Genomic DNA, 115433 nt, shown 5'->3' on the forward strand with positions numbered 1-115433 from the left:
AGTCAAGTTAGTAATTGCATTTAAATATTGAGCAAACTGATATCTACATAGTAATGCCTGCTTGCCAATATAATTTTCATTTAACAGATGCAACTAATTAAACAATAATAAGTAGTAAATACTTATTTACTCAGCAAAAGTGTTTATAAATATTTATATCTCAATCAATCAGAACAGAGCTGGAAGAGACCTTAGAAGTCTTCTAGTCCATCTCCCTGCTCAAACAGCAGATCATACACCATTCCAGACAAGTGACTATCCAATCTCTTCTTAAAACACTCCAGTGATAAAACACCCACAACTGTTCTTGGCAAACTATTCCACTAGTTAACTATTCTCACGGTTAGGAAGTTTCTCCTTAATTCCAGGTTGCTTCTCTTCTCGATTAGTTTCTATCCATTGGTTCTCTATCTTAACATGTTTTCTATATTTCACTGATCTCCATTTATTTCTAACTTCTGTTTTGGTTTTCCAAGCATTCATAAAATAATTCCCAAGTCATATAATATTCAGTTTGTTCTTTCTCCTTTATAGCAAATGTTAATCTATTCATTTCTGCACATTCTAATATTTTCCTAATCACTTTCTCATCAGTAGGGATCACTCCGCTTTCCCACTTTTCTGCAAATAGAATTCTATCTGTGGTTAATACGTGTATAATTAAATATGCATTCCCTTTATTATAAGTTTCAACAATATCCCAACAACAATATTTCTGATTTTAAGTCAATGTGCTGCTTTATCCTCTTTTCCAACCACATTTGTATTTTTATCCAATATTATTTTGCTTCTACCCATGTCCAGCACATATGAAAATATGACCCAGGTATCTGGTAGCATTTCCAAAATTTAGCTGACTTGCCTTTAAACATTTTTTCCAATGTCGCCAGTTCAAGATGCCATCTATAAAACATCTTATACAGATTCTCTTTATATGCAGTTGACATTATTAATTTATAGTTCCTGTCCTACAACTTCTGCCATTTATCTAATTCTATTGTGTAACCAACATTTTTTGCTCATGCTATCATTGTCTCCTTCACTTGTTCATCTTCCAGTTTGTTTATTTATTTATTTATTTATTTATTTATTTATTTATTTATTTATTTATTTGTTTGTTTGTTTGTTTATTTATTTATTTATTTATTTATTTATTTATTTATTTGATTTTTATACTGCCCTTCTCCCGAAGGACTCAGGGTGGTTTACAGCCAACATAAAACACAGTATAAATAGAATTAAAAGCAATTTAAAAATCTTATTCAATTAGGCTAAGCCCATTTAAAAACTATAATAAAAGTAAAAAAAAAAACCAATTAAAACCATAATGTATCAGGCCAGCCCTGCACGGTGGAACAGAAAAATCTTGAGTTCACGGTGGAAGGTCTGGAGGTCGGGGAGTAATCGTAGGCCCAGAGGAAGCTCATTCCAGAGGATAGGTGCTTGCACAGAGAAGGCTCTCCCCCTGGGGGTCGCCAGTCGACATTGTTTGGCTGATGGCACTGTGAGGAGACCCTCCCTGTGTGAGCGCACAGGTTGGTGGGAGGCTATCGGTGGCAGCAGGCAGTCCCGTAGTTTAATGACCAATAAGTAATTATACAGCTTTTTTAACAATCTTTCTTCTGTCCCTGTTAACATCTTATCTAATTCTGTTAATTCTTTATGGAAACCATATAATTTAGCATCTTTCTCATATCTAGAATGTATCTGCACTTGTGAATACCATGCCATGTCGATCCCTTGATCACTCAGCTCTTGTTTAGTTTTAAGTTCCCCGTTTTCATTCAAAACATCTTTATATCTATCAATATTTCCCATGTTAATGACGTTTGGGTGGATCAGTGCTTCCATTGTTGAAAGCCAAACTGATATCCTCAAATAATATTCTCTCATTTTCTCCCATACTAACAATAGCGCATTTCTTATGTAATGCCTTTGAAAGTAACCATGGGTCTTACTTTTCTCATACCACAAGAAGGCATGCCGACACAGTTGTCAATCATGGACCTCCAGAGTCAATAGTCTGAGAACAAAACTTTTTACATTTCTCATTCAGTTCTTTCTGTCCCCCATCACTATTATTTTGTCCTTAATTCCGGGTTACAATACCCTGTGTATCACAAGTTGGTTTGAACATGTCTAGACCTGTACAATCATTATCAATTATACATTCTTATTTTCAATCTCTAAGGAGTCATAGAAAATATTAAAAGTAATGTATTTCCACAGCAACAAAGATGCAATATTCTTTTTTCTCCAAGGGTACAGCTAGAGGACAAAGTCCTGTCGTTATGATTTTTTAAAAAAGTAAACCTCTACTCTAAAGCAGTCTCATGGAACACTGTATCTTAGGCTTTCCTATTTCAAATGCCTAATTCTAAGGGAGTGAACAGATGGCTGAGATAAATTGTCTGCAAAATGATATTTTTTGCTTCTGTAGCAATATTATCCTTCTGTGTAGAAGCTGATACAACCCTTGCTAAATGTTCTGTAGGAAAGCAGCCTTTTATTATGCACAAGCGATATCATTCAGAAGATTTGGTCATTGCAGGCATTTCGTGTCAAATTTACGTGATGTCTGATGAAGTAACATTCAGAAGAAGTCCATCAGATGAACTGGTTGAAGATTTCATGTATGGAATTCCTGTTTTTCAGTAATGCAAATACAGAAAGTAGTTAAAGCCTGTGTCCAATGTGTTTTTATTTCTATGGCTTTGGTGCCATTCTGGCAGGTATCAGTTTAATTTTAAATTCCTTTTTTTCATATGGCTATAACTTGATGAAGTCTACATGAAATAAATGCCTGCAGAGCAATGCTTCATACCAGCGACATTTTAAGGTGTGCATGATTGCAATTAGTCCTATATGCAGATATTACATCAAATATTCCTCAGAAATTTCCAATGTATTGAATAAGTAAAGTAGAAAATTAGGATAGCAGGTAAAATGAAATATAGTCCTCCAAATTAAAAACAAACAAACTCCCATTAATTATTGATGTTTATTGCATTTTGCAATTGGGCTGCCTGAATGCATATGGGTTGTTATATTGCTTTGACCTCTTTCTTGAATATTTTAAACAAATGGTTTGTTTGATGCTAGTGCATCTGCCTGTATCAGTGCTCATGCTCTGCACAATCTAAACTTGTGTGATACAATTACAATGCAGCCAATTTCAGTTTCGTTACAGATGTTGTAAAATTCATTTCAGATTGTATATGCAAAACTACCAGCACATCTTGGCTTTGGAATTTGCAATCAAAGAAATCAATGAGAATTCCAGGATCTTGCCAAACATCACCCTCGGTATCCATATGTCCAATAGCTGTGTCCTGGCAAAATGGATCTATCTGGCCACCTTGGAGCTTCTCTCTACAAAGGGAAGATTCATTCCAAACTACAAATGTGACCTCAAGGACAATATAATATCTGTGATCGCAGGACATAATGCTTACATTGGTCAGTTCATGTCAAACATTCTGAGTATATATAAGATCCCACAGGTAAGAGCCATCCCATAATGAAAGGAGTCAAATCTAAATACAGTATTTCTTGTTTGATTTAATTAATTTCTATTCCAAACTTTTATTTTTATGAATTCTATCAGTGTAAGAAACATTCAAAACAAAGAGATAACCAACATTGCCTCATATAGTTACAATCAAGCTAACAATCAAAATATATTTCAATGAGGGTGGGACAGAGTGGAATGATTCAAAATGCTAGAAAGTTGCATGCATGTATATCTAATCTACGGGGTAAATTATGTCATTGAAACCTGTGTAAACATAGCATAATCTAGAGCTTCACATCCATCCTTGCAGTTCATATATTTCTGGAGCTTTGTTTATTAAAACAAAGAGAAACAATTATCTGTTGTGGTCCGCCAGCAGCCTGCAGAGCTGGCAGCAGAGTTGGACAGTGAGGAGGCTGAGAAGTAACATGGGCCAGTACTGGAGTCTGGGGAAGGCTCAGACGAGGGCTTTGCATCGGAGGCAGAGAAGGGGCCAGGGCCATCTAGGAGTTACGTGCTGACTCCAGAGCCTCCAGAGTCGGGTATCAGAGAGGCAGAGGAACAGAGGGAACCTGTTCCTAGTGTGCACATGCGCAGAGCTGCCAGAAGGCAAAAACAGTTAAAGCAAAAGGGACAACTCGGGAGTAGAGCTTGGAGATGATCGGCTCCTCCCATAAGACATAAAGGAAGAGCAAAGGCACATGAGCCTTTGCAGGAAGTAATGTTGTGGATGGTGTCAGTTTGTACTTTGAAGCTCCATTTTTGACTCTGTGTTTCCGTGTGTCTTTGCCAAGATAATTGCCAATGAGTTCTTTCCAGTAGTGGGATTCAAGTAATTTAACAACCGGTTCTCTGCCCTAATGATTCCTTCCAACCATCAGTTTACTAAACTGCTCAGAAAGTTAACAACCGGTTCTCCCGAAGTGGTGCGAACTGGCTGAATCCCACCACTGGTTCTTTCACAGTGTGTCAAAGAAAATAAAGGTGGGTGTTTACCATCCTTATCCAAAGGACCGTGGAAGACTTCTGTTGGGCTATTTATAAATTCTTGGTGATTCAGCTCGTGCTGTGAATGAAACTAATTTTTTATGATTTTTATTATATCAGGAAGCCTAGGTCAGAACATTATCATAGAAATTATACTGGAATATGCTAATGATAATCAATTCTGCTTTTGCCTGGAGAACATTAATATTTAAATCAGATCCTTAAAATAGACATAAATGATTTGGAAGTATATACTCTAATCTCTTCTTTTTTCTTAGCTCATATATGGTTCAACTGCAGAGATAGATGAAAACATATTAGCTGCTTTGTTCCATCAGTTATTTCCAAATGAAGATCTCCAGATTGCGGGACTGATCCAATTGTTGCTTCACTTCCAGTGGAAATGGATTGGGCTCATTGTCCAAAACCCTGAAAAGGGAAAGAGGTTCATACAGAATAGGCTTGATATATTTTCTAAGAAAGGCATCTGTTTTGATTTCATGGAAGAAATGCCAAAGGAATCTGTTGCCAAGGATGTTGAAGTTCAACTTAATGGTTATGTTTTGCTGTATCAGGCTATAATGAGAAGTACTGCCAACGCTGTAATCATATATTGTGAAAATGAGGACATGACTGTTTTTAGAATGTTGCCATTTATTTCAGAATATGAAGACATGCCAATGAAGAGAAAAGATAAAGTTTGGGTCATGCCAGCACAGATGGAATTCACATCAGTTCCCTTTCAAAGATACAGGGGCCTGGATTTCATCCATGGTGCACTATCATTGGCAGTTTCCTCAAAGGAAATATTAGGGTTTAAGAAATTTATTCAGATGAGAAAGCCTTCTTCAGAAGAAGAGGACAGTTTGACAAGAGTGTTTTGGGAAAATGCATTTGAATGTTCTTTCCCAAATGCTGGGTTAGATGAGGACAGTGACAATCAATGCACTGGTGAGGAGTCACTGGAGACCCTTCCTGAATCTGTGCTTGAGTCTAGTATAACTGGGCAAAGTTATAGCATTTTCAATGCTGTCTATGCAGTGGCCCATGCTCTGCAAGCCATGCTTTCATCTAAGAGCAGAAAAAGGGGAAATGCTTGGGAACTCAGTCAACAGTCGTGGCAGGTAAAAATGACATGAATGAAAGTACACCTTTATATAACGGCCAGTCATATAAATGTTCAGCTAGTATTTTGGAGTTGTATAGCTAATAAGAGCCTTCTGAGGCTGAACTAACTCATAATATGTCAGAATTTCAAATAATAATTCCAGATAACACTAAATATGGGGTGCAACAATGCACAATGAGAAGGAGGCAATGTGAAATGTTAATTCAAGAGAAGTTTTGGAAGAGTGTGGGGTAAATCAGTTTCCAAATGAATGGGACTGTTTAATAGATAGAAGGAATGTGTCCTTGTGTCCCACAGTTGTTTGTGATAGTTCTATCAAAACATTCCACTAGGAACCTCTGAATTTTATGAATTCAGGCTGGAATAGCTCAGGCTGTTAGAGCCTGTTATTAGAACACAGTAGCCTGCAATTACTGCAGGTTCAAGCCCGGCCCAAGGTTGACTCAGCCTTCCATCCTTTATAAGGTAGGTAAAATGAGGACCCAGATTGTTGGGGGGGGGCAATAAGTTGATTTTGTAAAAATATACAAATAGAATGAGACTATTGCCTTATATACTGTAAGCTGCCTTGAGTCTTCGGAGAAGGGCGGGATATAAATGTAAACAAAAAAAAATGCTTCTTCTAAGTAAGACTATTGCTCTCTTTAAATAACAGAAAAGCCAGAAGTAACTTGAAATCTATTATGTAATTACTTATGAATCATTTTTGCCTTCCTTTTTTGAAATATAACTTCTCTGCAGAAGTTCCCTCCACTTGTTTCTGGATGGAAATTTTTCAGTGTCCTACGTTAACAATAAATCCTGTAATGATTTTTGATTATTTGTTTTGGGTTCTGAGTTTTGATTCCACAGTCAGGAGAAGATTATGAGATGTAGAAGGAAGGAAGGAAGGAAGGAAGGAAGGAAGGAAGGAAGGAAGGAAGGAAGGAAGGAAGGAAGGAAGGAAGGAAGGAAGGAAGGAAGAAAATATAGCTGAAGTGAGTCTTGATTATTTGCTTGGGTTCCTGCAGTTTGATTCCACTTTGAAGAGAAGAGTATGAGATACATAAGGGGAAAAAAGGATGGCATTGAAGAGTGATCAATAGAGAGACCACAACAATTTTTTGTTGGTTCTTCATAGATCAAATGCTCACAATATTTTAGTACACCAGAACTTGTGAACAACAGCACGTAACCATGGGGCCATTAAGAGTCAACATTATTGGTCCAGCTGACATGGATTATAATATTGCTCCCAACATGTATGGGAAATTCTAAATACCTAAATGCTTTTTAGAAAGGATGCTAAAGTCATTAACATAACATAACATCAGAGTTGGAAGGGACCTTGGAGGCCTTCTAGTCATTAGAAGGACTGTTAAGAGAAAGTAAGTGCCAATTTAGTCCCGGGAAAGAAGAGAGAGTGTGATAGAGACTAATTCTGCCTTAGAATACTCTAGCAGGATTCAAGTTTCTGTTATCATACACCATAACAATAAATATTCCTCATATTATATTTGCTGATTGGTCTGTCTTAAAAGGATAACACCTAATTTATGAAAGATCCTTCATTCATACTTGCTCATTACTTCCTATTGTTATAAATCTCTTTTAATGATTTCCATTTAGTTTCATTCGTATCTGAAAGCTGTTTCATTTAACAACAGTGCTGGAGAAATGGTTTCCTTTGACGAAAGAGGAGAGCTAGCAACTGGATTTGATGTTATCAACTGGGTCACCTTCCACAACCAATCATTTCATCGAATCAAAATTGGAAAGATAGCTCCAATGGCTCCCTCTGAAAATCTTCTTACTATTTGTACAGAGGAGATCATCTGGCCCAGCATGTTTAATCAGGTAGTTTTGGCACCAGTATCAAACCATGGTGACTTACTGCTTCAATGTTCAGGAATTAGAGGCAAAGTGACTCATGAACATGATTACCCTAAAATAAAAAAAAAACCAAGGTAAAAAATGTGCAGTGATTAGAAGATAGATTTCTATCAAGGGGGATTTACAAAATATAAGGTAAAACTTTGTCCCAGAGTTTACATGATTTCTGGGAATGTTGGGGTTTTAGAAGCAGAACCTCAAGGTAATAGGTAATAAGGTAAAAGTAAAAAATAATAAGATACTGCTTGATAGCCAAAGGGTAAAATATCTACTATTTATAAATATGCCATGAATCATGTTATTGTGAAATATCTGTCTGAAAATTGTTCGGAGTTTTAAATTGGAAATACCTAGTTAATATAGTATTAATTACCAAGTACAGCTATAATGAAATCAATACTGGAAATCTCATTTTCCATCAAATTCAAAGATAGACATTTGGTTATGATATAAATTCTTTTATAATATTATAGTGCAAGAATGATTTCCAATTAGAACAAACTTCAAATTTTTTAAATTCAAAGCTATTCTGTATATGGAAGAATACTTTCACAATTTAGTTAGCCATTCTTCCAAAGAAGCAATTAAGCAGTCTTTCAAATAGACATGCCTTGGAGGCATTAAGACATAATTTTATTTTAGAAATGAAATCTTTTCTGGGGATTCTATTTGCAGTCCCACCAATTGTGGCAAAGGACATAATGCTTGATTATATGAATAACCAAAGACTCTTAAAAGTAACCAGTATGGCTGCACTTCGTAAATGATACTAGTTTCTGTAACATGGTTACTTAAGGATTTATGTTCATACAACATGGCCAACCCAGTATACAGCCTGTGTACTTATTTAATTGATACTCAACATCATACTTTTGCGATAGAGTTGCATTTCCCATATCTTAAACTTTATTTGTAAGATGACTAAAGCTGCTTGCTTCTCCCAATGTGTGTTTCTGGCCTGTTTGACAATACTTTGTTAATACAGTGGTACCTCGGTAGGTATCTGCATAGAAACGGGAGGTTGAACAACTAGCCCTGTGGTGTGACTGGAACAATGTGGAACTGAACACACTCAAAACCATAGAAATGGTGGTGAACTTTAGGAGAAACCCTTCCATACTTCCACCTCTCACAATATAGACATCACAGTATCAACAGTAGAAAACTTCAAATTTCTAGGTTCTACCATACCGTAAGATCTAAAATGGACAGCTAACATCAAAAACATCATAGAAAAGCACAACAAAGAAGGTTCTTTCTGCGCCAACTCAGAAAGCTCAAACTGCCCAAGGAGCTGCTGATCCAGTTCTACAGAGGAATTATTGAATCTGTCATTTGCACCTCTATAACTGTCTGGTTGGGTTCTACAACCCAATAAGACAGAAACAGACTTCAGAGGATAATTAGAACTGCAGAAAAAACAGTTGCTACCAACCTGCCTTCCATTGAGGACCTGTCTGTATACTGCACGAATTAAAAAGAGGGCTGTGAAAATATTTACAGACCCCTCACATCAGGGGTGAAATCTAAAAATTTTCCCTACCGGTTCTGTGGGTGTGGCTTAATTGGTGGGCGTGGCTTGGTGGTCAGATGGCTTGGTGGGCATGGCCAATAACAATAAATAATAAAAATAATAAACAAAGTATAAAAAAACAATAAGAGGTACCAAAAACCAACTTTCACACTTTACACACACACAACACAAAACAACACAACTGACTCACACACAATGTAAAAGCAGCTGCATTTCACACTTCACACAGCCACAAAAAGCTCAAAAACCAACTTTCACACTTTACACACACACAACTAACACACACACACAACTAACACACACACACACACACACACACACACACACAAAATGCCACATACAGCTTTCTGAGATTTTGTGTGTTTGTGTAGTTAGAGTGAAACACTACAGAAACACACCAAATCTCAGAAAGCTGCACAAATATTTTATTTTATTTTATTTTATTTTATTTTATTTTATTTTATTTTATTTTATTTTATTTTATTTTATTTTATTTTATTTTATTTTATTTTATTTTATTTTATTTTATTTTATTTTATTTTATTTTATTTTATTGTGGACTTCAAATCCCAGAGTTCCTCAGGTAGCAAAGCCAGCCAGTTGATGACCGAGGAAATAAATTAGCTGAGCGATTGATTCTGTCTGGGCTGAAACTGAAACTGCTTTTGGGCTGTGGCCATGCGTTCATCAGTAATCAGGTAAGTGCCTTAGAATCTCTACTTTTACTTGTAGAAAACATGTTTTCTACAAGTAAGAGTACAAGTAAGGTTCTGCTGTTTTTTACTTTTAAAGGCCTGTTTCGGCTGAAGCAAAACCGGCTTTTAAAAGTAAAAAAAAAAAAAAACCTCTGCAGATGGTGCGGCTCAGCAGAGGCAGGGGGGCAAGGCCAGGGATTTTTGCTACCGGTCCTCCAAACCAGCAGCCGCCATCGCTACCAGATCGCGTGATCCCGTCCGATCCGGGAGCATTTCACCCCTGCCTCACATCCTGGACATAAACTGTTTCAACTCCTACCCTCAAAACAATGCTACAGAGCACTGCACACCAAAAAAACTAGACACAAGAACAGTTTCTTCCCGAATGCCATCACTCTGCTAAACAAATAATTCCTTCAATACTGTCAAACTATTTACTAAATCTGCACTACTATTAATCTTCTCATTGTTCCCATTACCCATCTCCTTCCACTTATGACTGTAACTTTGTTGCTTGTATCCTTACGATTTATACTGATATTGTTTCCTGATTGCTTATTTGTAGCCTATGACTATCATTAAGTGTTGTATCATTAAGTGTTAAATTTGTACCCTATGATTATCATTAAGAGTTGTAAGTGTTTTACCTGAATGAAGGTATCTTTTCTTTTATGTACACTGAGAGCATATGCACCAAGACAAATTCCTTGTGTGTCCAATCACACTTGGCCAATAAAATTCTATTCTATTCTATTGTTAATTGGTTTCGGGAGGCACAATGAGTACCAAAAATGATGAGTATATAACAAATTATTCTCATAAGGAATAAGGTTGTGAGTCACAAGGTAGCTAATATCAACAAGTTCTAGCTTCTTCATTGAGTATCAAGCAAACAATGAATTCAATGAGTTTCAAAGCAGCTGAGTTCCAAGGTACCACTATATATGCCTTAAATATGTCAAATCCAATTCTTCAGATGCAAAAATTCCTGAAACGTTAAGTAATAATTTCTCAATTTTCCTTCTTAATGTCCAATAGGTACAGCCCTTTTCCATGTGCAATCCTCCATGCTTATCAGGTTGGAGCAAAATAAAAATAGAAGGAAAGCCCTTTTGCTGCTATGATTGCCTTAAATGTCCAGAAGGGAAAATTTCAAACAAGACAGGTAAGAGATCTAAAGCAGAGATTCCATTGCTATGTATTTTGTGCATTGCCTTATATTTCTCTTTAATTATAAACAGTAGTTTACCATCTCTTTACAAATGTGTCCATAATTCAGGAGAGATGTTGATTACTTAGGAGTCTATTCAAATATCATGCCATCTTTTTTTTTTTTACTTTGGGAAAGATAAACCAGACCATAAAAATAAATCTTTTCATCTATGGTTTCAATGAAAGTAAAGAGATTTCAAAATTGTGTAGAATGAACCTACTATCATTTTGGGAATTGCAGTTCAGAAAAATTAAAAATAGATGGTAAAGGAGAGCTCTCAGTTCAGCAAGCATAATTTCTTGATAGTGTATTTTTGGAAACAAAAAATAATTTAAATTTAGGTGATTTATTTATGTATTCATCACATTTCTATACCATTGTTTGAATTAAGTGAATCTGGACAGCTTACAGGTTTTTATGGACCTTAATATAACAGAATAACATAATTTTTGGGTCTTTCAGTTGCAGAACTCTCTAATAGCATACAGGACAATAGACATTTTCTACATTAAACCAATCAGAATTTCTTTTCGCTTTTTTTTTAAATTTGCATTTATATCCTGCCCTTCTCCAAAGACTCAGGGCGGCTTACACTATGTTAAGCAATAGTCTTCATCCTATTTGTATATTTATATACAAAGTCAACTTATTGCCTCCAACAATCTGGGTCCTCATTTTACCTACCTTATAAAGGATGGAAGGCTGAGTCAACTTTGGGCCTGGTGGGACTAGAACCTGCAGTAATTGCAAGCAGCTGTGTTAATAACAGACTGTCTTACCAGTCTGAGCCAAAGAGGCCCTTTATGCCCTTTATTCATCATAGCTGTCAGAAATAATGCATCATCATAACAGAATAACAGAGTTTGAAGAGACCTTGGAGGTCTTCTTGTTCAACTCTCTGCTCAAGCAGGAAACCCTATACCTTTTCATACAAATGGATGTCTAATATCTTCTTAAAAACCTTCAATGTTTGAGCATCTACTGGATTAATTGTTATCACTGTCAGGAAATTTCTTCTAAGTTCTAGGTTGCTTGTCTCCTTGATTAATTTCCATCCATTGCTTCTTGTTCTGCCTTCTGGTGGTTTAGAGAATAGCTTGACTCCCTCTCTTTGTGGCAGCCCCTGAGATATTGGAACACTGTTATCATGTCACCCATAGTCCTCCTTTTCATCAGAGTAGACATACCCAGTTCCAGTAACTGCTCTTTATATGTTTTAGCATTGAGTCCTCTAATAATCTTAGTTGCACTTATCTGCACTCTTTCTAGAGTCTTATTTTTTAATCATACATATGTTGATGACAGACATATTGAATCTCCTTGATCACACTCTATCAGAACAAACGGAAAACACTTATCTTAGAAAGTTTCATTAGTCATCTTTCCTCCCATTTGATCAAAACATTTATAAACATGAGTGCTATAATTTCATTTTCAGATGCTGATGACTGTTTCCCATGTTCAGAATATGAATATACGAACGAACCTCACAATCTTTGCCTTCCAAAACACATCACATTTTTGTCTTATGAGGAAACTCTGGGAATGAGCCTGACAACTACTGCTTTCTTCTTTTCTTTCACCTCAGGTTTGGTGCTGCATATCTTCATTAAACACCGAGACACTCCCATTGTCAAAGCTAACAATAGAAACCTCACCTACCTTCTTCTCATTGCTCTCCTGCTCTCCTTCCTTTGCACTTTGTTTTTCATTGGGGAACCTAACCAAGTAAAGTGTCTCATGCGACAAACTGCTTTTGGCCTAATCTTCTCTGTAGCCCTTTCTTGTATATTGGCCAAAACAATCATAGTGGTTCTTGCTTTCATGGCCACCAAGCCAGGCTCCAAACTGAGGAAATGGGTGGGGAAAAGGCTGGCCAATGTTATCGTACTTTCTTGCTCCCTAGTGCAAGTCACCATCAGTAGTATATGGCTGGGAATTTCTCCCCCATTCCCAGATTCAGACATGTATTCCATGGCCGAAGAAATTGTCCTAGAATGTAATGAAGGTTCAACCTTCATGTTTTATACTGTCCTTGGTTTTATGGGGTTTTTGACTGCTATCAGTTTTACCGTGGCTTTCTTTGCTAGGAAGCTACCTGACAGTTTCAATGAAGCCAAATTTATCACCTTCAGTATGTTGGTCTTTTGCAGTGTCTGGATATCATTTGTTCCCACCTATCTCAGCAGCAAGGGGAAGTACATGGTGGCTGTGGAGATCTTTTCTATTTTGGCTTCTGCAGCTGGATTACTGTGCTGCATTTTTGCCCCAAAATGCTACATTATTGTTCTGAGACCTAATCTGAACAGAAAGGAACAGTTGGTAAAGAAACAAAACTGAATCATCAGATCCAGTATGTTATAAAGTCTCCAAATTGTGATAGAAATTTTTTCCTTAAGAGATTGCTGTCCATCTTGTAGAATTGATTGAAAACAAGTGTGCAAGAATAAAATATGGAATGCAGTCCTTATCGATTGGTTTCTTTTCACATCCGATTGGGGGATATTTTGTGAGAAATAGAGAAATGTAATGTAGCTGCTATAATAATTATTTAAGTTTGTCATAGAAAAGAGAGACCCATAGGAAAACCAGAAGGTAAAAGCTAATGAAAAAATGAAGGGAAAGAAGGAGAAATGTTGGATAACCATTTGTCTGAAATGGTGTAGGGTTTCCTGCCTGGGCAGGGGAAGACCTCCAAGGAGCCTTCCAACTCTGTTATTGTTATTATTAAATGTGAGAAATAAAATTTGACCCTGGTTTTTGCCATTTTTTACAACCATTAAAAAATTTAATAACCCAAAGACATAAGAAAAGAGAGAAAAAGATGAATTTGGAAAAATGATGATAAATCTTTTGGCAATAGGTAAATGTCTAAAACAGAACTGAGAAAATAAAAAGGGGATATATGTGTAAGTATTTCTAGGATTAGGGATTGAAATCTTTCAGCAGTTTTGGCATTTCCATAATATTATCTACTTGTCAATGTACATTTCATAAAACAAATCACTGACACAACTTACAATTACTTACAAGAGTAAATAATATATAGCAAAATGCAAACCAGGTGGCTTTACTGTATCTTATAAGCCAGTTAAAGCCCCCCAAAGCATCCAAAGTAAAGCAAAAGACCCAGCAGTCCCAGAGTAGAAATGCAACATATAGTATATACAACATATAGTGTAACAGGCCCTGTCTAGAACAAAAGTCAGAAGACTAGTAAAGTGCATCCATGAACACCAACTAGCAATCATCATCAGAAGACATGATCAAAGTGCCTTAATTTCCATATTAATTTCTGTCAGAATATTCATGACTGGGAAGACATGGTAACAAGGTTAGCCAATGAATAGACATGGTAACAAGGTCAGCCAATGAATAGGCATGGCAACTGGGTCAGCCAATGAGGGCATGGAAGGAGTCTGGGCATGGCTTAGCTCTCTGCTCAGCTCTGAGTCTAGCAAACAAGTTTGGTCTTGTCTCTCTGCTGAACTACCACATTGGAAGAAATCTGCTGTTGGTATTGTAAATTATTTGTTATGTGTGTAAAGAAGGTAATGAATCCTGCTGCATCAGTCTGCTGTGTGTGCTTTCTGGATTTGATTTTTGCAATAAACTCTTAATGATTTCCATGTCAGAACACATGGAATGACTTAGCCAAAGTTTTAAGAGGGAAATCATAGTTTCAACTGAGAATCAGAGATGAAGCAAGTCCAAACATGCATAGAGAGGTAACAACAACTATATACCATTCAAAAGAGACAATCAAAAAGCCAAAAAGAAAACAATAAGTTTAAAATACCTTGTCACCAGCAATCAACAGAAAGATTAATGCTAAACCAACAATCAAGTAAACAAGTCCAATCAACAAACTAGTAATGCAGTCAAACAAGCTAACAATAAACAACAGCCTAATCTAGGAATCATGAAGGTCTCACTGACAGGGCTAGCCACTATATACAATGAGAGCAAACCCCACTTTTTTGTAGTACAGATGACTAATTTAATGAAAAATCTGCAAGAAAATAACCAAGCTCAGAGAGCACTACGGTCCACAGTTCAACCCTTGGCTACAAATATTCTCTTTTACTGAAACATCAAAGTTTGGAAAAGATCTATGTATGTATAGATTTATACATTTATATTTATGTGTATGTATATACACATAAAGTGTATGGGTCTCTCTCTCTCCCTCCCTCCCTCCCTCCCTCCCTCCCTCTCTCTCTCCTCTGCCTCCCTCTCTCTTCCTCTCTGTATCTCTCTGTCTCTCTGAAATTGGACTTCAATCAAGGACCCAGATAGAAGAGGAGGGAATGCCCGAAATGTGCCAAGAAATAGAAGTAAATTCTACTTCTGTTATTGATTTCCCCAAAAGGGAAAATCTGCATTGAAGAATTATGTATGCAGTGCTAATGCTCATAATGTAAGTGTGACACAAATAAACACATTGGTGACCAAAAGGGATATCAAACAAAAATTAGACAATACCAGTACTTTGATTAATTTTATTATTTTTAGAATATCCGAAGTGAAAGATGATTCGTAATAGTGAGATCCAAATTTCATTGAATGCAATTTGATTTGATTTACTTTGTTGTTTAATTAATCATGACTGAAATTTTCATTTGAATTCAGCTGTTTTCTCAGTTGGAAGCCAACTGCAGATGCTGGAGAAGAAACCTTTTACATTTCTCATTTAGTGCTTTCCATCCCCGTCACTATTATTTTGTCCTTAATTCCAGGTTACAATAGCCTGCGTATCACAAGTCAGTTTGAGCATGTCTAGACCTGTACAGTCATTATCAGTTATGCATTCTTGTTTTCAATCTCTAAGGAGTTACGGAAAATATTAAACGTAATGTATTTCCACAGCAACAAAAATGCGATATTCTTTTTTCTCCAAGGATACAGACAAAGTCCTGTCATTCTGATTTTTTTAAAAAGTAAACCTTTATTTTAAAGCAGCCTCATGGAACACTGTATCTCAGGCTGTACTATTTGAAATGCCTAATTCTAAGGGAGTGAACAGACGGCTGAGAGATAAATTGGTCTCCAAAATGATATTATTCTTTTCATGTGTAGCCATATGGTACTTCTATTTAGAAGCTGATGAAACCCTTGCTAAATGTTCTGTAGGAAATCAACCTTTTATTCAGCACAAGCGATATCATTCAGAAGATTTGGTCATTGCGGGCATTTCGTCTCAAGTTTACATGATATCTGATGAAGTAACATTCAGAAGAAGTCCATCAGATGAACTGGTTGATGATTTCATGTATGGAAATCCTGTTTTTAAATATTGCAAATAAAGAAAAAAGTTAAAGCCTGTGACATGACTGAATTAGGATAGAGGGTGAATGTTAAATTGCCTATCCAGCACTATTATTTCTCAATAATATTGCTTCAATTTCCATCTCTTTCACAAGTTATTTTCCAATGTGTTTTTATTTCTATGGCTTATAATACCTGCTTCAGTACCATTTTAGCAGGAATCAGTATAATTTTAATACTTTTTTTTCATATGGCTTTAACTCAATGAAGTACAAATGAAATAATTGCCTGCAGAGCATTGCTTCATACCAGCAATATATTAAGGTGTGCATAATTGCAGTTAGTCCTACCTGCAGATATTATATCAAATATTCCTCAGAAATTTCCACTGTGTTGTATAAGTCAAGTAGAATATTGGGGTAGGAAGTAAAATTAAATCTGAACCTCCAAATTAAGGGGGGGAACCTAATTATTGATGTTTATTGCATTGTGCAATTGGATAGCACAATGCATATGGATAGTTATATTGCTTTGACCTCTTTCTTGAATATTTTAAACAAATGGTTTGTTTGGTACTAGTGCATCTGCCTGTATGACTGCTTGTGGCCTCTACAATCTAAACTTGTGTGATATAATTACAATGCAGCCAATTCCAGATGTGGCTACAGTTGTTCTAAACTCATTTCAGGTTTCATATGCAAAACTACCAGCACATCTTGGCATTGGAATTTGCAATCAAAGAAATCAATGAGGATTCCAAGATCCTGCCTAATATGACCCTCGGTATCCATATGTCCAATAGCTACATCCTGGCAAGATGGATCTATTTGGCTACCTTGGATCTTCTCTCTACAAAGGGAAGATTCATCCCAAACTACAAATGTGACCTCAAGGACAATGTAATATCTGTGATTGCAGGACATAATGCTTACATTGGTCAGTTCATGTCAAACATTCTGAACATATATAAGATCCCACAGGTAAGAGCCATCCCATAAAAAAAGAAGTCAAATCTAAATACAGTACTTCTTGCTTGATTTAATTAATTTCTATTCCAAACTTTTATTTTTATGAATGCTATTAGTGTCAGAAACATTGAAACAAAAGGATAACCAACATTGCCTCATGTAGTTAAAATCACAATCAAGCTATACATCAAAATACATTTCATCCAGGGTGGGAAAGAGAGGAATGATTCAAAATGCTAGAAAGTTATGTATACCTAATTTACAGGGTAAATTATTTATTTATTTATTTATTTATTTATTTATTTATTTTTATTTATTTTATTTTAAGTATAAACATGAAATAAACATACGAATTGGATACAATCAAAGGGAACATTAGGACAGGAATGGTAGGCACGCTAGTGCTCTTATGCACGCCCCTTACAGACCTCTTAGGAATGGGGTGAGGTCAACAGTAGATAGTCTTTGGTTAAAGATTTGGGGATTTTGGGAAGAGACCACAGAGTCAGGTAGTGCATTCCAGGCATTAACAACTCTGTTACTGAAGTCATATTTTCTACAATCAAGATTGGAGCGGTTCACTTTAAGTTTAAATCTATTGTGTGCTCGTATATTGTTGCGATTGATGCTGAAGTAGTCTTCGGCAGGAAGGACATTGCAACAGATGATTTTATACTCAGGTCATGCCGAAGGTGGTGGAGTTCTAAATTTTCTAATCCCAGGATTTCAAGTCTGGTGGCATAAGGTATTTTATTGTGATCAGAGGAGTGGAGAACTCTTCTTGTAAAATATTTCTGGACACGCTCAATTGTATTAATGTCCAAAATGAGGTGTGGGTTCCAGACAGGCGAGCTGTATTCAAGAATTGGTCTAGCAAATGTTTTATATGCTCTGGTTAGTAGTGTAATCTTTCTGGAGAAGAAGCTACACAAGATTAAATTTACAACTCTTAAAGCTTTTTTGGCGATGTAGTTGCAGTGGGCTTTGGCACTTAGATCGTTTGATATGAAAACTCCATGGTCTTTGATGGGGTGAGGGTCATCTACAAGGTAATGTCCATCAAGCTAGTATTTAGTGTTCTGGTTCTTTTTTCCAATGTGTAAGACAAAGCATTTGCTGGTTGAGATTTGGAGTTGCCAATTTTTTGACCATTCTGACACAAAGTCAAGGTCTTTTTGAAGGGTAGCCGCATTGTTGGTAGTTTTAAATGTCATTGAAAGATGTGTAAACATAGCATAATCCAGAGATTCGTATTCATTCTTGCAGTTCATATATTTCTGGAGCTTTGATTATTAAAACAAAAAGAAACAATTATCATAGAAATTGTACTGGAATATGCAAATGGTAATCAATTCTGGCCTTGCCTGGAGAATTTAATATTTAATATTTAATATTTAAATACGATCCTTAAAATAGACATAAGTGATTTGGAAGTATATACTCTAATTTCTTCTTTTTTCTTAGCTCATATATGGTTCAACTGCAGAGATAGATGACAACATACAAGCTGCTTTGTTCCATCAATTATTTCCAAATGAAGACCTTCAAATTACGGGGCTGATCCAATTGTTGCTTCACTTCCAGTGGAAATGGATTGGGCTCATTGTCCAAAACCGTGAAAAGGGGAAGAGGTTCATACAGAACAGGCTTGATATATTTTCTAAGAAAGGCATCTGTTTTGATTTCATGGAAGAAATGCCAAAGGAATCTGTTGCCAAGGATGTTGAAATTCAACTTAATGGTTATGTTTTGCTGTATCAGGCTATTATGAGAAGTACTGCCAACGTTGTAATCATATATTGTGAAAATGAGGACATGACTGTTTTTAGAATGTTGCCATTTATTTCAGAATATGAAGACATGCCAATGAAGAGAAAAGATAAAGTTTGGGTCATGCCAGCACAGATGGAATTCACATCAATCCCCTTTCAAAGATACAGGGGCCTGGATTTCATCCATGGTGCACTATCATTGGCAGTTTCCTCCAAGGAAATATTAGGGTTTAAGAAATTTATTCAGATGAGAAAGCCTTCTTCAGAAGAAGAGGACAGTTTGACAAGAGTGTTTTGGGAAAGTGCATTTGAATGTTCTTTCCCAAATGCTGGGTTAGATGAGGACAGTGACAATCAATGCACTGGTGAGGAGTCACTGGAGACCCTTCCTGAATCTGTGCTTGAATCTAGTATAACTGGGCAAAGTTATAGCATTTTCAATGCTGTCTATGCAGTGGCCCATGCTCTGCAAGCTATGCTTTCATCTAAGAGCAGAAAAAGAGGAAATGCTTGGGAACTCAATCAACAGTCTTGGCAGGTAAAAACGACATGAATGAAAATACACCTTTATATAAGGGCCAGTAATACAAATGTTCAGCTAGTATTTTGGAGTTGAATAACTAAGAAGTGTATTCTGAAGCTGAACTAACTCATAAGTGATATGTCAGAACTTCAAATAATAATTTCGGATAACACTAAACAATACACAATGAGAAGAAGGTTATGTCAAATGTTAATTCAAGAGGAGTTTTGGAAGAGTGTGGGGTAAAACAGTTTCCAAATAAATGGGGCTGTTTAATAGGATATAAGGAATGTGTCTTTGTGTCCCACAGTGGTTTGTGATAGTTCTATCAAAACATTCCACTAGGAACCTCTGAAACGTTTGATGGAAATGCTTCTTCTAAGTAAGATCATTGTTCTCTTTATATAACAGGAAAGCTGGAAGTAACTTGAGATCTATTATGTAATTATTTATGAATAGGTATGTAAGCATCATTTTGCCCTCCTTTTTGAAATATAAGCTCTGCAGAAATTCCCTTCATTAGTTTCTGGATGGAATTTTTTCAGTGTCCTACATTAACAATGAATACAGTAATTATGTTTGATTATTTGCTTTGGTTCTGATTTCACAGTGAGGAGAAGATTATGGGAGGGAGGGAGGGAGGGAGGGAGGGAGGGAGGGAGGGAGGAAGGAAGGAAGGAAGGAAGGAAGGAAGGAAAGAAGGAAGGAAGGAAGGAAGGAAGGAAGGAAGGAAGGAAGGAAGGAAGGAAGGAAGGGCATTGAGTTGCAGTGAGTCTTGATTATTTGTTTGGGGTCCTGCTTCTTGATTCCACAGTGAAGAGAAGAATATGAAATTCATATGAAAAAAAAGATGGCATTAAAGAGTGATAAATAAACAGACCACAACAATTTTTTTGTTGGCTCTTTATAGATCATATGCTTACAATATTTTAGTACACCAGAGCTTGTGAGCAACAGCATGTAACTAGGGTGCCATTAAGAGTCAACATTATTGGTCCAACTGACATATATTATAATATTATCTCATGCATGCTTCCAACATGCATGAGAATACTAAAGGAATTTGAAATACCTAAATGCTTTTTAGAAAGGATGCAAAAGTCATTAGAAAGACTGTTAAAAAAAAGTAAATGCCAATTTAGTACCAGGAAAGAAGAAAGAGTGAGAGAGAGACTAGTTCTGCAATAGAAGGAAATTCCTGCAGGTATTCAAGTTAATGTTATCATACCTCATAACAATAAATATTCCTCATATTATATTTACTGATTGGTCTGCCTTATAACACCTAATTTATGAAAGATCCTTCATTCATACTTGCTCATTATTTCCAGTTGTAAATCTCTTTTAATGATTTCCATTTAGTTCCATTGGTATCTGAAAGCTGTTTCATTTAACAATAGTGCTGGAGAAATGGTTTCCTTTGACGAAAGAGGAGAGCTAGCAACTGGATTTGATGTTATCAACTGGGTCACCTTCCCAAACCAATCATTTCATCGAATCAAAATTGGAAAGATAGTTCCAGTGACTCTCCCTGAAAATATTCTTACTATTTCTGCAGAGGAGATCATCTGGCCTGCCATGTTTAATCAGGTAGTTTTGGCACCAATATTAAACCATGGTGAATAATTCATTTTATTTTTACTTAGTGCTTCAATTTTCAGAAAGTTCTTTTAGGAATTACAGGAATACAATGACTGTTTTTTCAAAGTGACTCATGAATACGATAGCCCTAAAATAAAGAACCAAGGGCCGGTTTAGCTCACGCTGGTAAAGCCTGTTATTAAGAACACAGTAGCCTGCAATTACTGCAGGTTCGAGCCCGGCCCAAGGTTGACTCAGCCTTCCATCCTTTATAAGGTAGGTAAAATGAGGACCCAGATTGTTGGGGGGGCAATAAGTTGACTTTGTAAAAATATACAAATAGAATGAGACTATTGCCTTATACACTGTAAGCCGCCCTGAGTCTTCGGAGAAGGGCGGGGTATAAATGTAAACAAAAAAAAACAACAAAAAAAAATGCAAAATATTTGCACTGATTAGAAGACAGATTTCTATCAAGGGGGATTTACAAAATATAAAGAAAAACTCTGTCCCTGAGTTTACATGATTTCCTGGAAAGTTGGAGTTTTAGAAGCAGGACCTCAAATAGCAACACTATGCAAAGTGGCACACTTTAGTAACACTCAGCTTCCTAAAAATTGCAATCTGCGACATCCCCTGTGTAACAGATACAAGTATATTAACAGTTTTCCTACCAGTCACCAAAGACCCCTATTACGAAGCCAGCTTCATTTAATTAGCATCATGCAGTGTCTCTGAACGTACAAGATTCTCTTGAGTGCTTAATTTATCTTAAAACTGAATAAATAAATGATTCTGAAACGGTGACCCAGGATGATCGGATTTTCATAGCATATTTGAATATAGAATGGTTTGCAACTTCATGTGCCTCAAAGTTTAAGACATTTCCAGAAGAGGAGACTACATACATCAGTAGTGCGATCCACTTACCTTTTCTATTGGTTCAGAACTGTGAGTGTGTGTGCTTGCTTCACTTGCGGTCAGCCCTTCTGCGCATGCACAGAACCTTCTGCACATGTGCAGTCTCCGTGATCCGGGTGTGTGGGCGGAGCTTTCCATCACCGCCCCTGACATACATCTTTCAGGGTTCTGATTTGACTTGGTCAGTAGATCCAGATTTGGCATTAGCAGAAATTAACATGGACTTCAGAGAAAAGTAGATTCCAAACACATTAGAAATATTTAATTAAAATTTGATGACTAGGTGACTAACCCAGATACCATATTACTTTTTAGAAAAACATTTTTAAATATATATATAAGCAAAAGTAGCGGAAGAGAAGTAAAATAACAAAGTAAAGATAATAAGATACTGGTTGATAGCCAAAGGTTAAAATACCTACTGTTTATAAATATGGCATAAATCATGTTATTGTAAAATATCTGTCTGAAAATTGTTTGGAGCTTTAAATTGGAGATACCTAGTTAACATAGTATAAATCACCAAGTAAAGCTATAAATGCAATGCATGGAATCAGCAAATGTGCCTACCGTTCCTGTCCTATTGTTCCCTTTCGTTATAACAAATTAACATGGTTGTTGGATACTTTTGCTTATATATATATTTTTCTTTTATAATGTGTTGATTTTCTTATGTTGATGTTTTGTTTATGACAAAATGAAATGAAATAAAATAAATAAATAAATAAATAAATAAAAATACTGGAAATCTAATTTTCCATGAAGTTCAAAGACAGACTTTTGGTTGTGATTTAACTTCTTTTATAATGTTATAGTGCAAGGATGATTTCCAGTTAGAATGAACGTCAAATTTTTAAATACAAATTTATTCTTGATATGGAAGAATACTTTCACAATTTAGTTAGCCATTCTTCCAAGGAAGCAATTAAGCATTCTTTCAAGTAGACAGTAAAGAAGATCCTTGGAGCCATTAAGACATAATTTCATTTGAGAAATGAATCCTTTCTGAGGACTCTGTTCATCATTTCACCAACTGTGATAAAGGACATCTTGCTTGATTATACAAATAACAAAAGAGTCTTAAAAAATAACCTATATGGTGCACTTCCTAAATTATACCACTTTCTGTCACATGGCTGTCATAGGATATATGCTTTGTACAACATGGCCAACCCAAGATGTTGGTTATCACCTTTAAAGCTCTCCATGGGTTAGGACCGGGTTACTTACGGGACCGCCTACTGCCACCGTTTGCCTCCCATTGACCCGTGTGCTGTCACAGGGAGGGACTCCTCAGGGTACCGTCAGCCAAGCAATGTCGGCTGGTGGCCCCCAGGGGAAGGGCCTTCTCTGTGGGGGCTCCCACCCTCTGGAACGAACTTCCCCCAGGACTTCGTCAACTTCCTGACCTTCGGACCTTTCGCCGCAAGCTGAAGACATATTTATTTATTCGCGCAGGACTGGCATAGAATTTTAGATGTTTTATTCGGTTTTAATTTTATTTAGTGGGTTTTATTGTTTTAAATGTATTTTAACTTAGGGCCATATTTAATAAGTTTTTTAATTATTATTTTACTTTGTATTTATTCATTGTTGTTTTATCTGGCTGTGAACCGCCCTGAGTCCTTCGGGAGAAGGGCGGTATAAAAATTTAATAAATAAATAAATAAATAAACCCAACATCCAGCCTGTGCATTTATTTAATTGGTAAACATTTACCGAACATCATATTCTTGCAATAGAGTTGCATTTCTCATATCTTAAGTGTTGTTTGTAAGATGACTAAGGTTGCTTGCTTCTCCCAAGGTGTGTTTCTGGCCTGTTTCACAATATTTTGTTAATACAATGATACCTCAGTAGTCATTGATAATTGATTCTGGGAGGTGCAATGAGTAAACCAGGTACCGGGAGGGTACCGGGAGGTACCAAAATTGATGATAAACAACAACAACACTTTTTTCTCATAAGGAATAAGGCTGTGAGTCACAAGATAGCCAACATCAACCAGTTTCAGCTTGTGCATTGAGTACCAAACAAATGATGAATTCAATGAGTTTCAAAGCAGCTGAGTTCCAAGGTACCACTGTATATGCCTTAAATACTGGTCAAATCCAGTTCTTCAGATGCAAGAATTCCTGAAACGTTAAGTAATAATTTCTCAATTTTCCTTCTTAATGTCCAATAGGTACAGCCATTTTCTCTGTGCAATCCTCCATGCTTATCAGGTTACAGCAAAATGATAATAGAAGGAAGGCCCTTTTGCTGCTATGATTGCCTTAAATGTCCAGAAGGGAAAATTTCAGACAAGACAGGTAAGAGTTCTAAAGCAGAGATTTCATTGCTATGTATTTTGTGCAATGCCTTATATTACTCTTTAATTATAAACAATAGTTTACCATCTCTTTACAAATTTGTCCATAATTCATTTAATATAATTCATTTGTCCATAATTCAGGAGAGATGTTGATTACTTAGGAGTCTATTTAACTATCATGTCATCTTTTTTTACTTAGGGAAAGATATAATATAAGATAATAACAGAGTTGGAAGGGACCTTGGAGGTCTTCTAGTCCAACCCCCTGCCGAGGCAGGAAACCCTTCACCATTTCAGACAAATGGCTATCCAACATTTTCTTAAAAATTTCCAGTGTTGGAGCATTCACAACTTCTGCAGGCAAGTTGTTCCACTTACTGATTGTTAAATCAATCAAGATAAACCAGACCATAAAAATAAATCTGTTGGCCTATGGTTTCTATGAAAGTAAAGAAATTTCAAGATTGGTTGGAATGAACCAAACTATCATTTTGGGAATTGCAATTCAGAAAGATTTAAAATAAATGGTAAAGGAGAGATCTCAGTTAGTTCAGCAAGCATAAATTCTTGACAGTGTAGTTTGGGAAACAAACAATAATTTAAATTTAGATTATGTTTTTATGTATGTATCACATTTCTCTACCATCTTCTGAATTAAGTGAATCTGGACAGCTTACAGTTTTTACATATTCTCTCTGCTCCCATTCAACATTTGTATGAAGCTACTGGGTTAGATCATCCATCACCATGGACTGAGGTATCATCAATATGCTGATGATACTCAGCTGTATGTCTCAGCCTGTGGTGAGTTAAGCGGTGCTGTGTCCTCCCTCTGACAGTGCTTGGAGACTCTTAGGGGCTGGATGTGGAGCAACGGGTTGAAACTAAACCCTTGCAAGTGGCTCTGGGTGTAGGATTCTTTGGCCCAGGGATAATTGCTACCTTAGGTATTGGATGGGGTAGTTTTACCCCAAATAGAACCTGTGCATAATCTGGGGGTTCTCTTGGACCTGCGACTCTTGCACAAAGAGCAGGTGATGGTTATGGCCTTCCTGTCTTGACTATTGAAACATTCTCTAAAAGAGCATCCGCGTTGTGGCTCCCGCCCCCGAACCTGGCCCCATGCCCGAAAGTGCCTTGGAGCCGGACCTGCTGCCAGAAAGTGACTTGGACAGTGAGGGGGAAGGGCCATCAGGACTTACCTCGGAAGCACCGGCCTCCCTGGATCAGCTCCAGGAGCCAGAAGCAGGCGAAGTGAAAGAGATAACGAGGCCTCCTTCCCCTTATTTATTTTATTTATTTATTAAATTTTTATACCGCCCTTCTCCCGAAGGACTCAGGGTGGTGTACAGCCAAAGATAAAACACAAAATATATACAATTAAAACAACATTTAAAACATAGCAGATTATAAAAGGCTGATAATTAAAAAATTAGATTTTAAAATTTTAAAATATTAGCAAAACCCCAAATTTAAAATCCAACACTATTATGCCAGTCTCGCTTGAATAAATAAGTGTGTTTTGAGCTCACGACGGAGGGTCCGAAGATCAGGCACTTGACGTAGGCCAGGGGGAAGTTCATTCCAGAGCGTCGCTGCCCCCACAGAGAAGGCCCTACTCCTGGGGGCCGCCAGCCGACACTGTTTGGCGGACGGCACCCTGAGGAAACCCTCTCTGTGAGAGTGCACGGGTCAGTGGGAGGCAAAGGGTAACAGCAGGCGGTCTCGTAAGTACCCGGGTCCTAAGCCATAAAGCGCTTTAAAGGTGGTAACCAAGATCTTGAAGCGCACCCGAAAAACCACAGGAAGCCAGTGCAGACTACGGAGTAATGATGTTACGTGTGAGCCACGAGCGGTTCCCGTTACTACTCGTGCAGCCGCATTCTGGACTAACTGTAGCCTCCGGGTGCACCTCAAGGGCAGCCCCATGTAGAGAGCATTGCAGTAATCCAACCTAGACATAACCAGAGCGTGAGTGACTGTGCATAAGGCATCCTGGTCAAGGAAGGGACGCAGCTGGCGAACCAAGCGAACTTGATAAAAGGCCCTCTTGGAGACGGCCGCCAGATGTTCGTCAAAGGACAGCCGTCCATCCAGGAGGACGCCCAAGTTGTGAACCACCTCCTTTGGGGCCACTAACTCGACCCCGACAGTCAGCTGCGGATGCAGCTGACTGTACCGGGGTGCCGGCATCCACAGCCACTCCATCTTGGAGGGATTGAGCTTGAGTCCGTTTCTCCCCATCCCCTGACTCTTTTACCCCCCCCCCCAGGCCACGCCTGCAGACCCAGCTGACAGTAATCAGGCTTGGCTCAATCCCAGGTTTTGTAGGCAGGAGAGAAGAGAACAACAGAAGCAGGGGAGGGGCAGGCCTAGGAAGTGCTGAGTCATGAAGCCACACCCCAGCAAGAGCTGGTGTGTCTCTTTGTATCAGGCAAATCCACGGATTGACTAGAGTTGAAGGTTGTGACTAACCAGTGTCTTGGCAGCTAACGAGGGTTCTTGGCAGATGCTGACTCTTTTGCTGCCAGAGCTGATAAGAGCCGGCTAATTAAGCCATCGTTTGGATGGAGGTGAGGAGGACATAACAATCCGGAAGCTACAGTTGGTGCAAAATGCAAAATAAAACACAGGGCCCACATGGTTTTGTGCAGATCTCATTGTGCACATGTATGACCTCTCCTGTGGGAGCTGCATTGGTTGCCAATTTGCTTCCATGTGCAATTAAAATGTGCTGGTTGTCACCTTTAAAGAACTTGATAGCTTGGGACCAGGTTATCTGAGGGACCGTCTCTTGCCAGTAAAATCTACTGGACCCACCAGAGCAGGGAGGCAAGGAATGTTGTGGGCCCCATCCCCTAGAGAGACACACCTGGTGAAACTTGGAAGAACGGCCTTCTCCATGGTGGCTCCCTCTCTCTGGAACATCATTCCCCCAGAGATTAGAATGGCCCCCACTCTGATGCTGAAAAACCTGAGCGGGATGGAGCCCATTAAATGGTTTGTGTGATATATTGTCATCAGGGTGGGGTTTATTTTATTATATTATTTTATTAATATATTATATGATTGTCTCTTTTATTAATTTTCTTTTTTTATATAAGATTTTTATATTCTTGTACACTGCCTTGAGTCGCCATGTGCCAATAGATGGAAATATAAATTTAATAAATAAGTAAGTTTATTTATTTATTTATTTATTTATTTATTTATTTATTTATTCATATTTGTATACCGCCCTATCTCCCGAAGGACTCAGGGCGGTTCACAGGCAAGTAAAAACATATATGTACAAATTAAGATAACCATTAAAAAACTTATTCTAAAAGCCAAATTATTAAAAAATAGTATAAATATTAAAACCAATTAAAACCACTATAAATTTAAAATCTAGTCCAGTCCTGCGCAGATGAATAAATGTGTTTTAAGCTCGCGACGGAAGGTTCGGAGGTCCAGAAGTTGACGGTAAGTAAGTAAATACATAAATAAATATCTTAGTATAACAGAATAACAGAGTTTGAAGGGACCGTGGAGGTCTTCTAGTCCGACTCCTAGCTCAAGCAGGGAACCCTATACCTTTTCAGACAAGTGGTTATCTAATATCTTCTTAAAAGCTTCCAATGTTGAAGCACCTACTGGATTCATTGTTATCCCTGTCAGAAAATTTCTCCTTTGTTGTAAGTTGTTTCTCTCCTTGATTAGTTTCCATCCACTGCTTCTTGTCCTACCTTCAGATGCTTGGGAGAATAGATTGACCGCCTCTTCCTTGTGGCATCCCTTCAAATATTGGAAAACTGTTATCATGACAGCCCTTATTCTTCTTTTCATTAGACTTTATGTATAAAAGTGAATCATAGTATAAAGATATAAGTAAATATAAGTTAAAAACAAATTTTAAAAGTAGGGTTGCAGCATTAAAACCTAAAATATTAATGTGAAAAGAATGCCCTCAGGACACCCAGGGTTGCATATCAGTCTTCAACTTCCATAATGATGAAGACCAAGGACCAGCCTCACATTTGGGAGGGAGGGAGGGAGGGAGGGAGGGAGGGAGGGAGGGAGGGAGGAAGGAAGGAAGGAAGGAAGGAAGGAAGGAAGGAAGGAAGGAAGGAAGGAAGGAAGGAAGGAAGGAAGGAAGGAGGAAGTAATCATCAAATACTCATTGTTAGGAAAGGAAATATCTCTGAAATGATGACCAATAGGGTAGTGGGTTGTTGTCTAAAACATTAAACACGTGACTGCAATAATTTCTTTTCCAGATGCAGATGACTGCTTCCCATGTTCAGAAGATCAGTACCCAAACAAAGCTCACAACATTTGCATTCCAAAACACATCACATTTTTGACTCATGAAGAATCTCTGGGAATTAGCCTGACAGCTATTGCTTCCTTCTTTTCTTTCATCTCAGTTATGGTCCTGGGAATCTTCATTAAGCAACGGGACACCCCCATTGTCAAAGCCAACAACCGGAACCTCACCTACATTCTTCTCATTGCTCTCCTCCTTTCCTTCCTTTGCACTTTGCTCTTCATAGGGCAACCTGACCAAGTAAAATGTCTCATGCGACAAACTTCTTTTGGCCTAATCTTCTCTGTAGCGCTTTCTTGTATATTGGGGAAAACAATCATAGTGGTCCTTGCTTTCATGGCCACCAAACCCGGATCCAAGATGAGGAAATGGGTGGGGCAAAGGCTGGCCAACGCTATAGTTCTTTCGTGCTCCTTGACACAATTCTCCATTTGTGCAGTGTGGTTGGCAATTTCCCCCCCATTCCCAGATTCTGACATGCACTCCATGGCTGAAGAAATTGTCCTAGAATGTAAAGAAGGTTCAACCACTATGTTTTATACTGTACTTGGTTTTTTGGGATTCTTGACTGCGGTCAGCTTTTCAGTTGCCTTCCTTGCTAGGAAGTTACCCGACAGCTTTAATGAAGCCAAATTTATCACCTTCAGCATGTTGGTTTTTTGTAGTGTCTGGATATCCTTTGTTCCCACCTATCTGAGCACCAAGGGAAAATACATGGTAGCTGTGGAGATCTTCTCCATTTTGGCTTCTGCAGCTGGATTACTGGGTTGCATCTTTTCCCCCAAATGTTACATTATTCTTCTGAGGCCTGATCTGAACAGAAAGGAACAGCTGGTAAAGAAATGAAACCAATTTATTTGGTCCACTATAAGTTATTGCTTCTTGTTCTGCCTTCAGGTGGTTTGGAGAATATATTGACCACCTCTTCCTTGTGGCATCCCCTCAAATATTGGAACACTGTTATCATGACACCCCTGGTTCTTCTTTTCACTAGACTATATGTATAAAAGTCAATCAAAATATAAAGATATAAGGAAGGATAAGTTAAAACAAAATTTAAAAGTAGGGTTGCAACATTAAAAGTTAAAATATTAAGATGAAAAAAATGCCCTCATGATGCCCTCAGGATTACATATCAGTCTTCAACTTCCATGCTGATGAAGACCAAGGACTGGCCTCACATCTGAGGGTAAAAAGCCAGCCAGTTGATCACCGAGGAAATAGATTAGCTGAGCGATTGATGCTGTCTGGCTGAAACTGAAACTGCTTTCTGGCTGCAAATTTATTTATTTATTTATTTATTTATTTCTTCATACTTTTATACCGCCCTATCTCCCTAGGGACTCAGGGCGGTTTACAGCCAGATAAAAACATAAATATATACAGAATAAAACATTGATTTAAAAAACTTATTCAATAGGCCGAATATTTAAAATAGAAATATAAATGATAAAACCCCATTTAAAACCAAATTGAAAATTTAAAAAAATTTAAAAAATCCTAGTCCAGTCCTGCGCAAATAAATAGATGTGTCTTAAGCTCGCGGCGGAAGGTTTGAAGGTCAGGAAGTCGGCGAAGTCCTGGGGGAAGCTCGTTCCAGAGGGTGGGAGCCCCCACAGAAAAGGCCCTTCCTCTGGGTGTCACCAGTCGGCATTGCCTGGCCGACGGCACCCTGAGGAGTCCCTCCCTGTGAGAGTGCATGGGTCGGTGAGAGGCAATCGGTGGCAGCAGACGGTCCCGTAAGTAAAGCAAAGAGAGCCATGCGTTCCTTAGTAATCAGGTAAGAGCCTTAGAATCTCTACTCTTACCTGTAGAAAACATGTTTTCTACAAGTAAGGTTCTGCTGTTTTTTACTTTTAAAGGCCTGTTTCGGCTGAAGCAAAACTGGCTTTTAAAAGTAAAAAAAAACAAAAAACCTCTGCAGATGGTGCGGCTCAGCAGAGGCAGGGAGGGCGGGGTCAGGGATTTTTGCTACCGGTCCTCCGAACCAGCCGCCGCCATCGCTACCGGATTGCGTGATCCCGTCTGATTCGGGAGCATTTCACCCCTGAGGTGTGACATACTAATGAAAAAAAAATAAAGGTAAGGAGGGAGGGGGAAGGTAATGAGGAGGAAATGTGATAAAGTTTGAACTTCTTTTCTCATTTTGTTCTGCTTTAAAAAATAATAATAGACCAAAATGGGAGGGGAGAGAGAGAGAGGAAATGGTTGAGAAATACAGAAAAACTTTGGTGATAGATTAACAACTAAAAGTGAATTCAGAGGAGTGAAAAGAGGATATAAATAACAATAGCAATAGAACTTAGACTTATATACCACTTCATAGTGCTTTCTAGCCCTTTCTAAGTTGTTTATGTTGCTTTTGGACCTCAGGGACCACCAAATTCAAAATTTTAAATCCTGCAGACCACTAAAGTGATCTGCCAAATGACTAGCTGGGTGGGCATGGCTAGGTGACTTGGAGGGCATAGTTAAGTGACTGGGTGGGCATAGCGAACTCCTTGCCTCCCTGCCTTGGCTCCTTAGGGCCCCAACAGGAAGCAGTTGTTACAGCTAAGCAGCCACCATGAGAAAGAGTTGGCAAAACAGCTCAGTTCAGATTGGATCTGACCAAGAAGGAGTATCAGCAGAAGCACCTTACTGAGGATTATAAGCATAGGCTTTCCAAGCACAGGGAAGACCTTTGGGAGTACAAGACCAGATACCAATGTCTGGAAGGTCAGTGGGCAGAGATGGTCAGCCAGTTCCAGGCCTTGATGCAGTCCCACCGGAACAAAATCCTCCAGCTCTTTGCCACCAGTGACATTTCCCTCCAGCCTTCGTCCAAAGCCCCTCACCAGTAGGCCAAAGCAGACCCCAAGTCAGAATTTCTGCCCCCCCCTCTGACTCACACAAAAAGACCTCAAAGGGGGAGACTCTCTGCAGCAACACAAACATTCATTGCACGTATCCGTCCCACAGGCCTGATTTAGTGCAATATTAAGAATGCAAATAATTTTTCTGCGGACTACCAAAATTTTCCTGCGGACCACTGCTGGTTTAAAGAGTCAGCATATTCCCCCCAATAATAATACCTGCTTGCCAAGATATATTTTCATTTAACAGATGCAACTAAATAAACAATAATATACTTATTACCAAGTAAATACCGAAGCTTAGCAAAAGTGTGCATAAATATTTCTATCTCAATCAATCAGAATAGGTCTGGAAGAGACCTTGGGTGTCTTCTAGTCCAGCTCCCTGCTCAAACAAAAGTGACTATCCAGACTCCAGTGATGAAACTCCTATAACTTTTTTTTTAAATTTGAATTTCTATCCCGCCCTTCTCCGAAGACTCAGGGCAGCTTACACAGTGTTATGCAATAGTCTTCATCCATTTGTATATTATATATAAAGTCAACTTTTATTGCCCCCAACAATCTGGGTCCTCATTTTACCTACCTTATAAAGGATGGAAGGCTGAGTCAACCTTGGGCCTGGTGGGACTTGAACTTGCAGTAATTGCAAGCAGCTGTGGACTTGAACTTGCAGTAGTTGCAAGCAGCTGCAAGCAGCTGTGCAGTAATTGGAAGCAACTTGCAGTAATTGCAAACAGACAGACTTAGTCTGCTGAGCCACCAGAGGCCCTGCTATTGGCAAGCTATTCCACTGGTTAATTGTTGTCACTCTTAGGAAGTTTCTCCTTATTTTGAGGTTGCTTCTCTCCTTGATCAGTTTCCATCCATTGTTTCTTGTCCTGCTTTCTGATGCTTTGGAATATAAATTGACACCCACCCGCCTCTTTGTGGCAACCGCTCAAACACTGGAATACTGCTATCATGTCCCCCCTAATTCTTTTCTCTAGATTAGCCAAACCCAAATCCTGCAACCAATTTTATGCTTCTTTATACAACAAATATTTAGCTTTTTAAACAACAAACAGTTTCTTTGGCTGCTGCCACACGCTGCTATCTCATATTTAAATGATCATCCATTAGTATTCTAAGGTCATTCTCACAGTTACTGTTTTCAGATTCACACAACCTATTTTAATAGTTGACAAAGGAGGAGGAGGAGGAGTTGTTTAATTAATCGTGACTGAAATTTCCATTTGAATTTGGCTGTTTTCTCAGTTGGAAGCCAACTGAAGATACTAGAGAGCAAAACTTTTTACTTTTTTTTTTAAATTTTTTGACTTAAACTGTGCTGCACACCAGAACAACTTGACACAAGAACAGTTTTCCCCCAAACACCATCACTCTGCTAAACAAATAATTCCCTCAACACTGTCAAACTATTTACTAAGTCTGCACTACTATTAATCTTGTCGTCATTCCTATCACTGCTCTCCTCCCACTTATAATTGTATGACTGTAACCTAGTTGCTGGTATCCTTAAGATCTATATTGACTGTTTCCTAATAAGATTTGATTGCTTATTTGTACCCTATGACTATCATTAAGTGTGGTACCTTATGATTCTTGACGAACGTATCTTTTCTTTTATGTACACTGAGAGCATATGCACCAAGACAAATTCCTTGTGTGTCCAATCACACTTGGCCAATAAATATTCTATGCTATTCTGTTCTTCTATTAAACATTCCATCTTCCATTAAACAGTGTGTCATCTGGGTACAAATATCTCTGTGCAATAAGAATCAAAATGTACAACAGTATTCATTACATTGATATTGATTCTCTAATCCTACAACAACAACAACAACAACAACAATAATTGTCGTGTCCCACTCCTCCGTTGACAGCCAGGTCAGGGAAATCCGAATCAGGCGTGCCTCCGCAGCTCTGCCAAAGTCCTAGCAAAGTCCTCAGGGCAGGCAGGAGACCAGAAAGTGACTTCAGCAAGATATGTTTAGACTTTGCCTGACTCAGAGAATGCCAGAAAGCAGGTCCTTTATATAGGCCATGGGGTGTGGCTCCATGACTCAGCACTTATCCAGGCCTGCCCCTTCCTTCCTTCTGCCCCTCCCTTCCTTCTGTTGCCTCCGTCTATCAAGTCTTCTGACGCGAGGGTCACTCCAGTCTGCAGCTGTTGGCAATTGACCTCCCTCAGGCTCACATGCTGTGGAGGAGGGGGAGGGGTCTAGTTGCTCCATTTGCCTGGGCATGGAGCCAGAGCTGGGGGCTGGAGATATTTCCTCCTCTTCAGGCTGTCTGGGCATGGAGCCAGGGCTGGGGCCGGGAGGCATACTAGGACATTCCTCCGTGTTCAGAAGAAGATAAGAAGGCCCCAGCTGTGGTGAGATCGGACGAGACACAACAATAATAATGAGAATAATACATCTATTCATTTCTCTCTCTTAACGTATCTTCTAATAAGAATATAATAATAATATTAAATATAATAATCTTAATGGACATATTAGTAAGAATCATCATATTATTTGCTTCTCTATCTTAACATGCTTTCTATATTTCACTGATCTCCATTTATTTCTAACTTCTATTTTTGTTTTCAAACCATTCATAAAGGTGAAATTCAAAAAATTAGAATATTGTGCAAAATTTCATTTATTTCAGTAATGCAATTTAAAAGGTGAAACTAATATATGAAATAGACTCATTACATGCAAAGCGAGATAGTTCATGCCTTGATTTATCATAATTTTGATGATTATGGCTCACAGCTTATTAAAACCTTTCTCATATGTAGAATGTATCTGCACTTGTGAATACCATGCCATGTTGATCCCTTGATCCCTTGCTCTTGTTTAGTTTTAAGTTTCCCCTTTTTGTTCAAAATATCTTTATATCTAACAATATTTCCTGTGCTAATGACATTTGGGTGGATCAGTGCTTCCATTGTTGAGAGCCAAACTGGTATCCTCAAAGGGCCGCAATGTGGCTCAGGCTGTAAGAAGCCTGTTATTAAAACACAGCTGCCTGCAATTACTGCAGGTTCTAGTCCCACCAGGTACAAGGTTGACTCAGCCTTCCATCCTTTATAAGGTAGGTAAAATGAGGACCCAGATTGTTGGGGGGGCAATAAGTTGACTTTGTAAATATACAAATAGAATGAGACTATTGCCTTACACACTGTAAGCCGCCCTAAGTCTTCGGAGAAGGGCGGGATATAAATGTAAAAATAATCATAATAATAATGTTCTCTCATTTTCTCCCATACTAACAACAGTGCATTCCTTATGTAATGTCTTTGAAAGGAACCATGGATCCTGATTTTCTCATATCACAAGAAGGCACGCCAACCCAGTTGTAAATCATGGCCCTCCAGAGTCAATAGTCTGAGAACAAAACTTTTTACATTTCTCATGCAGTTCTTTCTGTCCTCCAGCACTATTATTTTGTCCTTAATTCCAGGTTACAATACCCTGGGTATCACAAGTCAGTTTGAGCATGTCTAGACCTGTACAGTCATTATCAGTTATGCATTCTTGTTTTCCATCTCTAAGGAGTTACAGAAAATATTAAAAGTAATGTATTTCCACAGCAACAAAAATGCAATATTCTTTTTTCTCCGAGGGTACAGCTAGAGGTTGTAGAGTTGTGTCATTGTGATTTTTTAAAAAGTAAACCTCTACTATAAAGCAGACTCATGGAACAGTGTATCTCAGGCTGTCCTATTTCAAATGCCTAATTCTAAGGGAATGATCAGACGGCTGAGAAATAAATTGGTCTGCATAATGATATTATTCTTTTCACGTGTAGCCATATTATCCTTCTATGTAGAAGCTGATACAACCCTTTCTAAATGTTCTGTAGGAAATCAGCCTTTTATTCAGCACAAGCGATATCATTCAGAAGATTTGGTCATTGCAGGCATTTCGTCTCAAATGTACGTGATATCTGATGAAGTAACATTCAGAAGAAGTCCATCAGATGAACTGGTTGATGATTTCATGTATGGAATTCCTGTTTTTCAGTAATGCAAATACAGAAAATAGTTAAAGCCTGTGACATGATTGCCTATCCAGCACTATTATTTCTCAATAATATTGCTTCAATTTCCATCTCTTACGCAAGTTATTTTCCAATGTGTTTTTATTTCTATGGCTTCTAATGCCCGCTTTGGTACCATTTTAGCAGGAATCAGTGTAATTTTAATACTTTTTTTTTTTATATGGCTGTAACTCGATGAAGTACACATGAAATAAATGCCTGAATAGTATTGCTTTATACCAGCGATATGTTAAGGTGTGCATGATTGCAGTTAGTCCTATATGCAGATATTCGATCAAATATTCCTCAGAATTTTCCAGTGTATTGAATAAGTCAAGTAGAATATTGAGGTAGGAAGTAAAATTAAATCTGAACCTCCAAATTAAGTGGAAAAAAACCTAATTATTGAGGTTTATTGCATTGTGCAATTGGACTGCCTGAATGCATATGGATTGTTATATTGCTTTGACCTCTTTCTTGAATATTTTAAACAAATGGTTTGTTTGGTAATAGTGCATCTGCCTGTATGACTGCTTGTGGCCTCTACAATCTAAACTTGTCTGATACAATTTTAATGCAGCCAATTCCAGATTTGGCTACAGTTGTTCTAAAACTCATTTCAGATTTCATATGCAAAACTACCAGCACATCTTGGCTTTGGACTTTGCAATCAAAGAAATCAATGAGAATTCCGTGATCCTGCCTAATGTGACCCTCGGTATCCATATATCCAATAGCTATCGCCTGGCAAGATGGATCTATCTGGCTACCCTGGAGATTCTCTCTACAAAGGGAAGATTCATCCCAAACTACAAATGTGACCTCAAGGACAATGTAATATCTATGATCGCAGGACATAATACTTACATTGGTCAGTTCATGTCAAACATTCTGAGTATATATAAGATCCCACAGGTAAGAGCCATCCCATAAAGAAAGAAGTCAAATCTAAATACGGTATTTCTTACTTGAGTTTAATTTTTATTCCAAATTTTATTTTTTTGAATGCTATTAGTGTCAGAAATATTCAAAACAAAGGGGTAACCAACACCGCCTCATATAGTTAAAATCACAATCAAGCTAAACATCAAAATATATTTCATCCAGGGTGGGAAAGAAAGGAATGATTCAAAATCCTAGAAAGTTGCATATATCTAATCTACATGGTAAATTATGTCATTGAAAGAAACAATTGTCATAGAAATTGTACTGGAACATGCAAATGGTAATCAACTCTGCCCTTGCCTGGAGAATAGTAATATTTAAATAAAATCCTTAAAATAGACATCAGTGATTTGGAAGTATATACTCTAATTTCTTCTTTTTTCTTAGCTCATATATGGTTCACCTATGGAGATAGACAACAACATACAAGCTGCTTTCTTCCGTCAATTATTTCCAAATGAAACCTCCAGATTGCAGGGCTGATCCAATTGTTGCTTCACTTCCAGTGGAAATGGATTGGGCTCATTGTGCAAAACCCTGAAAAGGGAAAGAGGTTCATACAGAATAGGCTTGATATATTTTCTAAGAAAGGCATCTGCTTTGATTTCATGGAAGAAATTCCAAAGGAACCTGCTGCCAAGGATGTTAAAATTCTACTTAATGGTTACGTTTTGCTGTATAAGGCTATTATGAGAAGTACTGCCAATGTTGTAATCACATATAGTGAAAATGAGGACATGAGTGTTCTTAGAATGTTAACATTGATTTCAGAATATGAAGACATGCCAATGAAGAGAAAAGATAAAGTTTGGGTCATGCCAGCACAGATGGAATTCTTATCACTCCCCTTTCAAAGATACAGCAGCCTGGATTTCATCCATGGTGCACTATCATTGGCAGTTTCCTCCAAGGAAATATTAGGGTTTAAGAAATTTATTCAGATGAGAAAGCCTTCTTCAGAAGAAGAGGACAGTTTGACAAGAGTGTTTTGGGAAAGTGCATTTGAATGTTCTTTCCCAAATGCTGGGTTAGATGAGGACAGTGACAATCAGTGCACTGGTGAGGACTCACTGGAGACCCTTCCTGAATCTGTGCTTGAATCTAGTATAACTAGGCAAAGTTATAGCATTTACAATGCTGTCTATGCAGTGGCCCATGCTCTGCAAGCCATGCTTTCATCTAAGAGCAGAAAAAGAGGAACTGCTTGGGAACTCAGTCAACAGTCTTGGCAGGTAAAAACGACATGAATGAAAATATATTATATATTTATATAAGGGCCAGTCATATAAATGTTCAGCTAGTATTGTGGAGTTGTATAGCTAATAAGCACTCGTGACGTCTCGCCTGGATTACTGCAATGCTCTCTACATGGGGCTCCCCTTGAAGGGCATCCGGAGGCTGCAGTTAGTCCAGAATGCGGCTGCGCGGGTGATAGATGGAGCCCCTCGTGGCTCCCGCATGACACCCATCCTGCGCAGACTGCACTGGCTACCTGTGGCCTTCCGGGTGCGCTTCAAGGTTTTGGTGACCACCTTTAAAGCGCTCCATGGCATTGGGCCGGGTTATTTACGGGACCGCCTACTGCTACCGAATACCTCTCACCGACCCGTGCGCTCTCATAGAGAGGGTCTCCTCAGGGTGCCGTCAGCGAGGCAATGTCGCCTGGCGGCGCCCAGGGGAAGGGCCTTCTCTGTGGGGGCTCCCACCCTCTGGAACGAACTACCCCCCGGACTTCGTCAGCTTTCGGACCTTCGGACCTTCCGCCGCGGGCTTAAAACATACCTATTTAATTGTGCAGGACTGGGCTAGATTTTAAATTTATGGGTTTTAATTGGGTTTTTGTTTTATATTTTAATAACGGGCTTATAGAATAAGTTTTTTAATTGTTTTTATATTGTATTTATGTGTTTATGTGTTTTTTAAGTGCCTGTAAACCGCCCTGAGTCCTTCGGGAGATAGGGCGGTATATAAATATGATTAATAAATAAATAAAATAAATAAATAAGAGTATCCTGAGGTTCAACTAACTCATAAGTGATATATCAGAACTTCAAATAATAATTCCGGATAATACTAAACATGGGGCGCAACAATGTGCAATGAGAAGGTGGCAATGTCAAATGTTAATTCAAGAGGAGTTTTGGAAGAGTGTGGGGTAAAACAGTTTCCAAATGAATGGGACTGTTTAATAGGATATAAGGAACGTGTCTTTGTATCCCACAGTGGTTTGTGATAGTTCTATCAAAATTTTTCACTTGGAACTTCTGAATCTTATGATGGAAATGCTTCTTCTAAGTAAGACCATTGTTATCTTTAAATAACAGAAGAGCTGGAAGCAACTTGAGAGCATGCATCATTTTGCCTTCTTTTTTGGAATATACGCTCTCTGCAGAAGTTCCCTCCACTAGTTTATGAGTGGAATTTTTTCAGTGTCCTAGGTTAAAAATAAATACTGTAATTATCTTTGCTTATTTGGTTGGGTTTTCAATTTTGAGTGAGGAAAAGATTATGAGAGGAATGGAGGGAGGGAGGGAGGGAATTGAGCTGAGTGAGCTCAATTCCCTCAATGACTGAAGTCTTGATTATTTGCTTGGGGTCCTGCATTTTGATTCCACAGTGAAGAGAAGGGCATGAGATACATAAGAAAAAAAGAAAGGATGCCATTGAAGAGTGATCAATAAACAGATCACAACCATTTTTTCTTGACTCTTCATAGATCAAATGCTCACAATATTTTAGTACACCAGAAGTTGTGAGCAACAGCAAGTAACCTGGGTGCCATTAAGAGTCAACCTTATTGGTGCAACTGGCAGATTATAATATTGCTTCCAACCTGCATGGAAATATTAAAGGAATTATAAATGCCTAAATGCTTTTTAGAAAGGATGCAAAAGTCATTAGAAGGACTGTTAAGAGAAAGTAAATGCCAATTTAATCCCAGAAAGAAGAGAGAGGGAGAGAGGGACTAATTCTGCCTTAGAAGGTGTTCTAAGAAGGTGTTCTGAAACTCTAGCAGGTATTCAAGTTTCTGTTATCATACCCCATAACAATAAATATTCTTCATGTTATATTTGCTGATGGTCTGCCTTAAAAGGATAACACCTAATTTATGAAAGATCCTTCATTCATACTTGTTCCTTGCTTCCAATTATTAGAAATCTTTTTTAATTATTTCCATTTAGTTCCATTGGTATCTGAAAGCTGTTTCATTTAATAACAGTGCTGGAGAAATGGTTTCCTTTGATGAAAGAGGAGAGCTAGCAACTGGATTTGATGTTATCAACTGGGTCACTTTCCCCAACCAATCATTTCATCGAATCAAAATTGGAAAGATAGCTCCAGTGGTTCCTCCTGAAAATCTTCTTACTATTTCTGCAGAGGAGATCATCTGGCCCAGCATGTTTAATCAGGTAGTTTTTGCAGCAATATAAAACCGTGGTGACTTACTGCTTCAATGTTCAGGAATTAGAGGCAAAGTGACTCATGAACATGATTACCCTAAAATTTAAAAAAAAAAAATGCAAAACATTTGCACTGATTAGAAGTGCAAGGGGGATTTACAAAATATAAGGTAAAACTCTGTCCCAGAGTTTACATAATTTCTCGGAATATTGGAGTTTTAGAAGCAGGACCTGAAATAGCAACACTGTATCAAATGTCACTTTTTAGTAAGACTCAGCTTCCTAAAAATTGCAATCTGTGACATCCCCTGTGTAACAGATACAAGTATATTAACAGTTTTCCTACCCAGACACCAAACACCCCTATTATGAAGTCAGCTTCATTTCATCATGCAGTATATGCAATTAGGAATGGTGCAGTGGCCTAGAGGTGGAGCTCTCGCTTCACAATCAGGAGGCTGTGAGTTCGATCCTAGGTAGAGGCAGATATTTCTCTCTTCGGACACAATGAACAACTCTCTGCATTGGAATCAAGAAGGGCATCTGGCCAATAAACACTCTGCTAACACTCCATTCAGTTGCCCAGACTCCACCCCACAAGGGATGATGGGATTGTTAAATGAAGATTATGATGCAGTAAATGCAGTTATAAGGAGTGCTGGGAACAAGAGGGTCTCCATTTCCCCACCATCTCCCTAATACTCCATCAATGCTAAGATTTGTGTTCACTGAATCTCCATGTGAGAAAAATAGATGCTAAAGCAGTTGAAAGAGTTATGATTAATCCCCAGAGTTAAAAAATACTGAACATGTTTGCATCATTTTTTAAAAATGCAGTACATAGATGAAAGGCCTGTATTTCTCTACAAAGGCAGCAGTAAACCATAAATTAACCCAACTTGTGTTTCCATCCTGGGTTTTCTTTTTGTTTTGCATTTATGAAACCATTCTAGCTTAATTTTGTAGGGGGAAAAAGAGCTGAAAAATAATAAATTAAAAACCCAATATAAAAACTGACTTGAACTGAATTTGTTAGGGTGCATAAGATTATTGTCATTCTGTAACAAGAGAATAAAGCCTTTTTCCTCATCCTCCTGATTTTTCTGAGTCTTAAAAAAAAAAAAATTATAAACAATTTCAGAAAAGATGAAAATATATCATTTTTTCAAAAACCATTCTTCAATTTTAATGTTATATTAAAAACTATAGACATTTTATTACAGTATAAAAAAGCATATACTGAAAAGAATATGGTAATCTAACCTCTTACTCAGTGATAGCTTCAACAAAATATGGAGATCTGTATCAACCTTTAAAATTGCACTGATACATTTCTGTGGAGAATATTCTCTGGCCCACCATATTCAACAATATTCTGCACTAATTTCCCATTTTTTTCTGTGTGTTGATCAAATCTATTTATTAATTAAATTTACATGCCACTCATCTCATTGCCAGGCTACTCTGGGTGACTGACAACATCATAAAAGCAAATATACGAAAGACTAAAAGTTAAAAATTAACTAAAACTTGATAATTAGTATACAAAGGGGCAGAGGCAGTATCTTCTTCCCAGTCTACTAACCATGGAACACCCCCACTGGGGCTCCAGGTCAATCAGCAGAATGAGGTTTTGATACCCTTTACAGGACTAAAAGAGTGCAAGTGGATTTTCTCTCAAGGAGTACAATGTTCCAGAGGGTGGGAATGATGCCAGAAAAGGCTCTTTGGACCTTGAATGGATGCCATGTTATTCATATGGTAATTCATTAGTTACACATATTTCTTCAAGTGTTCTATCTTTGAACATACAATATTCTCTGAGTGGTTAATTTATGTTAAAACTGAAGGAATAAATGATTGTGGGAGGGTGACCTGGGATGGTTGAATTTGTTTAGTATATGTGAATATAGATGTCAGAGTTCCAAATAATACACCCATAGCAAGCAAATCGGGGTGGGGGATTTCAACTGGTTCACTCTAGTTCAGTGGAACGGGTAGCAATGGCGGCGGGAAGCTCCTTCCACCCACCCAGACATCATCAAAAACGCTTTGCACAAATGCAGAAGCTTCTGCGCATACACAGAAGTGCCACACGCTCCTGAAGCGAGCACATGCGCCCATGCACTAGCAATAGGGAACCGGTAGCACCAGGATTTGAACCTCACTACTGAAATAAACTTATGAGGCAAGTAGATTCCTCAAAGAACAGCTTTATTGAAAATATCATATTGGCTCAGTTCTGGTGAAAACCAACTATGAAGGTTCCTGCAGTTTTCACCTAATTAAAAGTAAACGATTTTCCCCTTCCCCAAACAATCAGTCACATGATCCAATCAAGGTGCTGTCTGGTCGCCTGTAATGTTTTGCTTCTCCTCTCTGTGTCCAGGTGTTAGAATGTCCTTGGTTCCCATGGAAAGTATTTTATTTTGGCTATAAAACACCAGCTATCTCTTTTCCCCCCCTACTTATCCCTCATCTCCAGTATGGCAATGCTGAAGCATCAAAATGTCTATGGTCAGGTCAGTTTTAGAATAGAATAGAATTTTTATTGGCCAAGTGTGATTGGACACACAAGGAATTTGTCTTGGTGCATAGCCTCTCAGTGTACATAAAAGAAAAGATACGTTCATCAAGGTCCAACATTTACAACACAATTGATGATCAATATATCAATATAAATCATAAGGATTGCCAGCAACAAAGTTACAGTTATACAGTCATAAGTGGAAAGAGATTGGTGATGGGAACGATGAGAAGATTAATAGTAGTGCAGATTTAGTAAATAGTTTGACAGCGTTGATGGAATTATTTGTTTAGCAGAGTGATGGCCTTCGGGAAAAAACTGTTCTTGTGTCTAGTTGTTCTGGTGTGCAGTGTTCTATAGTGTCATTTTGAGGGTAGGAGTTGAAACAGTTTATGTCCTGGATGTGAGGGATCTGTAAATATTTTCATGGCCCTCTTCTTGACTCGTGCAGTATACAGGTCCTCAATGGAAGGCAATTATTTTTTCTGCAGTTCTAATTATCCTCTGAAGTCTGTGTTTTTCTTGTTGGGTTGCAGAACCAAACCAGACAGTTATAGAGGTGCAAATGACAGACTCAATAATTCCTCTGTAGAACTGAATCAGCAGCTCCTTGCGCAGTTTGAGCTTACTGAGTTGGCGCAGAAAGAACATTCTTTGTTGTCCTTTTTTGATGATGTTTTTGATGTTAGCTGTCCATTTTAGATCTTGCGATATGATAGAACCTAGAAATTTAAAGATATGTACTGTTGATACTATGTTGTCTAGTATTGTAAGAGGTGGAAGTATGGAAGGGTTTCTCCTAAAGTCTACCACCATTTCTACGGTTTTGAGTGTGTTCAGTTCCAGATTGGAACTGAAGGGTTGACAATAGAATGGTTTGCAACTTAATGTGCCTCAAAGGTAAGACATATGCAGAAGGGGAGACTACATACATCTTTCAGGGTTCTGATGTGACTTCGTCAGTAGATTCAGATTCGGCACTAGCAGAAATTACCATGGACTTCAGAGAAGACTAGATTCCAAGCCCACTAGAAATATTTAATTAAGATCTGATGACTGGATGACTAACCAATACCATATTACTTCTTAATTTAAAACACTTTAGAAAAATATATATAAGAAAAGTAGTGTAAGAGAAATAAAATAACAAAGGAAAGATAACGAGATGCAGCTTGATAGCCAAAGGTAAAATATCTACTATTTAGAAATATGTCATGAATCATATTATTGTAAAATAATTGTCTGAAACTTGTTTGGAGCCACCCACCCGGATGTCATTACTTCTTGGTTTTAACTAGGAAATAAACTGTTTTTGACCCTCTGTGCATATGCAGAAGACTTTGTGTATGCCCAGAGGTTCCAAGCGCACACTTCTGAACTGGTAGGAAAGGTAAGTAGATTTCATCCCTGCTCAGTAGTCATTGTTAATTGATTCCAGGAGGCACAATGAGCACCAAAAATGATGAATACCAAACAAATTGTTCTCATAAGGAATGAGGTTGTGAGTCACAAGGTAGCTGATATTAGCAAGTTCTAGCTTCTTCATTGAGTCCCAAACAAATGATGAATTCAATGAGTTTCAAAACATTGACCCCACTGTATATGCCTTAAATACTAGTCAAATCCAATTCTTCGGATGCAAGAATTTCTGAAACATTAAGTAATAATTTCTCAATTTTCCTCCTTAATGTCCTATAGGTACAGCCATTTTCTATGTGCAATCCTCCATGCTTATCAGGTTCCAGCAAAATGAAAATAGACGGAAAGCCCTTTTGCTGCTATGATTGCCTTAAATGTCCAGAAGGGAAAATTTCAAACAAGACAGGTAAGAGATCTAAAGCAGAGATTTCATTGCTACGTATTTTGTGCAATGCCTTATATTACTCTTTAATTATAAATCGTAGTATGTCTTTACAAATGTGTCCATAATTCAGTATGTTGATTACTGAGGAGTCTGTTCAAATATCATGTCATCTTTTTTTACTTTGGGAAAGATAAATCAGACCATAAAAATAAATCTGTTCATCTATGCTTTTTATGAAAGTAAAGAAATGTCAAAATTGGGTGTAATGAACCTATTATTTTGGGAATTGCAGTTCAAGAAGATTTAAAATAAATGGTAAAGGAGAGATATCAGTTAGTTCAGCAGTATCATAATTTCTTGATAGTGTATTTTGGGAAACAAACAATAATTTAAATTTAGATTATGTTTTTATGTATTCATCACATTTCTGTAGCATCTTCTGAATTAAGGGAAGCTGGACAGCTTTTTTACATACTCTCTCCGCTCCCATTCAACATTGGTATGAAGCTACTGGGTGAGATCATCCATCACCATGGATTGAGTATTATTAAATGCTGATGATACTCAGCTGTATATCTCAGCCCGTGATGAATTAAGTGATGCTGTGTCCTCCCTCTGACAGTGCCTGAAGGCTGTTAGGGGCTGGATGGGGAGCATCTGGGTTTGGGGTTCTTTGGCCCAGGGTTAATTGCCACCTTTGGTCTTGGATGGGGTGGCATTACCACAAACAGACCCTGTGCATAATCTGGAGGTACTCTTGGATTTGCAACTCCTGCACCAAGAGCAAGTGGCGGTTGTGGCCTGGAGGACCTTTGTGCAATTGGTGGTTGTGCACCAGTTACACCCTTTCCTGGACCAACAAACCCTACTCACTAACTCATGCCCTGGTCACTTCCTGTCTTGACTATTTCAATGTGCTCTCAATGTGTCCTTGAAGAGCATCCAGAAGCCCCAGTTGATACAAAATGCAGTGCCCTGCATGGTGTTTGGTCTGCCAGCAGCCTCTGCTGATAGCGGAGTTGGACAGTGAGGAGGCTGGGGAGGACAATGGGCTAGTCCTAGAGTCAGGGGAAGGCTTAAACGAGGGCTCTGCATTGGAGGCAGAGATGGGACCAGGGCCATCTGGGAGCGATGCACAGACTTCAGAGCCCCCAGAAGCAGACAGCAGAGATGCAGAGGAACAGGAAGCCACTGTTCCTAGTGCATGCATATGAAGAGCTGCCAAATGGCAAGAGCAATTAAAGCAAAAAGGATTATTCGGGACTAAAGCCAGAAGATGATTGGCCCCTCCCATAAGGCTTAAAAGAGCAACATTGATACCATTGCTTCTTGTCAGCATCTCTTAAACTTTGTGGGGGTTTTGCCAAGGAAAGCTTTTGGCAGGTTGCCAAAGACAACAAAGATTGGTGACAAGGCCAAAGGACTATTTATGAAGAATTTGTTTTGGATTTAATTTGGATTAATCTGAGAATGAATTAATTCTCAGCTGTTTTAATAAAATACGTTTGTTCAGGACTAATTGTGTTTGGTAATCATTACTTGGGCCTCGGTCACAACACACGGTTTTGTGCAAACTCAGTGTGCACATGTATCACCTCTCCTGCGGGAGCTGCGTTGGTTGCTGATTTGCTTCTGTATGCAATTCAAGGTGCTTGGGACCAGGTTATCTGAGGGATTGTCTCTTGCCGGTCACAACTATCCAACCCACCAGAGCAGGGAGACAAGGAATGTTGTGGGTCCCATCCCCAAGGGCAGTGATAGCTAACCTCTTTGCCATCCCATGCCAAAAGTGGGGGAAGTGGTGGGGAGTCATGCGAGTGCCCACACCCATCATTCTATGGACCGCACGCATGCATGTGAGACTCGCCCTGCTTCCCCCGCTTTTGTCACACAATGGCAGGTTGGGCCTGGTAGGCCTGTGTTTTGCTATCTACACCCTCCAGAGCCTTTCTAGGAGGTTGGTGAGGGTGAAAATGACCCTCCTCTGGAGGTCCTATCAGAAGTCAGAAAATGGACCATTTCTGCCCTCCGGAGAGCTTCTGAGGGGTGGGGGAATTTTTGCCCTCCCCTGCCTCCTAGAAAGGTTCTGAAGCCTGGAGACAGTGAAAAATGAGTTTCCCACCCCCCACAGGCTCTCCAGAGGTAGGAAACAGCCTTTTTCCCTACTGCCGGTGTGCTCAGAAGGCCTGAAAATCAGCTAGCCTGTGCACGCATGTACGCCGGTGCTGAGCTCGCATGCCTACCAATATAGCTATGCATGCCGCAGGTTCGCCATCACAGCCCTAGGGAGATATGACTGGCGAAACCCACAAGAAGGGCCTTCTCCATGGTGGCTCCCTCTCTTTGGAACATCATTCCCCCAGAGATGAGAATGGCCTCCATTCTGAAATTCTTCCGAAAGGCGTTGAAGACCTGGTTCTGCCAGCGGGCCTGGGGAACCCAGAGTGGGACGGTCCCCATTAAATGGTTTGTGTGGTATGTTGTCACCGGGGTGGAGGTGGTGGTTATATTATCTTATTATATTATATTATTAATCATATTATCAATAATATTGGGGCCGGAATAGCTCAGGCTATAAGGAGCCTGTTATTAGAACACAATAGCCTGCAATTACTGCAGGTTCAAGCCCGGCCCAAGGTTGACTCAGCCTTCCATCCTTTATAAGGTAGGTAAAATGAGGACCCAGATTGTTGGGGGGGCAATAAGTTGACTTTGTAAATATACAAATAGAATGAGACTATTGCCTTATACACTGTAAGCCGCCCTGAGTCTTCGGAGAAGGGCGGGATATAAATGTAAAAAAAAAAAAATATATGATTGTCTCCTTTATTAGTTTTTTTTTATATATAAGGTTTTTATATTCTTGTAAGTTGCCTTGTGACACCATGTGCCAATAGACGGCAATATAAATTTAATAAATCAGAAGGTAAGTAAATACATAAATAGTAAACTGTTTCGGGTGACCCGCTCCCTCCTTCATCAGGAGGTGCGGGATGACCCTTTACAGGGATGTGCCGAGGAGTTTAGTGGTTATCTATACGATAAAATCGCTCAGCTCCAGGATGGTCTGGACCGAAATTGGGATGATCCAAGCGAGGGAGAGGAGGCACGTCTTGTCGAGTCTGTTTGGGATGAGTTTGACCCTGTGGCTCCCGAGGACGTGGACAGGTTGTTGGGGAGGCTTCGCGCCACTACATGTTTACTGGACCCGTGTCCTTCCTGGCTGGTACTGGCCACTCAGGAGGTGACACGAGGCTGGCTCCAGAGGATTATCAATGCTTCTTTGTTGGAAGGGGTTTTCCCTGCCACCTTGAAAGAGGCGGTGGTGAGACCCCTCCTCAAGAAGCCCTCCCTGGACCCAGCTATTTTGGGTAATTATCGTCCAGTCTCCAACCTTCGCTTCATTGCGAAGGTTGTAGAGAGTGCTGTGGCGCCACAGCTACCCCGATACCTGGATGAAGCCGTCTATCTAGACCCATTCCAGTCTGGCTTCCGACCCGGATACAGCACGGAGACAGCTTTGGTCGCATTGGTGGATGATCTCTGGAGGGCCAGGGACAGGGGTTATTCCTCTGCCCTGATCCTATTAGACCTCTCAGCGGCTTTTGATACCATCGACCATGGTATCTCGCTGCGCCGGTTGGGGGGATTGGGAGTGGGAGGCACCGTGTATCGGTGGTTCTCCTCCTATCTCTCCAACCGGTCGCAGACGGTGTTGACAGGGGGGCAGAGGTCGACCGCGAGGTGCCTCACTTGTGGGGTGCTGCAGGGGTCGATCCTCTCTCCCCTTCTGTTCAACATCTATATGAAGCCATTGGGTGAGATCATCAGTGGCTTCGGGGTGAGATACCAGCTGTACGCTGACAACACCCAGCTGTACTTTTCCACCCCGGACCACCCCAATGAAGTTGTTGAAGTGCTGTCCCGGTGTTTGGAAGCCGTATGGGTCTGGATGGGGAGAAACAGGCTCAAGCTTAATCCCTCCAAGACGGAGTGGCTGTGGATGCCGGCATCCCGATTCAGTCAGCTGCGGCGGTTGGAGGCAAGTTATTGGCCCCAAAGGATAGGGTGCGCAACTTAGGTGTCCTCCTGGATGAACGGCTGTCGTTTGAAGATCATTTGACGGCCGTCTCCAGAAGGGCCTTCCACCAGGTTCGCCTGGTTCGGCAGTTGCGCCCCTTCCTTGATCGGGATGCCTTGTGCACAGTCACTCATGCGCTCGTTACCTCTCGCTTGGATTATTGTAATGCTCTCTACATGGGGCTCCCCTTGAGGTGTACTCAGAGGCTTCAGTTAGTCCAGAATGCAGCTGCACGGGTGATAGAGGGAGCTACGCGTAGCTCCCACGTAACACCGCTCTTGCGCAGACTGCACTGGCTACCTGTGGCCTTTCGAGTGCAGTTTAAGGTTTTGGTTACGACCTTTAAAGTGCTCCATGGCTTAGGGCCTGGGTACTTACAGGACCGCCTGCTGTTACCACATGCCTCCCACCGACCCGTACGCTCTCACAGAGAGGGACTTCTCAGGGTGCTGTCAGCCAAGCAATGTCGGCTGGCGGCCCCCAGGGGAAGGTCCTTCTCTGTGGGGGCTCCCACTCTCTGGAACGAGCTTCCCCTGGGTTTACACCAAATACCTGACCTTCGGACCTTTCGCTGCGAACTGAAGACACATCTTTTCATTTGCGCGAGGCTGGCTTAAATTTTATCGATTTTAAATTTTTATTACTAATTTTAAATGGGGTTTTTAGTTTTATATATTTTAATGTTTCTAGGCCAATTATAATAAGTTTTTTAATTTGCATTTTAAACTGTATATAGTATTGTCTGTTTTTTACTTTTGCCTGTACACCGCCCTGAGTCCTTCGGGAGAAGGGCGGTATAAAAATCAAATAAATAATAAAATGATAATAATAAAAAAAAAGTAAAGGTAAAGGTTCCCCTCGCACATACATGCTAGTCGTTGCCGACTCTAGGGGGCGATGCTCATCTCCGTTTCAAAGCCGAAGAGCCAGCACTGTCCGAAGATGTCTCTGTGGTCATGTGGCCGGCATGACTCAATGCCAAAGGTGCACGGAAGGCTGTTACCTTTCCACCAAAGGTGGTCCCTATTTTTTCTACTTGCATTTTTATGTGCTTTTGAAACTGCTTGGTTGGCAGAAGCTGGGACAAGTAACGGGGGCTCACCCCGTTACATGGCAGCACTAGGGATTCGAACCGCTGAGCTGCCGACCTTTCAATCGACAAGCTCAATGTCCTAGCCCCTGAGCCACCGCGTTCCTCTAATACATAAATAAATATCTTAATATCACAGTTTGAAGGGACCTTTAAGGTCTTCTAATCCAACTCACTGCTCAAGCAGGGAACCCTCTACCTTTTCAGACAAGTGGTTATCTACTATCTTCTTAATAACATCCAGTGTTGAAGCACCTACTGGATTAATTGTTATCCCTGTCAGGAAATTCCTCCTTTGCTGTAAGTTGTTTCTCTCCTTGATTAGTTTCCTTCCATTGCTTCTTGTCCTGCCTTCAGATACTTGGGAGAATAGATTGAGCACCTCTTCCTCGTGACATTCTCTCAAATATTGGAACACTGTTATCGTGACACCCCTGGTTCTTCTTTTCAATAGACTATATGTATAAAAGCCAATCATAGTCTAAAGATGTAAGTAAGAATAAGTTAAAAATAAAATTTAAGAGTAAGGTTGCAGAATTAAAAGTTAAAATAATGAGGTGAAAAGAATGCCCTCATGATACCCAGGGTTGCATATCAGTCTTCAACTTCCATGATGATGAAGAACAAGGACCAGCCTTGTTTGAGGGTAAGGTGTTCCACAGAGCAGGAGCAACAGCAGAAAAGGCTGACTTCCTGCAACCTGCCAGCCAAAATTCCTTAAATGACAGAATCTGCAATATACCAGAGGTGAAATTCTGCCGGTTCTGTCCATCTCGCACATACCAGTAGCGGTGGTGACATGTGGTTCAGTGAACTGGTAGCGGCGGTAGCGTGAGGCTCCACCAACCTGGCCAAACATGGTTACTTCCTGGTTTTTAACCTTCTGCGCATGAGCAAAGCCTTCTGCGAATGCACAGAGGGTCAACAATTTGACATGAAGGTTGTGGGGCGTGCACTTCTGAACTGGTAGGGAAGGTAAGTAGATTTCACCCCTGCAATATACCCTCCCTGCCCAATTAGGTGGGATAGGATCATATAGTGGGGATGACAGTTCCTCAAGTAATATGAGAAAGGGCTTTAAAAGTAGTAGCAAATGCCTTGAATTGAACTCCCAGAAGCAACAGAGAAAAAAATGAAGCTTGTATAGCAGAGCTGTTATATGTGGAATCCTAAGGGTACCCAATATTGTTTGTGATGCTGCCTTCTACACCAGCTACAGCCTCTTCAAAAGTAATCCCATATAGATTGCATTGCAACAATCCATATGTGAGATAACCAGGATATGAGTGATAGAGAGTAGAGCTGAAAAGGAAGGAAGGAAGGAAGGAAGGAAGGAAGGAAGGAAGGAAGGAAGGAAGGAAGGAAGGAAGGAAGGAAGGAAGGAAGGAAGGAAGTTTTCAAATGCTCACTGTCAGGAAAGGAAATATCTTTGAAATAATGACTAATTCGGTAATGGGTTGTTGTCTATAACATTAAACACGTGACGGCAATAATTTCTTTTCCAGATGCTGATGACTGCTTTCCATGTTCAGAAGATCAATATCCAAACAAAGCTCGCAATCTTTGCATTCCAAAACACATCACATTTTTGTCTCATGAAGAGTCCCTGGGAATTAGCCTGACCACTATTGCTTCCTTCTTTTCTTTCATCTCAGTTGTGGTCCTGGGAATCTTCATTAAGCAACGGGACACCCCCATTGTCAAAGCCAACAACCGGAACCTCACCTACATTCTTCTCATTGCTCTCCTCCTCTCCTTCCTTTGCACTTTGCTCTTCATTGGGCAACCTGACCAAGTAAAATGTCTCATGCAACAAACTTCTTTTGGCCTAATCTTCTCTGTAGCTCTTTCTTGTATATTGGGGAAAACAATCATAGTGGTCCTTGCTTTCATGGCCACCAAGCCTGGATCCAAGATGAGGAAATGGGTGGGGCAAAGGCTGGCCAACACTATAGTTCTTTCAGGCTCCTTTACACAGTTCTCCATTTGTGCACTATGGTTGGCAATTTCCCCCCCATTCCCAGATTCTGACATGCACTCCATGGCTGAAGAAATTGTCCTAGAATGTAAAGAAGGTTCAACCATTATGTTTTATGCTGTCCTTGGCTTTATGGGGTTCTTGACTTCTGTCAGCTTTACAGTTGCTTTCCTAGCTAGGAAGTTACCTGACAGCTTTAATGAAGCCAAATTTATCACCTTCAGCATGTTGGTCTTTTGTAGTGTCTGGATATCCTTTGTTCCCACCTATCTGAGCACCAAGGGAAAATACATGGTAGCTGTGGAGATCTTTTCCATTTTGGCTTCTGCAGCTGGATTACTGGGTTGCATCTTTTCCCCCAAATGTTACATTATTGTTCTAAGGCCTGATCTGAACAGAAAGGAACAGCTGGTAAAGAAATGAAACCAATGTATTTGGTCCACTATAAGTTCTCTAAATTGTGATAGAATCCTCCTTTGCCTCATTAAAGGGCTACTGACCATCTTGAAGAACTGATTGAAAGCTCATTCTTTGGGTTTTAAGCCAAAAATATGCAGTTGTGAAAGATAACATTTTGAATGTAATCCTTATACCATGTTTCCTATATAATCCTGGCAAAACTGGGTGGCTTTGAGTACAGGGAGCTCCAGGATCTGAGATGTTTTCAACACTAGTTCTGCATTATCTGTTCAAACCCAGTTTGCAAGCTGGGGGTTATCCTGAAGTCACAACTCCAGCCCAAAGAGCAGATGGCAGGTGTAAGCATGGGAGCTTTTGCAAAGCTCCAGTTTGTGCACCATTGTGACTTTTCCTGGATCATGACTCTGCTTAGTTACTCAAGCCATGGTTATCTCACATCTGGACTACTGCATCTACATAAAACTACCCTTGAAGTCCACTCAAAAGCTTTAGCTGGTGCATAGCGCAACAGCAGCAGTAGTCTTTGGGGCCTCTAGTGTGATCCATCTCTGTTTCACAAACTTCATTGACTACCAATGTGCTTCTGGCTGCACTTCAAGTTATTGATTATGACCATTAAAGTCCGTAATGGAATCTGATGCTTCATCATGTTAGGAGAAGCTTGTCCTACTCCTGCCAGCAGAGATGGCCTATTTTGGATCCCATTGTTCAAAGAACTCTGATTATCGGTATCCAGAAGAAGAGCCTTCTCTGCTGCAGCACCTACCCTTTGGAACTTCTTACCCTGTAAGATCCACCCACACCTGCCGGTCCTTTCACAAAAGTCTTAAGACATGACTCTGCCCATTGGCTTTGGGACCAAATGGGAGAGCTTCATACAGGAGGTAGATTGGTGGCAGACTCTATCTTCCCCCTGCTGGTCTCTGCTCTCCACCCATCCATCTTTTTTGTTTTTGTATTGATATATTATTTCCCTGTGCTCCTTTGTCATTGTTTATTTTATTTTATTTCTGTTCTAATTACATTCTTTTCATTTTCCTTCTGTTTCATGATTGTAAGCTCCTTAGAGTAGGCCCACAGCAAGATAAGTGGCAAATCACCGAATGAATCACCGAACACCTAGAAGCAAACAAAGTAATAACCAAAAGCCAACATGGGTTTGTCAAAAACAGATCATGCCAGACTAATCTTATCGCATTCTTTGACAAAATGACAAAATTAGTAGACCAGAGGAATGCTGTCAATATAATTTACTTGGATTTCAGTAAAGCATTTGATAAAGTAGACCATAACCTACTACTAGATAAAGTAGAAAAATGTGGGTTAGACAGCACCACCACCAGATGGATTCGTAACTGGCTGACCAACCGCACTCAACGTGTAGTCCTCAACGGAACTACATCCACATGGAGGGAAGTATGCAGTGGAGTACCCCAAGGCTTTGTTTTAGGCCCAGTACTCTTCAACATCTTCATCAATGACTTGGACGAGGGGATAGATGGGGAACTCAGCAAATTTTCAGATGACACCAAGCTGGCAGGAATAGCCAACACTCCAGAAGATAGGCTCAAGTTACAGAAAGATCTTGACAGATTTGAACATTGGGCGCTATCTAACAAAATGAAATTCAACAGTGAAAAAAGTAAGGTTCTACATTTAGGCAAAAAAACCAAAATGCACCAGTACCATATATGTGGTACCTTGCTCAATAGTAGTACCTGTGAGAGGGATCTTGGAGTCCTAGTGGATAATCATTTAGATATGAGCCAGCAATGTGCAGCAGCTGTTAAAAAAGCCAACACCGTTCTGGGCTGCATAAACAGAGGGATAGAATCAAGATCACGTGAAGTGTTAGTACCACTTTATAATGCCTTGGTAAGGCCACACTTGGAATATTGCATCCAGTTTTGGTCGCCACGATGTAAAAAAGATGTTGAGACTCTAGAAAGAGTGCAGAGAAGAGCAACAAAGATGATTAGGGGACTGGAGGGTAAAACATATGAAGAACGGTTGCAGGAACTGGTATGTCTAGTTTAACAAAAAGAAGGACTAGGGGAGACATGATAGCTGTGTTCCAATATCTCAGGGGCTGCCACAAAGAAGAGGGAGTCAGGCTGTTCTCCAAAGCACCTGAGGGTAGAACAAGAAGCAATGGATGGAAACTGATCAAAGAAAGAAGCAACTTAGAACTAAGGAGAAATTTCCTGACAGTTAGAACAATTAATAAGTGGAATTAAGGACAAAATACCCATATAGTCTGAGAACAAAACTTTTTACATTTCTCATTGAGTTCTTTCTGTCCCCCATCACAATTATTTTGTCCTTAATTCCAGGTTACAATACCCTGTGTATCACAAGTCGGTTTGAGCATGTGTAGACCTGTACAGTCATTAGCAATTATGCATTCTTATTTTCAATCTCTAAGGAGTTACCAAAAATATTAAAAGTAATGTATTTCCACAACAATAAAGAAGCAATATTCTTTTTTCTCCAAGGGTACATCTAGAAGACAAAGCCCTGTCATTCTGATTTTTTTTAAAAAGTAAACCTCTACTTTAAAGCAGCCTCATGGAACACTGTATCTCAGTCTGTCCTATTTGAAATGCCTAATTCTAAGGGAGTGAACAGACGGCTGAGAGATAAATTGGTCTTCAAAATGATATTATTCTTTGTATCTGTAACAATATTGTTCTTCTATGTAGAAGCTGATACAACCCTTTCTAAATGTTCTGTAGGAAAGGAGCCTTTTATTATGCACAAGCGATATCATTCAGAAGATTTGGTTATTGCAGGTGTTTCGTCTCAAATTTACATGATGTCTGATGAAGTAACATTCAGAAGAAGTCCATCAGATGAACTGGTTGATGATTTCATGTATGGAATTCCTGTTTTTCAGTAATCCAAATACAGAAAATAGAACAGAATAGAACAGAACAGAACAGAACAGAATAGAATAGAATAGAATAGAATAGAATAGAATAGAATAGAATAGAATAGAATAGAATTCTTTATTGGCCATGTGATTGGACACAGAAAGAATTTGTCTTTGATGTACCGTATATACTCGAGTATAAGCCGAGTTTTTCAGCACGTTTTTTGTGCTGAAAAACGTCCCCTCGGCTTATACTCGAGTCTACGTCTTCGGGAACCCCGCACAGGAGGGGGTACCGAACGGACTCCCATGGGAGGGACGGGGAGCGGGCCCGCCGAGGTCTCGCGGGATTTGTCGCCCCCAGGCCGGCCCCCATTCCCGTGTCTGGTGGGCGGACGGCGCAAACTTGGCGGACTGTGCATTGGCGCGGGGAAGCCCTGGTGGTGCAGTGAGAGGGCTGGGCAGGGGAGCCGCCAGCCTTCTCGGCTGAGGGAGGAGGTTTCCCGACGCGCGCGCCCGCCGCCGCGAGACCCACCCCAAAGGCCAGAAGAAAAGGTCATTCCATCGGAGTAATGGAGCGAAGGCTCCTTCCTCTCCCGCCTTACCCATGCTGTGCGAGCCCGGCTGGGCTGCAACCCCGCCGCCGCCGCTCCTTCCTCAGCCTCCCGGGGCTCGCGCTCTAGCAGCCGCCAAGCTCAGGCCGGACTCAGCAGCTCCCCATCAGCACTCGCACGGCGCGATTCGGGCAGGAGGAGTCGGGCTCGCTCTGTGGCGGTGGCGGGGAAGCCCTGGCGGTGCAGTCCTTCTCGGCTGAGGAGGAGGTTTCCCCTCTTCTCTCCCGTTGCGCCTGAACATCTGCCTAGCAACAATGACGACACGGGAGAACCTTTTTCTACTGGTTGAGCTTGGCCAATCGCCGGCTTGCTCTGAGTTGCTGCATTGTTTGTTCACCAGGCGTCTCAATTTACCAAGCGGGCGAGTTTGAGGTCGCGGGCGGGATGGCGCTGCGCTCTGCGCCGCCGCGAGAGCCACCCCAAAGGCCAGAAGTAAAGGTCATTCCATCGGAGTAATGGAGCGAAGGCTCCTTCCTCTCCCGCCTTACCCATGCTGTGCGAGCCCGGCTGGGCTGCAACCCCGCCGCCGCCGCTCCTTCCTCAGCCTCCCGGGGCTCGCGCTCTAGCAGCCGCCAAGCTCAGGCCGGACTCAGCAGCTCCCCATCAGCACTCGCACGGCGCGATTCGGGCAGGAGGAGTCGGGCTCGCTCTGTGGCGGTGGCGGGGAAGCCCTGGCGGTGCAGTCCTTCTCGGCTGAGGGAGGGAGGGTTTTCCCCCCCTCTTCTCTCTCCCGTTGCGCCTGAACATCTGCCTAGCAACAATGACGACACGGGGAGAACCTTTTTTTCTACTGGTTGAGCTTGGCCAATCGCCGGCTTGCTCTGAGTTGCTGCATTGTTTGTTCACCCGGGGCGTCTCAATTTGCAAGCGGAGCGAGTTTGAGGTCGGGGGCGGGATGGCGCTGCGCTCTGCGCCGCCGCGAGAGCCACCCCAAAGGCCAGAAGAAAAGGTCATTCCATCGGAGTAATGGAGCGAAGGCTCCTTCCTCTCCCGCCTTACCCATGCTGTGCGAGCCCGGCTGGGCTGCAACCCCGCCGCCGCCGCTCCTTCCTCAGCCTCCCGGGGCTCGCGCTCTAGCAGCCGCCAAGCTCAGGCCGGACTCAGCAGCTCCCCATCAGCACTCGCACGGCGCGATTCGGGCAGGAGGAGTCGGGCTCGCTCTGTGGCGGTGGCGGGGAAGCCCTGGCGGTGCAGTCCTTCTCGGCTGAGGGAGGGAGGGTTTTCCCCCCCTCTTCTCTCTCCCGTTGCGCCTGAACATCTGCCTAGCAACAATGACGACACGGGGAGAACCTTTTTTTCTACTGGTTGAGCTTGGCCAATCGCCGGCTTGCTCTGAGTTGCTGCATTGTTTGTTCACCAGGCGTCTCAATTTACCAAGCGGGCGAGTTTGAGGTCGCGGGCGGGATGGCTGCGCTCTGCGCCGCCGCGAGAGCCACCCAAGGCCAGAAGAAAGGTCATTCCATCGGAGTAATGGAGCGAAGGCTCCTCGCCCATTACTCGATGGAATGACCTTCTTCTGGCCTTGGGTGGCTCGCGGCGGCGCAGAGCGCAGCGCCATCCCGCCCGCGACCTCAAACTCGCGTTCCGCTTGGTAAATTGAGACGCCCGGTGAACAAACAATGCAGCAACTCAGAGCAAGCCGCGATTGGCCAAGCTCAACCAGTAGAAAAAGGTTCTCCGTGTCGTCATTGTTGCTAGGCAGATGTTCAGGCGCAACGGGAGAGAGAAGAGGGGAAACCTCCTCCTCAGCCGAGAAGGACTGCACCGCCAGGGCTTCCCGCCAATGCATAGCCTGGCGGGAGTTACTGCAGCTCACCCGGCTCCCGCCCCAACTGGTGGTGTTGGGGCAGCAGCTGCCGCTTTCTAGCAAAAAGGTCGCTCGCCCAAAACTCCTCGCCTTCTCCTGGGAAGGGCTGGATGGCTAGCCGGGAAGGGTTGAATAAGCAAGCCAACCTCCCTCCCTCCCTCCCTCCTCTCCCCCGCAAGCGAAAGAGCGTTTTCCCGTTGGAAGAGAGAGAGAGAGAGAGAAAGGAGGGGCCGTTCCTCCCCTTCTTTCATTCTTTCTTCTCCCTCCGTGCTTCAGAAGCTGGGCGTGTGTGTGCGCGCCCTAGTCCCCTTCTGTTCCGTGGCGCTGGAAGAGAGAGAGAGAGAGAGAAAGGAGGGGCCGTTCCTCCCCTTCTTTCATTCTTTCTTCTCCCTCCGTGCTTCAGAAGCTGGGCGTGTGTGTGCGCCTAGTCCCCTTCTGTTCCGTGGCGCTGGAAGAGAGAGAGAGAAAGGAGGGGCCGTTCCTCCCCTTCTTTCATTCTTTCTTCTCCCTCCGTGCTTCACCGTGCTGGGCGACCTGGAGCAGCTGCTCTTCAGCCAGATGCTCGGTGAGTCAGCCCGTCCCCTTCCTTCCCGTGGGGGTCTGCCTTGCTGGTGAAGGTTATTGGGGCTTTTGAGCAAGGGAGGAGGAACGCGAGCACCGCCTTTCGCGCTGGCATTCCGGGATTTCCCTTTGTTTAGAGCTGGGAATCCTCCTTCCCCCTTTTGCACTCCCTCCCTCCCTCCCTCTCTCTCTCTCTCTCACACACACACACACACACACAGACTTCTAAAGTCGATTGGCACAATGCTAAGCAAACACAGCAGTGGGTCAAGGGTGAAGGGCTAGGAACCTGGCAGGTGAAAGGTTGAGCGACATGAAAGGCAAAGACCACAATTGTTTTAAGAAAGAAGCTTTAGCAGGAGGGGGATGGGAGGGTGTTTTAAGTTTTGGCAAACAGCCAGGCCAACTGTATTGGAGAAGGTCACACAACTGGCCTTAACATTTTAGCTGCTGTCTTTTTCCTCACACTTGGGTTTAATGATATTAGAGATCCTTATTGCCCTGCCAAAAAAAAAAAAAAAGAGCCACCCCAACGTCTATGAAAATTAACCTTCTCTGCCAAGAGACACTGTGCAGGGTATTTTCACTATTGGTGTGCATACAGGCTTAGATTTGTGCTGGGTTCTTAGTGCTTAGAGCACTGACCTTCAGAGGCACCCTGGTCCCTTGGAAGCTAAAGGAGGACTCATTTTCATGCTTGCAGTTGTATTGTCAATTTCTGTGAGACAATGTTGTTGAAGTAACTCACTCACTCATTCATTCATTCATTCATTCATTCCTTGTGTGTCCAATCACACTTAGCCAATAAAAATTCTATTCTATTCTATTCTATTCATTCATTCATTCATTTTATTTTGTCAAATACATATTAAATAATTATATAAATATAAGCATGAATTGAATACATAAAAGGAATACAACTAAAGGGAACATTAGGACAGGGACGGTAGGCACACTGGTGCTCTTATGCACGCCCCTTACAGACCTCTTAGGAATGGGGTGAGGTCAATACTAGATAGTCTTTGGTTAAGGCTTTGGGGATTTTGGGAAGAGACCAGAGTCAGGTAGCACATTCCAGGCATTAACAACTCTGTTACTGAAGTCACATTTTCTGCAATCTAGATTGGAGAGGTTCACTTTTAAGTTTGAATCTATTGTGTTCTCGTGTATTGTTGTGGTTGAAGCTGAAGTAGTCATTGATAGGAAGTACATTGTAGCAGATAATTTTATGAGCTATGCTCAGGTCATACCAAAGGTGGCGTAGTTCTAAATTTTCTAAAGCTGGGAATCCTCCTTCCCCCTTTTGCACTTTTATTGTTTTTCGTTCAAATAAATATTCATGTTATTTTACTTGGCTCTATCTTTATTTTTTACATTGATCAGTAGCTGCCTCATTTCCCACCCTCGGCTTATACTCGAGTCAATAGTTTTTCCCAGTTTTTGTGGTAAAATTAGGTGCCTCGGCTTATATTCGGATCGGCTTATACTCGAGTATATACGGTATATCTCTCAATATACACAAAAAAACAAGAATACACTCATCAAGAATCACGAGGCACAATACCCAGTGACAGTCATATAATACAATAAGCAATCAAATCATACTAGGAAACCATCAATATCAATAAAAATCGTAAGGATACAAGCAACAAAGTTACAATCATGCAGTCACAAATGGGAGGAGATAGGCGTCAGGAACAATGAGAAGACCAATAGCAATAGTAATGCTGCCTTAGTGAATAGTTTGACAATGTTGAGGGAATTATTTGTTCAGCAAAGTGGTGGCGTTCAGGGAAAAAAACTGTTCTTGTATCTATTTTTTCTGGTGTACAGTGCTCTATAGCATCTTTTTGAGGGTAGGAGTTTATGTCCAGGATGTGAGGGTTCTATAAATATTTTCATAGCCTTCTTTTTGACTCATGCAGTATACAGATCCTCAATGGAAGGCAGGTTGGTAGCAATTGTTTTTTCTGCAGCTCTAATTATCCTCTGAAATCTGTGTCTGTCTTGCTGGGTTGCCAACAAGAACCAAACCAGACAGTTATAAAGTTGGAGATGACAGACACAATAATTCCTCTATAGAACTGTATCAGCAGCTCCTTGTTTGAGCAACTCCTTGTTTGGGCAGTCTGAACTTCTTGAGCAGAAAGAAGATTCTTTGTTGTGCTTTTTTGATGATGTTTTTGATGTTAGCTGTTCATTTTAGGTCTTGAGATATGCTAGAACCTAGAAATTTGAAGATCTCTACTGTTGATACTGTGTTGTCTAGTATTGTAAGAGGTGGTAGTATGGGACAGTTTCTCCTAAAGTCTACCACCATTTCTATGGTTTTGAGTGTGTTCAATTCCAGATTGTTCCAGTTGCACCACAAGGTTATTTGTTCAAATAGTTAAAGACTATGACATGATTGAATTAGGTTGGAGGATGAATGTTAAATTGCCTATCCTGCACTATTATTTTTCAATAATCTTGCTTCAATTTCCATCTTTTACACAAGTTATGTTCCAATGTGTTTTTATTTCTATGGCTTCTAATGCCCTCTTTAGTACCATTTTAGCAGGAATCAGGTTTAGGCTTAAATTTCTTATATCAGACTTTTTTTTATAGGACTGCAGTTGTTCCTCCTGCCTTTCATGGTTATTCTCACAGGGTATACTTGGTCCAAGAAAAACAGAAATCTCACCTGGGGTATCTTGTAGACGTTCAAGATGTTTGCCATGAAACAAACGTGAGAGCTCGGTCCTGCAATGACAGATACTGCCCAGTCCTTGGCATCACACTTATACTTGGGGATAAATCTGCCCCGTGTTGAGAGGAGCTCCATTGAAGCCAGATAGATCAAACAGATCAAACAGAAGCCTGTTATTAAAACACAGCTGCCTGCAATTACTGCAGGTTCTAGTCCCACCAGGTCCAAGGTTGACTCAGCCTTCCATCCTTTATAAGGTAGGTAAAATGAGGACCCAGATTGTTGGGGAGGCAATAAGTTGACTTTGTAAATATACAAATAGAATGAGACTATTGCCTTACACACTGTAAGCCACCCTGAGTCCTTCGGGAGATAGGGCGGTATATAAATTTGAATAAATAAATAAATAAATGTAAGCCAAAAAAAAAAAAACCTCACTATGAAATAACTGTTAGAAATATCAGTACCCAGGCTCATGTTGGATAATATATGATTATTTTCATTTATCTCCTTTACAGCGAAAACCAAGGCCAGGATATGTTGGTAGTTCTGCAGGAAAAATCTGCAATGAAAGATGTATTGAGCGGATCTGGGCAGGTTGTTATGATTCCTTGAATTCATTATAAAACAATTTTCACTAGGAAACAGCTCGCTTGAAGGAAAATAATCATATTAAAACCTATATGTAATTCTTATTACATATTACGTAATTTCTAGTCTTGTATTTTTATCTTCTTCTGGGTTTGTTTTATGGTGGGTGAAGGCATGAAATATTTATTTATTTATTTATTTATTCACATTTTTATACCACCCTTCTCCGAAGACTCAGGGCGGTGTACAGCAAATAAAACGACAGCAGTCGAAAAACAATTTAAAATACCGTAACAAGATAAAAAATCTAATTTAACCGCTGTATACTTAAAAATATTAGATAAAAAATTACAAAAGATAAAAAACCCTGTTAAGAAGCCCACTAAAACCCCCAAATATTAAAATCAATCAATCATGTGTTTAAAGTAAATGTGAGGACAAATGTTATATTTAACTGTTTTTTCTAGGATCATGATAAACCTTCAGTGGACTTCCTTATACCAGTAAAAGTTACTGATGTTTCATCGAGACAATGATGAATCCGCATACAGACGGGAGGTTGAACAACTAGCCTTGTGGTGCAACCCGAACTATCTGGAACTGAACACACTCAAAACCGTAGAAATGGTGGTAGACTTTAGAAGAAACCCTTCCATACTTCCACTTCTTACAATACTAAACAACACAGTACAACAGTAGAGACCTTCAAATTTCTAGGTTCTACCATATCACAAGATCTAAAATGGACAGCTAACATCAAAAACGTCTTCAAAAAAGCAGAACAAAGAATGTTCTTTCTGCTCCAACTCAGAAAACTCAAACTGCCCAAGGAGCTGCTGATCCAGTTCTACAAAAGAATTATTGAGTCTGTCATCTGCTCCTCTATAACTGTCTGGCTTGGTTCTGCAATCCAACAAGACAGACACAGACTTCAGAGGATAATTAGAACTGCAGAAAAAAATAATTGCTACCAACCTGCCTTCCATTGGGGACTTTTATACTGCATGAGTCAAAAAGAGGGCTGTGAAAATATTTACAGATCCCTCACATCCTGGACATAAACTGTTTCAACCCCTACCCTCAAAACGACACTACAGAACACTGCACACCAGAACAACTAGACACAAGAACAGGTTCTTCCTGAATGACATCACTCTGCTAAACAAATAATTCCTTCAACACTGTCAAACTATTTATTAAAACTGCACTACTATTAATCTTTTCATCATTCCTATTACCCATCTCCTCCTACTTATGACTGTATGATGATTTATATGGATATTGATTGTTTCCTGATTGCTTATTTGGGCCCTATGACTATCATTAAGTGTTGTACCTTAGAATTCTTAATGAACGTATCTTTTCTTTTATGTACACTGAGAGCATATGCACCAAGACAAATTCCTTGTGTGTCCAATCACACTTGGCCAATAAAAAAATTCTATTCTATTCTATTCTATTAGGGCAAAGAGACTCTAAATCTGGGTTCTATGCCTCCTCAGCAGCTGTTTGGAAAATAATGCCAAGCATTACACAGCACAACAGTTCCCTAATATTAAGTGAAAGAATTAAACTGATTCACATAGATTTAGCTACGAATAGTGATTTGATAATGCAGCACCAATGGACCATTGAACAGTGAGAAAACAAGAAAATCTCAATGTGGAATTTGAGTAAAAACACCAGTGTGAGAGTTCATCATAAGTGTGTTTGTGTATTTATTTGCCGGGTAAGAAATATCAGTCTGATCAATCAAAACTGACTTCAGAATGAAGGAACTAAAAGGGAAGAGATCGAACAAATAATCTGTGCCACAAATAATAATAATTAATTAAATATGGGCAACCTATTACAGGAAAAGATATATGGTTTAAGATATGCTGTACTTAAGAAGAGAAATCTTTACATGAGCTCATCAACCACTTCTTCAGATGGATGTCTTCTGAAATCCACTCGATCAGATGGCAGGTAGAACTGAGATAGTATCCCAGCCATTATGATATCTCCTGGCAGAAAGTACTTGTGCTGAATAAAGGGAGTTTTCCCCATAGAACATGCTTTAGTACGCAGAATAAGGCATGTAATTCCTGACTGTAACATTGACAATATAGCCATCACCACCATGGAAAATTCCATCTTCTTCAAGAAAACATTTCTCCCTACAAATGAACCAGTTCCATCTGCAAGAATGAAACATAAGGGGGAAAAAAGTCTAATTAGAATAGCCTGCATAAATATTCTTTCTGAAGAGAAGATTGTTACATCTGGTCCCACAAGTAACAGACCCTGGAGCTATTTTTCCATGCTTGGATTCCTAATAGAGTTAAGTTGAAGCCACATTAATTATAGGGGAAATGAATGTTTGTTGAAGCTGCTCAGAGACTTTGTGGAGAAAGTAGACTGATGGTATTTATTAGCTAGGAAACAAAAGAACTCATAATTGAAAACTGTAAAAGAGAGAAAGAATGAAAATTCAAAGGAACACATGCTAGTTTTGTAGCTGTAAAGTTTTAATCTTCTGGAACAATAGAACTATCTGATTTTGAGTTGTTAGGGAGTACATTAAAACATGATTTTTTCCAAAGAGCCACAGGGCAATTGACCCATCATGTTATAGGATCCCACCCACCTTTATTTATTCTTTAGAGAGGTCTGTAAGCACTTTGAGTATTGTATTTGTAATGTAATTAAATCATGACATTTCTTTTTAACCTTCCTAATGGAAGTAGGTCTATAGGGCAACCGAACAAAGAAAATTAGAATAGAATATAATTCCTTATTTGACAAGTGTGATTGGACACACAAGGAACTAGTAAAAATTTTTGAATGCCATCACTGCTAGCAAAATTTGTAGCACCAATCAAATTTTACAATTAAAGAGGAAGGAGTACTGTAACATTTACCTTTATATATATAAATATTCGTAGGTTTTCATGAGTGTAGGTATGTAGGTCTTGGCATATGTCATGTCCCACTCCTCCGCTGACGGCCGGGTCAGGGAAATCCGAATCAGGCGTGCCTCTGCAGCTCTGCCAAAGTCCTAGCAAAGTTCTCAAGGCAGGCAGGAGACCAGAAAGTGACTTCAGCAAGATAAGGTAGACTTTGCCTGACTCAGAGAATGCCAGAAAGCAGATCCTTTATACAGGCCATGGGGTGTGGCTCCATGACTCAGGACTTATCCAGGCCTGCCCCTCCCTTCCTTCTGTTGACGCCGCCTATCAATTCTCCTGAAGCGAGCGTCACTCCAGTCTGTAGCTGTTGGTAATTGACCTTCCTCAGGCTCACATGCTGTGGGGGAGGGGGAGGGGTCTAGTTGCTCCGTTTGCCTGGGCATGGAGCCAGGGCTTGGGGCTGGAGACACTTCTTCTTCCTCAGCCTGTCTGGGCATGGAGCCAGGGCTGGGGCCAGGAGGCATGCTAGGACATTCCTCAGCGTTCGGAAGCAGATAAGATGGGCCCGGCTGCGGGGAAAGCGGACGAGGCACAACAGCATATTTGAGTCTTTTCCCATGTAAGGGTGAGAGTATCTTGGCGATGTTTCGATGAGGTCTCACTCATCATCTTCAGGCTGGTGCTTACGGCTTCGTGCTTGTGTGAGCAAAGCATGGTCGGAGCTGCTGTCTCTCTATAAATACTGGTGGAGAGGTGGGGAGTGTAGCTGGGTCTCGAAAATTGACACTGGACCCAGGATAACACATGATGCCACCACTAATCATCCTCACCAGACTGAAACCCAAACCCATCCCACAGACAAAACAAAACCACCATCTAGAAGCCAAACCATGCTGGCACCACCGGCTGCTGCGCCCCCTTCCGACCCCAACACAAAGCAAACTTACACACGCCATGAACACAAGACCTCAAACTCGGAGCCAAACCAAAACCTGGGATGCTGCCTCACAGCCATGCTCAGGATATCACATCACAGAATCCCAGAGGCCACAATACCAAAGTTCAGGATGTTACAACACAACCTACCACCCAGGATGTTACAGCACAAGACTCAGGAGGTCATATTCCCAGAACTCAGGACGTTTCCACACAACCCATTAACCAGGTTGTTACAACACAAAAGACTAATGAACACACAACTAGGACCACACCCACTCAGGATGCTACAAAACAGCTGACTAATCTGCAAATACCCACTCCACCTACCAATCAAGATGCAACCACACAGCCAACCAACCCTCTTACAGCAACACTCCCCACCTCCCCACCAGTATTTATGGAGAGATGGCAGCTCCGACCACACTTTGCTCGCACAAGCATGAAGCCATAAGCACCATCCTGAAAATGATGAGTGAGACCTCATCGAAACGTCACCAAGATACTCTCAACCTTAAACGGGGAAAGACCTGAATATGCCAAGACCTACATACCTATACCCATAAAAATCTATGAAAATGTCTGTGTGTGTGTGTGTGTGTGTGTGTGTATGTCTTTGATTATTCGGGTTTTCTTCCACATAAAATTGGAAGTGCCTTGGTGACGTTTTGACAAAGTCTCATTCATTATCTTCAGGCTGGTGCTTTCGGCTTTGTGCTTCTGTGAGCAAAGCGTGGTCAGAGCTGCCGTCTCTCTATAAATACTGGTGGGGAGGTGGCAAGTGTTGTTGTGAGTGGGTTGGTTGGCTGTGTGGTTGCATCTTGATTGGTAGATGGAGTGGGTGTTTGCAGATTGGTCGGCTGCCTCGCAGCATCCTGTGTGGGTGTGGTCCTAGTCTTTTGTTCCTGAGCTTTGGTGTTGTGGCTTCTGGAGTTCTGTGATGTGATGTCTTGAGCAGATGGCTGTGATGCAGCATCCCGGGCCCTGGCTTGGCTCCAAGTCCGCGGTCCTGTCATGTGTTCCTGGCGTGTGTCAGCTTGCTTTCCATGGGGATCGGAGGGGGGCACAGCAGCCAGTGGTGCCAGCATGGTCTGGCTTCTGGATGGTGGTTGTGTTTCATCTATGGGATGGGTTTCGGTTTGAATCTGGTGAGGATGATTGGTGGTAGCGTTGCGTGTTATCCTGGGTCCAGTGTCAATTTTCGTGGCTGGGACTCGTTTGTTGACTAAGGCCAGTTTCCAGATGTCTGCTAGGTGGGAGATGTCATCCCGTTTGTTCAAGTTGTGGGGGTATTTCTCTATTTCAATGGCTTCCATAATTATTCTCTTGTATATTGTTCAGTTTTGGAGATTAATTTGGTTCCTTCAAAATCAAATTCGTGTCCTGTGGTTTTCAGTTGTTGGAAAAGGGAAGATATTTTTTCTTCTTTTTTGACTGCGTTCTTGTGTTCTGTGATGCGTGCATTTATTCTTCTATTAGTTTGTCCAATGTATGCGGCTGGGCAGACTTTGCATGGTATTTCATAGACTCCTTGGTTTTCTAGATGGATCTTGTCTTTGGGGTTTCTTAAGATGTTGGCTATTTTTTGGTTTGTGCAGAAGGCTATCTTGATGTTGTGTTTGTGGAGAATTTTGCTGATTTTATCTGTGGTGCCTTTGATGTACGGGAGTAGGGTGATGCCGTTGTTTTGTTCCGTGTCTTGGTTCTTGGGTGGTGTCTCCCTTTGTATTAGGTTGGTAATTGTGTTTCTTTGGAATCCGTTGGAGATTAATATGTTCGTGAGAGTGTGTAATTCAGTTTCCAGGTGGTCTTTGTCAGCTAGGCGTTTGGTTCTGGAGATGAGAGTCTTGGCTACGGAGTTGATCTGTGCAGGGTGGTGATGTGATTGTGCATTTAAGTAGCAGTTGGTGTTTTTTTTTTCCTGGTAGATGGTGTGTCCTAGGGAGCCTTTGAGTTTTTTGTAGATTAGGACGTCAAGAAAGGGGAGTTGGTTGTTAGCTTCTATTTCCATAGTGTATTGTATTTTGGGGTGTATGCTGTTGAGATGTGTGAGGAAATTGTCCAGTTTCTCCTTACCATGTGGCCAAATTACGAAAGTGTCATCTACATAGCTAAGCCAGAGTTTGGGTTTGAGTTCAGATTAGAGAGGACCTGGATCCAGGTGAGAAAGAAAAACAGGCCTACTGGGCCATCGCGTGCCAGGAGCGGGGGGGAGGGGGTTGCACATGCATGTGCAGGGCGGGGCGCATAGAATTATGGGGGTGGGCATGCACATGCGTGAATCTTTCCTCCACCCCCCAAACCTCCGATCCTGGCACGTGATGGCAAAAAGGTTAGCCATCACAGGTGTACAGCATGTGACTTTAAAGATAAGGAGTAAAAATCATTCACAATGAGTGAAAGGAACCAAGCTATATTTTTACTTTGCAATAAAAACATTATTGAAATGTATGGTCCTCCTAGAACTTAGGACATTCTATTTTGAAATTGATTCCCTTTTGTAACTGCGGCTCAAATAAAAAGTTGTTTCCAATGATATTCCTTTATTATTTGCATATTCACTTTGCATTACACGTGTTTCCATCCCAAAGGACTCTCAACAGTTTATAGACCTGTTTCCAGGTTAAAAAGAAACTTCATGATTTAATTGCATTACAAATACAATAACCAAAGTGCTTACAGACCTCTCAAAGAATAAATAAAAGTGGGTGTGATCTTATAACTTGATGAGACAATTTGCTTTTGACTCTTTGGAAATATCTTGTTTTAATGTAGGTCAAAATCGATTGTTCCAGAGCATTAAAACTTTACAGCTACAAAACTAGCCTGTGTTCCTTTGAATTTCCATTCTTTTTCTCTATCTCTCTCTCTTTTACAATTTTCAGTTATGAGCTAAATATTAAATAAATATCATCATTCTACTTTCTCCACAAAGTCTCCGAGGAGCTTCACTAAACATTCATTCCCCCTATAATTAATGTGGCTTCTTCTCAACTCTTTTAGGAATTTTCAGGCACAGCTCATGCTTGAAAGGTTGTATTAATTGTGGGACTAGAATGCTACAGATGTAACAATCTTCTCTTTAGAAAGAATATTTATGCAGGCTATTCTAATTAGTGAGGGATTTTCCCCCCCCTTATGTTTCATTCTTGCAGGTGGAACTGTTTCATGGGTAGGAAAAGATATTTTCTTGAAGAAGATGGAATTTTCATGATGGTGATGGCAATATTGTCAATGTTACAGTCAGAAATTACATGCCTTATTCTGCGTACTAAAGGATGTTCTGGGCGGAAAACTCCCTCATTCAGCACAAGTACTTTCTGCCAGGAGATTTTATAATGGCTGGGATACTATCTCAGTTCTACATGATGTCTGATCCAGTTGATTTCAGAAGGCATCCATCTGAGGAAGTGGTTGATGAGCTCATGTAAAGATTTCTCTTCTTAAGTGTAGCATATCTTAAACCATATATCTTTCTGGTAGATGGTGTGTCCTAGGGAGCCTTTGAGTTTTTGTAGATTAGGACGTCAAGAAAGGGAGTTGGTTGTTAGCTTCTATTTCCATAGTGAATTGTATTTTGGGGTGTATGCTGTTGAGATGTGTGAGGAAGTTGTCCAGTTTCTCCTTACCATGTGGCCAAATTACGAAAGTGTCATCTACATAGCTAAGCCAGAGTTTGGGTTTGAGTTCAGATTAGAGAGGACCTGGATCCAGGTGAGAAAGAAAAACAGGCCTACTGGGCCATCGCGTGCCAGGAGCGGGGGGGAGGGGGTTGCACATGCATGTGCAGGGCGGGGCGCATAGAATTATGGGGGTGGGCATGCACATGCGTGAATCTTTCCTCCACCCCCCAAACCTCCGATCCTGGCACGTGATGGCAAAAAGGTTAGCCATCACAGGTGTACAGCATGTGACTTTAAAGATAAGGAGTAAAAATCATTCACAATGAGTGAAAGGAACCAAGCTATATTTTTACTTTGCAATAAAAACATTATTGAAATGTATGGTCCTCCTAGAACTTAGGACATTCTATTTTGAAATTGATTCCCTTTTGTAACTGCGGCTCAAATAAAAAGTTGTTTCCAATGATATTCCTTTATTATTTGCATATTCACTTTGCATTACACGTGTTTCCATCCCAAAGGACTCTCAACAGTTTATAGACCTGTTTCCAGGTTAAAAAGAAACTTCATGATTTAATTGCATTACAAATACAATAACCAAAGTGCTTACAGACCTCTCCAAAGAATAAATAAAAGTGGGTGTGATCTTATAACTTGATGAGACAATTTGCTTTTGACTCTTTGGAAATATCTTGTTTTAATGTAGGTCAAAATCGATTGTTCCAGAGCATTAAAACTTTACAGCTACAAAACTAGCCTGTGTTCCTTTGAATTTCCATTCTTTTTCTCTATCTCTCTCTCTTTTACAATTTTCAGTTATGAGCTAAATATTAAATAAATATCATCATTCTACTTTCTCCACAAAGTCTCCGAGGAGCTTCACTAAACATTCATTCCCCCTATAATTAATGTGGCTTCTTCTCAACTCTTTTAGGAATTTTCAGGCACAGCTCATGCTTGAAAGGTTGTATTAATTGTGGGACTAGAATGCTACAGATGTAACAATCTTCTCTTTAGAAAGAATATTTATGCAGGCTATTCTAATTAGTGAGGGATTTTCCCCCCCCTTATGTTTCATTCTTGCAGGTGGAACTGTTTCATGTGTAGGGAAAAGATATTTTCTTGAAGAAGATGGAATTTTTCATGATGGTGATGGCAATATTGTCAATGTTACAGTCAGAAATTACATGCCTTATTCTGCGTACTAAAGGATGTTCTGGGCGGAAAACTCCCCTCATTCAGCACAAGTACTTTCTGCCAGGAGATTTTATAATGGCTGGGATACTATCTCAGTTCTACATGATGTCTGATCCAGTTGATTTCAGAAGGCATCCATCTGAGGAAGTGGTTGATGAGCTCATGTAAAGATTTCTCTTCTTAAGTGTAGCATATCTTAAACCATATATCTTTCTCTAATAGGTTGCCCATATTTAATTAATTATTGTTATTATTTGTGGCACGGATTATTTCTTCTGTCTCTTGCTTTTTGGTTCCTTCATTCTGAAGTCAGTATAGATTGATCAGACTGATGTTTCTTACCCGGCAAATAAATACACAAACACACTGATGATGACTCTCACACTGGTGGTTTTATTCAAATTCCATATTGAGATTTTCTTGTTTTCTCACCGTTCAATGATCCATTAGTGCTGCACTATCAAATCACTATTTGTAGCTGAATCTAAGTCAATCGGTTTAATTCTTTCACTTAGTATTAGGGAACAGTTGGGCTGTGCAGCGCTTGGTATTATTTTCCAAACAGCTATTGAGCAGGCATGGATCCCAGATTTAGAGCCTCTCTGCCCTAGTGAAACATCAGTAACTTTTATTGGTATAAGGAAGTCCACTGAAGGTTTATCATGATCCTAGAAGAAAGAGTTGTATATAACATTTGTCCTCACATTTATTCAAATGCATATTTCATGCCTGCCCGCACCATAAAACAAACCCAGAAGAAGATAAAAATATAAGATTAGAAATTATGTAATATGTAATAAGAATTACATATAGGTTTTAATATGATTATTTTCCTTCGAGCAAGCTATCTGTTTCCTAGTGAAAACTGTTTTATAATGATTTAAAGGAATCGTAACAACCTGCCCAGATCCACTCAATATGTCTTTCATTGCAGATTTTTCCTGCAGAACTACCAACATATCCTGGCCTTGGTTTTTGCTGTAAAGGAGATAAATGAAAATAATCATATATTATCCAACATGAGTCTGGGTACTGATATCTCTAACAGTTATTTCATGGCGAGTTGGACCTACTTGGCTTCCATGGAGCTCCTCTCAACACGGGGCAGATTCATCCCCAACTATAAGTGTGATACCAAGGACTGGGCAGTATCTGTCATTGCAGGTCCTAACTCTCACATCTGTCCATTCATGGCAAACATCTTGAATGTCTACAAGATGCCCCAGGTGAGATTTCTGTTTTTTTTGGACTAAGTATACCCTGTGAGAATAACCATGAAAGGCAGGAGGGAAAACTGCAGTCCTATAAAAAACGTCTGATATAAGAAAATTGATCCTAAATCAGAAGTATTATTTGAGAAACAATTTCAGGATTCACACACACACACACACACACACACACACACACACACACACAAACACACACCTCATTATCTGGAAAGTTAAGGCAGGGGAGGGAAAAGTGTTTTCAGACTTGCAAGATTAATGTCAACCCTTCCAAATTGTCCAGGGCAGAAAACCAAAATCATGCATACCGATAATTCTTCTATTGTAAGGTTACAGTAACAGATCTTAAACTATCTCCCATTTTTTTCGTTTACAAATTTATGGTTATCAAAATACTGTAAACTCACTTTTCATTTTATTCTTTTTCTGTGGTTTGGAAATAAAGTGGCAAGCCAAACAATGGTGAACAGCAAACCATGTGTTTGCAGAAGAGATTAATTGTTTTAGGCATTGTGCTTGTTTGGCTCCTCCATCTGAATTCAAACCAATTAATGTGCTAGGTTTTCTTGATTTATTTACAAACATAATGAATAGAAACACCAATACGTTTTCATCAATACATTTTCCCACCATGTTTTGGTAATAATATTAAGGATTCATGGACCTGATTAAGTAATGGAATAGTTTTCAGGATTTTTATATTTCCTTCCTTCCTTCCTTCCTTCCTTCCTTCCTTCCTTCCTTCCTTCCTTCCTTCCTTCCTTCCTTCCTTCCTTCCTTCCTTCCTCTTCCTGCATGTCATTCATGGTAATTTGAATAATTAAAAAATGAAGTGATGTAGTACAAATGAATGAAAACTACACATAAAATTAATTAAAATGCTCTATGCATGAGCTAAAAAATCCTGTTTAATGGACTGTCAAAAGCATGAGGGTATTTAAGAAAAAGACCAGAACTAAAAGCTAAACAGCTGACTTACTACAATGCTTATTACATATTCTTGCTGACGTTTACTAGCATTTAGTAAACACAGAATACTGTGATATTATAAGAACAGAACAGAACAGAACAGAATTTTTTATTGGCCAAGTGTGATTGGACACACAAGGAATTTGTCTTGGTGCATATGCTCTCAGTGTACATAAAAGAAAAGATACATTCATCAAGAATCAGAATGTCTCCTCCTCCTTCTAAAATTGGATTAATAATTCATAAATAGGTATGGTTAATTCCATCAGCTAGAATGTATTAGCAGGTTTTCTGTGGCAAATTGAATGTGGTAAGACTGTAGATGACTGTAGATAAGTCAAAGTTATTGACTTATGTCTCTTTTTTTTAAAAGCCAGTACTTTAGCCTCTCTCAAATTCACTTCCCAAAGATTTAGCAATTGTTGCTTTTCAGATCACACAATGTTTGTTGCTCAGGAGTTGGATATTTTTGAAAGTAAGAAGGGAAAGGGAAGGGAAGTACTTGTAGCATACTTGTTTCTGGAATTCAGATAAAACACAGTGGAAAATAAAAAGAAGATACGTTACCAAAATATGAAATAACCAAAATGAAAAGGAGGAAATTAATTCCCTGTTAGGGGGCGCAGTGGCTTATTGGGTAAGACACTGAGCTTATCAATCAAAAGGTCAGCAGTTCAGCGGTTCAAATCCCTAGTGCCCGTTACTTGTCCCAGCTTCTGCCAACCTAGCAGTTCAAAAGCATATAAAAATGCAAGTAGAAAAATAGGGACCACCTTGGGTGGGAAGGTAACAGCGTTCCGTGCACCTTTGGCATTGAGTCATGCCGGCCACGTGATCACGGAGACATCTTCAGACAGTGCTGGCTCTTCGGCTTGAAATGGAGATGAGCACCGCCCCCTGGAGTCGGGAACAACTAGTGAGGGGAATGTATGTGCGAGGGGAACCATTCCTTTAATTCCCTGTTCCCTTCCAGTACTTGTTGGTTTGCAACTTACTGTATATCCATACTTGCATGCATATTGGTATATATCAATATAAGGATGCCCATTCATTTGGTTGTCACGGCAACCAAACAGGACAGGTATAGACTTCGGTATAGGACTGCAGAAAAAAAAAAAACAATTGCAACCAGCCTGCCTTCCATTGAGGACCTGTATATTGCACAGGTTAGGAAGATAGGCTGAAAAAATATCTACAGGCCAGGGGTAGTATTCACTTACTTTCACTACTGGTTCACAAATGTGAGTCCGCTCCCTCTCTTGCTTTGCTCACATGCCCCACCTTCCATGCGTGCACAGAGCATCAAAAACATGGATAAACTGGGAATATGGGAATGAACTGGAGTATAATGTTAGATTTAAATAAATTAAAAGGATGATGTTTATTTGATGGACATACAAATATGGACTATAAGATATATTTCCTAATTGACTTTGGATAGCCAAATACATTTTAGAAAGTAAATATGGATTATGTTGAAGAATAACTCTTGATGGTGTAATATCGGAAGTTGGAATACTGTTTATCATTGAAGAATGGACAGTAAAATTTATGAACTTAGATGGCAACGTGGAAATATCATATTTGAAGGACTGTTTATGCAAGATATTATGAATGGAGAAGATAGGCTGATATTTAAGAACTGGACTGAAAGACTAAAAAGTTAAATAGTTTATGAATGGAAAGATTGTAAATTGTACTGCTACAATCCTTTCTTCGTTTTTGTGGAAAAGGGGAGTTAAGGGCTTAGAGAGGGGTGGGAGCTTCTGAAGGATTAGTATATTTTAGTTTGTGATTGTTGACACTATACCCTATACTATTTGCTCTGGGAAGTCGTGGGGGGAGGGAGTGGGGGAAGGAGGGAAAAGGAAGGGAAGAGGGTTAGGGTGGGAGGGATGGGGGGGATGTATGGGGAAAATTTTTTTGTAAACCTTTTCTAATAAAAAATAATAATAATAAAAAAATGTGGATAAATGGGATGTGATTATGCCTTGGTGGGTGGATGGAGCCTCCTGTAGCCGCCGCTACCAGTTCACTCAAATCGGATGAAACCGGCTGAATACCATCACTGCTGCAGAGCTCTCACATTCAGGACACAGCTATAGAGCACTGTCTGCCAAAACAACCAGATTCAAAGATAGCCTTTTCCCTATTGCCATCACTCTGTTAAACATCTAATGCCCACAACATTATTTATGCATAAAGATATTTAACCATGTAGTAGGGCTGTATTGCTATTATCTTTCTCATCTTTCTCATCCTCCCAACTTTCATATTACTTTCTTCTATTGGTATCTTGTGATTTATCACTTGTTTATATGTTATGATTGTATCTTATGATCTCTGACTTAACATTTGTTGTTTGTATGTACACTGAGAGCTTTGCATCGAACACAAATTCCTTCTGTGTTCAAACACACTTGGCCAATAAAGAATAAAGATTATGAGATAAGAACTCTGCAAAGCTAGAGGAGGGTTATGGTGGATATTGAAGCAAAACCATGTTCTTACATTGCTCATCCTATCTTATCTTCATATCATCGTGACTTCATTGCTCCCATTTTCTTTCCCTTTCCTAAGAGGAAAAAACTAGGGAAATGTGAGGATGAGTTTCCTTCCTTAATCAGGACCAATCACATTTAATCCTTAAAATTTGTTGTCCATTTTTCATATAACGTTACTTGAATTAATGCATTTGTGAGGTCTAAAAACTTTGTGTTTCTACTACAATAATCGCTATTGAATGAAAATTCTGAAATTGTTTCTGAACATGATTCCATTTATATTAATATTTGTAACAAAGACCGTAAATTAAGGACATAATTTAAAAAATAGTAATAATCAATATTTCGTGTTGGGAAACCATGCTTTTTATCCCTCCTATTTCTAGCTCACATATGGATCTTCCCCATTGATAGATGACAAGATACAAGCTGCTTTTTTTCATCGTTTTTTCCCAAATTGTGATCAACAGATTATGGGTATTCTTCAGTTGCTATTGTATTTTAGGTGGATATGGATTGGACTGATTTCCCAACCTGATAAGAGTGGAGAGAGATTCATACAAAATGCTGTTCCTTTGTTTTCCCAGAAAGGTATCTGTTTTGACTTCATGGAAGAGATGGCCAAGGAAACATTTTCTAATGATATTGCAGGAGCATTTAAAGACTTTGGTAAAATGTACACTATTATCATGAAGAGCACTGCCAATGTTATTATCATCTATTGTGAAAACCAGGTCACTGTCATTTTTAGAATGTTGCCCTATTATACAGAATTTGAGGATATCCCTGTGGAAAGAAAAGATAAAGTTTGGATAATGCCAGCCCAGATGGAGTTTACATCTGCTCCCTTTCAAAAAACTAGGGCTATGGACTTTTTCCATGGTGTTATAACTTTTGCAATTTCTTCCAAGAAGATTTCTGGATTTGATAAATTCCTTCAGATGAGAAACCCAACTTCAGAAACAGAAGACCATTTAATGAGACTATTCTGGGAAAAGGCTTTTGAATGCTCCTTTCCTAAAGATAATTTAGATGAAGATGCTGGGAAGCTGTGCACTGGAGAAGAGAAGTTGGAGAATCTACCTAGATCTGTGTTTGACACCATCCTGACTGGGCAGAGTTACAGCATCTACAATGCAGTCTATGGTGTGGCACATGCTTTACAAGCCATGCTTTCTCCCAAGTCCAAACACAGAGCAAGGACAAAAGTTGGGAGAGAAATATTTTTGACTCAAAACACATGGCAGGTAAGAAAAAAAAAAGAATGAACATCTCGCACTGCTCTTCTGTCTGATGCAATGAGCTGTTAGGTAATGCAGTCAATGAGAACATTGGAGTCAACACTAGTGATCATTTTCAGTCTCCTGCCAAAACATTTCCCCCCATCATTTAGCGATTTAGAGAAACTTTTGTGATTGTGAATAGATAAAAATGCTACAAGAATAGGGAAGAAAAGTTGAGATGCAGCAGCACTGGCATGATTGGCAGAAGTTCAAAATGTCTGTGGCAGAGAAAAAAATATGGATGGGGTGGAGGAACAATAATTGTATTAATGAACCAGATCATATGAAATCAGTATCCTGAACTGAATACAACCATCCTTTCTCTCTCTCTCTCTCTCTCTCTCTCTCTCTCTCTCTCTCTCTCTCTCTCTTTCTTTCTTTCCCCCTCTTTTTCTTTCTTTCCCCATCTCTTTTCTTTTCTCTTTCTTATTTTTCTTTCCTTCTTTCTTACTTTCTTCTTTCTTTTCTTTTTTTAGTTTTTTCCCACCTTTCTTTCCCTCTCTCTCTCTCTTTCTTTCCTTCTTTTTTTTCTGTTTTTTTCCTTTTTCCATTAATTGTCATTCTTTGCTTCTGTTTAGCTCCATCACTATTTGAAAACCATTTCATTTAATAACACAGTAGGACAGAAACTCTCCTTCAATGAAAATGGAGATCTAGAGACAGGATTTGACATTATCAACTGGGTCACATTCCCAAACGAGACCTTTGCTAAAGTCAAAGTTGGAAAAATTGACCCAACAGCTTCTCCAGATCAGCTGTTTACCATTTCTGCACAAGACATCATCTGGCCTGCCATGTTTAACCAGGTATTTCCTGCTCAGATTTCAACCTGTGGACAAGTAGTCCTCAACTTATTACTACAATTGAGCCCCAAATTTCTGTGGTTAGGTGAGACATTTGTTAAGTAAGTTTGCCCCATTTTATGACTTTTCTTGCCAGAGTCGTTAAGTGTATCATAACAATTGATAAGTTAATAACCTGGTTGTTAAGCCAATCTGGCTTCCCCATTGACTTTGCTTATCAAAAGATTTTAAAAGGTGATCACATGTCCTTGGGACACAGCAATGGTCATAAGTACAAACCAGTTGCCAAACATCTAAATTTTTATCACATGGTCATGGGATGGTACAAAGGTTGTAACTGTGAAAAATGGTAATCTTTTTTCAATGCCGCTGTAACTGTAATGGTCATTAAATGAACTGTTGTAAGTCAAGGACTATCAATCAAGGAATAATGAAATGCTGAATACAAAGTTCAAAACTGTACTGGATGGATGGGTGGGTGGATGGGTGGGTGGAAAGATGGATGGATAGGTGAGTGGATGGGTAGATGAATGGATGGGTCAGTGGATGGGTCAGTGGATGGATAGTTGGGAGGATGGGTGGATGGGTGGGAATGTGGGTGGATGGATGAGAGGATGGGTGGAATGTGGGTGGGTGGATGGATGGATGGGTCAGTGGATGGATAGTTGGGAGGATGGATGGATGAGTGGGAATGTGGTGGATGGGTGAGAGGATGGGTGGGAGGTGGGTGGTTGGATGGATGGATGTGTCAGTGGATTGTTGGGTGGGGGCATGGATGAATTGATTTATGGGAGGTGGGTGGGTGGGTGGGGTAGATGCATTGGTGTGTTGTGGATGGATGGATGGGTCAGTGGATTGATAGTTGGGAGGGTAGGTGGATTTGTGGGAATGGGTGGGAGGTTGGGTGGGAGGTTGGGTGGGAAGATGATAGGTGGATGGATGGATGGGTCAGTGGATGGTTCGGTGGATGGATGGATGAATGAATGGATAGATAGATGGAGATTCTGCCAAGTTCTCCTTTATGCCCAAAATAGATTGAACATTTTTTAAAACTGTTGCTTCTATTTTAATTATTTTTTTCTATCAGTCTTTAAAAGACAAAGGAAGATGCTTTTTCCCTGGCATGGATGGGGAAAAAATAAGAAATCCCTTGTCAATGATCATGTTAACCCTGGCTCAGATAAAATACCTGGCCATTACTGTGGCCAAAGGAGAGAAAGAAAACTGAGAGGGAAAATATTCATCTCTATTTCCAACTAATGGATGCATCAGGGACAGCTCATCTCCATCTTGACTTTCTCCTAGCCAAATGATGCTGTCTTCCTGTGCCCAATTCTTAGTTTTTCTGCCTTTCTTTTTCATTCTAACTCTCCTTCCCTGTAATATTTCCATTCGTTTACTATAATTATTTAAAAGTAAATTCCTCACCTAAATAGATTTTTTTTGGAAAGAAAACTTACAAGTTGTAGCAAATTTTGCTTTCATTTCTTCATAGGTTCAACCTCTTTCTTTGTGTAATGACAATTGCTGTCCAGGCTATAGGAAGATGAAAATAGAAGGGAAACCATTTTGCTGTTACAATTGCCTTCCATGTGCAAAAGGGAAAATTTCAAACCAGATGGGTAAGAGTTATCTTGGGCAACACTAGGTTATTCAGTCTTCTTAAGGGTGATTCAAAATGCTAATAATTAAAACCTCCTGTAACTGACTAATCTGGTGACAAAGTCAGTGATAAATGCTAAATTTGAAAAGATATTTCAGAGCATCCAAAAATAAATATCCAATTTGATTTGTTTTAGATTTTTTTCCCCAAATTATGACTTCTGATTAATGTTTATTTTGTAAGATGGCAGACCTTGTGTCGATATGTGTGTGTAAAAGAGGAAAAAGATAAAACTGGGATCCATTTGCTGATTTTAGGAGCTTAATTCCTAAAATAAAATACCGTGAAATATATATTGCCCCTCTCCTCCCAAAACTAAAGCATTTTTTTGTTTTTCACCTTGTTCAGGAAATATTTGAATGATATAAAGATTGTTATTCAATTCATTATTAGATTTTACAATAAGAGAGTCCTTACAACAAAAAAATAAATGAATCTCATAAGATCCAGCATGTTTACAAAAAGGCACTAAATATAAATGGGAATTACTTAATTCAGAATAAATGAATCCATGTAATAAGGAAGTACATCTGGTGGGACCGAGAAGAAGGGCCTTCTCTGTGGTGAAAGGCCATCCACACAGAGATAAGACTGGTCCCCAATTTAACACTCTTTTGCAAGGCCCTAAAGACATGGTTCCGCCAACAGACCTAGGGAACTCAGAATGGTATGAAGCCTTTCAAGAGGTTCATGGGTGTTGTTGCCAAGAGGATGTGGGTTACTGTTTTTAATTCATCTATATTAGATTTTTTTTTATTGTTTATAAGCTGCTCAGAGTCACTAAGTATGATTGGCCAGCCATATAAATTTTCTAAATAAATAAACCCTATTAATTAACTTTCAAGTCCACCAACTGAGTATTTTGAGAAATTGGCCATGATGTTTTCTTTTTCCAGATGCAGTTAATTGCTTCCAATGTCCAGAAGATCGATATGCAAATGAGGCTCAAACTCTTTGCATTCTAAAAGAAATAACCTTTTTGTCTTACAATGAGCCTCTGGGACTTACCTTGACCACTGCTAGTCTTTTCTTTTCTATCATCACCATTGTGGTGTTGGGAATCTTCATTAAAAAGTGGGATACTCCAGTCGTCAAAGCCAACAACAGGAACCTCACTTACACCCTTCTCATTGCCCTTCTGCTCTCCTTCCTTTGCATTTTCCTCTTTGTTGGGCAACCTGATCAAGTGAAATGTCTCATGCGACAAACCGCTTTCGGTATCATTTTCTCCATAGCCCTTTCTTGTATTTTGGGTAAAACAACCATAGTTGTTCTTGCTTTCATGGCTACTAAGCCTGGCTCTAAAATGCGGAAATGGGTGGGGAAAAGGATGGCTATATCTATTGTCCTTTCTTGTTCCGTGACTCAACTCATGATTTGTTTAGTGTGGCTGGCAATTTCTCCCCCATTCCCAGATTCTGACATGCACTCCATGGCTGAAGAAATTGTCCTAGAATGTAATGAAGGTTCAGCCACCATGTTTTACCTTGTCCTCGGCTTTATGGGGTTCTTGGCTTTTATTAGCTTCACAGTGGCCTTCTTTGCCAGGAAGTTACCTGACACCTTTAATGAAACCAAATTTATCACCTTTAGCATGTTGGTCTTCTGTAGCGTCTGGATATCATTTGTCCCAACCTATTTGAGCACGAAGGGCAAATATATGGTGGCTGTGGAGATTTTCTCCATTTTGGCTTCTGCAGCTGGATTACTGAGCTGCATATTTTCCCCCAAATGCTACATCATTATTTTGAGACCTGATTTAAACACAAAGGGACATTTAATAAAGAAAAAATTCTGAATATGGAGTTTAATCTGCTCATTATTCATTTTAAGTTTCCCCCTATTATAGCACAACATTCAGGTGTCGATGCATGCTGGAGCTTGTTGAATCTGGTATCTGTACAATAAATCTAAACATATCATCTCTACACATATTTTATCAAATATACCTGACACATAGTAAGGAGGAAAATTCAGATCTTTAAGCAGGAAAGGTCTAAAGTGTTCTATCAAGTGACACTAGTTCTGATTCCCTTGGGGACAATTCCTACTAAGAGGGACAGATAAAGTTGTCCATAAATGACATATTTGGTTTAAGATCTTTGTGTTGACAAAAATTCTAACATGCAAATTTTGATTGAGTACATTACATTTGGAAGACCCAAAACTCCCAATTTCTTTCCCTTTGTTCTTCTGAATTGGCAGATACCTTTCACGTAATTTGTTGACATAGACACTTAAGATGGCCTAGATCCTCAATATAATCATAATTTCTAACCTCTTCTGTTTCATCAAAGTAGAGAGTTGCAGACTTCATGACCTTGTAAAAAAACCTCCTTTTTCTCATTGACTTCCATTTTTCCAAATATGGGTTTGGGAAAGGAAATGTCGGTAGTCCTTACTCACTGGGATGAGGGACTTTATTGCTAAATTCTTGATGTCCCATCACAACAGACCTGTCAAGTGTACCCCTCATTCATTACCATCTTAACTTCAAAGGGTCATTTAGAGAGTGAACATTAAAATGAGATAAACCTATAAACAATTAAATATTGATTGATGCTGCAGCTGTTAATATATCAAGAGATAAATAGACGCAATTGCAGCTCCATATTCTCACCAAACTCGTTATGGCACACACCTCTTGATTATGAATTAATAATTATGTGCAGTAAATGAATATAGGGAAACAAGCTATTCTTTTTATTCTGCTTTTTAAAAAATGTTGAAAAAGTGGGTGTTCCTTATTACAAAACTTTCTTTCCTCACTTTCTAACCTGGGATCAATTGGGGATTAAGCCAGTGGTGAAATCTGTACCAGTTTGCTACTGGTTTGCTGGCCATGCATGCGCGCTGTCCATGTGCATGCGCAGTTTGCACCAAAAGGAGGCTTGGGAAGGTAAGTGGAACCGGGTGCGGGGAATCAATTGTGGCATGCTATCTTGGGAACTGTTGTGCCTCGTCCTCCCTCCTCTCCTCAGCCGGGCCCCTCCCATCTCCTGCCGGGCCTGCTATCAGATTCAGGAACAGCCTTGCATGCCTCCAGCCCCCAGCCCTGGCCCCATGCCTGGAGGGGATGTCAGGAGTGAACAAAAAAACCTCACTCACACGCAGCCATCAGAGGGGGTCAGCCACGGATTGGAATTGCCCGGGCCTGCTCCTTCCGACCCCTCCCTTTCTCAAACAGCAGAAGACAATCTAAAGTGGGAGGATCTTCGCTTCTGGAGATCTGAAAGGCGACGTCAGCAGAAGGAAGGGAGGGGCAGGCCTGGATAAATGCTGAGTCATGGAGCCACAACCCATGGCCTATATAAAGACCAGCTTGAGTCAAGCAATTTGAGTCAAGCAAAGTGTCATCTGGTTTGCTGAAGTCACACCTTGGATTCCTGCCTTCCCTGAGAAATCTGAAAGGAATTTGGCAAAGCTGCAGAGGCTTCGTGGCCACGCTTGATACAGACTTCCCAGACCCGCTTGTCGGAGGGGGAGGGGGACACGACAGGAACCTTTTAAAAAACTTTTTAAAGCATTTTTTAACTACTTATTCACCGGAATCAGTAGTAAAAAAATGTTTTAGAAAAGTAAAACAAAAAGGGTTCTCAAGATAACAGCTGTGCCACGCGATCATTGGAACCTTTTTTTTTTTACCTTTTAAAAGCATTTTTTTACTAATGGTTCTGGCGAATAGGTCATTCATCCATTCTCTAGTGAAAGATGTTTGTTTTCTTTCTCATTTAAAAATATATTTCCTGCTTTAGGCTAGCTTTAAAATATATTTGAGAGCAGAAAACCCAATTCTAGATGCTGCCAGAAGATCACACTGGTTTTCACCCTAGAACTCTATGCATCCATAATTCTTGTTGCAGGTTTTTCTTCAAAATTACCAACACACCCTGGCTTTGGAGATCAATGAAAACCCTCAGATCTTATCTAACATGACTCTGGGCATTCGCGTCACTAACAGCAATTTCATGGCAAAATGGACATATTTTGCTTCCCTGGAGCTGCTGTCCACACAGGACAAATCCATCCCTAATTATAAGTGTGACATTCAGGAGAAGAAAATATCTATTATTGCAGGACCTATTGCAAACATATAGGGACACGGTGGCTCAGGGGCTAGGATATTGAGCTTGTCGATCGAAAGGTCGGCAGCTCAGCAGTTCGAATCCCTAGTGCTTCCGTGTAACGGGGTGAGCTCCCATTACTTGTCCCAGCTTCTGCCAACCTAGCAGTTTCAAAAGCATGTAAAAATGCAAGTAGAAAAAATAGGGACAACCTTTGGTGGGAAGGTAACAGCGTTCCGTGTGCCTTTGGCATTGAGTCATGCTGGTGGTTTTGGAGTGTGTTTCTCTGAAGGAAGACCCGGATCTCCCAGATTCGGATTTCCCCAGATGTGCTAGTTTGCGTATCCTAGAAAAAGAACTTTGAAAGATGCTTGCTTCTGAGTCTTTACTTGAAGAGGGGGTCTTCTGGAATGTTGACACATAGCTTGTTTCCCGATATTCATTTACTGCATATAATTATTAATTCATAATCAAGAGGTGTGTGCCTTAGCGAGTTTGGTGAGAACACGGAGCTGCAATTGCGTCCATTTATCTCTTGATATTTTAACAGCTGCAACATCAATCAATATTTAATTGTTTATAGGTTTATCTCATTTTAATGTTCACTCTCTAAATGATAATTTGAAGTTAAGATGGTAATGAATGAGGGGTACATCTGACAGGTCATTGTAGTTGTACTCATAACCTCCAATGTCATATGATCACAATAATGATTTGCACTTAAAACCACAATTATTGATTGATCACATTTTAAAGCCACCTATCTCCCTAACCGAGGGACTCTGGGTGGTGTGTGAATAAAATATTAAAAACTTAAAAACAATATATAGTGGCTAAGATGTTGAGCTTGTTGATCGAACTGCCAACTTAGCAGTTCAAAAGCACATAAAAAATGCAAGTAGACAAATAGGGACCACCTTTAGTGGGAAGGTAAGAGTATTCCCTGTGCCTTTAGCATTTAGTCATGCTGGCCACATGACCACAGAGACATCTTTGGGACATCACTGGCTCTTCGGCTTTGAAACGGATGTTTTCATGACTTTCTGGAGGGTCAGGAGAGTGGGCCTTGCTTCATTTATGGGGGAAAAGTGTTTCACAAGGCAAAGGCAATGGCAGAGAAAGCTGTCTTCCTGAACCCCACTAGTCACCGTACAGAATTGGAGCCGGATTAGTGCAGTGGTTAGAATGCAGTATTTCAGGCTATCTCTGCCAACTGTCAGGAGTTTGATCCTGACCGGTTGAAGGTTGACTCAGCCTCCCATCCTTCTAAAATTATTAAAATGATAACTCAGATTGTTGGGGACAATATAACTCACTCAGAGAGTTCTATAAAGTGCTATGGAGTGGTATACAAGTCTAAATGCTGTTGATATTTGGCTATTTGAGGTCTGCAATATACCTTCATTTTCTGACCTGATGGGATAGGCTGATGTAATGGATGAAAGAGGGTTCCAAGACCTGTCCCCATGCCAATTAAAACATGCAATGTCCCATAGTCATAACCTTCACTTCCAAAAAGCAAAATCAATAGGGAAGCCAGTAGGAGGTTGGCAATGGCAATCATATGACCATAACATGACAACATGCATTCCTGTGACTGCATAGGATTTCTCTAACAATGGCAACTGGAAATGCTGAATCTGTTGTTGACGGGACATCAAGAACTTAGCCATAAAGTCCCTCATCCCAATTAACCTCAGTGAGTAAGGACTACTGACATTTCCTTTCCCAAACCCATATTTGGATAAATGGAAGTCAAGGGAAAAAAATATTATGGGGCTTTTTTACAAGGTCATGAAGTCTGCAACTCTCTACTTTGATGAAACAGAAGATCGCAGGTTAGAAATTATGATTATATTGAGGATCTAGGCCATCTTAAGTGTCTATGTCAACAAATTACGTGAAAGGTATCTGCCAATTCAGAAGAACAAAGGGAAAGAAATTGGGAGTTTTGGGTCTTCCAAATGTAATTTACACAATCAAAATTTGTATGCTAGGATTTCTGTCAGCACAAAGATCTTAAATCAATCATGTCATTTATGGAAAACTATCTGTCCCTCGTAGTAGGAATTGTCCCCAAGGGAATCAGAACTAGTGTCACTTGATAGAATACTTTAGACCTTCCCTCCCTAAAGACCTGAATTTTCCTCCTTACTATGTGTCAGGTATATTTGATAAAATATGTGTAGAGATGATATGTTTAGATTTATTGTACAGATTCCAGATTCAAAAAGCTCCAGCATGTATCGATACCTGAATGTTGTGCTGTAATAGGGGGAAACTTAAAATGAATAATGAGCAGATTAAACTCCATATTCAGAATTATTTCTTTATTAAATGTCCCTTTGTGTTTAAATCAGGTCTCAAAATAATGATGTAGCATTTGGGGGAAAATATGCAGCTCAGTAATCCAGCTGCAGAAGCCAAAATGGAGAAAATCCCCACAGCCACCATATATTTGCCCTTCGTGCTCAAATAGGTTGGGACAAATGATATCCAGACACTACAGAAGACCAACATGCTAAAGGTGATAAATTTGGTTTCATTAAAGGTGTCAGGTAACTTCCTGGCAAAGAAGGCCACTGTGAAGCTAATAAAAGCTAAGAACCCCATAAAGCCGAGGACAAGGTAAAACATGGTGGCTGAACCTTCATTACATTCTAGGACAATTTCTTCAGCCATGGAGTGCATATCAGAATCTGGGAAGGGGGGAGAAATTACCAGCCACACTAAACAAATCATGAGTTGAGTCAAGGAGCAAGAAAGGACAATAGATATAGCCATCCTTTTCCCCATCCATTTCCGCATTTTAGAGCCAGGCTTAGTAGCCATGAAAGCAAGAACAACTATGGTTGTTTTACCCAAAATACAAGAAAGGGCTATGGAGAAAATGATACCGAAAGCGGTTTGTCGCATGAGACATTTCACTTGATCAGGTTGCCCAACAAAGAGGAAAATGCAAAGGAAGGAGAGCAGAAGGGCAATGAGAAGGGTGTAAGTGAGGTTCCTGTTGTTGGCTTTGACGACTGGAGTATCCCACTTTTTAATGAAGATTCCCAGCACCACAATGGTAATGACAGAAAAGAAAAGACTAACAGCGGTCAAGGTGAGTCCCAGTGGCTCGTTGTAAGACAAAAAGGTTATTTTTTTTAGAATGCAAAGAGTTTGAGCCTTGTTTGCATTTCGATCTTCTGGACATTGGAAGCAATCAACTGCATCTGGAAAAAGAAAACATCATGGCCAATTTCTCAAAATATTCAGATCGTGGGATTGAGAGTTAATTAATAGGGAGTTATTTATTTATTTATAAAATTTATATGGCTGACCAATCATTCTTAGTGACTCTGGGCAGCTTATAAACAATAAAAAAAATCTAATATAGATGAATTAAAAACAGTACCCCACATCCCCTTGGCAACAACACCCATCAAACGAGTCTCTTAAAGGCCTCCCTACCATTCTGAGTTCCCTAGGTCTGTTGGTGGAACCATGTCTTTAGGGCCTTGCAAAAGTGTGTTAAACTGGGGACCAGTCTTATCTCTGTGTGGATGGCCTTTCACCACAAAGAAGGCCCTTCTTCTCAGTCCCGCCAGATTTACTTCCTTATTACATGGATTCATTTCCTAATTAAGTAATGCCCGTTTATATTTAATGCCTTTTTGTAAACATGCTGGATCTTATGAGATTCATTTATTGTTTTGTTATAAGGACTCTCTTATTGTAAAATCTAATAATGATTTGAATAACAAACTTTATATCATTCAGATATTTCCTGAACATGTTGAAAAACAAAAAAAAAATGCTTTAGTTTTGGGAGGAGAGGAACAATATATATTTCACGGTATTTTATTTTAGGAATTAATGTTCTAAAATCAGCAAATGGATCCCAATTTTATCTTCTTCCTCTTTTACGCACACATATCAACATAAGGTCTGCCATCTTACAAAATAAACATTAATCAAACAGGAGCGTTGGCATTTTATTGTAAGAAGATTTTAACTCCCTGACAGAGAATGTATTTGTATTCAAGATTGGAGATGATGAAAGGAAATGACGTTTTGTGTATTGGAAGTGAAAGCTAAGTTAAGTGAAAGCTAAGGAAATGCTTATTACAATTGCTGGTGTGGAACCTTTAAGAAGAATATAACAAGATATTTTTTTAAAAAATGGAATTTTTTTTTAATTTCTTTTTTTTATCTTTTTCTTACAGTGTTTAAGAAGAAAAGCTTACTGAATTTTTTTTTCTTTTCTTCTTCTTCTTGGTATTACTTAGTTTAAAAATGGCCTTCAAGCAAAGAGATTTAACCACTTCTAAAATATTGGAAATTTCTTCAGTTCAGATACGGAAATTAAAAGAAGATATTAAAGAAAGTCTAAGGAATTTTTTACAGGAGCTTATGAATGCTCATCTTTCAGAAATAGATAAAAAAAATTAATGAAATGGAGAAAGAAATACTGGATTTTAAAGATATGGTGGAAGAGCAGAGGAGGGAGATGAAAAAATTAAAGGAATAAATTACCCCATTATTGTTATCTAGTATTCAGACAAGAAAGACTGGATGAACTTAACCAAATTAATTTAGATTTGCAAAGGAAAATGGACAAAGTTCAAATTAATTTGAATTTAGAAAATAAACTAGATGATATTCAGGTTAAGGTAGATAGGGCAGATGAAGAAAGGGTTATATTACAATATAAATTAATGGAATATTCTATAAGGGTGAGGGGATTAAGAGAATGCAAAGAGGAAAATTTGAAAGAGATTTTTATTCAGGCCTTTGCTCAGATAGAGGGAGTGGAACCAGAAGATTTTGAAGTTAATATTGAAAAAAATTATTGTGTTAATTCTTGGTTGGCAAGGCAGAAGTGTTTACCGAGAGATGTGGTTATTTATTTTACAAATAAGAAGATTAGGTATGGAATTTTGCAAGCATTTTATAAAAATAAATTTCAAATATTAGGAGAAGATATAATAATGATGAAGAAAATTCCTCCTAAAATGTTAAGAAAGAGAAAAGAATTTGCCTTTTTAGTGGATGAGCTTAAGAAACATCAGATATATTTTAGATGGGAGGTTCCAGCTGGTTTAACAGTGAATTATAAAGGAAGAAAGTATTTTCTCAATACAGTTTTTAAAGCACGAGATTTCTACACAAATGTATTAAAGATTGGGAACCCTTTATCAATAGATGTTAAGTTGAATGGTGAATAGATGGTGGAAAATGTGTAAGACAGAAGAAGGGGAGGGAGAATGTTTAATTCTATTATATATATATATATATATATTTATAAATATATATATATATATATATATATATATATGATTATGGTTAATTTTTGTAAATGATTTATTTTGGATATAAATGTGTAATTTTAGGGGTACTATTTGATATATTTGAGGTATAAAGGAATAGGAAGATGGAATATTGTTTAACTTTGGAGGATAGATAGTAAAATTTAGGAATTTGGATTAAATATTATATTTAAGAGATGGATGTAATGTTGTTATATGGCTAACTAAATTTAATTTTTATAACAGATATATTTTGGATAAGTTATAGGTGTAATTTTAATAATGTTATTTGTTATAAGCAAGGTAAAGTGAAGATTTTAATTATTACAGTTGATATATTGGGGAGATAATATAAGATTAATAATAATATTTGTAATATTATTTGATGTATATAAATGATATCAAAGATATGAAAAGATGGATTATTGTTTACCCTTGAAGGTTGGACAGAAAAATTTAAGAAATTAAGTTGGAAATATGAACTATTCTTGAGAGACTGCTTAAGGAAGAAAGACATTTTAGAAGAACCCTTGGTGAATATTGGAAGATGGAAAGTTGTTTTGGTATTGATTGATGAAGGTTGGATATTAAAAATTATGTACTTTATTGAAGAACAAACACCAACTCAATCGGAAATTTCTGAGAACCCTAGGAATGGAATGGTCTGATATATAATGGATTGGAAGAAATGTATTTTTTTTGTTTCTGGAAGGGGAGTTGAGGTTTTAAGGAGTGACTATGGATTATGATTTGTGTTATATTTTAATTTTTGCTGTTAGTTTTATACCCTGTATTCGGTTCTGGGAAGTCCCGGGGGTGGGGGGAGGGAGGGGGAGGGGGGAATGAGGGTAGAAAATGGATTGATAGTTAATGTACAAAGATGATTGAAAATGTATAATTAATGTAAGATTGGAGCTGCCTGGCTCCCATTTCAGAATGATGGGAAAGAAGGAAGTAGAAGAGAGAAGGAGGTAGGAAAGAGAAGAGGAGGAAGAGGAAAGGAAGGAAGAGGGATAGAAGAGGGAGAAGAAAGGAGTAGGGAGGAAGGAGGAGAGGATGTAGATAAGAGAAGGGGAGGATAGTCGTGGAAAGTAGAAGAAGGTAGAGAAGGGAAGAGAGTTAAAGGAAGGGGGTGGTGACCGGGCAGGTCCGATTAATTGTATAAGATGGTACACTAAATATGTTATTGGATATGAATATTAAAATAAAACTTTTTTATAAAAATAAACATTAATCAGAAGTCATAATTTGGAAAAAATCTGGAACAAACCAGATTTTATTTTTGATTTTTGGTGCTCTGAAATATCTTTTCACTTTTAGTATTTATGTAGCAATATCATTGACTTGGTCACCAGATTAGTCAGTTACAGGAGGTTTTCCTTATTAGCATTCTGAATTAAGAAGACTGAATAACCTTGTCTTGAACAAGACAACTCTTACCTATCTGGTTTGAAATTTTTCCTTTTGCACATGGAAGGCAATTGTAACAGCAAAATGGCTTCCCTTCTATTTTCATCTTCCTATAGCCTGGACAGCAATTGTCATTGCACAAAGAAAGAGGCTGAACCTATCAAGAAATGAATGCAAGATTTGCTTCAACTTGTAAGTTTTCTTTCAATATATATATATATTTAGGTGAGGAATTTACTTTTAAATAATTATAGTAAATGAATGGAAATATTACAGGGAAGGAGAGTTAGACTCAAAAACAAAGGCAGTAAAACTAAGAATTGGGCCCAAGAAGACAGCATCATTTGGCTAGGAGAAAGTCAAGATCCAGATGAGTTGTTCCTCATGCATCCATTAGTTAGAAAGAGAGATGAATATTCCCCCCCCCCCGAGTTTCCTTTCTCTCATTTGGCCACAGTAATGGCCAGGTGTTCTATCTGAACCAGGGTTAACATGATCATTGACATGGAATTTCCTATTTTGTCCCCATCCATGCCAGGGAATAAGCACTTTCTTTTGTCTTTCAAGGACTGATGGGAAAAAAAATTAGAATAGGAGCAACAGTGTTATAATTCTTCATTCCATTTGGGGCACAAAGAAGAACTTGGCAAAATCTCCTGAATGCTACCCACCTCGTTATTTCTTCATCTTTGCAGTTTTCAACCTGACAACTTCAAGGACAAAATTGATTCAAATTTATAATGTCAAAAGCAAGAAGGGAAGAGAAATAATGTACAGATAGTCCTCGACTTACAACAGTTCTTTTAATGACCAAAGTTACAGCGGCACTAAAAAAAGATACTTATAATCAATTTTCACAGTTACAACCTTTGTAGCATCCCATGACCATGTGATAAAAATTTAGATTCTTGGCAACTGGTTTGTACTTAGGACCATTGCTGTGTCCCAAGGTCATGTGATCACTTTTAAAATCTTTTGACAAGCAAAGTCAATGGGGAAGCCAGATTCACTTAACAACCAGGTTACTAACTTATCAATTGTTATGATACACTTAACGACTCTGGCAAGAAAAGTCATAAAATGGGGCAAACTCACTTAACAAATGTCTCACCTAACCACAGAAATTTTGGGCTCAATTGTGATCATAATTTGAGGACTATTTGCCCACAGGTTGAAATCTGATCAGGAAATACCTGGTTAAACATGGTAGGCCAGGTGATGTCTTGCGCAGTAATAGTGAATAACTTATCTGGAGAAGCCGCTGAGTCAATTTTTCCAACTTTGACTTTAGCAAAGGTCTGGTTTGGGAATGTGACCCAGTTGATAATGTCAAATCCAGTCTCTAGATCCCCATTTTTGTTAAAGGAAATTTTCTCTCCTGCAGTGTTATTAAATGAGATGGTTCTCAAATAGTGATGGAGCTAAACAGAAGCAAAAAATGACAATTAATGGAAAAAGAAAGAAGCAAAAAAAAGGAAGAAAGAGGGAAAGAGAAAGAAGGAAGGAAGGAAGGAAGGAAGGAAGGAAGGAAGGAAGGAAGGAAGGAAGGAAGGAAAGAAACCAAAAAAGAAAGAAAAGAATGAAGGAAAGAAAGAAAGAGAAAGAAGGAAGGAAAGAAAAATAAGAAAGAAAGAGAAAAGAGAGAAAGAGAGGGAAGAAAGAAAGAAAGAGATGGGGAAAGAAAGAGAGAAAGAAAATATATATATAGAGAGAGAAATATTGTATTCAGTTTGAAATATTGATTTCATAGGATGTGCTTCATTAATACAATTATTGTTCCTCCATCCCATCCATATTTCTCCTCTGCCACAGACATTTTGAATTTCTGCCAATCATGCCAGTGCAGCTGCATCTAATTTTTTTTTCCTATTGTAGCATTTTCATCTATTCCTAATCGCAAAAGTTTCTCTAAATCACTAAATGATGGGGAAAATGTTTTGGCAGAAGACTGAAAATTATCACTAGTGTTGACTCCAGTGTTCTCACTGACTGCATTACATAACAGCTCATTGCATCAGACAGAGGAGCAATGCGAGATGTTCATTCTTTTTTTTTTCCTTACCTGCCATGTGTTTTGAGTCAGCAATGTTTCTCTCCCAACTTCTGTCCTTGCTCTGTGTTTGGACTTGGGAGAAAGCATGGCTTGTAAAGCATGTGCCACACCATAGACTGCATTGTAGATGCTGTAACTCTGCCCAGTCAGGATGGTGTCAAACACAGATCTAGGTAGATTCTTCAACTTCTCTTCTCCAGTGCAGAGCTTCCCAGCATCTTCATCTAAATTATCTTTAGGAAAGGAGCATTCAAAAGCCTTTTCCCAGAACAGTCTCATTAAATGGTCTTCTGCTTCTGAAGTTGGGTTTCTCATCTGAAGGAATTTATCAAATCCCGAAATCTCCTTGGAAGAAACTGCAAAAGTTATAACACCATGGAAGACATCCATATCCCTAGTTTTTTGAAAGGGAACGGATGTAAACTCCATCTGGGCTGGCATTATCCAAACTTTATCTTTTCTTTCTACAGAGATATCTTCAAATTCTGTATAATAGGGCAACATTCTAAAAATGACAGTGACCTGGTTTTCACAATAGAGGATAATAACATTGGCAGTGCTCTTCATGATAATAGTGTACATTTTACCAAAGTCTTTAAATGCTGCTGTAATATCATTAGAAAATGTTTCCTTGGCCATCTCTTCCATGAAGTCAAAGCAGATACCTTTCTGGGAAAACAAAGGAATAGCATTTTGTATGAATCTCTCTCCACTCCTATCAGGTTGGGAAATCAGTCCAATCCATATCCACCTAAAATACAATAGCAACTGGAGAATACCCATAATCTGTTGGTCATCGTTTGGGAAAAAACGATGAAAGAAAGCAGCTTGTCTCTTGCCATCTATCAACGGGGAAGATCCATATGTGAGCTAGACATAGGACAAAAAAGGACCATGGTTTCCCAACATGAAATATTGATTTTTTTAAAAATAAAAACTGTCCTTAATTTATGGTTTCTGTTACAAATATTAATATAAGTGTAATCATGTTCAGAAACAATTTCAGAATTTTCAGCTATTATTGTCCTAGAAACACAAAGTTGGATTCCTCAGAAATGCATTAATTCAAGTAATGTTATATGGAAAATTGACTACAAATTTTAAGGATTAAAAGTGATTGGTCCTGATTAAGGAAGGAAACCCACCCCCACATTTCCCTAGTTTTTTCCTTATAGGAAATGAAAGAAAAATTGGAACAATGAAATCGTGATGGTATGAAGATAAGATAGGATGAGCAATGTAAGAACACGGTTTTGCTTCAATATGCACCATAACCCTCCTCTAGATTTGCATATTTCTTATCTCATAATCTTTATTCTTTATTGGCGAAGTTTGATTGAACACAGAAAGAATTTATTTTTTATTTTATATTATTTATTTATTTTATTTATTTTTATTTGTCAAACACAACAGTATATGTAAGTATAAGCATGAAATAACCATACAAATTGGATACAATCAAAGGGAACCTTAGGACAGGAACGGTAGGTATGCTGGTGCTCTTATGCACGCCCCTTACAGACCTCTTAGGAATGGGGTGAGGTCAATAGTAAATAGTCTCTGGTTAAAGCTTTGGGGATTTTGGGAAGAGACCATAGAGTCAGGTAGTGCATTCCAGGCATTAACAACTCTGTTACTGAAGTCATATTTTCTACAATCAAGATTGGAGCGGTTCACATTAAGTTTAAATCTATTGTGTGCTCGTGTATTGTTGCGATTGAAGCTGAAGTAGTCTTTGACAGGAAGGACATTGTAGCAGATGATTTTATGAGTTATACTCAGGTCATGCCGAAGGTGGTGGTGTTCTAAATTTTCTAAACCTAGGATTTCAAGTCTGGTGGCATAAGGTATTTTGTTGTGATCAGGGAAGTGGAGAACACTTCTTGTAAAATATTTCTGGACATGCTCAATTGTATTAATGTCTGAAATGAGGTATGGGTTCCAGACAGGCGAGTTGTATTCGAGAATTGGTCTAGCAAATGTTTTGTATGCTCTGGTTAGTAGTGTAATCTTTCTGAAGAAGGAGCTATGCAGGATTAAGTTTACAACTCTTAAAGCCTTTTTGGCGATGTAGTTGCAGTGGGCTTTGGCACTTTTTTGAAATTACTATCAAATCATTGGTATTTCTTGTACAGTATTATATTAACGTGCTCCGATGCTAAGGCGTTAAACGTTCTACTCCCCATCCCCACCTGAAAAGAACTTTGTTCCAACTGCCAGTTGCCTTATATTAAAGTTACGCATTCCACATAAATTTTTAAGCTTTAAGTATCAATGTATCAAGCCCAATCACATAGTTTTGTAGTGAAGCACGGGTATCAAGCTACTAGTAGTTGATATAATCCAATCTGTAGTCCAGGTTTATAGAATAACAATAACATCATAGTATTATTTGATATTACCAGGTTACCTCATTCTTTCACATTTTTCACAATTGTATATTTAACCCTTGGTCTTTTATTTACCTAAATCAAACTAATACTTATATATACCAATAGGCATGCAAACATGGATAGAGGTTGCAATCCAACAAGTACTGGAAGAGCACAGGGAATCAGTTTTGTCCTTTTCATTTTAGTTATTTCATATTTTGGTAATGTATCTTCATTTCCATTACATTTAATCTGAATTCCAGAGAAAAATATACTCCAAGTCAAGTACTTTCCCATACATTTTTGGCTTAGGTAGTTTGGCTCTGGGGATAATCTTGATGGCAGAATCAGTGGGCGGTGGGGTGGTAGTGTCTCACACTCCTTCTCACTAAAGACCTCTGACAGGTCTGCATAGATGTGGGGGAAGGAGGGGCAGCCTGGTCTGGGAGCCTCCCAGGACTCCCCTCTGGTCCACTCTTGGCCCTTCCCTGAGCTTTCTTGTGTGGAGGACGTCTGGGTCTGACATCTATCCTCAATTTCCTATACCCACCTTCCCACCATATCATGGGACCTCTATCTAACCAGGCCAATCCCAGGATGATGGATTTGGTCATCAGTGCCACCACAATGAACCAAATGACTTCCCAATGCTCCCCATCAATAGCTGTAATGGTTTTGTGATGTCGGTCACTGGGGCCCTGCCCAGCAATGAGCCATCAACCTGCTTGAATCTCTCCCACCTGCAGTCACAGGGCAGTAGCTACTGCCTGCCTGACTAGGCATCGAGTACACCCTGAGTCAATCAGGGCCACATACATCCCATGCTGACTCGAGTGGGCCCCCACTATGGTTATGGGGATAATGAAGGGATGGATGGCTTGGCTTACCATCGGGTCCTCTGGGCCGTCATCCTTGCAGTCATAAGGCATCAGCTGGTACCTCCCCACCGTTGTCCCCTCTCTTTCCTCTGGAGCCGTCACTGAGGTCTCTGCCTGATATGTCATTCAGGACTGTTCAGGGGCCTGCCAGGGTGGCTTGCTGTCTTTCTGGGAGTACCAGCCAATGTATGCAGAGCTGGAGCCAGGCACTTGGCCACACAGTGTCCCCATTGCTTGCACCAAAAACAATGTAGCAGTGAGTGAGCACTAGGAGCCTGCTGGAAGCCACCAGGTGGTCTTTACATAGCCCATGTCCCCCTTTGGCCAGAACTCCCGTAGTCCTGTGTCCAAGTCAATGACTATCTGAGATCACTCCTGAAGCAGTGCAGGATGCCCCTGTACACACAGGCCTGGTGTAGATCACAGTCCAAACCCACCCTAAATTGATGGACCAGCAGCCTCTCCGGGCAGGCCCTCAGCAACTTGGAGGAACTCCACTGCTGAGTGGCCCCTCTGCTTTAGTGACAGGAGCTCTCCTTCTGCCCATTGCACATGGGACCCATTTTCAAAGCGTACCCATACTGCCTCCAAGAAGAGACCTGCATCCACCAACTCCTGGGCAGGCTTGCTGTGCAAATCTTCTATCCACCCACTCAGTCTCCCCTTCCAACAATGCCATGACTGCCATGAGCATCACCCGCTCCAATGGGTAAAAGCAAGCTTATTGGTCCAGGTGATTAATGACTTGGCTCAGAAACAAGGCCAATTGAACAGGGGTTCTGATGAACGGACCCCTATTGGGGCCAGAACTCCATTGGCCATGTTGCCCCTTGCAGGACCCAGTCTTAGCACATGCTCAGCCCTGCTGAGTCACTTGGAGTTGGCCTGGACCTGGCCTCTGGCTCTGGGCACCAAGGTTCCCCATTGTCTTAGTCCCCTCAGTTGCCACCAGGTGTCCCACCAAATCACCCAGTGAAGAACTCTGTTCCAAAGCCCCCACCTTTGGGACATCATGGCTGGCTGCTATGTCAAAATGAAACTTCAGGCTAACCAGAGGGAATCAGGCTTGCAGAGGCAGAGCCAGCTGGGACCATAACCACTGTGGCTTCCATGCTGCCACCACCTCTGCACCTATCTCCCATGGCTGCCAGGAAGGAGTGACCTGGATACTGGCTTCCCCAAACCACTCCCACAGCATATCCATGGTGTTACTACCCAGGGCGGTAGAGTAGCTCCATTCCCCTTCCTCATCGCCTATCAGATGTCTCTCCCACCACTCAGTCAAAAGTGCTCTGGATGGGGAAGGGTTTGGTAACCTTGGACCAGGGCCCCCAGCCACAGATGAACTGTGCCACCACTTCCCTAGGGGCCCTGGCTCCTGGATCACCTCTGGGACTTTTCAGGCCTCTGCCAGCTTCACCACCCTACTGGCCTCACACTCCTTTGGTCTCACTGTCAGCAGTGCACTGCCCCCTGTAATCTCTGGTGTGGGCACCTCCTTCTCCAGGGCAGGCTCTGCCACATCCCCTATGTCCACTGCTAGCGCTGTCCCTTCTGCCATCGTGATGCTGCTCTCCTACCATGGACAATCCACCTGGGAGGCTATGTAAAGAAATGGGGTGCTGACTTTCTTTCAAAGGTCCGAGGCCAACTTGGGTAGAACTGAAGCAAGAATGCTCAGGAACCATCAAGCAAAAAAAACCCTTAATTCAGACCAGAGCCTTGGTACTCAGTGAGTGAGAATTGAATGGGCCTGTTGCAAAGTCAGCGCTGAGAGCGTCCACCTTGCAGCGTGCTTTATCAACAAGGCTCCATGCCTTCCAGCTGGCTAGACATGCCCCGTATCTACCATAAAGTGAATGTCCGAGGTCCCCAGAAGCACTGGGTGATATCTGCACATGGTGCCTGTGGAGCAGCATCTGGATCCCCCGTTGGCCACAGCAGTGCTCCTCACTGATTGCCGGCAAGCTCAGCTGGTGAGCGGGTGGGAAGTGGCCTCCCACTGCCTGACAAACAGGTGATCAGTGCAACTGGCACCTCATGAACAGCTGGAACCTCATCAGCACAGCTGGAAGTAGCCGCCACCATAGCTCTGCTTGCTGCTTGCTTCACTCAGCCGTCTGTCCACCTCGCCCCCCCCCCCCAGATATGGCGAACCCCGGATTGGGGTTCAACACCCAGCTCCTGAGCAACAAACATTGTGTGATATGAAAAGCAACTATTGCTAAATCTTTGGGAAGTGAATGTAAGAGAGGCTAATGTATTGGCTTTTGTTTAGAGAGACATAAGTCAATAACTTTGGGCATCAACCATCTACAGGCCTACCACATTCAATTTGCCATAGAAAATCTGATAACACATTTTAACTGATGGAAATGATCAGGCTCACTTAGGAATTATTAATCAATTGATTATTCTTATTTTAGGAGGAGGAGGAGGAGAAATTATTCTAATATCACAGTATTCTGTGTTTACCAAATGTTAGTAAATTTCAACAAGAATATGTAATAAGCATTGTAGTAAGTCACCTATTTCGCTTTTAGTACTGGTCTTTTTTCTTAAATACCCTCATGCTTTTGACAGTCCATTAAATAGGATTTTTTAGCTCATGCATAGAGCATTTTAATTAATTTTATGTGTAGTTTTCATTCATTTGTACTATATCACTTCATTTTTTAATTATTCAAATTACCATGAATGACATTCATGGAGAGGAAGGAAGGAAGGAAGGAAGGAAGGAAGGAAGGAAGGAAGGAAGGAAGGAAGGAAGGAAGGAAGGAAGGAAAGAAGGAAGGAAGGGAGGGAGGGAGGAAATATAAAAATACTGAAAACTATTCCATTACTTAATCAGGTCCATGAATCCTTAATATTATTACTAAAACATGTTGGCAAACTGTACTGATGAAAATGTATTGGTGTTTCTATTCATTGTGTTTGTAAATAAGTCAAGACAACCTAGTACATTAATTGGTTTGAATTCAGATTGAGGAATAAACCAAGCACAGTGCCTAAAATTATTCGTCTCTTCTGCAAACACGTGGTTTCCTGTTCACCATTGTTTGGATTCCCACTTTATTTCCAAACCACAGAAAAAGAATAAAAAGAAAAGTTAGTTTCCAGTATTTGTTCTATTTTGATAAACATAAACTTGTAAAAGAAAAAAAATGGGAGGTAGTTTAAGACCTGTTACTGTAACCTTACAATAAAATAATTGGTTTCCAACCCTGGAAGGGTTGACATTAGTCTTGCAAGTCTGAGAACGTTTTTCTATTCCCTGCTTAACTTTCCAGATAATTGGGGGTGGGTCAATCCTGAGATGGTTTCTCAAATAATACTTCTGGTATAGGCTCAAATTTCATATATCAGACTTTTTTTTTTATAGGACTGAAATTGTCCCTCCTGCCTTTCATGCAGTGTATTCTGAGTCCAAGAAAAAAGAACCTCACCTGTGGCATCTTGTAGACATTCAAGATGTTTGCTACGAAGGGACAGATGTGAGAGTTAGGACCTGCAATGACAGATAGTGTCCAATCCTTGGCATCACACTTATAATTGGGGATGAATCTGCCCCGTGTTGAGAGGAGCTCCATGGAAGCCAAGAAGGTCCAACTCGCCATGAAATAACTGTTAGAGATATCAGTACCCAGACTCATGTTGGATAATATATGATTATTTTCATTTATCTCCTTTACAGCAAAAACCAAGGCCAGGATATGTTGGTAGTTCTGCAGGAAAAATCTGAAATGAAAAATATATTGAGTGGATCTGGGCAGATTGTTACGATTCCTTTAATTCATTATAAAACAGTTTTCACTAGGAAACAGATAGCTTGTTTGAAGGAAAATAATCATATTAAAACCTATATGTAATTCTTATTACATATTACATAATTTCTAGTCTTATATTTTTATCTTCTTCTGGGTTTGTTTTATGGTGCGGGCAGGCATGAAATATGCATTTGAATAAATGTGAGGACAAATGTTATATACAACTCTTTCTTCTAGGATCATGATAAACCTTCAGTGGACTTCCTTATACCAATAAATGTTACTGATGTTTCATTAGGGCGGAGAGGCTCTATATCTGGTATCCATGGCTCCTCAGCAGCTGTTTGGAAAATAATGCCAAGCGCTACACAGCACAACAGTTCCCTAATATTAAGTGAAAGAATTAAACTGATTCACATAGATTTAGCTACAAATAGTGATTTGATAGTGCAGCACTAATGGATCATTGAACGGTGAGAAAACAAGAAAATCTCAATATGGAATTTGAATAAAAACATCAGTGTGAGAGTTCATCATAGTGTGTTTGTGTATTTATTTGCCGGGTAAGAAATATCAGTCTGATCAATCTATACTGACTTCAGAATGAAGGAACTAAAAAGCAAGAGATAGAAGAAATAATCCGTGCCCAAATAATAACAATAATTAAATAAATATGGGCAACCTATTAGAGAAAGATATATGGTTTAAGATATGCTACACTTAAGAAGAGAAATCTTTACATGAGCTCATCAACCACTTCTTCAGATGGATGCCTTCTGAAATCAACTGGATCAGACATCATGTAGAACTGAGATAGTATCCCAGCCATTATGAAATCTCCTGGCAGAAAGTACTTGTGCTGAATTAGGGGAGTTTTCCCCATAGAACATGCTTTAGTACACAGAATAAGGCATGTTATTCCTGACTGTAACACTGACAATATAGCCATCACCACCATGGAAAATTCCATCTTCTTCAAGAAAACATTTCTCCCTACAAATGAACCAGTTCCATCTGCAAGAATGAAACATAAGGGGGAAAAAAGTCTAATTAGAATAGCCTGCATAAATATTCTTTCTGAAGAGAAGATTGTTACATCTGGTCCCACAAGTAACAGACCCTTTAAAGCTGGAGCTATTTTTCTGTGCTAGGATTCCTAATAGAGTTAAGAAGAAGCCACATTAATTATAGGGGAAATGAATGTTTGTTGAAGCTCCTCGGAGACTTTATAGAGAAAGTAGAATGATGATATTTATGGGCTAGGAAACAAAAGAGCTCATAACTGAAAACTGTAAAAGAGAAAAAGAATGAAAATTCAAAGGAACACATGCTAGTTTTGTAGCTGTAAAGTTTTAATCCTCTGGAACAATAGAACTATCTGATTTTGACCTGTTAGGGAGTACATTAAAACATGATTTTTCCAAAGAGCCAAAGGGAAATTGGCCCATCATGTTATAGGATCCCACCCACCTTAATTTATTCTTTGGAGAGGTCTTGAAGCACTTTGGTTCTTGTATTTGTAATGCAATTAAATCATGACATTTCTTTTTAACCTTCCTAATGGAAACAGGTCTATAAACTGCTGAGAGTCCTTTGGGATGGAAACAATGTGTAATGCAAAGTGAATATGAAAATAATAAAGGAATATCATTGGAGACAATTTTTTATTTGAGTTGCAGTTAGAAACGGAATCAATTTCAAAATAGAATTGAGGAAGACCATACATTTCAATAATGTTTTTATTGCAAAGTAAAAATATAGCTTGGTTCTTTTCACTCATTGTGAATGATTTTTACTCCTTATCCTTAAAGTCACATGTTGTGGACCATATTTTTTTTTCTGGTTGGTTAACTGACATGAGACTCCACCTAATCAAATCAAACAATTTATTCAACATTGATATTTTATAGCCCTGCAACAAACCTTTTTGGCAATCATATGGAAAATGAAAAAAAACTTGATCAGTTACAGTACTCCTTCCTTTTTAATTGTAAAATTTGATTTGGTGCTACAAATTTTTCTCCCTTCATCATATGCAAAAACAAAGCTTGAATCAACTTCTTTGTAATAAAGCAATAATGGTTACTTGAAATTATATATTTTTATTTTGTCATATAGCAGTACTTCTTCGACCACATGGGAAAATAAATTGGAGAACATGATAATATCCAGTAATGGATATGATAATATCCAATAATGAATATCCAATAATGAGTTCATTTATTCATAGATTTTTAATCCTTCCTTCTTTCCTTCCTTCCTTCCTTCCTTCTTCTAGGACTCATAAAAAATATCTTTCTAGCAAATAATACCCATAGTATGCTACTTTTTTGTAGTGATGATACCTCACACTGCAGAACACCATACAGTAGGGGCCAAAGGCAGCATCTCTTCTCCAGTCATCATTTATGTCCGGAATGTACCCTAGAGAAAGTAGGTGAACCAGCACAACACAATAATCCTTTGAGTTGATACAGAAAGGTAGAATGTTTGTTGGTTTTACAGCCATTTGGATCTAAACAGGAGGTGGCTGAGCTCACCAATCCATTTTCTCAGGCTTAATGGATTCAAAATATTCAAAGATATTGAAGCCAGACTCCTCCACGGGCATTGGCCCCCTAGATCTATGAATAAAGTTCAGCAATTTTGTCTAATAGATGCTAACATAATCGAGGGATGTGTGCTGCAACTCAGCAAGTGAGAACTCTGAGCTATAATTCTCTCCAGTTATCTCTTGATATTTAAATATCCTTCAATATAAATACATAATTAATTGCTTATCGATTGTCTTATTTAATGTCCACTCTTTAAGAGACCAATTGAATTTATGATGGTACTGAAGGAGGAGAACTTCTGAGAGGTCCTCATATTTGTACTCATTCCAGTTCCATGGTCATTAAAAGTCGGATACTTGGTAAACAGAGCACAATTGTTGGTTTATTTAACATATTTTAAAACCACCTATATCATTCACAGAGGACTCTGAGTGATATATCAATAAAATATTAAAATCTTCTAAACGGTATATGAAAATGGAAAGCAGCAAGGGAGAAACATGTTAACACGGCCTTGTTGCAAACTTTATCAACTTCTGATTCCGATTGAATCTTAATTTCTTCAACTTCCTCTTCTAATAAAATCACATTTGTTGCCAAACTTTGTACTGCAATTACAAATCCTTCTTTAACTTCTTTATTTCCCACTTGAATTTCTAATATCTGCTCTTTCATTTCAGACATCTCATCAGTTATTACTTTACATTTTTCTTGCATAAAGTCTTTTAAGTTCTCTTGTACCGCCTCTAAGTTCAATGTTCTAGTCTCTGCTGTATGAGCTGGAGAGGCACCAGCTGATGAAATTCCAGAGCCCTTTGTTACAGTAGACTTTAATTGTTTGGCTGCCATCTTCTATAAAATTATTTATTTATTTATTTATTTCCAACTTAATATTCACTTTAAATCTTCTTAACCTCTGAGAAACACAGTCTTTTAAAGCAATATTTAAAAATCTCCCCTAGATTCTATCAGCAGGCAGCAAAGAGTTAAAGAGTTAAAGTAGCAAATAACATGCAATTTACCAGCAGCCGACTAGTTGGTAAAGGACTAAAAGGACTAGCCGGCAAGGACTAAAAGTATCACTTTCGCTTTCCACTCGTTAGCTTGTTAACAATTCGCCTCCATTTTCTTGCTATTTTCAAGCTTGTTACAAAATAATGGGGAATTAGCTTGGCTACTTGCATAAAGTTCTCCCACTTTCGTTCTGTCTGGTATAATCCTTTATTGTCCAAAATAAATCTCGGCGTTTGGTCGTGGTGATTGGTTCCGCCAAAGCAGAAAAATCCTCGGATCTGGAGCACTTTGGGTTGCTGGAGGGAACTTAACCCTTCAAACCCCTTTTTTCTCAGGGGCTTTAGGGAAATTCTATCTCTGCCCTCAGCTCACCACTTCTTCTTCTCCCGAAGAAGGGGTTTTTCGAACCCCTGGACAGCAGATTTAAGCTGTCCTAGTGATTCCACATAATCCAGAGGTTGGTGATCGTAAAGATCACCGCCATCACCTACGGTGCCAAACAGGAAGTCCTGATTCCGAATGAATCTTAATATCTATCAGTGACATAAAAGAAGTAATGAATTCTGCAATCCTATGCTATTATGAAGCAGCAGAGCCAGATTAGATATGGTCACAGTATGTGCTAATTCAGAGGAACAGGAAGAAGAAAATTTGTATTTCAGTTGTTCAGAATGTACAATTGCGGGCACTCAGATATTACATGTAACATTTCATTCCAATTAGCCAAAAAATTCTATAGAAGTATTCTTCTGTTTTTCTTATCAGTAATTTTCCTAAAGGGAATGCCACTTGGTAGAATGTTGTAGGCTTTTTGATGATGGTGGTGAAGCTATGTAGATGCCCTTCTGGTCAGGAGTGAATTTTCCGTTTGCGGGAAAGGTGCAGGTGATGTCTGACCCGTAGCAGTAATACTCTCCTCCCATGTCAAAGGGGCAGAGATCTCCATCTTCAATGATTTTATCATTTGGAGCTCCAGCATGGCCGTAGTGCAAAACTGAGCTGTTATCGCCACTGCCGCAGATGCAGGTTTGGAAGTGTGCCGCATTCCTCCTTGCTTGTAGCAGTAGTGCTGGAACAGGCTCTCCAACTCATATTCTTTCATGCCAGGCTTTACGGCCTTCATTACCTCTTTATGAGCTTCACTGGAAATTGTATTGGTGTAGCGGAGGACTTCCAATTCCATGTTCGTCTTAACGCGGCATTCTACAATCTAAGGTTTGTTTGGATTAATGTACTGGTTCCAGGTTCCAGAAACTCCAGCATGCAATGAACCCTGCATTTTTTGTCGGAGTGGGAGGAAAATAGCACTGAATCAGTGAGAAAATTGAACTTCATCTTCCGAATTACTTCTTTATTAATTGCCCCTTTATATTCAAATCAGGTCTCAAAATAATGATGTAGCATTTGGGGGGAAATATGCAGCTCAGTAATCCAGCTGCAGAAGCCAAAATGGAGAAAATCTCCACAGCCACCATATATTTGCCCTTCATACTCAGATAGGTAGGAACAAAAGACAACCAAACACTGCAAAAAATTAACATGCTAACGGTGATAAATTTGGCTTCAATAAAGCTGTCAGGTAACTTCTAGCTAGGAAGGCTACTGAGAAGCTGACAACAGTCAAGAATCCCAGAAAACTAAGAACAATATAAAACATGGTGGCTGAAACTTCATTACATTCTAGGACCATTTATTCAGCCATGGAGTGCATGTCAGAATATAGGAATGGGGGAGAAATTGCCCACCCATTTCCACATTTTGGAGCCTGGCTTTGTAGTCATCAAAGCAAGAACAACTATGGTTGTTTTACCCAAAATGCAAGAAAGGGCTATGGAGAAAATGATACCAAAAGCGGTTTGTCACATGAGACATTTCATGTGATCCAATTGTCCAGTGAAAAGGAAAGTGCAAAGGAAGGAGAGCAGAAGAACAATGAGAAGGATTTAAGTGAGGTTTCTGTTGTTGGCTTTGACAATGTGGGTGTCCTGCTTTTTAATGAAGATTCCCAGCACTGCAATGGTGATGACAGAAAAGAAAAGACTAACAGTGGTCAAATGAGTCCCAGTGGCTCATTGTAAGACAAGGTTATTTCTTTTAGAATGCAAAGAGTTTGAGCCTTGTTTGCATATTGATCTTCTGGACATTGGAAGCAATCAACTGCATCTGGAAAAAGGAAAGTTGATGGTCAATTTCAAGAAATAGTCATGAAGCAGAAATGAATGTTAATTAAGAGGATTGATTTATTCCTAATTGAGCCATACCTGTTTTCATTTAGTTCCTGACTATACATGTGCCAGATTTTAAGACACTTACATATTGCTTGGGATTAATTCTCCTATTATAAAATCTAATAATGATTAGAATAGTAATTTTTAATCAGGGGTCCTTGGCACTTTATGAGCTTGGTTGTTTTCTTCCAGATGTTTCATTGCACAGGATAGGTACAGTAACTTCATCAGTGTAAGGGCCTCTGGTGGCTCAACAGACTAAGCAGTCTGTTATTAACACAGCTGCTCACAATTACTGCAAGTTCAAGTCCCACCAGGCCCAAGGTTGACTCAGCCTTCCATCCTTTATAAGGTAGGTAAAATAAGGACCCAGATTGTTGGGGGCAATAAAAGTTGACTTTGTATATAATATACAAATGGATGAAGACTATTGCCTAACACTGTGTAAGCTGCCCTGAGTCTTCAGAGAAGGGCGGGGTATAAATTCAAATAAATAAAAAAGTGTTTGTTCTAAATTAGCAGTGATAACATTACCAAGTTTCAGAAGTGGACTTCAAAAATTTTACCAAGGGTAGGCTTCAGGTTTGGCTCCGCTGTGTTAATGGCGGCGATTTCAGTCCGCCCGTTCTTTGTGATTCTGTGAGAGCTGTTTAGACAGTGCTAATCTTCTGTCAACAGCTCGTAAATCTCTGCCCTCGGGCAAAGAGGGGGAGATGAGCATTTGAACTGAAGTTTGAGCCCCCAAGAAAAGCCCCAGAATGATTTCTGGTGGTTTGATGGGAAACGCTCCTTCGATAGTTCAAAAAAAGCTCCAGAGTCCAGAACGCCTCTGCAAAAGCAGAGCAAAACGCAGCGTCCATCTCCGTGACTGAAGAGGATTACTGATAAATTGTCAACACGGAAAGAATCGAAAGCAGGAGGGCTGGCATTTGTTTGTAAGATGATTTTAACTCCCTGACAGAGAAGTTATTTGAAGAGTGGAGATGAAGAAAGATGGCGTTTTGTTTTTTGAAAGTGAAAGCTAAGGAAATGCTGATTACAATTGCTGGTGTGGAACCTCTAAGAAGAAAATAACAAGATTTTTTTTTCTAAATGGAATTCTTTTTTTTTAAAAAAAAATCTATTTCTTTTTTTATTATCTTTTTTTTACAGTGTTTAAGAAGAAAAATTTATTGGGTTTTTTTTTCTTTTTATTCCCTCCCCCCTTTTTTTTTCTTCTTCTTCTTCTTGATATTACTTAGTTTAAAAATGGCTTTTAAGCAAAGAGATTTAACCACTTCTAAATTATTGGAAATATCTTCACTTCAGGTACGGAAATTGAAAGAAGATATTAAAGACAGTCTAAGGAATTTTTTACAGGAGCTTATGGAGGCTCATCTTTCAGAAATAGATAAAAAATTTAATGAAATGGAGAAAGAAATACTGGATTTTAAAGATTTGGTGGAAGAGCAGAGTAAGGAGATGAAAAAATTAAAGGAATCAATTACTCCATTATTGTTATCTAGTACACAGACAGAAGAAAGACTGAATGAATTTAACCAAATTAATTTAGATTTGCAAAGGAAAATAGATGAAGTTCAAATTAATTTGAATTTAGAAAATAAAATAGATGATATTCAGGTTAAGGCTGATAAGGCAGAGGAAGAAAGGGTTATATTACAATATAAATTAATGGAATATGCTATAAGGGTAAGGGTTTAAGAGAATTTAAAGAGGAAAATTTGAAAGAGATTTTTATTCAGGCCTTTGCCCAGATAGAGGAATGGAACCAGAAGATTTTGAAGTTAATATTGAAAAAATTTATCGTGTTAATTCCTGGTGGGCAAGGCAGAAGTGTTTACCGAGAGATGTGGTTATTTATTTTACAAATAAGAGGATTAGGTATGGAATTTTGCAAGCATTTTATAAAAATAAATTTCAAATATTAGGACAAGATATAATAATGATGAAGGAAATTCCTCCTAAAATGTTAAGAAAGAGAAAAGAATTTGCCTTTCTGGTGGATGAGCTTAAGAAACATCAGATATATTTTAGATGGGAGGTTCCAGCAGGTTTAACACTGAATTATAAAGGAAGAAAGTATTTTCTCAATACAATTTGTAAAGCACGAGATTTTTATACTAATGTATTAAAGATTGGGAATTCTTTGTTAACAGATGTTAAGTTGAATGGTGAATAGATGGTTGAAAATGTGTAAGATAGAAGAAGGGGAGGGAGAATGTTTAATTTTATTAAATATGATTATGGTTAATTTTTGTAAATGACTTATTGTGGATATAAATGTGTAATTTTAGGGGTACTATATGATATATTAAAGGTATAAAGGAATAGGAAGATGGAATATTGTTTAATTTTGGAGGATAGATAGTAAAATTTAGGAACTTGGATTAAATATTATATTTAAGAGATGGATGTAATGTTAATTAGAATGTAATTGTTATAATAGATATATTGTGGATGATATAGGTGTAATTTTAACAATGTTATTTGACATAAGTAAGGTAAAGTGAAGATTTTAATTATTACAATTGACACTTTGGATATTTGTAATATTATTTGTTGTATATATAAATGTTAAAGATGTGAAAAGATGGACTATTGCTTACCCTGAAGGTTGGACAGAAAAATTAAAGAAACTAAGTTGGAAATATGAACTATTTTTGAGAGATTGCTAAGGAAGAAAGACATTTTAGAAGAAACCTTGGTGAATATTGGAAGATGGAACGTTGTTTTGATATTGATTGATGAAGGTTGGATATTAAAACTACGTACTTTATTCAAGAATAAACACTAACTCAATTGGAAACTTTGGAGAATTCTAGGAGTGGAATGGTCTGATATATAATGGAGTGGAAGAAAAGTATCTTCTTTGTCTTTGGAAGGAGTGGAGGTTTTAAGGAACGACTATGGATTATGATTTGTGCTAGATTTTAATTTTGTTGTTAGTTTTATACACTGTACTCGGTTCTCGGAAGTCCTGGGGGTGGGGAGGAAGGGAAGGGAGGGAGGGGTAGAAAATGGATTGATAGTTAATGTACAAAGATGATTGAAGATGTATAATTAATGTAAGATCGGACCTGCCTGGTTACTACTTTAGAATGAAGGGAAAGAAGGAGTAGAAGAGAGAAGGAGGAAAGAGAAGAGGAGGAGGAGGAAAGGAAGGAAGGAAGAGGGAGAAGAAAGGAATAGGGAGGAAAGAGGAGAGGATGTAGATAAGAGAGGGGGAGGATGGTTATGGAAAGTAGAAGAAGGTAAAGAAGGAGAGTAAAAGGAAAAGGAAGGGGGTGGTGACCAGGCAGATCCGATTAATTGTATATGAGGGTACATTAAATATGTTATTGGATATGTTATTGGATAAGAATGTCAAAATAAAACTTTTTAAGACAAAAAAAAAAAAGGCAGCCAGATTCATAACAGGATATGAATCAGAATTACTGAACACATCGCAGTCAGCTCAGCTGCAGCTTGGATAAAGACCCTCCTTCTTTTGTGATTCCTCTAATTTTCTGACAAGAAGGAAAGTTATCTACTTAGGAGGAAAATATCTAACTCCCAGTGGTGAGTTCTGATTACTGTACTGAATGTGATATAATAACTTGAAGCAGCAGTGTTAATATGTTAATCAATTAAAATCTCTTTGGACGGCCTTCTTAAGAACATTTAATCTAAATATATTTTGCAGCATGGCAATATATACATAGTAGTCTTTCTATATAGTTTGCATATGTCCAGTTATCTCCCAGAGGAGGAGGAGGACAGGTGATGTCTTTACACCACATATAAAGGCATAGCTGGTGTGAATCTTGGAGAACTTATTAACTCAACTGTGGTCATACAATATTCTAAACTACTGTTCAATAAACAATGCTTTTTCAATGCAAAAAAAAAAAAATTTTTACCAAGGGTTTTCTGCCTGGTTGTTGGGTGGGTGTGGCCATGGTGGATGTGGCCTAGTCAGCCTGCTAGGCAGTTAAAAACAGCCTCCCCGGGCGCTGGAGGTTCTCTGGAGGACTTTCCTGAACTTCTGGTAGGTTCATTTTCCCCTTCCCAGAGCCTCCGTGCACAGCCTGCACTTACCTGCATCCAAAATGTGCCACATGGGGACTCCTGGGAGGGGATGCGATGGGTGGGCAGGGCCAGCCAGGAGTGGGATTTGGGCAGTGGTGGGATTCAGCTGGTTCTCACCTATTTGGGAGAACTGATTGTTAACTTTCTAAGCAGTTGGGAGAACCGGTTGGTGGAAGACATCTTATTTTTTTTCCCACTTTACAGGGCTAATCCTGTAAGGAAGGCAGGAAGGAAACATTCTGGTGGTGTTTCTAGCCCAATCTTCATTGCCCTGCTTACAGAAACAGTTGACTCAGCCTTCCATCCTTTATAAGGTAGGTAAAATGAGGACCCAGATTGTTGGGGGCAATAATAGTTGACTTTGTATATAATATACAAATGGATGAAGACTATTGCTTAACACAATGTAAGCCTGGTTAACCCTTATTACATTGTAACAACTAAGGCGAAATGCCCATTGATGTGAGAGACGTTGAGTTGGCCACGCCCACGTGGTCACATGACCACCGAGCCACACCTACCCAGCTGGTCATTAGGGCAGAGAACCGGTTGTTAAATTATTTGAATCCCACCACTGGATTTGGGGGTTTTCCGAACTGCACAGAATCTTAGCTAGAGGTTCTCCCAAACCCCTGCAAACCCCCAGCAGCCCACCCCTGCCTAGTTTGGGTAATGAAATGTCTGCAAGAAAACAACCAAGGGAGCATAAAGACCCCTCATTTTAATCCTGAGTTGCATATATTCTCCATTTTTGAAATATTTTATCATTTAGATCTTTTTTGGAAATAATGAAAAGCAAAAAAAAAGGTTACATTAGGGGCAGGAAAATGCATATTATATGGTATATTATTATTTAATGGAATTAAACTCCTGAATTCAGCAACTGCATCCCACTTCTATTCCTTTCCTTTTATATATAGTAACACAAGTTGCTTCATCTTGGAAAATAAAATTTTAGCATGAATTAGAACAGTGATAGTCAACCTGGTCCCTACCACCCACTAGTGGGGGTTCCAGCTTTCATGGTGGGCGGTAGGGGTTTTGTCTGATACTAAAGCACTTTCCTTTTTTTAAATTTAATTGAGTTTAAAAAAAATCATAGCATTATTTAAAAACATTTTCATTGGGTTTTCATAAAATTCCCCGTGACAATTTAAATTTCTGAAAATATACTATTTGTATCGCCCGTGCATAAGTTTAGTTCACATTATGTAAGTGAAACTAAATGGCGCTATAGTACGACTGCAAACAAAAGAGCCTCATCCCAGAATAGCTGGCACATCTCCCCCCACACCACCCAGCTGTAACAGAGAAACAGAGCTGGTAGCCGGCGGTCCCCCCCAACCCAATCCACGATGCGCGAGAGTCATGTGCAGACGACGATACACAGCGCATTACTATGAAACCGGTGGGCGGTTAGAAAATTTTACTACTAACAGAGATACAAAAGTGGGTGGTAGGTATAAAAGGTTGACTACCCCTGAATTAGAAGCAGGGGTGAAATCAAGAGGTTCTGACAGGTTCTGGATGGTAGCGGAAATTTTGAATAGTTCAGAGAACCAGCAAATACCACCTCTGGCTGGCGCCAGAGTGGGGTGGGAATGGAAATTTTGCAATATTCCTTCCCCCAGGAGTGGGGAGGGAATGGAGATTTTGCAGTATCCTTCCCCTGCCATGCCCACCAAGCCACACCATGCTCACCAAGCCACACCACCCCCACCAAGCCACGCCCACCGCACTGGTGATAAAAAAATGGATTTCACCATTGATTAAATGCCATAGTTGAGAACAATTGAGAACAAATGAGATGGGACATTGATTTTTGGATTCTCTGAAATATTCTTTCACTTTTGTTATTTATAAAGTAATATCATTGAATAGAAGCTATCTGTAGTTTAAATATTAGCATTTTGAAGCATGTTTAAGAAAACTGAATAGTCTTGCACAGGACAACTCTTACCCATCTGGTTTGAAATTTTCCCTTTTGCACATGGAAGGCAATCTTAACAGCAAAATGGCTTCCCTTCTATTTTCATCTTTCTGTATCCTGGATAGCAATTGTCATTGCATACATAAAGTGGCTGAACCTATCAAGAAGTGAAAGCAGGGATTTTTACAAGGCATGCATTTTCTTTCATCAAATTCTATTTCAGTATGGATTTTACTTTTAAATAATAAATGTTGGATGTGGATGTTCCAAAATCTCCTGCATTTAGAGAAATAATAGTGAGTTACAGGTAATGAGAGCTAGAATCAAAAGTGAAGGTGGGTATCCTAAAAATTGGAGAGGTGAAAATAGCATCATTTGGCCAGGCAAAAGTCAAGATCCAGAAGAAATTAGTTAGAAATAGAGATGTATATATTTTCTTTGAGTTTCTTTCCTTTTACCTCCCAAATGACCAGAGTTTCTGTCTCAGCTAGGGTTAACATAATCATGGATATGAGATTCCCCATTTCTTTTTCCCAGCCATATCAGACAAATAAACACCATGTAGGATACAACCATTTTTAATATGAGAGTCCAGTCAAAAGCATAAACAATCTGGGATCCCTTTCCACATGAAAGAGACGTAAGTCCAACCTCAAACTGAAGACCCATTGACTCTTATCTTGGGCCAAATTGTCTTGGCAGTAACAAGATCACATTCTCCTCTCTATATAGCACAAAATAAACTTTTAGTACTTCTGAAGCTCATCTTTGTTCCTGACTTCTTGCCCCTGACACACTAATTGCCTTTTTCTGATGGCTGTATCTTTCAAGTATTGATGGAAAAAGAAGAAAATTAGCAGCAACAATTTTATGCTCCTTACGACTTGGTATTTGGTACTCTTTACTTACTGATAGATGGTCTGCAGAAGACATGTAGAGGACATTGACATTATAAAAGAAAACAACAGTAATTTTATAAAGAAGATGAAAGATGGGGATATTTCAGTGGCTCTTGTGATAAGTCAATCAGTTCAAATGATTGAATTATTTCCGATAGTTTGGAAATAAGGACTCTGAGGATGAGCAAGAAAGAAAAAGATAGATACCAGCAGTTGTAAATGATTTTCTGAGAACTAAAAAAAGGACTAATAGGTTGAAAGAAGAACAAGTCAATATCCTGGATCTAATAGATACAATGATTAGCAAAATGGAAATTGTGAAAATCAGGATAGACTGTCGACGCATCAAGCATTTGGTGGGCTTCTCATGAAGGCTGCTAACGAACGACAGACTCATGGACTTCTCGGGATGAGAGCCTGGAGAAAGTCTGGGATGAGAAGCCCAGAGCAAATTCCAGAGCCCCCTTTTATTGTGTATAGGTAAAAATGGGTGGTTACAAAAGGTAAGCAGGGGAGGTTACATATTAGCATATATTCAACATGTGAACACGTGACTGCAAGCACATCCACAAGCCTATGATTTTGGGAGAAAGCTCGTGATTCTTGGGAGGAGTTTTACCATGAGGTGGCTCTTTGTTCTCCGCCATGAGGTGGCTGCTCTTTGTTCTCTGCTTATTGCCTACGTGGCACAGTTGCATAGCAATCTACACAGGCTACAAGGACTCCCACACGTGTCTAAGGTGTTCTACAGTTACACTATTCATGCTACACGTAGCAACAGAAATACATCTTGAAGCATCCTGACTCTGCATGTTAACAAATCTCATATAATTGTATGTAGAAGAAACTTCTAAGCAGCTTTGTGAAGAGAGCCTTATCAGAAAAGGAATGTTCTGTGGCTATCTCAAAGGTGTTGATACATTTACAGGCAAACATCTTTGCAACCTTGGCATCAAACAGATTTCTGCTTACATGATAAAAATTTGCCAGACTTACCTATGCTGATATTTTTGCACATAAGCAATTTCTCAAAACTTGCTCATGCTTATATTTGCACATAAGTAATTTTATAAACAATTTCATAAAGGGGTTCATATGGCATAATATTCCAACAATAGACCATTCAAGGAAAGGGAAGACTAAAGAAGAAAGACTATGTTTGACAAGACTGAAGAAGAATAGGAAGACAACAGATTAGCTGAAAGGAAGAGATCAAAGCGATTTCTTGTATCACTTCTTGAATGATGAGTTATATCAGAATGGTGTGCATCCGTATAATGATTATTGTTTCAAGAATAATAACATTTTATAAACATGACTCCTACTTTAAAATTAAAATAACTTCAATCTGGAAATAAAATTTGAATCAAATCAGCGTCACTGTTTATTAATTAATTAAATTTCCCCCCAAAATACCGTGTTATATTATGGAACCTCTGCAGCATATGCAATAGTCATTAAACTGCATCCTTTAAATTTGGCCAATCTTGAAATCCTATCAAAAACAGACAGCAGCAATTGAATTAAGTTGTTTTTGAAATCTATATTGATGAAAACAAGATGGGAAGGGAAAGAATGCACACAGTTTGAAATCTGAGCAGGAAATATCTGGTTAAACATAACAGGCCAGATGATGTCCTCTGTAGATATGACAACTAGCTTATCTGGAGAATTGGTTAGGTCTATCTTTCCAACTTTGACTTTAACAAAGCTCTTGTTTGGGAAGGTGACCCAGTTGATAATGTCAAATCCAGTGTTCAAGTCTCCATTTTCATTAAAGGAGACTTGCTGTCCTGAAGTGTTATTAAAAGAGATGGTTCTCAAATAGAGATGGAGGTAAATAGAAGCAATGTCAGAAAATTAATGGGAAAAAAGGAAGGAAGGATAGCAGTGTAATTAAGTTGTAGGTCATTCATTTAATATAACTGGACACAACAATAAATGCCCACACCCTCTTATCTTTCTTGGTGACCTCAATCTACCTGTTATTAATTGGACCATAAACAAAAGTACAACTGAACGCATACATGCAACCCTGTACAATGCTGTTATTGATCTGGGACAGGATCAACTAGTAACTAACAACACTAACAGCTGCCTTGATCTCATCTTCTGCAACAGTTAAAACTCAATTTATGGTCTACAAATAAAAGAACCCTTTTCCAACAATGACCACAAGATGATTAACTTTTGTCTCAATATACGTCATTATAAAGTTTATCATAATGATGGGATCCCCAGTTATAACTTTAAAAAAGCCAAGTGATCTCATAGACACCGACCTCTCATCTCTTGATTTGTCGCTAGCCTTTGTTCGTTATGAGCCTTAGCTTTCATCACTTCATCTTTACAGGCTCGGGCTATTTGCTGATATTCTGTCTTGTTATTTGCCCTTCTTTCCACTTTTTATACTTGTCCTTTTTGTCTTTCAATTTGTCAGATAGTTCTTTATGCATCCATGCTGGTTTCTTCTGAGATCTATTATTTTTCTTCCTTCATTGGTATTGTGCTTTTTCATATCTTGTTTGTATTTACATATACATATACCAATCTAATTGAATCCCTGTTCTTCCAAATTTTGTTTCTGCTTCAATTCTCTCCTATCTGTTAGTATGTCCTTATACCTAATAATATTTCTAAAATTAAATGTATTTGAGAGTCATGATGGATGCTACCTGACTCTGTGGTTTCTTCTCCAAACCCCCAAAACTTTAATAGAATAGAATAGAATTTTTATTGGCCAAGTGTGATTGGACACACAAGGAATTTGTCTTGGTGCATATGCTCTCAGTGTACATAAAAGAAAAGATACGATCATCAAGGTACAACATTTACAACACAATTGATGGTCAATATATCAATATAAATCATAAGGATTGCCAGCAACAAGTTATAGTCATACAGTCATAAATGGAAAGAGATTGGTGATGGGAACTATGAGAAGATTAATAGTAGTGCAGATTCAGTAAATAGTTTGACAGTGTTGATGGAATTATTTGTTTAGCAGAGTGATGGCCTTCGGGAAAAAACTGTTCTTGTGTCTAGTTGTTCTGGTGTGCAGTGCTCTATAGCGTCGTTTTGAGGGTAGGAGTTGAAACAGTTTATGTCCAGGATGCGAGGGGTCTGTAAATATTTTCACGGCCCTCTTCTTGATTTGTGCAGTATACAGGTTCTCAATGGAAGGCAGTTTGATAGCAATTATTTTATAAAAATTTATTTTTATATCCTCTTTTCATTCCTCTGAGTATACTTTTAGTTGTTAACCTATCACCAAAGTTTTTCTGTGATCTACGTATTTCTCAACCATTTCCTCTCTCCCACCTCCCTCATTTATGGGCTATTGTTATTTTTTAAAGTAGAACAAAATGAGAAAAAAAGTTCAAATTTTATCACATTTCCTCCTCCTCCATACCTTCCCCTTCCCTCCTTACCTTTATTTTTTTCATTAGTATGTCACATCTCATGTTCCTATGGTCCCTGTTTTCTGTGACAGGCTCCAATATCTCTTACGGCAGGTGTAATTCTCTGTTTCTCACAAAAAGCCACCTAGACTAACTTATTTACTTACTTATATATTACATTTATTTGGCACTTATCTTGCTGTGGGCCTACTCTAGGCAGCTTACAATCATGAAACAGAAGGAAAATGAAAAGAATGTAAACAGAACAGAAGTAAAACAATAAAACAATCAAATAAACAATGAAAAAGGAACACAGGGAAACACAGTGGTCTACCTTAGGCTACAGTTGAAAGTTTGTCTACCAAAATATTTCCTTCCAATTCTCTGAAATTGCCAAAAGATGTTCTAGGTTTGTTCCTTTTTAAATGAAGGGCCCAGTCCTTAAAATAAAATAAATAAAATATCCCCACCAGCTTTTATGCTTTCTCAGCCATTATCGGGAATGTCAAATTGTGGAACCATTAAAAAAAAAAAAAACACCTGAAATTATCTCACATCTTCAATACATGCTCATTAAATATTGCGAGATTGTTCCCTTTTGTGTCACAAGCGGTGTGATTGTCTAGAACAGGGGTGTCTAACTCGATTTCATTGAGGGCCGCATCAGGGTTGTGTTTGATGTTGTGGGGAGGGGCAAGGGGCATGGCCAGGGAGCTTGGCCAGCTCGACATCACTTGTGTCAGGGGGTCCTATAGTCAAATAAACAATGAAAAAGGAACACAGGGAAATCATACATCAATATGAAAAACAAAAAGATGGGTGGGTGGAAAGCAGAGTCCAGCAGTGGGAAGGTAGAGTCTGCCATCAATCTACCCCCTGTGTGAAGCTCTCCTATTTGGTCCCAAAGCCAATTGGCAGAGTCAGGTCTTAAGACTTTTGTGAAAGGACAGGAGGGAGTGGGTGAATCTTACAGGGTAAGAATTTCCAAAGGGTAGGTGCTGCAGCAGAGAAGGCTCTTCTTTTGGATCCCGATAATCAGAGTTCTTTGAACAACAGAATCCAAAAAAGGCCCTCTTTGCTGGCACCAGTAGGACAAGCTTCTCCTAACATGATGAAGCATCAGATTCCATTACGGACTTTAATGGTCATAATCAATAACTTGAAGTGCAGCCAGAAGCACATTGGTTGTCAATGAAGTTTGTGAAACAGAGATGGATCACACTAGAGGCCCCAAAGACTACTGCTGCTGTTGCGCTATGCACCAGCTAAAGCTTTTGAGTGGACTTCAAGGGTAGTTTTATGTAGATGCAGTAGTCCAGATGTGAGATAACCATGGCTTGAGTAACTAAGCAGAGGGAGTCATGATCCAGGAAAAGTCACAATGGTGCACAAACTGGAGCTTTGCAAAAGCTCCCATGCTTAAACCTGCCATCTGCTCTTTGGGCTGGAGTTGTGACTTCAGGATAACCCCCAGCTTGCAAACTGGGTTTGTACAGATAATGCAGAACTAGTGATGAAAAGTTCTCAGA

General features: G+C 39.5%; 4 protein-coding genes and 1 pseudogene across 4 annotated transcripts; 4 read left to right on the forward strand and 1 right to left on the reverse strand.

The window, feature by feature from the left end:
- The first annotated feature begins 2418 nt into the window (after positions 1–2418).
- Positions 2419–13284, forward strand: LOC131197980 (vomeronasal type-2 receptor 26-like). The gene is made up of 6 exons (XM_058182488.1): positions 2419–2633; positions 3326–3503; positions 4780–5625; positions 7239–7466; positions 10770–10896; positions 12383–13284. Exons 1-6 carry the CDS (start codon positions 2419–2421, stop codon positions 13282–13284), a joined length of 2496 nt encoding a protein of 831 aa, XP_058038471.1.
- A 498-nt stretch (positions 13285–13782) lies between these two features.
- On the forward strand, positions 13783–29446 carry LOC131197981 (vomeronasal type-2 receptor 26-like). Its single transcript, XM_058182489.1, has 7 exons — positions 13783–13807; positions 16024–16216; positions 17015–17192; positions 18645–19490; positions 20838–21065; positions 24163–24289; positions 28551–29446. Exons 1-7 carry the CDS (start codon positions 13783–13785, stop codon positions 29444–29446), a joined length of 2493 nt encoding a protein of 830 aa, XP_058038472.1.
- A 5794-nt stretch (positions 29447–35240) lies between these two features.
- On the forward strand, positions 35241–51745 carry LOC131197982 (vomeronasal type-2 receptor 26-like; annotated as a pseudogene).
- Positions 51746–52426: 681 nt separating this feature from the next.
- LOC131197983 (vomeronasal type-2 receptor 26-like) lies at positions 52427–79769 on the forward strand. Its single transcript, XM_058182490.1, has 7 exons — positions 52427–52528; positions 69434–69687; positions 70572–70749; positions 74609–75469; positions 76084–76311; positions 77804–77930; positions 78868–79769. The coding sequence occupies exons 1-7, from the start codon at positions 52427–52429 to the stop codon at positions 79767–79769; spliced, it is 2652 nt and encodes an 883-aa protein (XP_058038473.1).
- A 4588-nt stretch (positions 79770–84357) lies between these two features.
- On the reverse strand, positions 84358–102561 carry LOC131197984 (vomeronasal type-2 receptor 26-like). Its single transcript, XM_058182492.1, has 7 exons — positions 102276–102561; positions 98550–98823; positions 97489–97666; positions 90802–91662; positions 89933–90160; positions 88770–88896; positions 84358–85253 (listed from the first exon to the last, which is right to left on the reverse strand). The coding sequence occupies exons 1-7, from the start codon at positions 102559–102561 to the stop codon at positions 84358–84360; spliced, it is 2850 nt and encodes a 949-aa protein (XP_058038475.1).
- Between the last annotated feature and the right edge of the window lie 12872 nt (positions 102562–115433).

This window comes from Ahaetulla prasina, chromosome 4, assembly GCF_028640845.1.
Source record: "Ahaetulla prasina isolate Xishuangbanna chromosome 4, ASM2864084v1, whole genome shotgun sequence".
In the NCBI taxonomy this organism is placed as follows: domain Eukaryota; kingdom Metazoa; phylum Chordata; class Lepidosauria; order Squamata; family Colubridae; genus Ahaetulla; species Ahaetulla prasina.

Coding starts and splice junctions, on each gene's coding strand:
- LOC131197980 (XM_058182488.1), top strand. CDS start 2,419: ATGATATTTTTTGCTTCTGTAGCAATATTATCCTTCTGTGTAGAAGCT. Junction 7,467..10,769: donor GGCCCAGCATGTTTAATCAG/GTAGTTTTGGCA, acceptor AATGTCCAATAG/GTACAGCCCTTTTCCATGTG. Junction 10,897..12,382: donor GAAAATTTCAAACAAGACAG/GTAAGAGATCTA, acceptor TTTCATTTTCAG/ATGCTGATGACTGTTTCCCA.
- LOC131197981 (XM_058182489.1), top strand. CDS start 13,783: ATGATGATAAATCTTTTGGCAATAG. Junction 13,808..16,023: donor GATAAATCTTTTGGCAATAG/GTAAATGTCTAA, acceptor TTTCATGTGTAG/CCATATGGTACTTCTATTTA. Junction 24,290..28,550: donor GAAAATTTCAGACAAGACAG/GTAAGAGTTCTA, acceptor TTTCTTTTCCAG/ATGCAGATGACTGCTTCCCA.
- LOC131197983 (XM_058182490.1), top strand. CDS start 52,427: ATGGCCTATTTTGGATCCCATTGTTCAAAGAACTCTGATTATCGGTAT. Junction 75,470..76,083: donor TGACTCAAAACACATGGCAG/GTAAGAAAAAAA, acceptor GCTTCTGTTTAG/CTCCATCACTATTTGAAAAC. Junction 77,931..78,867: donor GAAAATTTCAAACCAGATGG/GTAAGAGTTATC, acceptor TTCTTTTTCCAG/ATGCAGTTAATTGCTTCCAA.
- LOC131197984 (XM_058182492.1), bottom strand. CDS start 102,561: ATGGAATTGGAAGTCCTCCGCTACACCAATACAATTTCCAGTGAAGCT. Junction 98,824..102,275: donor GGAGAGTATTACTGCTACGG/GTCAGACATCAC, acceptor TCATTCTTGCAG/ATGGAACTGGTTCATTTGTA. Junction 91,663..97,488: donor ATGTCTACAAGATGCCACAG/GTGAGGTTCTTT, acceptor TCCTATGTCTAG/CTCACATATGGATCTTCCCC.